At 42.0% G+C, this 144179-nt stretch overlaps 2 protein-coding genes across 10 annotated transcripts; both read right to left on the bottom strand.

Moving 5' to 3' along the window:
• Positions 1 to 23688: 23688 nt before the first annotated feature.
• Positions 23689 to 39101, bottom strand: LOC105030592 (SH3 and cysteine-rich domain-containing protein 3). 2 transcript variants are annotated; one of them, XM_034287503.1, is made up of 10 exons: positions 39003 to 39101; positions 38672 to 38769; positions 36631 to 36712; positions 36080 to 36177; positions 35845 to 35920; positions 25971 to 26020; positions 25581 to 25687; positions 25373 to 25424; positions 25010 to 25147; positions 23689 to 24222 (listed from the first exon to the last, which is right to left on the bottom strand). In XM_034287503.1, exons 1-10 carry the CDS (start codon positions 39010 to 39012, stop codon positions 24124 to 24126), a joined length of 810 nt encoding a protein of 269 aa, XP_034143394.1. In that variant the 5' UTR covers positions 39013 to 39101; the 3' UTR covers positions 23689 to 24123. The 2 variants fall into 2 exon arrangements, with proteins under 2 accessions (XP_034143394.1, XP_034143395.1); XM_034287504.1 differs by having other exon boundaries at positions 25581 to 25681; positions 25971 to 26005.
• A 12914-nt stretch (positions 39102 to 52015) lies between these two features.
• On the bottom strand, positions 52016 to 137427 carry LOC105030591 (R3H domain-containing protein 2). 8 transcript variants are annotated; one of them, XM_013132919.3, is made up of 25 exons: positions 136942 to 137427; positions 97071 to 97321; positions 96733 to 96985; positions 94325 to 94366; positions 91993 to 92200; positions 91737 to 91815; positions 84968 to 85027; positions 77771 to 77911; positions 76815 to 76923; positions 76470 to 76589; positions 76080 to 76111; positions 74348 to 74401; positions 70202 to 70437; positions 67104 to 67294; positions 66837 to 66929; positions 61971 to 62267; positions 60969 to 61125; positions 59343 to 59503; positions 58620 to 58789; positions 57564 to 57661; positions 57147 to 57316; positions 55126 to 55276; positions 54107 to 54201; positions 53782 to 53866; positions 52016 to 52711 (listed from the first exon to the last, which is right to left on the bottom strand). In XM_013132919.3, exons 3-25 carry the CDS (start codon positions 96925 to 96927, stop codon positions 52338 to 52340), a joined length of 3318 nt encoding a protein of 1105 aa, XP_012988373.1. In that variant the 5' UTR covers positions 96928 to 96985; positions 97071 to 97321; positions 136942 to 137427; the 3' UTR covers positions 52016 to 52337. The 8 variants fall into 8 exon arrangements, with proteins under 8 accessions (XP_012988373.1, XP_012988374.1, XP_012988375.1 ...); XM_013132920.3 differs by having other exon boundaries at positions 76080 to 76129; positions 76494 to 76589; XM_013132921.3 differs by having other exon boundaries at positions 76494 to 76589; positions 136942 to 137426.
• Between the last annotated feature and the right edge of the window lie 6752 nt (positions 137428 to 144179).

Below are 144179 nucleotides of genomic sequence, written 5' to 3'. Positions count from 1 at the left end.
TGTCGATGAGCGAAGCGTAACACAGCTCTTTGTGATACAGAGACAATAACACACAAAGACAGGGGGATCAGAGGGAACATATATACTGGGGGGAATGATGAGGATGAGAACCAGGTGCGCTAAACAAGACACAGGTGAAATGCATAATGAGATGGACGGTGGTGTCAGGAGGCCGGTGACGTCGAACGCTGGAGCCCGTCCGCTGCTGGGGGAGTTGAAGCAGCAGAGGGCGCAGTTGTCACACAAGCAAAAAAGACTGAAATGGAGAATTTGGTTGCATAAATAAATGCATCGTCAATTATATGGAAATATTTTGGGTACAGACAGGATGATGATGACCAAAAACAGGTACTTTGTCAAGAGTGCCTTGCAACTGTGGCCACAACACAACCAATGTGTTTGATTATTTAAGCCGGGACCACAAATCTTCATAAGACGAGTGCAAAGCATCTCAATGCCATCCAAAGCAAAAATCTATCTTGGATGCATTTGCCAGTATTAGAACATATGATAAAGGTTCCAAACGGCAGAAATAAATCACAGATTCAATAACATTTCACATTGCCAAAGACACGGTTACCAAAGAGGGTTTTAAAAACATTATCCGGTCGCTTGACATGCGGTATGTAATGCCATCACGCAACTATTTTTCTCAAGTTGCCATCCAAGAGCTGTACAAGAAATGCAAGGCTCAATTTGAAACAGAGCTGTCACAAGTGGAATATTATACAGCAACAACAGACTAGTGGTCCAGCCGGACAACGGAACCCTACATACATTTGACCATACACTTTATTAATGTGGACTTCCACCTAAAAAGTCGCTGTTTGCAAACTGCATTTTTCCCAGAGGATCATACAAGTGAGAACATCGCAACAGGGATGAGAGAAGCTTTAGCTGATTGGGGCCTAGATGAGAGTCGTCTAGTCTGTATTACAACAGACAACGCTGCCAACATGGTGAAGGCTGCACCTGAACAAGTGGACCAGATTACAGTGCTTTGGCCACAGACTGCATCTTGCAGTTGGTAATTGCCACGTTCCAAGGAGGGAGACTGAGGCAGGCGCAGAGGTTGAGGCGTCTTTTAATGAGAACAAAAAAAGGAAAGCCACAAAATGGAGTGCCAAGCACTACAAAACACACTTATGACACACACAATGACTGACAAGGACTGGGAGAACATGGCTGAACTAAATACACAGGCTAACAAGCAGAACAGAAACAGGTGGCGGCTAGACACAGGTGAAAGGTATAGACTGATAAACTGAAACAAGAACAGGAAGGACCATACCAGGACAAGACAAGCCAAGGACAAACTGAAAACATGAAGCAGAACGGTCCCATCAGGCTGGGACCGTTACAGTAATTTATGCCCAATTGCGCATTCTATTTTACTACTGTTGCTATTGCTATACTATTACTGTTACATATTAATAACTAGCAACCTGTTCTGAAATATAAAACATTATAAAGTTTCATAAATTTAAATTGTAGAGGATGGGGCTGGGGAGGAATGAAGGATACAGACTGTCAGGTTGATAGCGAAAGCGCTTTCTGAATACCTCCTGTATTTTTCATATCGCAATATACATCACAGAAAAACAAAATATTGCAATGTCATTTATTTCCAATATCGTGCAACCCTAGCAGGGACTCTACCCAGGAACTAGGAACCTTTCCAGGAACTTGCTGCGTTTCCACCGCAAGAACCAGGGTCTAGAACCAGCAATTAAATTTTACCCCCAAAACAGTACCTGCTCGGGAGTACTACTCTTTCCCAGAGTACCAGAACCTTTGAGGTGGGGCTTGCGGTGCTGAACATTTGATTGGTCGAGTAGTAGTAGAGTTTACTCGCATACGTTTTCAAGCGTAGTAAAGGACTTAATTGTGCTTACAAACAATAACTTTTCATGGAGAAGAAATCAAACAACAGAGAGACTGACGACAAAGTCCAGGCCTTATTGTGTTTATGCTGAGGACCAAATACAGCGGGAATTGGAAACCGCAATCCGTAATAATAAGGTGGTTGTAATTTTTACGTCGTTAACCAACTAGCTGAATATAGCAATATTTCCACAGAAATTTAAGAAATGATAATGACATGCTAGTTAATATTTTTATGTCTCTTATAATCACTAAACATTGACAACTTGTTCAAATGATTACTCAGTATAATGAGATATTTTTCAAAACTGCTGTAGGCTATGCCGACTGTGCTGGTGTATTATTAATTTATTGTGGTGTGGTTGTGATATTTTTCTTAGGAAAGAAGAAAAGAGACACAGATTTCCTTGACGCGCTGAAGGACATGGACAATGCTAATCGGGCCGTTCTGCAGCGAGGACAGGAGCAGCAGGACCAGTATATGCAGCTGCTATACTGAGGAAAGAGTCAGGCTGAGGAGAGCCGCGTAAAGAGTGATAAGGAGGCAAAAGTTGGAATTCCTTGAGTCTCAAGTGGACAAAACCGTGTTAGTTACATTGACCATGTACAGTTATGTTATGTTATTGCTATATTTTTTAAATGCTCACTACGTAGTTGAGGTTTGCTATGCCACCATTCATAAGCTTATTACACTCATGTATCAATAATATTCAACTAATTCTACCAATTACTGCCATATCCAATAATACTACCCAGATTGCTGCTAGTTTACAGTACTCTTTGTATTTTGCACCTACATTTTTGCAGATAAATAAATAGTTGTGAAAACAAATACTTGTGTATAGTGGCTGTTTGTGTAAATCTGAAAACAGAAGAACTTCCACACACTGTCTTGCTCACTGATGAAATATTTATTAAATCACAACAGATAAAGAACAAACATGTAAAACCAGGTGTATTGTAGATGCCAAGGGCCTAGATGCACATACAGGTCTAATGATGTACTTTAGACCTGTACGTGTGTCAAGCCCATTGGCCTCTACAGTGGATGGCAGTTTCCTGTCAGACTGGTTTAATGCAGTGACACCCTATTCTTCTGTACTCATCACCATTCATTTCACAGAGGATATGCAGAACACAACATTCTATCATCATGGATTTAGCCTTTTGTATGTTGCAGTCATTTCATTTTAACAAGCACCTCCAACTGCCCTTCAGTCTGCCAAAAGCGTTCTCAACGTTTGCAGAAATTGGTGCAGAAATGGAGTACAGTGACACATCGTAGTAATGCCGACTCAAAATGAGAAATGCTCTTGTACTTTGAGTTGGTCGCAGGTTTCCACAGTGCAATGGCCATCCTTTTTTGAATGGGTACACAACAGCGGTGTCATGTCTCCCCAGTTTTGGTTGCAATCGACGGCACAGGTACAGAAACGTGTCCTTAGAGATACGGAAATTCTTTATCCACTGGGCCTCAGTGAAATTTTAAACCACAGTTTCCCACCACTCCATTGTTCTATTGTTTACCCAAACAGATGGAGAAACACAATGCATTCAGTAGTACACGCATATCTGAAACTCACACAAGAAGGTGCTAATAATAAGTCAATGTAGTTTACAGTAGCATTTCCCAAATGTGATTTACTTAAACGTATATAGGCATACTAAAAAAAATCTTACCATTCTTGTTTGTTGTGCGCAATGGCGCGAATCCGTCTCAGTAATCTCTATCTTCGCGATCACTTGTAAAATCTGTTCACTTTATTTGTATGGCAACTCATCTAGACTTGAACCCGCCTGGCTACAACTGCTCTTCTCTTTTCCATCGTTGACTCAATGACCACATTTGCAAACCAATAAATCATGATCAACACAACTTGAATCTCATCTCAAGTTGCTGTGATGTTGCAGTGTTGCATAAATAATGAAGATGCCTGTCTGTCGCTTTGTATAGCGTATGGTGCATACGTCAGAGGACTAATTTGCCTAATCTTCACGGGTCCTTAGACTGCAGTGGACATGCACACAACAATGGGCTGAAGGTACCCTTTAGTTCCTTGAATAGCACTTCCTGGGACTCAAAGATACCCCGGCTGTTGAGCTGAGCTCAACCTACGGTCTGGGTCTCACAGCACCAATGGGTCTCACGGCACCAATGTAACCATTTTGATCTGAACCCCCTGCAGTCTTGAACCAGCAAACCTCTGAACACAAAAACTGTGTAACCCATGAAGCATAATTACCATCGCCCCACTAGAACTGCTGCCTTTGCTGAGCAAGGGAAAAAACAACTTGAAGGTCTCAGAGCGTGCGACGTAACTGACTGAAATGCTATCTGGTGCCAACCAAGGGACTAACTGAATACGCATTTCACACCTTTTACACTGGAAGGCTGGAAGACTTACTGCCGGGGGATTTCTGTTCGAGCATAGACCTCAAGGATGCTTACTTCCATGTCCCGATCATTCGCAGGCACAGGAAGTTTTTCAGATTTGCCTTTCAGGGCAAGGTATACCTTCCCGTGGGCTCACCACCCACGGGAGGGACCATAAGGGGCCGGTGCGAAGAGGATCGGGCGGCAGTCGAAGGCAGGGGCCTAGACAACCCGATCTCTGGACAAGGAAACTAGCTCTAGGGACGTGGAATGTCACCTCGCTGGTGGGGAAGGAGCCGGAGATCGTGCGTGAGGTTGAGAGGTTCCGATTAGAGGTAGTCGGGATCACCTCTACGCACGGCTTGGGCTCTGGAACCACACCCCTTGAGAGAGGATGGACTCTTCACCACTCTGGAGTTGCCCATGGTGAGAGGCGGCGGGCTGGTGTGGGTTTGCTTATAGCTCCCCAACTCTGCCGCCATGTGTTGGAGTTTACCCCGGTGAAAGAGAGGGTCGTTTCCCTGCGTCTACGGGTCGGGGATAGGTCTCTCACTGTTGTTTGTGCCTACGGGCCGAACGGCAGTGCAGAGTACCCGACCTTCTTGGAGTCTCTGGGAGGGGTGCTGGAAAACTTCTGTGCTAGTCACAGTTTGTCCATAACGAACACAATGTTCATGCATCAGTGCACGTGGCACCAGGACACCCTAGGCCGCAGGTCGATGATCGACTTTGTTGCCGTCTCATCTGACCTGCGGCCGTATGTTTTGGACACTCGGGTGAAGAGAGGGGCGGAGCTGTCAACTGATCACCACCTGGTGGTGAGTTGGATCCGATGGCGGGGGAGGAAGCTGGAGAGACTCGGCAGGCCCAAGCATACTGTAAGGGTCTGCTGGGAACGTCTGGCCGAGTCTCCTGTCAGAGAGATCTTTAACTCCCACCTCCGGCAGAGCTTCGACTGGATCCCGAGGGAGGCTGGAGATATTGAATCCGAGTGGACCATGTTCTCCAACGCCATTGTCGAAGCGGCCGCTCGGAGCTGTGGCCGTAAGGTCTCCGGTTCCTGTCGAGGCGGCAATCCCCAAACCCGGTGGTGGACACCGGAAGTAAGGGATGCCGTCAAGCTGAAGAAGGAGTCCTATCAGGCCTGGTTGGCTTTTGGGACTCCTGAGGCAGCTGACGGGTACCGACAGGCCAAGCGGGCTGCAGCCCGGGTGGTTGTGGCGGCAAAAACTCAGGCCTGGGAGGATTTCGGTGAGTCCATGGAGAAGGACTATCGGCTGACCTCGAAGAGATTCTGGCAAACCATCCGGCACCTCAGGAGAGGGAAACAGTGCCCTACCAACGCTGTTTACAGTAGAGGTGGGCAGCTGTTGTCCTCAACTGAGGATGTCGTCGAGCGGTGGAAGGAGTACTTCGGGGATCTCCTAAATCCCGCTGTCACGTCTTCCATTGAGGAAGCAGAGGATGAGGGCTCAGAGGTGGACTCATCCATCACCCGGGCTGAAGTCACAGAGGTGGTCAAGAAACTCCTCGGTGGCAAGGCACCGGGGGTGGATGAGATCCGCCCTGAGTACCTCAAGTCTCTGGATGTTGTGGGGCTGTCTTGGTTGACACGCCTGTGCAACATCGCGTGGCGGTCGGGGACAGTGCCTCTGGGATGGCAGACCGGGGTGGTGGTACATCTTTTTAAGAAGGGGGACCGGAGGGTGTGTTCCAACTATAGGGGGATCACACTTCTCAGCCTCCCCAAGAAAGTCTATGCCAGGGTTCTGGAGAGGAGAATACCGCCGATAGTAGAACCTCGGATTCAGGAGGAACAGTGTGGTTTTCGTCCGGGCCGTGGAACACTGGACCAGCTCTATACCCTCTACGGGGTGTTGGAGGGTTCATGGGAGTTTGCCCAACCAATCCACATGTGTTTTGTGGATTTGGAGAAGGCATTCGACTGTGTCCCTCGCGGCATCTTGTGGAGGGTGCTTGGGGAATATGGGGTCCTGGGTCCTTTGCTAAGGGCTGTCAGGTCCCTGTACAACCGAAGCAGGAGCTTGGTCCGCATTGCCGGCAGTCAGACTTGTTCCCAGTGCATGTTGGACTCCGGCAGGGCTGCCCTTTGTCGCCGGTTCTGTTCATAATTTTTATGGACAGAATTTCTAGGCGCAGCCAGGGGCCGGAGGGTGTCAGGTTTGGGGACCACACAATTTCGTCTCTGCTCTTTGCAGATGATGTTGTTGTGTTGGCCCCTTCTAACCAGGACCTTCAGCATGCACTGGGACAGTATGCAGACGAGTGTGAAGCGGTGGGGATGAGAATCAGCACCTCCAAATCCGAGGCCATGGTCCTCAGTCGGAAAAGGGTGGCTTGCCCACTTCAGGTTGGTGGAGAGTGCCTGCCTCAAGTGGAGGAGTTTAAGTATCTAGGGGTCTTGTTCACGAGTGAGGGAAGGATGGAACGGGAGATTGACAGACGGATCAGTGCAGCTTCTGCAGTAATGCAGTCGATGTATCGGTCTGTCGTGGTGAAGAAAGAGCTGAGCCGCAAGGCGAAGCTCTCGATTTACCAGTTAATCTACGTTCCTACTCTCACCTATGGTCATGAGCTTTGGGTCATGACCGAAAGGACAAGATCCCGGATACAGGCGGCCGAAATGAGCTTTCTCCGCAGGGTGGCTGGGCGATCCCTTAGAGATAGGGTGAGAAGCTCGGACACCCGGGAGGAGCTCAGAGTAGAGCCGCTGCTCCTCCACATCGAGAGGAGTCAGCTGAGGTGGCTTGGGCATCTGTTTCCGATGCCTCCGGAACGCCTTCCTGGCGAGGATCCCATTCGGCTACGCTCTAGCCCCATGCACCTTCTCCAAATGTCTGGCCAGGACGCACACTGTCCGATTGGTGTCCCTTCTCATGCGACTGGGTCTCGCGGTGAATTGGAAGAAGAGTGCGCCGAGGCCAGCCCAGCAGGTTTCTTACCTGGGTCTGGTCATGGACACGCGCATGATGAAAGCGCGCATTTCGGACACCAAGCCTCTCGATCTGCTCTCTGCCCTCAACCTGTGCCGCCCGCCCTGCAGGCGCCCGGTTCAGGCCATCATGTTCCTGTTGGGCATGATGGCCGCAGCGCACAAAGTTGTCCCCCTGGGCCTACTGCACATGCGCAGCCTACAGGCCTGGTTCGCTCGCCAGCGGGTTGACCCAGTGCGTCACTGAAACCGGACTTTGTTTCTGCCAGCTCGCCTACAAGGGGATCTGAACTATTAGAGGGACACCTTAGTTCTCTCTCAGGGCGTTCCGCTGGGCAGGGTGTCAAAGTGCGTTCAGGTTTTCATGGACACCTCTCTCCATGGTTGGGACGGCGTGTGCCTGGGTCAAGCGGTCGGGGGCGTGTGGCCTCCCGGCCCTCGCCACATCAACCTGCTGGGACTGGACACGGTCTTATTGGTGCTCATGCATTTCTCAGACATAGTCGAGGGCCCCGATGTCCTGATTCACTCAGACAATTGGGCCACGGTCACGTACATCAATCGCCAAGGGGGAGTCAGGTCTCCTGATCTCCACTGGTCGGCGACGCAGCTTTGGCTGTGGGCTCCCTGACTGCATCTCACATTCCGGCCCATCTGAATGTGGGCGCAGACATGATGTCTCGGGGAGGCCCCCATCACGATGAGTGGCGTCTCCACCCAGATATCGTCTCCCTCATCTGGCAGAGGTTTGGGGAAGCTCAGGTGGACCTGTTCGCGTCCAGACAGAATGCACACTGTCGCCTGTGGTTCTCCCTGTCCCAAACGGATTGCCCCCCTCCTTTGCCGTTTTCTTTCGGATATGCGCCCTCTGCGCCAGGCGGCCAGACTGGGTGCTCCTCAATGGGACCTTGCTAAGGTGCTGGGCGCTCTCTGTGAACCCCCATTCGAGCCCTTACAGCAGTGTTCTCTCAAGTTGCTCTCCCTTAAGACGGCCTTGCTTATCGGTCTGTGCTCTGCTAAGCGAGTGAGTGATCTCCGCGCGCACTCGGTGCGCCCGGGGTTCCTGGCTATCAGAGAGGACTTAGGTTGCGCTACGCTGAGACCTAATCCGTCCTTCGTACCTAAATTTTCACCAGTTCTTTTCGGTCGAGGACTATCAACTTACAGGCCTTGTATTCTGCACGTCCGTGAGGAGGATGAGAGGCTCCACTGTCTGTGCCCCATGCGTGCTCTCGCTCTTTACGTAGAGCGCACTAGGTCTATCAGAGTCCCCAGCTGTTTATTTGCTATTTGGATTCCCGGTTGGGCCGTCCACTTTCCAAGCAGCGTCTATCCCACTGGCTTTGTGACAGCATCACTTTGGCCTTTGGGGCGTCTGGTTCTGTTGTTCCGGAGGGTCTCCGTGCACACTCCACGTGGTGTGTTGCTGCCTCCTCCACCCTTTTCCACGGGGTCAGAGTGGACGACATTTGCGCCAAGGCGTCGTGGTCGTTGCCTTCTGCGTTTGTGCGTTTCTATTTACTAGACGTGTCTCAGTCTTCCCTTGTTCATTTGGTCCTCGGTGCGGCTGCCCAAGATCTCTGAACTTGTGTAGGAATCACGTGCTTTGCGTTGATTCTATCCTCTCTTTTTCAGTGCTTACCATGTGGCTGGTTGGCTCAAGGGTATTGTCACTGTCTACCAATACACTTGGTGTAAGTTCGCCTCCTCCCTGGCGCATTACCTATCATTTCAGATTTTTTGGTATCCTCATGCCCCTCATCTTGTGACGTGTGGTGCATGGGTATTTTCTGTTGTGCTTGTGTGGAACGGATACGTTTCCCTCTCGCTTGAGCTCAACATCCCTTCTCCCTGGGTTGGCCTGTGTTCATGGGCCTACACTAGAGGGATTCCATCATTACGCATTCGATCATCCCTTTCTGACCTTGTCAGCTGTCGGGGATGTTTTTCGTCTTTGGGTTATTGGGGTCGGTTTTTACTGGACCCTGTGATCTTACTGGTGTTCTGGCAGGGAGTACATTTTTGGCTCGCTCGCTCCGCCGTGAACCACTAGGAGCTAAAGTCCCTCTAGGGGGCAGAGCTCCACGACATATAACATCAGTTACCTAATGTAACTCCAGTAATATGAGTGGAGCGGAGCCCCCTAGACCTGTTGCCCTGCCGTCCCATGAGTTATGCTGAATAATCTCGGGAGGGCGTTCTCTGGGCTCACAGGTCATACATAGGGGCAGGCGTGCCCTGATTGGCTGACACATCCTGCATAATTAGTTTTCAGTACGACCGCGGATGCGGCCATGGTAAACCACTAGGAGCTAAAGCCCCTCTACAGGGCTCCGCTCCACTCATATAACCGGAGTTACATTAGGTAACTAACGATTTAACTACTTGCACCAATTTTAGAAATGCTTCTGAAGGCAATATCTGGGTAATCACAGTTGGCAGAGTTTTTACCTTTTTTTAATTTCACGTTAGCGTTTAACAAAGTTATATTACACAAATAATAAATCATTGGAGACAGAAGTAGAAGGCACATACTGTATATCGTGTAAGTGTGTGTGATTGATACTGGCTGCTGGAATTGTTTAAATGTATGCGTGTTCAGCCTAAAGAAAATCCTAAGGATTTACTATTAACAACAAAAACACACTTGAAACAGTATCCTAACAAAGTTGGATGATTGACATGCGTCACATTATGCGCCCCAGAATATATACGTAAATATATAGCTAGGACATTAATTCCGGACCAATGTAGCAACTTTTACGGTTCCACTAAATAATCCATATATTAAATGTCTACTGGTATTTATTATAAAACTGTGGGCTGCATCTCTTCTCCTCCAATTCCATTTGTCGTTGAATTTCTTCTCCATAATATGTTCTTCTGTTTTTGTAAGCGAAATAAACTCATTTTAATAACTCCTTTAACTTTACCCTACTGAGGACATTTAACTTCTTCGAGTACACTACTATTTCACGAATCAGAAATGTTCAGCACTGCAAGCCCCACCCTAAGAGTTCTGATACTCTGGGAAAGTCCTACCTCCCGAGCAGGGTCTGTTTTGGGGGTAAAATGTAGTCCCTGGTTCTAGACCCTGGTTCCTGCGGTGGAAACGCAGCGAGTTCCTGGAAAGATTCCTAGTTCCTGGGTAAAATTCCTGCGATGGAAACGCTGCTTTTGCTAACATTACCGTACCTGCTCAACTGTTGATGTGTAAAGAAGCACAAAACATCCAAACTTGAGGATAAATGAAGAAACACAAAATAGTAAGCTACCAAACTTCAAAAGAAACACAAGGGTTAGGTATTTCATCTCAGGCAAACGCCTGACACTTTCTCACTTTCTTTAACTTGTTTTACTGCCTTTGATTTAGAACTTCCGGTCAACTACCAGTGACTTTGACTAAAGAATTAGAATATTAGAATATTGCAATGCAGTCATTGTTTAATAGAAATCAGTCATTATGAAATCAGTCAAATAACGATAGTTATTTGTAATAATGCAGAACAGAACTCACCTGAATCTATTTATATGACTCGGCGTGCAATCATTTTCAGTCGAATGTCAAATTAATTATTGATCTTCGTCTGTTTCGGGATTTCATCAAAATGTAGTAAAACAATGTCATAATCCACATTTTGTATTGTCCAATTCATACCATATAGCTTATACCTTACACCCTTTGAAAAAGAGTTGTTTGTTTTCCTGGACGAGACTTAAAGAACCAAGTCAATAAAATGATCCAGTTTTCACATCACTAGTTAGAAAAGTGGTATTCCTAGCAGGCTAGCATTCTTGTCGGTGTGAGCAAAGATGGCCCCTCCCTAGTTATATTGTGCCTCCTGTGCAATTCACATTTGCTACAGTGACATCTACGTACACGGCCACAAAGCGAGTAGGGTCGAGGCTAGCCGCAAGGGCGTAGGAGCTAGGGGGGACAACCCCTCCCCCAATATTAGAAAAGGGTTAAAGTTTCCCCCCCAATAATATTGTTTTGCGTTATACTTTTATTTTGAAAAGATTACGCTTTAGAACTCTGTCGCAAACAAATCCAGTATTCTCATTCATTCTTTCATGACGAGCTGTGCGTGTAGGCCATAGATAATAGAACACTAGATGGTCTGATGTCATAGAGCTCTTATAAATCTGAATGGAGCAATATGACAGCCATCTTACCTGGGACCTGTTCTAAACAATCTACAATACAAACACATGGGAGAAGTGGCATTTCAGTTTTTATAGTAGTTACATTTCCTTATATTAAGACACCACTTAATCAGCATCTTTACATGTATGGCAGCCATTGCATTCCAGTGTCTGTTCAATTCCAACACAGGCACACCTAATTTTACTTAATGAGGTACTGATTAGGTGATTACCTGAAATAAATCTAATTTAATGAGGAAAAGTATAAAAAAAACACTACTGTGGTCATCACTATCTTCTTTCAATAGGACCAGCTGGATGGCAAAAACAGTGCAAGTAGTACCTCAAAGGTAATTTTCAACGAACATTCATAGTTTACTGTAGCAAACTAGCTGAGATCATTAATAAAAAAAATATAAAAAAAGGAATTGGGGTACTGTAAAGTTACGTAGTTCAACAGCTACGGTTAGGCTGGATTACCTTTCTTGTTCATTGATTAAAAACATGTTATGGAAAGATAAGTATGTTATTATACATTTCTACACTATTACTGTTTTTCTGGGCCAAATAACTGCTGCACAAAAAACCACCACGACTAGTGTTAACAGGCTTGATTTTTCTGAACTGGTCCCAGGTAAGATGGTGGAGCTATTGAGACGTCCCATCTATGCTGTATATCTATGGTGTAGGGTGGCTAATTGGATTACTGTAGCTGTAAGTTTTGTTTTCACAGTATGTACAACCTGTATAATACATTTTCATAGCTATAGAACGAACAAACGTTATAAAATATAAGCTTTCTTCTGGCAAAACAAATAGTTAAGATGTAGTTAGCTAGCTACCTTTATTTTCAAGTTTAATCAAAAAAACATTACAGTAACCTGCTTGCTAGAACACTAAGTAGTTCCTATGGATGTGGGAAAAACTGATACAGTAGTGAATGATTTGATAGGAGGAACGCCTGCTAAAAAGATTTGCACAATCTCTGTCTTAGTCTTCACTATAGGTTCTGCAAGTAGCTAGCTAAGTAATGGATGAGCCACCAACAGTCAAGAATGGAGTGTAAGTAGCTAAGGTTCTTGCTAATAATCTCCACACAACAGCTGTCAATTTTTTTCTTCAGTTAGGTGTTTTGAATCATCTAGATATAGCTAAAGTGTGTTCAATGTTTTTAGAATTTGGTTTATGCAATGTATGATCATGGCAGGAAAAACATGAACAAACAGGCAAGGAGGGAGAGAAAGAGGCAGCAAACCAACAGGTAAATCTTTGATAAGTCCCACGCCAAGATAGACTGTCTGTCTTCATGTTGATCTGTAAATCAATCAGAGTCAGTGAATAGGATCTCTGATAAATGGACGGCAGTTGAATTTAGGATAGTATTGTATGTGTTTACTTTCTGCAAAAGAGAGGCTGTCATAACAATGACCCTGGTCAGAAAGGAAGGCAGAGCGATCTGAAATTCCTTTCCAACCGAAAAGTCCCACTGTGCAAATTCACAAACTGTATAATTTACCAATGCTAGTTAGGGCTATTGCATCTTCAGAAATTACTACGAACTATAAGTGGATAAACACGTACAACTACATATTAAATTGACATTTTGGAGAATATATTAACATTCACACTGTAGTCAAATATGTCCCCCCTGTAAGAAATCAGCCGTTTTATATAGTGGTTGAAATAATTATCGCATATCCGGTTGTCAAGGGAGAGAGTAATTCAATTATTTATTGCAGCATTAGATAGTCTTGTTCATGAGGTTACGGACCTGGCCTTCCTTACACAACCTCAGTCTAATCTCACTTTATCTCTTCTCACTGTAATGTTGGTTACAAGCTGATATATACATTGAAGGGTGTGCCTACCTAGAAAAGATCAGGTTTCCAAGACCGTAACCCCCATGCCAAATGGTCAATGTAAACATTCTTGTGGTTATCAACCTACAGAGAGAATCTAAACAGAGAGGTTACTGTTGTTCTCATTATCTAGGCACATCCACTTCCAATTGTAATTATTCATGCTCAGATTCCACACCCCCAATATCAGAGTCACTCTTACACCCTTGGCTATGCGAGTAGAGTTGACCTGGTACCATGCAGTGGAAAAGGGCCATTAGTTTGGGGAAAATTATGGTAAGCAGCGGCAAGAGTGCTGTTTCTAGCGTGCGTGCATGTGTGTGGTAGAACAAAACGTGAAAATTTCTTAAGCTTGTGTTTACCACAGAGTTTATTTCAAGCATCTAGACTAACCAATAACCAGCTATTGTGGTTTGTGAATGCGTTTACTGTACATTACAACAAGCAATAGTGCATAAGTCTATTTCATTTCTGAACTACCAATGTTGACCAAAATTCTGTACACTAAGATTTAACAATATTAAAATAAAGTTAATACAAATAAAATCAAGAACAAAAGGGCTAATGCTGGAAGAAAATGACAAGACTACAAACGAGCTAGGCACATCACAGCGCACACGCAAACTTTGGCAGCTAGCTGCCAGTGGAAAGTAGTCGGGCCGCTGGTGGAAAGCCGGCAGAGATGCAAATTAGCTGATGCAAATTGAGATCAGGAGAAAAGCGGCAAGCCTCAAAACAGCCTCAAAACATCGATGGCTCAGTGGGTTATTTCTGTTGTTTGTGCTAGCTGCATCATTTTGTAACAGTAAATGGGTTACCAGGATGCTGTCACCTGATCTCTTTTTGCCGAGGTAGAGTGCCCGGAAGAGACAGAAATCTGTAAAAAATCTGTAAATATCAAACTGGAGGAAACAATCAAAAGGGGAGTGCCAGGGGAACACACTGATCGTCTCCTTCTTTGGTCAGCCTCACAGACCCTTAGATATCAGAGTAATGAGTAGCGGTTGTGCTGTCATGTAAACAGTCGCCATACCCAGTTGGATTGAGCAACAAACTCATAACCTGGTTAGAATCAGTCTATGGAAGATGTGGATGTGCTTCGTTTTTCTATGATATCCCCACATGCTATGCTTTTAACCAAAAGGTAAGCTAGGATTAGCTGGTCAGATGGAGCATAGCCATCAAATCACCTCATCACCTGCACTTACAGATAAATTGCTTAGAAATTGACAGTGAATGCAGACAGGTCTCTGTAGCACAACTCTATAACAACCACAAGCTGATCTTCAATGGTAAATGTATGCAAGGTACACTGTTAGAAAATTAGGGTCATAATTTTTTTTCTTTGTTGCCAATTTTAGATACAAACTAAGCTATGCCTAACATACATCAAAATACGTTTATTATCCAGATATTTTGGAAAACGTGGTACATTTAGCAGAATCCATTTGTTTGCAGAATAACACTAATGACTCTTTCATTGTAACCTCTAATCATTTTTGGGACAGCTACATAGGTCCATATACCTCCATATGAAAATGCATCATAATCTATGGAAACTCCATCTTAATATAAATTTGTGTCAACTGCATTAACTAGAATATAAAGAAAAATAATTCCTTGATCCTTTAAGTGTTAAACATGTTATTTATTTCTGACCAGCAGATGTCAATATTGTGCACTCTTTAAAAGCATTGAGCAACGTGCTGTTTCGATTCAAGCCTCAAAAGTTTCAGATGGCTTTGGTTGCCCTTCACTACCATAAAGGTGTTAAAGGGTGTTTATTTTATTTATTTTTCCCAGATGTCTAAGCCTCCAAAGCTTACTTTACTTCAGTGACTTAGGTCCTCATATAGGTAAAATCACTATCATACCTCCGTTTAAATAAATTGGCCACTGCATGACACAGGAGACCATTTTCAGGGACCCTTTCTGGCTCGACAACACCACTTTTGCAATCAGAGGCCAAAAACCACATAATACATCTTTAAGATTTGAATATGTTTTCACCAATGTCATAAATCAACTTTTCAAAATGCCCTGTTGGCACCAGAACATCCATTTTTAAATGGCTCTAAAAAAACAAGGCAACTTTGCCCCAAAGGTACCTTGTGGGTAATTCAGTCATGGGATTTAGTTCTTTAACTATTCTGTCTGAAATGTATTAATGTTGACAAACATTTCTGCATTAGTGCTTTATAAATTAACACTAGTGCATGCTGCTCTTTTTTGTTATACAAAGAGGTACTGCCCACTTCTTCAGCTGTGAACCCCTAACCAGTAATAATCCTAAATGCACTACTGCACACAGTAATTTGTGTGGACACCGGCATGTGTGCACACCGAAGCGTGCATATATACTACCATAGTCCAAAACCCCTGCCATAATCCAAAATGGGGTTAGAAAGTAGCATTCATGATTCTCTTCATATTTACACCTGTCAAACAGGTTTGTCTACTTCATCAACTCAGTCACATGTTTTGAAATGACTTGTCATCAAGCTAGATACCAAGATATACCAAGATATTTATAGGAAGGAACTAATTGAATTTTCACACCTCTTGAACTAAACATTTTACTTTTATTGAAATCTGGCAACCTTGGAAAAAGCATGCATCTTGTTTTGTTTGCATTTAGCAGAAGCTTGCATTTAGCACAAGCAAGATTAGAAAGTATCTCCTGCTGAGAAGGAAAGTCAGAATCTACAAGATTCATTAACGGCAATGTAATTTAATTCAAATAGTAACAATATAAGTATTGAGCCAAAAGGAGAAAATGCTACACTGTTCTTATGAATACAAATGGAACTATATCTACATGAGGCCTACCAAACAAAAATATACATTCATTTTTGATTTTGTAGCAAAAGGCAAAGCAAGGACACAGAGACAGAGGCCGGCGCAAGTTTCAAGGGCATTCTCGCAAAACAAAAATAGAGAGACTGAACTGAAGGAAAAGTAACTCAGACAATACTCAGAAGCAAAACAAGACAAGATGGCTGGCTGCTTCCCAGTTCTGTGCAGTCTGTACTCCATAGGTAGACGCCCTGATCAATTATTATGAAAGGCATTTGTGGACCTGTCCCAGAAGCTTCCAATCTTCTCCCTGCATGAACTTTCCCAGGTCCTGGACCTCCATAACCGGTGCGCCCTCGCCGGACGGAGACGAGGCGCTAATGAAACCAGTACAACACAGTATGTAGTACATGTTCTATGTGAAATACAGAAACAAAGGCCAAATGATGATCAATCAATCACATTTTATTATCAATCAATCAAATGTATAAAGCCCTTTTTATATCAGCAGTTGTCACAAAGTGCTTTTACAAAACACCCGGCCTTAAACCGCAAAAAGCAAACAACAGTAGTGTTGAATTTCTAGGAAAAACTCCATAAGAAGGCTGAAATGTAGGAAGAAACCTAGAGAGGAACCAGGCTCAGAGGGTGACCAGTCCTCTTCTGGCTGTGCCGGGTGAACATATTAAGAGTACAAATTGTAATAATTAATAAATGCATGTGGGCTGAGTCTAGAGTCTATTTAAACCTAGTCCAGGTCGGAAGCATGACCAGATGGACATGTCCTCCTAAGTTTAAAATGGCAGGAGCCAGGGAAAATGTAGAATTTCCTTATATATATAAGGATTTATACTGGAGAAGGAGAACTGACCCAACTCCCCCAGCACAATAATATAGCAGCGTAAGACCTTTGGGCTGAGACAGGGGGTCCAGTGACACTATGGCCCTATCTGGGGGAGGCCCCGGACAGGGCCCAACAGGCAGGAAATCAATCCACCCACATTGCCAAGCATCGACCAAAAGGACACCCACCAACCGCAACCACCCTGAATGAGGGCCGCCTATTGCCAGCAGAGTACAGCCAAATTGCACAAGTACGCAACAGAAAGACAATAACAAGCCAGTGACTCCGCCCCCAAATGGCATTGGAAGGAGGGCATCCCAGTGGCAATGAGAGCCCACCTGGCAAGACAGCAAGGGTGGACAGTATCAAGCCTTTCTGGTCACCTTCACGCCCCTGGGCCAGACTACACTTAATCATAGACCATGCTAAAGAGATTAGTCTTTAGTAGACACTTGAAAGTTTGCACTAAGTTTGCATTTGTTTAGAAATTCTAGGTACAATTAAGGCCTGCATCTTGCGATTTAAGGTTACGTGTAGGTATGTATGGCTGGATCATTTCAGCGAGAGAAGTAGGAGCAAGTCCATGTATTGATTTATAGGTTAAGAGTAAAACCTTAAAATCAGCCCTAACCCTAACAGGCAGCCAGTGTAAAGAGGCTGGTACTGGAGTAATTCGTTCACATTTTTAGTTCTAGTTAGGATTCTAGCAGCCATGTGCAGCACTAATTGACGTTTATTCATTCATTTTATCAGGGTAACCGGAAAAAAGAGCATTGCAGTAATCTAATCTAAAAGTAAGTAAAGCATGGATTTGTTTTTCTGCATCCGTTTTTTGATAGAAAGATTCTGATTTTTGTAAGTTTATCTGTAAGTTTCTTGTAGCGTGTTTCTTTTGTTTTTAGTGGTGCAACCGTATCTAAAGTATTTCGCAGTGCTGAGTTTAGATCCTCAATTATATCGTTTGCGGATTTATTTACTCTGTCGTTGATGAGCGAACTTGGAAGAATATCAAGAAATCTATTTGTAGTCAGAGAATTTATAGTACGGCTTTTGAAACTCGTTGTTTGTGGAGCAAACTCTTGTTTTAACAGTAAATGTAATAAGAGAGTGATCCGATATTCCAGGATTGTGGGAGGAAATTATTAGATCTACAATTTCTATTTCTCGTGACAGGACTAAATCTAAGGTATGATTGTGGCAGTGTGTTGGACCTGAGACATGTTGGATAAAACCCATTGAGTCAATTATGGCTTCAAAAGGCTTTTTGAAGAGGGTCATTGGACTTTTCCATATGAATATTTAAATCACAAAGAATTTTAATACAATCTGCCATGACTACAATGTTAGACAACAATTCTGGAAACTCATTGAGGAACATAGTGTATGGCCCGGGGGCCCGGTAAATAGTAGCTACAGTGAGGGAAAAAGTATTTGATCCACTGCTGATTTTGGATATTTGCCCACTGACAAAGAAATGATCAGTCTATAATTTTATTTGAACAGTAAGAGACAGAATAACCAAAAAAAAGTATACATTGATTTGCATTTTAGTAAAATAAGTATTCGACCCCTCTGCAAAACGTGACTTAGTAGATCTTCTCCAAGTCAATAAGGTTTCGAGGCTGACGTTTGGCAACTGGAACATTCAGCTCCCTCCACAGATTTTCTATGGAATTTTGGTCTGGAGACTAGCTAGGCCACTCCAGGACCTTAATGTGCTTCTTCTTCGGCCACTCTTTTGTTGCCTTGGCAGTGTGTTTTGGGTCACTGTCATGCTGGAATATCCATCCATTTTCAATGCCCTGGCTGAGGGAAGGAGGTTCTCACCCAAGATTTGACAGTACTTCGCCCTGTCCATCGTCCCTTTGATGCGGTGAAGTTGTCCTGTCCCCTTAGCAGAAAAACACACCCAAAGAATAGTTTCCACCTCCATGTTTGACGGTAGGGATGGTGTTCTTGGGGTCATATGCAGCATTCCTGAGTTGATGCCAAAGAGCTGTTCAAATAAACCTACCATTAAAATTATAGACTGATCATTTCTTTGTCAGTGGGCAAACGTACAAAATATTTTTTTGCTCACTCTATGTTAAACGATTTATCAGCCTGGTTAACTTTCATGAGTAAAACTTCAAAAGAATGAAAACCAGTGTTGTGTTTAAGAGTACATTTATATTTACTGTCATAAATATTAGCAACACCCCCTCCTTTTCGGGGGATATGATCACTAGGAGAGGCCTCATTTAGGGCAGGCTTTAACCATGTTTCACACAAGCCAATAACATCTAGTTTATGATCAGAGATTCATTAATTTACTGGAACTGCCTTTGGAGCAAGGGATCCAACATTTAGGAGTCCCATTTTGAGATGCGAGGTAATACAGTCATTTTTATTTGTGACCGAAGTGGAGGAAGGCTTTATCTTAATAAGGTTACAATTGTTAGCACTATCTTGTTTACATTTTCTCATCCTGGAACGAGTCACAGTCACATTAGGCAAAAAATTACAAGGAGGATTATTCACAAATGGAAGAAACATAAAATAACTGTCAATCTCCCTCGGTCTGGGGCTCCATCCAAGATCTCACCTTGTGGAGTTGCAACGATCATAGGAACAGTGAGGAATCAGCCCAGAACTACACAGGAGGATCTCAAGGCGGCTGGGACCACAGTCACCAAGAAAACAATTGGTAACACTACGCCATGAAGGACTGAAATCCTACAGTGCCCGCAAGGTCCCCCTGCTCAAGAAAGCACATGTAAAGGCCCGTCTGAAGTTTGCCAATGAACATCTGAATGATTTAAAGGAGAACTGGGTGAAAGTGTTGCGGTCAGATGAGACCAAAATCAAGCTCTTTGGCATCAACTAAACTCGCCGTGTTTGGAGGAGGAGGAATGCTGCCTATGACCCCAAGAACACCATCCCCACGTTCAAACATGGAGGTGGAAACATTATGCTTTGGGGGTGTTTTTCTGCTAAGGGAACAGGACACCGCATCAAAGGGACGATGGACGGGGCCATGTACCATCAAATCTTGGGTGAGAACCTCCTTCCCTCAGCCAGGGCATTGAAAATGGATCATGGATGGGTATTCCAGTATGACAATGACCCACAACACATGGCCAAGGCAACAAAGGAGTGGCTCAAGAAGAAGCACATTAAGGTTCTGAAGTGGCCTAGCTAGTCTCCTGACCTTAATCCCATAGAAAATCTGTAGAGGGAGCTGAAGGTTCCAGTTGCCAAACGTCAGCCTCGAAACCTTATTGACTTGGAGAAGATCTGCAAAGAGGAGTGGGCCAAAATCCCTCCTGAGATGTGTGCAAACCTGTTGGCCAACTACAAGAAATGTCTGACCTCTGTGATTGCCAACAAGGGTTTTGCCACCAAGTACTAAGTCATGTTTTGCAGAGGGGTCGAATACTTATTTCACCTATTAAAATGCAAATCAATCTATAACATTTTTGACATGTGTTTTTCTCGATTTTTTTGTTGTTATTCTGTCTCTCACTGTTCAAATAAACCTACCAATAAAAATGTTAGACTGATCATTTCTTTGTCAGTCGTCAAACATACAAAATCAGCAGGGATCAAATACTTTTTCCCTCACTGTAATTTACGGTTTTGTGATTGTCATTCTTCTTCGTTTGTGGTATCATTGGGATGGGGCTTGTAACCGAGCAGTTCACAGTAAGGGTACTAAACCTGTTGTATTCGGCACATGTGACAAATAAAATATGTATTCGCATTTACTTATTCATGCCTGTTGAGACTTCCTTAAAGCAGCTCTGACTCATTGTAATTCCTGAATTCTATTAGTGGCCCCAGAGTTGCCTGTGGGAGGCTGAGCTAAGAGCAAATAAATAATGCTAATGATGATGATCCCTCATCTTGTCATTGTCTGTTTCCCCAGAGGCCCGGGGTGGTGCCAGCACAGGTGTGAGCCGATGGCCGTGGGTCTCCCCTGGTTGTAATTGCTTCCAGCCTTGCCGCCTTCGATCTACTGGCCTTCTCTCTCTCTCTCTCCCCCTGTCTCTCTCCCTGTCTCTCTCTCCCTTTCTCTCCCTGTCTCTCTCTCTCTCATACAGATACACATTTTAATATCCTCTAACTTTGTGGGGACAGAAAAAATTATTCCCCTTCAAAATCCTATGTTTCCTAAACCTAACCATTAACCTTATCCCCACTTGTTACATTTTGCCCAAATATAAGCCATAAGCCAGAAATGCCCTTTTTCCTAGGGTTGACTCTTTCAAAATGTGAGGATTTTCAGTACCCACAAAGTAAAAAGTGACTGACATACACAAATAACTGTCAGTAACAAACAGACAAACACACCCCTTCTTGAATGAAGTATCAGACATCCGTACCATCGAATGTTCGCTTGGCATCTCCAGTCTCTCCAGCCCTTCAGATATGTGGATGTCTGGACTTTTTTCCAATCTGCTCGATACCATATTTAATTCTCCAAAAGAGAACATTTCGCTGCAAGATTGCAAACCCATTTTCAATGGCTGAGTAATGAAGATGAATAATCATAGATATCAAACTAGATAATTGAATTTGGTAAGTGGACCAAATGGCAAGCTATTCCCTATATAGTTTACTAATATTTACTATGTCCCTAGTCAAAATTTGTTGAGTATATAGGGAGTAGGCTGCCATTTGGGATCACATTCAATATATGGTAAAAAATATATATATAGAAAATGAAAGAACAGTTATTCTTCAACAATTACAAAAAAAAAAATGTCAGAAACTTAATCTTATGCTTTAGAGGTTCTGTTATTTCGGTTGTGTGACATGTTTGCACAAAGACACATATAGCCTATGCACAATTTATACAAATTATAAAAATAAGCCACTCCCCCAGCTTTGCAATTTTGTTTCTCTGAAAGGTTGAATGCAACAACATTAGGAAGAGGATACTGTAGCTATTTTAAAAACAACAATAACAAAGAGGAAATGTAATGTAGTTGTACATAATGTTTTTCAAACACATTTACAAAAAGTTAGTTTTTCTCATTAAATCCTAGGGTCAGATTTGAACATGATGGTCTGATGTGGTCTGGTTGTACATCCATAACGAGCTATACACTGATTCTAAATGATTACAATTAAATCTACATGTACAAAGATTTTCATGGTAATATTTTGAAAAAACATTAAATCAAGACAAAATCTAAAACAAATGACCAGCTCAGGATGAGGGTATTTTTCAATGGGTTAGAAAATACCCTCATCCTGAGCTGGTCATTTGTTTTAGATTTTGTCTTGATTTAATGTTTTTTCAAAATATTACCATGAAAATCTTTACAAGACCAGTTGCATTGAGGAGCATTAAACAATGTTCTATCATAGGTAACCAATAAAGTCAATATGAAGGTTACCATTTCAGTTTTTTCTGGGTTTTACTTATGGGATGAAAATCTACCAACAAAATCAGCCTCTTCATATTTTTGGGTTGGGAGGGATGAAAAGCTGTACTTTGGGTTAAACAAGGTACAACAGCCACCTCTGGTGGAGAAACCGAACATCCCAGCTATTACCGTCATTGTGAGTGACACTTCAATAAATAAAAAAATCATAAAGATTTGTTATTTAACAATGTTATAATATACAGAGTTTTGTAAACACATTATTATTTAATGTTTCTGATAACACTGTATCCCATGAGTAATTGCATTTGTTGGCACCCTTTAAATAACAGTATGAATTGCCATTCCAGCTTTTCTTATGATTCCGATAAAATTGTCATCCCATGAGTCATTGTGTTAGGTGGCACCCTTTTAGATAACTGCAAAAAGCCATTTCAATTGAGCTGAATTAAAAAAAAAATGTCACTTGGTTTTTCCACACATATGTATGGATCTCATCTCAGAAACATGTTGTTGCGACAGTCTATTGCTATGCTTCTGATGCCTCTGCTCTCTGTCTCTCTGGCCGCTTCCTGTCTGTCTGGGGTTGAGGGGGTTACAGGTCAGGGATGACACGGCAGAGTGTATGTCATATCTCCCCATCCTGCCGTCTCGACAACCGGCTCCTGAAACTGTTTATAAGGTGAAGTGACCCGTGTCTGAAGGGTTCCTCAGTCGTCCAATCAGATGGCTCCTCATACCAAGTCACCGCAACCTGTAGCAGAGATGCTTCCTACTCTCTATTTCTCTTCCCCTCTCTCTCTCTCCATCTCAACCTGTCAGTCTTTTACTCTCCCCTCTCCCTTGGTTTCTCACATTCTCTTCTCTTTCCCTTTTCTCTGAAAGTCAACAGGACAAAAAAAGGGAGACTTGGCTCAAAAACACTCAAGGCGTTATCATGGCGTTGTTTATGTGTGGTGCGTTAAATGCTGAAACCGGTTTAACTAAGCATGGTTTACATTACACCTAGGACTGGAAGCAGAGAGAAGAAAACAACAGCTAGAATGTTACAGAGAGTTTGAGAGCGAGAACTCAACATGGAGCTAGATCAAGGTGAAATTAATGCCAACCTGTCGCTGTCAATCCATCTGTTGCCATCACCCAGACAGCCTGGTATTGCTCAATGGAAGACAAAGCTGGCCTTCCCAACATGTTCCACCTCTGACCAAACAAATGAAAAAATTCCAGTACCATTTCCACTAACTTAGGGGCAGCCACTCATAAATGGGCACTCTGAAATTTGATGTATCAGGTGCATTTCACTTTATAGGTACGTTTGACAGTGGGATAGCGAGCGCGCACACACACTATGGGAAAATAATGCATTTTCTTTAATCACAGTAAGAGCTTTATTGATAGAAGCCTGAGCCATAATCACAAGTTGAATCCCACATGGAGAACTATGCAGTAATGATTCCACTAACTTTAGAAGCAATGTAAACAATGCTTAGAGCTTGACCTACAATCAAGATTTGCATCTGTTGCTCCCCAGAGCCTACTTTAGGCAGCTGAGGTCAGTCTGGCAAAATGGTTTGTTTTTTGTTGACTTCATGGTAATAAAATAGCAAGCAGAGGCAACATATATGGTTGAAGTACTGCATAATATAGTAACATGCGTTGAGTGGAACATTACATAAATAATAACGCGCAATTCCATTAAAAAGCCAAATCAAAATATAGAAAGTGGCACAATGCAGTATTTGCTAACAAAATTATAACAAATTGTCAACAGTTATAATTTAATCATCATATCACCCTCAGGGTCAATTTCTAATGCCTATATACTTTAGAGTCAGTTCAAAATACAAAGAGCCTACAGGTGGAATAGATTATGTGAAATTGGCCATTGCCTGGCATCAGATCTCCTGGAGTAGATTTGCAGGGAAGAACCCAAGCTTCCGTCCAGTGCTGACTTTCAGATAACCATTCACCTCCTCTCCTTTCTTTACTACAATCTGGAAGACCGACACAAAGATAGAAGTTATATTCGTAATAGGTTTTAAGCTGAACCCCCACACCAATGGTCTTACTTGAAACCTTATAAAAAAGGAATCAGAGGAAGAGAAACTTCAGAAATGTAACTATAATTGTTTTGATTTATTATTCAAGAGTATATACTTAGGACGTGTGTGTATTGTCATTAAAGTCAGTAATTTAAAACTGCCTAGTCAGTATATTGGTTGTCTAGATTGGTCTTTAACTAAGAACAAAACAACACAATCTATTGCCACTCCCACCCATAGGTATGTTCTGTAGCTGTGTGCCCAAAGTGCATTGACCTTTAAAATAGAATGTACAAACGTCTAAATTGGAAAGAAATGTATACAGGACATTTATTTTACTTTACATTAATATCAACTTATGTAGGTGCTTTAGTAGATTTAAACATTAAACATTTCATATTACCTAAAACATAACATTTTTACTTACATTTTTACTTTATTTGGCATTTTTTGGTCTTTCCTAATATATATATATATATATATATATATATATATATATATATAAATATATATATATATATATATATATATATATATATATATATATATATATATATATATATATATATATAGTGTGAAATTATTTTTCCTAAATGCTAATAAAACGTAAATAAATTTGCCATTAAATGCTGTCAGTCTATAGCAATATTAAAAAAGATTCCAAATAAATTATTTCACGTTTCTTTTTTTACCTTTGAAAACATGGCAATTATCCATCTGATAATGAACAATGGTTTACCTGATCTTTTTTTAGTGTGATTTGACCCATCTCTCTGTTGCCAACGAAGGAACGTGTCACTTTGTATACTCTCTCTCCCGAATGCACTCTAATGATGTAGTTAGCTGGCAGGAAGCCAGTTCTCTCCCCTATTTTACCCTGAAACACAGGCAAAGAGCAAGGTGAGGTGATACGGGTTTGACTTCCCACGTGTGTCAACAAATGAGTTTGCACTGAGATCTGACAGCTGCAGGGCCCTAGCCCCTAAAACCTGCATGAAGGTAACAAAGGTAAGAAATACAGCAAAAAATAAAACATGTCCTATCCTACATTAAATGTGGTAGGTGTTTGGATTAGAGGTCAATATGTCATTTGGACACTCACCCTCCACCATTCCTCATTAGAGTCATCTATCACTGTGATCCGGTCCCCGGCACTACATACAAACATACAGATAAAGATAAAACTGTAGATCAAGATGAACATGAAGATCAAAATGGAGAGATATCGGGACCCGGAGAGTGAATCAGTGCATGGAGTTAAGTTTACATTAATTATTATCAACTTTAAGTCTAAGTCTGTGATGACTTACTGCAGGTCCAGATCATCTTTCTCCATAGCTTTGAAGCGATACAGTGCCAGGTGGTAGTGGGACTGAGAGAAAACGCCTATCTTCCCTCCTGGCTGAGGCTTCTTGTTCTAAACACAAAGAATGCAGTCATCCACATTATCGTCATCACCAATAGTCACCAACATCACCATCATACTATTACCATTATTATTGTTGTTATTAACATCATCATAGTGACCATTATCATAATCACAATCGTCATCAACATCATCATATTCCCCTTTAGCACATTTGTCATCATCGCCATCATGATTATCATTATCACCAGCATCCCTAGCACTTTTTTCACCATCATCATTCCCATCACCATTATTGTTATCACCATCATCACCCCCCAAGTTCTTACTCTACCTTGTCATCGAGACCAGCTTTGTCTCCTTTCTTGTCTCCTTCCTGGACTGCTGTGTGAAACATGACATTACATCAGTTACATCATTCTTTACCCGTAGAGTGACACAAACAAAGCTCCCTACCAGAATTAACAAACACTCGTAAGAGCTTAGCAGTGCCACGGTGTCAACTACCAGTTAGCAGTGCCACAGATATGGCATTGCCTGATTATACATTTTCTTTGACTGATCTCTCGAGCAAGTCACCTACTCAAAAACATCTTTTTAAGTAGACACACTGGCCCTCATTTATCAAAAGTGCGTACACCAAATTTCCAGTGTACACCTGGCGTACACCCAAAACCACGGTGACTTTGAGATTTATCTATATGGACGTTGGCGTACGGCACTCTCAAATCCTACGCCAGCTCAGGAGGTGGTGTACGCACGTTTTGAGTTAGTGCGGAAATGCGCAGAAAAAAAAATCATAACGCACTGACAAACTAAAAGATATGATATATTATGACCCACTGTCAAAAAAACTTCAGTGTTTATTTTTGTGCAACATGGACTTCAATGTTTAATTTGTGTGACTTTACCAAAGCATTTGATTTATATGTATTCCTTCAGATGCGAGCCTGTGCGCTTTACATGACGTTTCAGGGTTAGGCACGGCAGATGCGCACGGACTGGGTTCAGTAATAAAAGGCTTTTAATGACCAAAATATAATTCAGACTGACAAAATAATAAAAATGACATTCTTCTTCTTTTAAATAATAATAATAATAATAGAAATAATAATAATAATAATAATAACGACATTATTCTTCTAAATAACAATAAACGTCATTAATAATAAATATCATAAAATAATAAGACGAATATTACAAATTGTCATGCAATTATTAATGTGAATGAATGGTACTCCACAACACATCATCATCTTTTATTCCGCTTTTTAAACTGCCAAATGAAACAATTTTATTTTTTTTATACCTCCCTGGTGATCGTCTCAATCTCCACGTCGGAGAAGTTTCTCTTTTTTGCCGTCTTCCGTGTGTCCATGGCGTAAAATGAGGGCGTGGGTGAAGCGGAGACTTGAATATATAGGGGCGTGTTTTTCTAATGACGGTCGTTTTCAGCCGCGGCATTTATCAAGGGCAGGTATTGCGTACACCTGGATTTTAAAGGTACGCACAGCTTCATAAATCAGGCGGTGAGAGGAGTGTAAGCAAAATCTTACGCCAACATATACGCCCGTTTCTACGCAAGAATGATAAATGAGGGCCACTATGAGGTGGTTTTCCATAGAGAGATTCAGGCATGCCCAGAACTATTTTCCAAAACGATTTTCTATGGAGACCTTAAAGTTCAGGATTATGCTTAATCTGTAAACAGTAAATGATGGGTGTTTTAATAAAACCAATTTGTTTAATGTGTTTAAACACTGTTTGATGGAATAATAACAAACAAATACAAAAATATTGTGGTTTAGCGGTTGCTCCGGAAGACAGTTCAACGGTTGGTGAAATCCACCCAGCACATCTCTGGTGCCCAGGTCCCAGATATCCTGGACCTCCAGCAAATTCCTGGTGCCCAGCTTCCAGATATCCTGGACCTCCAGCACATCACTGGTGCCCAGCTCCCAGATATCCTGGACCTCCAGCACATCACTGGTGCCCAGCTCCCAGATATCCTAGACCTCCAGCACATCACTGGTGCCCAGCTCCCAGATATCCTAGACCTCCAGCACATCACTGGTGCCCAGTTCCCAGATATCCTGGACCTCCAGCACATCCCTGGTGCCCAGCTTCCAGATATCCTAGACCTCCAGCACATCACTGGTGCCCAGTTCCCAGATATCCTGGACCTCCAGCACATCCCTGGTGCCCAGCTTCCAGATATCCTGGACCTCCAGCACATCACTGGTGCCTAGCTTCCAGATATCCTAGACCTCCAGCACATCACAGGTGCCCAGTTCCCAGATATCCTGGACCTCCAGCACATCCCTGGTGCCCAGCTTCCAGATATCCTAGACCTCCAGCACATCACAGGTGCCCAGTTCCCAGATATCCTGGACCTCCAGCACATCCCTGGTGCCCAGCTTCCAGATATCCTGGACCTCCAGCACATCACTGGTGCCCAGCTTCCAGATATCCTAGACCTCCAGCACATCACAGGTGCCCAGTTCCCAGATATCCTGGACCTCCAGCACATCCCTGGTGCCCAGCTTCCAGATATCCTAGACCTCCAGCGCAAGCGGGGTCGGTGCAGGGCGCGTGGCATCATCAGGGACCCTTCACACCCATGCAACAAACTGTTTGCCCTCCTACCATCAGGCAGGTGGTACAGGTCTCTTTGATCCCGCACCAGCAGGCTCAGGAACAGTTTCTTTCCAGCTGCTGTCACCTTGCTGAACTACTGTACTCTGACACTGCCTTGCTTAGTATGATAATGGAAGTTTTCATTTATTACATATACATGTCTACCTCGGGGACCTCATTATAGCTATCTCTGCATCCTGGTTGCACATGCTACCTTACTCCTTCAATTTCTCTCGATTGCACATTTAGAATGCCGTTTGTACCCGCACAAATATTTATCCCACTTGTAACATACACTATACTTAATACTTGTAAATTTTCTGCCCTCCTTTGTTTGTCTTAACTGCACATTTAGTATTGCCATTTGTACTGCATTTGCCTTCATTGCGCATCTATACATTCCACTTGTAATATACATATACTTACTTATATTTTATGCCCTCTTCTATTTGCACTTCTGGTTAGATGCTAACTGCATTTTGTTGTACTGTACTTGTACTGTTCAATGACAATTAAGTTGAATCTAATCTAATCTGAATCTAAAAAAATCTGCTAGATATTTGCTAATCCTTATAATAATTAGGCCCAGGTATGTAGCATCCGGGAACCTCACCTCATTTGCTGTAAAATACCCAGTTATACCTACATATTTTTACTGATCTTCACGTGTACTTACATGTTTGTAAAATCTCTTGTAAAGTCTGCTTTTGGTAGCCTTTATCTAGAAAAACGCATCAATAGTTTTAACCTTCTTTGTCACACCTTAATATCCACTACTCTCCTCAAAATAACTCTCCATCTTGGGTACATTCTCCTCAGACATTGTTGTTTGTAGTTTGTCATTGCAAGGTTGCGTTCCGCAGTCCATTGCTGTGCGGAGACCGGGCTCTGTGCCTTTCTCTGCTGGGTGTGGATGTGTTCTCTGCCTTGTCCTTGCTTATGCTTGTTCAGCCTTGCATTGATTGTTCCCTCTAGTTGTGTTTGGTGTGTTAAGCTTTGAACGTGGTTCTGCTGTTCTCAGCTCTTTCAGTTCACACAGTCTATTTCATTTGTAAGTTATTCTACTGCTGTGTTTCTAGTCTGTCATGGGTTCCTCTGCTGGTTTGTCGCCTCTGTCCCATTTCTCTATGGGGGGGGGCAGATGCATGGCTGGGCTTGTACTAGTCACTGCTGCAGGCCTTCTCTTGTTGGACAGGGGTTTCAGTAGCTGTCTCCAGTGGCTTCCTCAGGTGGATATGGTGAAACTCTGCCTCCAGTACATAGATCGGCACAGCAAGCTCGCCCTAATTATCCCAGACTTGCCAGTGGAAGGAGCTAGTGTTACTGGTGTCGCTTCATTTTCTACACGGTCTTTGCTAGTTTTTGGCTACCAGTTGCAAGCTGCTAGGTGTGCAATGATTTTCGGTTACCTTCCAGCTTTGGCATTTTAGTGATCGGCTCCATGTTTTTTTTTTTTCATTTCCTCCGCTGGCATGTTGCAGTAACTGTGTCTTGGCAGGCATGGAATTTTGTCATTTTAGGGGCAAGGCCATTTGGAGCTTACAAATAAACAACTTGAATTGCTGACATGAAAATAACATGCATAACATAAAAGCATACCTTATTCACTATTTTAATATTATATTGATAACTTATAACAAATATGTTTTTTTTCCACATAAAATGTAAAATTATCACGTTTTAATCCTTTAAATTATATCTAATTTCATATCTAATTATATCCTCCCTCAACATTATTATAGATTCTTGGAATCCATCTCATTTTAGAAGTTTTAGTTGGGGACAACAAACACGCAACAGTATTGACAGTTAAGTAACGTTAAGGCTAGCTAGCCAGTAGAATAACATTACCTCAGTTAGGGTGCGTGCACACTGTCCGCTCGCTAGAGTTACAAAGAGGCACTCTCATTCATTTCCAACCAGAGCCAGCGAATCATGGCGACATTGGGCGGAGCTACTCTAACCCTACGTGCACACTGTCCGCTCGCTCAATTTGCAAATCGCTCAATCTCTGGCGAGCGGTTGCTGAAATTTCCCTAGCGTGTACACTGCCTGCTCGGGCAGGGCGTGTCTTCCTAATCTATGCCAGCGACAGCCAGTCAACCAGTATAGGGGAAACCTGTCTCTGCAAATATTAATAATATATAATAATATTTAGTATTTGCGTGACTCCACTACAAAAAATGTATTACGACAATGCCATTTCAATGATTTGTCACTGTTAAAATAGCAATTTACTACGTTTTATGTTATACATGTATCACGCACAGGTAATCCCAACTATCTCAGAAAACCTCCATGCATAATATTTTTGGAATTCTATCTCTGCATGAAGCCAGAGAAGCATCATAACTAATGGGCAGAAGCATCATAACTAATGGGCAAACCAGGCACAGCAATTATACATTTCTCTCTCAATTTATTTAACCCTTGTCATTTTTGTAAATGTTTCAATTTTTTTATTTGTGAATCATTTTGCCTGTGTTGCCGCTAGGGGCATGATTTTTTGGCAGAAAAAGGTTGGGAAAGTGCAATGTGATGTTAATGATGGTTATGTTACAGACGTACTAAAAAGTGTGACCTAAACAAACAAATTAAGTGACTTATTTGTGCGCCGGGCAAGTCATTTTAGTTTTTTTATATTTCTCCACAAAGCTGCCATGTCAAGTGTTGTCATACCAAACGTTACTCTCAAAAAGCATGCAGGTGTATTCTCCCACTTGGAGGTCTGAACTTTCCCACCTCCCAGTTCCTAATGAATGCACCTTCCAAAACGGAGAGGTTGGATTCAGGTATGCACTAAATAAGTCTGATATCTATCGATAACTAGCTAGCTTGCTTACCTGCATGTAGTCCGTTCTTGTGGTTGTTCTCAGTTGCGAACTACAAACAAACACTAGCAGGGGCACAAAAGCCATGGTGACCGCAGGACGTACAATGATTTTCGGGGTATCACGGCCAGAGCGAATGGCAACATCTCGGTCGTGTTTCCTTGAGCCTGACAAACGGTGCCCGGAGGAGCAGAATGTGAGGGAGTGAGCACTCTGACCATGGTGGTGATGAGTGGGATGTTGGTCCTCCCTTCTATGTCCCTCCCCACATCACATCATCGGCATTGCCTCCGCCCCTCAGCATACCCCGCCACTGCGAGTGGTTGGATTCACGATGAGACCCTCTCCACAGAATACCCCATCTCTCCTTCCTCTGGTCCAGTCTACCTCCTTCAGTCTTGGCCTGTTTTCGTCCTTCAGTCAGTTTTCCTCCTTCAGTCATGGCCTGGAGGCTATTGACAACCCCTGTGATGGTGATGTGCTTGTAGAGACTTCTGTTTGTCCACTTACCGCCGAGATTTGCGGTTCACTTTCTGAGGGTGGTAATTTCTTCGCTATCAGCACTGTGTAGTTGGAATAGCGGCAAGACGGGCAGGATGTTAAACCTTCTGTTCTGGATTTGTTTGTTTTCACTATTTGCATGCGTTCCAGGTCGGACAGCTCACTGCTATACTCAATTCGGGCTACCAGTTTGGTTCACATCCATCGCTTTGGAGGACGCTTGTTTCAGTGTGTCTACCCCACCCCCCCCCCATGCATTTAACAGATTTTGTGCTTACTGATCTACTTCTCTCACTCGTCCCTTTGCAGATTCCATTTCGGGGTGTTAATGCACTTTTGCAACTGCCTTTGTCTCCTGGAATTGATGGCTTTTCTGGTGGCCATCATCTGTCTTGGGCTGTCACAGATGTAGTCAGTACAGCGCTACTGCTGACTGAAGGCCATCCCGCCATCTTCATGGGTCTGCTCTATGTGTCACCTTTGGGCATGATGACGCCTTGGAGTGGTCCCCAACTGTTTTTACAGAGAACTTCCTTGGGCAGAGTATCCTGTTGTAAATTTGTATCCACAGAAACCTGTCCTATGTGTTGGGGGGCAGTGTGTGACATCCGCTCAGTCAGGGTTTTGCACCCCACTATATTCCTACAATCTTTGGCTATTTTCCTTGCACTTCAGTGGCTCCAACCCTCCCTGCTGGGCAAGCATGTCTGGTCAAGGCTGATGACAGAATAGCGGTGGTTTGTGTCGATAGACATGGTGGGAAGCACTCCCCTAATCTGTTGAAGATGGCGTGTTCATTTTGGGTGTGGAGCAATCGCCTTCTACAGTATCTATCCAGTTTTCTCAACCTAGGTGATGATCTTATCTTATGGGGGGTGCCTCTTCCCATTGGAATGGAACCTTCTCCCCCATGCTATTGTGCAGATCTGGTAGAGGTTTGGCAGGGCCTGTGTTGATCTCTTTGCCTCACCAGGGAACATGTACTGCTCTTTCTTTATGGGAGATGTGCACACTCCTTTGGAGTTGGGCAAGTTTGCACACCAGTGGCTGGGGTCTCTCCTTTATGCATTACCACCTATTGCTCTTGTCAACCCAATGCTGGAGAGAGTACATTTGTTGTCTGCCAATCCAGTGGGACTGGCGCCTTTGGTGCTTTCAGCTTTGGGGACAGATTGTCTGGCAGCCTTACTCATCTGGTTTCTGATTTCCTATGGCCCATATCTTTTTTGGGCAGGTTGCCTCAGTCCCTAAAGTCATTAATCTGCTTATCCTGTGTACAGTCACCATTAAGGCACTGAAGTCACCAACTGAAAGGGCACCTTTGGATACGTATATAATATTTGTTCCCTGAGGGAAGAAAAGAGGTGCCACTATTCATGGGCCCTATGCCATTCATGCCACAGTGAAGAGTGTTTCTGAAATCAGTGAACAGGTGTGGCTGGGTATTTTAAATCACAGGAGGTAGGGCTCCTGGCTACTAAACACCTCTAGGGCTTTATCAGGCATGACTGTATTTGTTTTCATGAACATGCTTGATGCATGCCTGTTCTGTTCCCTATAGTGGTACCTCATTCCCTCCCTCAAGAAACAAAGGGTACAGTGAAAATAAATAGTCTACACACCCCTGTTAAAATGCCAGGTTCTTGTGATGTAAAAGAATGAGACCAAGATAAATCATGTCAGAACCTTTTCCACCTTTAATGTGACCTATAATGCGAACAATTCACTTGAAAAACAAACTGAAATCTTTGAGGGGGAAAAATAAAAAACTCACAATAACCTTGTTGCGGAAGTGTGCACACCCATAAACTAATACTTTGTTGAAGCACCTTTTGACTTTATTACAGCACTCAGTCTTTTTGGGTATGAGTCTATTAGCATGGCACATCTTGACATGGCAATATTTGCCCACTCTTCTTTGCAAAAGTGCCCCAAATCCATCATATTGCGAGGACATCTCCTGTGCACAGCCCTCTTCAGATCACCCCACAGAAGTTCAATTGAATTCAGGCCTGGGCTCTGGCTTGGCCATTCCAAAACATCAATCTTCTTCTGGTGAAGCCATGCTTTTGTGGATTTGGATGTGTGCTTTGGGTCGTTGTCGTGCTGAAATGTGAACTTCATCTTCAGCTTTCTAACGGACGCCTGAAGGTTTTGTGCTAAAATTGCCTGGTATTTAGAACTGTTCATAATTCCCTCCACCCTTACTAAGGCCCCAGTTCAGACCCAAAGCATGATGCTGCCACCACCATGTTTCACTGTGGGTATGGTGTTCTTTGGGTGGTCTGCAGTGTTATTTTTGTGCCAAACATACGTTTTGGAATTATGACCAAAAAGTTCAACCTTGGTTTCATCAGACCATAACACATTTCCCCATGTGCTTTTGGGGAACTTGATGTTTGTTTTAGCAAACTTCAGCTGGGCTTGGATGTTTTTCTATGTAAGAAAAGGCTTCCGTCTTGCCAACCTACCCCATAGCCCATTCATATGAAGAATACGGGAGATTGTTGTCACATGTAGCACACAGTCAGTACTTTCTGCAGCTCCTGCGATGTTGTAGGCCTGTTGGAAGCCTCCCTGATCAGTTTTCTTCTCCTCTTTTCATCAATTTTGGAGGGACATCCAGTTCTTGGTAATGTCTCTGTTGTGCCATATTTTCTCCACTTGATGATGACTGTCTGTGTTCCATGGTATATCTAATGCTTTGGAAATTGTTTTGTACCCTTCTCCTGACTGATATCTTTCAACAATGAGATCCCTCTGATGCTTTGGAAGCTCTCTGCAAACCATGGCTTTTGCTCTGAGATGCAACTAAGAAAATGTAAGGAAAATCCTACTAGAACAGCTGATCTTTATTTGTGATTAATCATAGTCACTTTAATTGATGGCAGGTGTGTAATGACTTTCATTTAACATGAGTTTGAATGTGATTGGTTAATTCTGAACACAGCCACATCCCCAGTTATGAGAGGGTGTGCACAATTATGCAACCAGGTTACTGTAAGTTTTTTTTTTTTCATTTTCCCCCTCGAAGATTAAATTTTCTTTTCCAATTGAATTGTTCAAATTATAGGTCACATTAAGAGTGGAAAAGATTCTGACATGATTTATCTTTGTCTCATTCTTTTACATCACAAAAACTTGGCATTTTAACAGGGGTGTGTAGACTTTTTATATAAACTGTATGTACATAAATAAGGTTTACAGACAAGTTAATTACATTGGAACTCATTAGGGCTCTGCAAAACACACTCATCAACAAAGGCATGTGTAAAATCTCTATTTACTCTACTTACCATCTGGGAATATTTTCTTTGCTCTCAACAAGTTGTTCAAAATCATATCTTTTCACCAGGCAGTGCAACTAGCAAAGTCATCAATCTTTTTTTGTTGTTTTCTAATGTCAAAGATTGATGACTTTACTTAGAAGAATGTTTTTTGTCGAGATTTTGTTGATAGCGACAAATTAAAATATGATATGTCAAAATATCAAAGCAAATGGATGTAAAAAAAATGTAAGTTAAAAAAATGTACCATTAAGAAAATAAATTAAACAATAATGCATTCAATTGTGCTTTATAAAATCAGTAACCCAACAAACAGCAGCTGTTATTGCCAGAATACTATTGGTGTAGTAGCCTAACAATGTTGAACAGCACAGTACAGTAAAGATATTCTTAACTTACCTGAATACTGAAAAGTCAATATAGTTTTGCTCTGGCAACTAATTTTACAATTTATGTCCAGCATATCTGACCACATTCACATCTCTGTATTCCTCTTTCTACCTCAGTAAAACCTTAGTAATTTGTAGGTACACAAATCATGGGCTACAATTGTGCTTCAGTTCATGTGCTGTCTGCAAAAATGAAAAGCAGATAAATGAAATGGGGTATTTGACATTAGGCAAGGCCTCATTACAATAACAATTTGGAAAAGACATGTGATAAAAGTATATAATTTATTAGTGTCTTATACAATATATAAGACAATATATATTGGACTTATACAATATAATCATATAGGCTACAATTTTAGTACATATCATGAGTGATGGACCATCTAGCTTAGTTAATGCAAACCATATGACTACACAGCCAATAAAAAATCAAGCAACAGACCTACAAACAACCAACTAGTTGATTGTATGGGGTCAGCCCTAGCTCCAGCATTTGCTTTTGGTATTTGTGAATAAACTTTGTGAACAGATACCAGAAAAGAGTCAGTAAAATGACTCACCACACTCCCCTCCTCCTTCCTCTGGTTTGTCAGGCTGCTGTGAGTCATCTTCATCCATCATCATCATCATCATCATCTTAAAGGAGAAAAAATATTAGATCAGTAATGGCAACTCCCATTTTTAAATGACAAAACACTTCTGCATTTATCCTTTCCTTCCAGTAGGGCCTGCTCTTGACCATAGACACCAGATGAAGGAAATATCTTACCATCAAATGTACACCCTCAAACTCACGTTTTTCTTGTCCTCGGATCCCTTCTTGCGCTCCTTGTTAGCCATGATCACACCAATACGCAGGGTCTCAAAGACTGGGTCAGTGCGGTTGGACTGAGCTGGTCACAAAACAACAGTGGATAACAGCACTGAACCCAAAAATATACTGCTACCCTACAAACTGCTACCCAAGTGTCTTTAGGATGACGGTTTGTCCCTGGAACACCAGGAGTTTGTGTCTCTGTCCTAAGGATGCCCTGTGTTTACTGGGTATTTGTACATTTTAATTAAAATCATACAATACAGTAAGTCACTATGAATGCGGCACATCTTTGCATGAAGGTGGTCACTGAGAAGTTCTATCAACATCTTATAGTGTGCTAACCAAAGTGGAGACACTTTCTCTGCATGTAATATAAGGTCCTAATGAATAACTCTTGACAATAGTTTGGACTGAAAGTATCCAGAGTGTGTGACTGGATACACTGATCTACCCAAAGAGTAAAATCATTTGAAAGATATTCTTTGTCTTCCCATGTCTTTTTAACATCTTGTGCTGATAAGGTACTCACAGAAGGGCAGAAGTTGACTGACTGTGGCATTCTGTTGACTGCTGTACAGAGGAGAGCTGTAGGCCCGTCTGAAACCTGGGGGCTGAGAGGAAGAGGAGGAGGAAAAGGACAAAGATTAGGAAGAGCACAGAGTAGGAGGGCAAAAATACAAGAAGGAAAACAACTTGATTCCAACCATACCTATCAGGAATTACGATCATATGTCACTATTTTGTATCAAAATACAGTTGTGTACATAAGTTTGCATACCCTGACAGAAATTGTGACATTTTGGCATTGATTTTGAAAATATGATTGATCATGCAAAAACATGCATTTTATTCAAGGATATTAATCATGAGCTATTTATTATCATATATTTGTTTGGCTCCATTTTTAATCATAATGACAACAGAAATCGCCAAAATGGCCCTGATGATACCCTTGAATGTGTGGCCTTGTTACAGACACACAATGTGACAGAACACACAGGTGAAAACACACCTGTGGGTTTTTAAATTGCAATTAGTGTCTGTGTATAAATAGTCATTGAGATTGTTAGCTCTAATGAGGATGCACTGAGCAGACTAGATACTGAGCCATGGGGAGCAGAAAAGAACTGTCAAAAGACCTGCGTAACAAGGTAATGGAACTTTACAAAATAAAATGATATCCAAAGCCTTGCAAATGGCAGTCAATACAGTAAAATCACTTATTAAGAATTAGAAAATGTGTGGATCTCTTGATACCAAGTCAAGGTCAGGTAGACCAAGAAAGATTTCAGCCAAAACTGCCAGAAGAATAGTTCGGGATACAAAGAAAAGCCCAAAGGAGAAATACAGGCTGCTCTGGAAAAAGACGGTGTGGTTGTTTCAAGGAGCACAACATGACGATAATTGAACAGAAATTTGCTACACTGCCGAGTTGCTAGAAAGAAGCCTTTACTGCGCCAATGCCACAAAAAAGCCTGGTTACAATATGCCCGACAACACCTTGACATCTCTCACAGCTCACTGTAATTTGGAGTGACAAGACAAAAATAGACCTTTATGGTCACAACCGTAAGCATTATGTTTGGAGAGGGGTCAACAAGGCCTATGGTGAACAGAATACCGTCCCCACTGTGAAGCATGGTGGTGGCTCACTGATGTTTTGGGGGGGGGGGGGGGGGGGGTGAGCTCTAAAGGCACAGGGAATCTTGTGAAAATTGATGGCAAGATGAATACAGCATGTTATCAGAAAAATACTGGCAGACAATTTGCATTCCTCTGCATGAAAGCTGCGCATGGGATGCTCTTGGACTTTCCAGAACGACAATGACCCTAAGCACAAGGCCAAGTTGACCCTCCAGTGGTTACAGCAGAAAAAGGTGAATGTTCTGGAGTGCCCATCACAGTCTTCTGACCTTAATATCATTGAGCCACTCTGGAGAGATCTCAAAAGTGCGGTTCATGCAAGATGACCAAAGACTTTGCATGACCTAGAGGCATTTTGCCAAGATGAGTGGGAAGCTATACTACCTGCAAGAATTCAGGGGCCTCATAAACAACTATTACAAAAGACTGCACGCTGTCATTAATGATAAAGGGGGCAATACACAGTATTAAGAACTAAGGGTATGCAGACTTTTGAACAGGGGTCAGTAAAAAAAATGTCTTTGTTGCCATGTTTTGTTTTATGATTGTGCCATTCTGTTATGACCCACAGTTGAATGTGAATCCCATAAGAAATAAAAGACGTGTTTTGCCTGCTCACTTATGTTTTCTTTACAAATGGTACATATATTACCAATTCTCCATGGGTGTGCAAACTTTTGCGCACAACAGTAAATTGCTGCAATTACGTTTGCTGTTAACATATCCCCAGTTCTATTGATCCTTAAATGAGTCGCTATTACGTTGCTCCTTCACATTTCACTATTACGTTAGTCCTTAACACAATAGCCCTGGGATATGTTGATATTGAATGTTATAGCACAGTTGTTATGTAACGGAATTGCGTTTTCCCAAAATGCTTTTTTTTTTTTATTGATCCTTGATCAAGTACTGGGCAGCAAACTCACAATCTTTCCAAAGCATTTCTGGAACTCCACATAGGACCGGCATTGGTGGTGGATGTTGGTTTTACAGTTCTTACACCTCAGAGCAAACTTATTATTCACTGAAAGACATTCAGAACAGAGAATACAACACACAGGATCCATCACTTTAAAAAAAAAATGTTTTAGGTATGAGTAAATCAAAAAGACGATGTTCATCCCCTTTACTAACTCTGTCTAAATAATAATGTCTGTACTGTTCTATGCTGAAAAGAATCACCTCACTTTGTGAAACTGTGTCAGTGCCACAGATTGCAACCCACTGAGTAAAGTCTCTTACACCTGCAGAACTTACGGACTATCATGCGGGCACAGACGTCACAGAACTTAGGCTTCTTGCAGTAGTGGTCCTTAAACTTGTGAGGTTTATCATTGACAGGTCTGACTGGCTCAGGGGGAGGGGGCTCCTCCTCCTCCTCTTCTACCTCCTCATCATAGATGAAATACACCTGAACAGGCAGAAAGAGGAAGGATTTGCAGGTGAAGAGGTGAGGGAAAGAAGAGAACAGAGTGAAACAGGAAAAAACAGTTGAAGAGAAAGGGAGAGACTTTTGAAACATGTACTGAGTCTCTCAAAAGTATTCTCTCCTCTTGGACATTTTATTGAGTTACAACGCAAAATCAAAATTAATTTAATGAGTATTTTTTGACACTATTCAACACCAAATGGCCCATGCTGTCAAAGTGAAAATAAAATCTATACATTTATTACAAACACAAAACAGAAAATAATTGATTGCTTAAGTATTCACCCCTTTAGTCAATATTTCATTGAGACACCTTTGGCAGCAATTAAAAGCCATGAGTCTATTCAGATATGTATCTACAATCTTTGCTCATTTGGACACCGAAACGTATCCCCATTCTTCTCTGCAAAATTGTTAAAGCTCCGTGAAGTGGATGGGGATCTTTGGTACAACAATTTTCATCTCATTCCAATAATGTCCTGGTCTCTCCAGTACATTGACATTTTTTGTTTTCATGCAACTTGTGTTAATTTTGGGTCATCATCCTGATAGAAGATTACTCTTCTCCAATGTGCCATGTCTCTTGTAGACTTTCTAGGATTTTTCTGTATTTTGATTAATCCATTTTGCCCTCTTTCTTCACAAGCTTTCCTGGCAGCAGAGAAGCATCCCCATAGCATGATGCTGCCACCACCATGCTTCATGGTAGGGATGGTATTCTCAAGATGCAAATATAACGCTTAGGGTTGAGCTCAAAAAGCTTTAGTATGGTCACATCAGATAATATAATATTCTACCACTTGTTCTCAGACTCTCCCATCGGCAATACTGGCTTTCCTTTTGCCATTCACCCATAAATTACTCTTTTGTGAATCACCCAGGCTTTTGTTGCAGTGTCCACAGTGTCTCCCAAGTCAGCCGTGGAAGACTGTAACTCCTGTAGAGTTGCTATATGGCTGTTGGTGGACTCCCTGACTGATGGCCATTTTGCCTGGATACTCAGTCTTTGAGAATGGCCAGTTCTAGACAGATTTGCAGTTGTGCCATATTCTGTGCATTTCTCAATAGTGGACTTTATTGTGCTCCAGGGGACATTTAATGCCTTGGAAATATTTGTATGTCCTTAATCCGGATTTGCTTTGAATGTTCCTTTTTTGTCATGTTTTGGTTCTTGTTAAGAATTGTAATAACTATGACTTCCTTGAGATGTGAATTTAAACTAAAATCATGTGAAAAACCTTGATTGCAGGTGGACTCCAACTAATTAAATGTTTTCTGAAGATGTTTGTAATGCTTGTAATGTTGCAGGCAGGAGGCAGGACACATTTGCAGGGAAAACAGGATTTTTAATAAAATAACAAATATGTTACAAAACAAAATCTGTAACTGAAAACACAAACTGGAAACAAAAACAACATTACAAAGGAATGAAATGCAAGTTATAAATGACAAGAGGACAGAAGGGACAGAAGGAACATAGGTAACGGCAATATCAACAAACAGGTGTCCATGCAACAAATGAGGGAGAGAGGGTGTCGGATTTCACATTATATTTCTAATAAATTTTGAACAATTTGCACTATTTTATTTTATTTTTCACTTTGACATTATTGACTTTCTTTGGGTTGGTCGTGTCAAAAATCCCTAACTACATTTTGATTTGATGTTGTAACACAAAATGTGAGTGAATAATATTGGGAGGCACCGAAATTGGTGCAAGTTGCATACACAAACACACAGCTCTTAAAATAAACTTCAACAGAAGAGAGACCCAGAGGACTGCTACTTATTACTGACACGGACATTGTTACTAAATAAAGTTTATGCTCACACACACATACACACACATACACATACAGGATTAAAATTGTTGAACTGTCTACCTATTGTCCACACATTACATATGTTGGTTAGTCAGTTGGGGAATGTGTGTGTTTGTGTGTGTGTGAGTCTGTTTCCCAAAAGGCACACTAACCTACCTTTGTGCACTACTTCTGACCAGGGCCTATGGAGCTATGGGGAAAAGTAATGTGCTACAGTACACGGGCTGTCATTTGGGGAGCAGTCACTTCTCACCGTGTTCTCCTCCTCTTTCACTAAGTTCTCTGGGTGTGGAGGGTTATCATGGATATCAACAGAGTCTTTATCCTCCAATCTGAAAGGGACAGAAAGTCTTGACAAACAGGTATTTAATACAAATGGTATTTAAAATCACTCTGGATATTAAAAAAAGTTTTATCAAGAATATCTTACGCATCATATGTAGCCATGGTGCATGTGTTACGCCCTGGTTCCTGTCAGACAGCAGAGGGAGCCGTACGATGCAGAAAAGACTGCTAAAGCTGCTGCTTCTTTTGTTGTAACCCTAACACATCAGTTATGTATTTGGTAGTGAAACATGTACAATGACATAAAACAAACACAATAACTGTGTTAACAAACAGAATTACTGTGTATTTAGTATTACCATGTAATGATGTCATTTTTAATAGCATGTACTGTAGTTATCTGGTAACTTGCCACCAAAGTAGATATAGAAATCTACATGAATGTTTAATGTCATAGGTTTCGTAATCATTCAGTTTATGTTGCTTGACCGTGAACAGTCATGTTAGTACAGACGTGGAGAACAGGGTTAGAGTATTAAAGTGCCATCTTCTAAATGTACATTTTGAACAATTTCTTAATAAAAGACATTACAACATGAAGGCCTCCTAAACGTTTAACTTAATTTTGACAATTGAGTGAGATTATTTGAACTCACCGTCCCTCAAAGTTCCACACCAGTGAAAGAGGTTCTCAACCGGCGAGTGTTCCACTCAAGGCATGCCCAGATGAATAAAACCATAGACGGTTGGGTGGGCTCTGTGCATCAGTTCTAGATTATTCCCCTGGTCCCTTCTAAATGGCACCCTAGTCTTTGCATAGTGACCTACTGTGGACCTTAACATTATAGACCCAGTTTGAAATGAGTGCACTAAATAAAGAGTAAGGTGTCATTTAGGGCACAGCAATAGCAACTGTCCAAACAGGGTTTAACAGGTGGGAGTTTGAGTTATGCTGCAGCCCAACCCTGTCTCCTGTGGGAGGTTAGTGTGTTTGTGTGCGTGTGTTTGTGATTCAAGTCTACAGTACATGTGTACGTTGGGATGCGATGTCCTCACAAAGATATTGAAATCGGACAAATCAGCCCCACTAAGGAAAATGTGATTTTCAGCTGCGGGGTTAAGTTTAGGGAAAAGGTTAGAATTGAGGCTAATTTTAGGTATTCGGTATTAGAGGTTAGGTCTAGTGAGTGTCTTGGACCATTACTCACAGTGCACAATGGTTTAGTAGATAAAAGACGACAACTCTCTTAACCTAAAATGATTAGAACATCAAGAAATGTTTATTCAAAAACCATTATTCATCCATTTGTTGTATGTGGGTAGGTGTGCCATGTCGACGAATAACAGGAAAGCTTTGAACCCCTGAAGTCCTATTTACAGTTATTTGATTGAGTGATACTTTGTGGTTTTCTAGAAATATTAAATAAATCACAGTTGCGTAAAGAGGTTGATAAAATTGGACTAGAGCTAATAGACTGTGTATGGATGAGTCAAAGTTAAAATTGTCTTTACATATTGTAATCATTTATAAGAAGATAAAACTATATTTTTGGCCACTGGTGAACACCAGTCTAAAATGTGCATATTGAGTTTGTTAATTCTTATTGATTCTTATTGCTAGAAAGGAGACTTCGCAATGGGTGATGACAATTGCAATTGGTAACAACATACCCCCTCAAATTAAAACAGAAAATTACAATTTCTACAAGAGGATTTTACTTCTAGATAACCTTTCCTAAATCAAGTGCTAAGTGTTAGGATAAATCTGAATACTTAATAGGACGACATTGCGTCAGGATCACGTTGTTCGTACCTGAGTCAACATCTGGACAGTGAGTGAGATTTTTAGCCCATGGAAGAAGAGCAGCTCAGTCTTGTGAAGGTTAAGCTTGAGGTGGTCGGTCTACAGCCTGGAATGCAGAGATGCGTGTTGTCATCTGGGTGTAAGAAGGGGGAAAGGAAATAAAAAGCTGAGTGTCATCTGCCATAGAAAAAACTATGTGAGGATATGACAGAGGCAAGGGACTTTGTGGATAACAAGAAAACATGAGAGGGTTTAGAACCAAGCCTTTGGGAACAACCAGCAGTTAAAGTTTGCACTGCTGGCACACATCCTCTCCATGTCCCCAGGTTGGAGCGGCCTGCCAAGTCAGATGGAATACAAGAGATTGAACCTGAGACACCCAGATTTGAGAGGGTGGAAAGTAGAATGTTATGGGTCACAGTTTCTTAGGCAACAGATAGATCTAAGAGGATGACAACAAAGGAGAGAAAGTTAGCTGGGGTACGAAGAGGAGAGCGTAACAGATAAGTAACAAGACAGTTGGTTGGAGACAGCACACTCAAGTGTCTTGGAAAAGAAAGGGACAGAAGGGATACTGGCCTGTAGGTTTCAAGAAACCACAGATCAAATGTTGGATTCTTTATTAGGCCATCTTTGAGAAGACAGTCAGTGCTCAGTGAGAAATTGATAAGGGAGTTAAGGAATGGGAGCAGGTTTCTAGAGATGGTAAGAGAGGAAGGGGATAGGGTCAATCAGTGCACACAATCTGCAAGATATCATCTGGTAAGAATGGCAGAAACGCAGTTGGGTGTGTGAACATCTAGTGGGCCCTCAAAGCTGAGTGAATGAGGATGGCAGGTGGAGGGTTAATGAATGAGGTGGTGAAAAAGAGTTTCCTGGTTTTAGATGAAGAAGCTTGTTTTCAAGTGATAGAAAGTAGATTCAACAGCAGCAAAAAAGCAAAGCTAGCAAGAAGTGATTGGAAGGATGCTGGCTCTCATTTGCTTCCATTTCTGCTCATCTGCCCGAAGACCACCTCTGTCATTTAGCATCAGAGGAAGAGAGAACAGAGCAGGCCTGGAAGAATGGGGGCAATGAGGACTTATGGCTTGGAAAGCGAGGAGGGTATGGTAGAAGAGACAGACTCAGAAGGCGGCCTTAGACAGGTGGAGGCTGACACAGTTGGGACTCTCTAACTTCCAGAAAGGACAGACATTGGTTGATGATTGTTTATGTGAGGCTTTATGCAGAAACTTTCAGACTGTCTATTAGATGGATCTAGAGTAGGTCCATTATGTGTTCCCCTACTCATAGCAGAAGATTCATTATTGTTATCTTGGCTAGGGGAGGGGGTACACAATGTTTTAAATGCAATGTTATCAATAATTGAATGTGAATAACAATTTGAGTTCTGATTGTCGTTTGAGTGTATCCAGTAGTTACTGACGGTCTTGGCTTAATCCAAAATAAATAGTTTGAATTATTCTTTATGGGCACAGTTAAAATTACCTTATGTTTTTCCTCCTTTTGTTTCCGTTATACACATGCTACTATCTTCTGACATTAATACAATTGCCTTTGTCCTTTCCAGCAATACAGTACACAAAAAATATTAAGAGCAGGGATAGCTAATGAGTGTGATGTCCATGTTTTTTTAATACATAAAAAAGTTGAAAAAAGTTGAAAAAACTTAGACTTGGGGCCTGGGCCCAAGGGACTCTGACCATTAGGGGCCTCAGGCTACAAGGCACCCTAAGGCCCCTAAGTGTCTGTGAAATCAATATGTAGATTAAGAGATCACTGCAAAATGATCAGTTTCTCTGGTTTTATTCATAGGTGTGTTTGAGTAAAATTAACAGTTTTGTTTTATTCTATAAACTACTGACAACATTACTTTATGCCATTCCTGGCACAAAAATTCAAGTAGCTCAGCTTTGTTTGATGGCTTGTGACCAATGCATCTTCTTCTTGATTAAAGTCCAGAGGTTATCAATGGGTTTCAGGTCTGGAGATTGGGCTGGCTATGACAGGGTCTTGATCTGGTGGTCCTCCATCCACACCTTGATTGACCTGGCTGCGTGGCATGGAGCATTGTCCTTCTGGAAAAAACATTTCTCAGGGTTGGGGAACATTGTCAGAGCAGACCTTTTACTTGGCTTGATTCATGCGTCCTTCACAAAGACAAATCTGGCTGATTCCAGCCTTGTGAAGCATCCCCAGATCATCACCGATCCTCAAATTTCACAGTGGGTTTGAGACACTGTGGCTTGTAGGCCTCTCCAGGTCTCCGTCTAACCATTAGACGACCAGGTGTTGGGCAAAGCTGAAACCTTACCCCATTCCTCAATGGTCCAATCCTTATGGTCTTTTACAAACTTCAGCCTGGCTCTTCTTTGCTTCTCATTGATGGGCTTTTTTCTAGCTTCAGCCCTGCCCCTAGGAGCCTGTTTCGAACCTTCCTCGCCGTGCACTTCACCCCAGCTGCTGTTTGCCATTATTTTTGTAGGTCACTTGATGTCATCCTACTGTTGTTGAGTGACATTCAAATTAGTTGATGGTCATCTCGGTCAGTGGACAGTTGTTTTTGCCCTCTGCCAGTCTGTAGCTTTGTTGTCCCCAATGTCTGTTGCTTGACCTTGTTCTTATGAACCGCCATCTTTGAAATTTTCAGGATGGAAGCAACCAGACATTCAGGGTATCCCTCTGCCAGTAATGCCAGAATTGAACCCTTCTTTTCCTCAGTCAACTCTTTTGTCATGCTGAATAGTTATTTTTTTATTCAAATTACCTTTGAGGTACTACTTAAACTGTTTTTGCGATCCAGCTGGTCCTATTGCCAGAGGATAGGGATGACCACAGCAGTGATTTTTCATACTTTTCCTCGTTAAATTAGATTTGGTTTAGGTAATCACCTAATCAGTACCTCATTAAGTAAAATGAGGTGTGCCTGTGTTGGAATTTAACAGACACTGGAATGGAATGGCTGCCATACATGTAGAGATGCTGATTTAAGAAAAAATAGGAGTGGTCTCTTCATTTTTTCCGGAGTTGTATATTGAATTTTAGAATTATTTTGTAGGGGTTTTAGTTGTAAAAGTTCCTATGTTTGTTCTCAGCCTCACTAAGTAACTTTGGATAAAACAAAGCATTTGCTAAATGACTTAATGTAAATGTAATTTTTTATATTTTAGTTGATATTAACACAATAATAATATTGATACAAAAGCACATTATATCACTTTCACAATATTCATTCATTCATTCATTCATTCATCTTCTTCTGCTTCATCCGGGGCCGGGTCGCGGGGTGGCTTGGGCATCCGAAACAGATGCCCAAGCCACCTCAGCTGACCCCTCTCGATGTGGAGGAGCAGCAGTTCTACTCCGAGCTCCTCCCGGGTGACCGAGCTTCTCACCCTATCTCTAAGGGATCATCTCATTTCGGCCGCCTGTATCCGGGATCTTGTCCTTTCGGTCATGACCCAAAGCTCATGACCATAGGTGAGAGTAGGAACGTAGATTGACCGGTATATCCAGAGCTTCGCCTTGCGGCTCAGCTCTTTCTTCACCACGACAGACCGATACATCGACCGCATTACTGCAGAAGCTGCACCGATCCATCTGTCAATCTCCCGTTCCATCCTTCCCTCACTCGTGAACCCCTAGATGCTTAAACTCCTCCACTTGAGACAAGAACTCTCCACCAACCTGAAGTGGGCAAGCCACCCTTTTCCGACTGAGGACCATGGCCTCGGATTTGGAGGTACTGATTCTCATCCCCACCGCTTCACACTCGGCTGCAAACCGTCCCAGCACATGCTGAAGGTCCTGGTTTGAAGGGGCCAACACGACAAAATCATCCGCAAAGAGCAAAGACGAAATCGTGTGGTCCCCAAACCTGACACCCTCCGGCCCCTGGCTGCGCCTAGAAATTCTGTCCATAAAAATTACTGTACATTGTGTAATTTGTGGAGAACAAAACCTAACATCTGTCAATGGAAACCAAAATCACCAACCGATTGAGGACTGGTATGAGGGAAGTGAGTGCGTAAAAGGAGGGGGAAAAGTGAACTCCTCTAAACTGAGAATAATGTCTCCTTTTAATAAAATTTATGAACAGAACCGGCGACAAAGGGCAGCCCTGCCGGAGTCCAACATGCACTGGGAACAAGTCTGACTTACTGCCGGCAATGCAGACCAAGCTCCTGCTTCGGTCGTATAGGGACCTGACAGCCCTTAGCAAAGGACCCAGGACCCCATATTCCCGAAGCACCCTCCACAGGACGCCGCGAGGGACGAATGCCGAATGGGTCGAATGCCTTCTCCAAATCCACAAAACACATGTGGACTGGTTGGGAAAACTCCCATGAACCCTCCAACACCCCGTAGAGGGTATAGAGCTGGTCCAGGGTTGCACGGCCCGGACAAAAACCACACTGTTCCTCCTGAATCCGAGTTTCTACTATCGACCGTATTCTCTTCCCCAGAACCCTGGCATAGACTTTCCCGGGGAGGCTGAGAAGTGTGATCACCCTATAGTTGGAACACTTCTTAAAAAGAGGGACCACCACCCCGGTCTGCCATCCCAGAGGCTCTGTCCCCGACCGCCACGCGATGTTGCACAGGCGTGTCAACCAAGACAACCCCACAACATCCAGAGACTTGAAGTACTCAGGGTGGATCTCATCCACCCCCGGTGCCTTGCCACCGAGGAGTTTCTTGACCACCTCAGTGACTTCAGCCCGGGTGATGGACGAGTCCACCTCTGAGCCCTCATCCTCTGCTTCCTCAATGGAAGACGTGACGGCGGGATTGAGGAGATCCTCGAAGTACTCCTTCCACCGCCCGACGACATCCCCAGTTGAGGTCAACAGCTGCCCACCTCTACTGTAAACAGCATTGGTAGGGCACTGTTTCCCTCTCCTGAGGCGCCGGACGGTTTGCCAAAATCTCTTCGAGGCCAGCCAATAGTCCTTCTCCATGGCCTCACCGAACTCCTCCCAGGCCCGAGTTTTTGCCTCCACAACCACCGGGGCTGCAGTCCGCTTGGCCTGTCGGTACCTGTCAGCCGCCTCAGGAGTCCCACAAGCCAACCAGGCCTGATAGGACTCCTTCTTCAGCTTGACAGCATCCCAGCTTGACGGGTTCGGGGATTGCCGCCTTGACAGGCACCGGAGACCTTATGGCCACAGCTCCGAGCGGCCGCTTCGACAATGGTGGTGGAGAACATGGTCCACTCAGACTCAATATCTCCAGCCTCCCTCGGGATCCAGTCGAAGCTCTGCCGGAGGTGGGAGTTAAAGATCTCTCTGACAGAAGACTCGGCCAGACGTTCCCAGCAGACCCTAACAGTACGCTTGGGCCTGCAGAGTCTGTCCAGCTTCCTCCCCCGCCATCGGATCCAACTCACCACCAGGTGGTGATCAGTTGACAGCTCCGCCCCTCTCTTCACCCGAGTGTCCAAGACATACGGCCGCAGGTCAGATGAAACAACAACAAAGTTGATCATCGACCTGCGGCCTAGGGTGTCCTGGTGCCATGTGCACTGATGGACACCCTTATGCTTGAACATGGTGTTCGTTATGGACAAACTGTGACTAGCACAGAAGTCCAATAACTGAACACCGCTCTGGTTCAGATCAGGGGGGCCGTTCCTCCCAATCACGCTCCTCCAGGTGTCACCGTCGTTGCCCACGTGGGCGTTGAAGTCCCCCAGTAGAACGATAGAGTCCCTAGTCGGAGCACTTTCCAGCACCCCTCCCAGAGACTCCAAGAAGGTCGGGTACTCTGCACTGCCGTTCGGCCCGTAGGCACAAACAACAGTGAGAGACCTATCCCCGACCCGTAGGCACAGGGAAACGATCCTCTCGTTCACCGGGGTAAACTCCAACACATGGCGGCAGAGCTGGGGAGCTATAAGCAAACCCACACCAGCCCGCCGCCTCTCACCATGGGCAACTCCCTCCTTGAACTGCCAACTTAACGTGGTGGAGGGGTTTGAGTACCCGAATGACCCTAGGAGCTATGTTGTCTGGGGCTATATGCCCCTAGTAGGATCTCCCAAGGCAAACAGGTCCTAGGCGACGGGTCAGACTAAGAGCGGTTCAAAACACCCCTTAATGATGAATATTTTCTTGAGTTCCGTGACGTCGCCCCGTATGGCGCAGCCGGGGCCCCACCCTGGAGCCAGGCCTGGGGTTGGGGCTCGTACGCGAGCGCCTGGTGGCCGGCCGGGCTCAGCCCGAATGAGCGACGTGGGGCCGGTGCAGAGAGGATCGGGGTCGGGATCGGGGTCGGTGCAGAGAGGATCGGCGGCAGTCGAAGGCGGGGGCCTAGACAACCCGATCTCTGGACACGGAAACTAGCTCTAGGGACGTGGAACGTCACCTCGCTGGCGGGGAAGGAGCCTGAGATCGTGCGTGAGGTTGAAAGGTTCCGACTAGAGGTAGTCGGGATCACCTCTACGCATGGCTTGGGCTCTGGAACCACACTCCTTGAGAGAGGATGGACTTTCACAATATTTAGGCTAAAATAAAGCTACAAACTATTATGATTTGAAATCATTTGTACACAAGATCAATAATGCAGAAATTACGCTAGAAGAATATGATTGACCACTGTTATATTTCAAGAGAAGTATAAAGGAAGCAAGAGAGGTGATATTACAGAAAATCTCAAAATGTTTCCGGAATCAACTTGAAAATCTAAGAGGACAAGGAGATGTTCTATATGAAGGGGACTTTATGTGCGCAAACATTATGCGAATTCAGGGGTGGGGGGCCTCATTGAATGTAGATCCGTCCTTGGGAACACTCCTTTGATTGTTTATCTATTTTAATTTATTACATCTATTTTTGCCAGGCTTTTTTGCTGAAAGAGCGGTAGTCAGCAGTTTAAACCAATGGAACACACTGCATTTGATTTTGACTGAATTAAATATATACAGTACCATTAAAAACATAGAACATACCTACTCATTCAATATTTCTTTGACTATTTTCCACATTGTAGAATAATGGTGAAGGCACCAAATGAAACAATACACATGTGGCAACCAAAAAATTAAAATACATCTCATATTGTAGGTTCTTCAAAGGTGCCACCCTTTGCCTTTTCATTCTCTCAACTAGTATCATGAGGTAGTCACACATTTCAATTAACAGATGGGCCTTGTTAAAAGGCAATGTGTAGAATGTATTTCATGCTGAATGTGTTTGAGCCATTCAGTTGTATTGTGACAAGGTAGGGTAATATACAGAAGACCATCAATGTCTCCAGTGTAGTAGGCCAAATTATGGCATGAACAGCCCAGAAACGCTAAGAGGAATGACAGTCCATCATTACTTTAAGACATTAAGGTACAGACAGTCCATCATTACTTTAAGACATTAAGGTACAGACAGTCCATCCAGAATATTTCAAGAACTTTCAAGTGTTCAATATTTTTTTAAGTGCAGTTGCAAAAACCATCAAGTGCTATGATGAAACTGGTTCTCATGAGGAAACAAAGACCCAGAGTTAACTCTGCTGTAGAGAATACCTTTATTAGAGTTACAAGCCTTAGAAATTAGCAATTAACTGCACCTCAGATTGCAGCCTAATAAATGCCTCACAGAGTTCAAGTAACAGACACCTCAACATCAACTGTTCAGAGACAGCCTGAATCAGGCCATTGTGGTCGAAATTCACCCATTTGGGAATGATGCAGAACCTTCCATTTAGAAAGGAAAGAAAAAGGTGCAGTGGCCTTTACATTTTTTCCAGAGCTGTATAGTGTATGATGGGATGCAGTTTAATTATAACTGTTTTATCAAGAATGTCATAAATAGCTTTTAACTAAATAGCTTTTATTTTTGGGGTTTCATTTTTTATTTATACTGAATTTTATCATCCCAATGCCCAGGATTCACAATGTGTTTTTATAATGATTCGATATATTGTCACATTTTTTAAATCCTACAGCAAAGACTATATGATTATACAGATCTGTTCAAACAAGGAAGACAAAAGACACAGTAACATTTTATAGATTTTTTTACTCAGCTTTTATATTTTTTAAAACAAAACAAAATATAACAGATTAAATAAAAATGTACAGTAGACATAATGCAATCGTTGTGAACTTTAAACTACTTCTTCTGATACGTTCTGCACAGCTGTCAACGAAAAACGCAAGCACAATGAGGAGGGAGAGTGGGGTAGAGGGTAGCCAGGTAAATGAGGTAAGTTGGGGGATATCGGCTAAAGAGGGATATCGGTACAGGGGAACGAGGTAGTTTGGGGTAGTGGGGAGGGGGGGAACAGGGAAAAAGGTTAAACAGGGAGGGTAGTGGGTCAGGGAAGCACAGGGTCAATTTGGAAAGTAGGGGTTTGGAAGAAATTGGGACGGCAAGGTGCAGAGGGAGGAACAGGTCAAGAGGGTCACGGGGGTGGGGGGGGGGGTTCCTAAACTTATCCACTGGAAAAGAAAATCACTGAATATATAGATTTCTTTTATTCCTTACATCACTTATAAATATATCCAACCGAAAAAAGAACAATACTCTTCTGAGGAAAACAGCGCGATACGGAAACCCACAACAGCAGTATAAGGCAAACAGAAAGCAAGAGGAGAGAGGAGTGAGAGGGCGAGTGTGCAGAGTGAAAGAGAGCGAGAGAGCATGAGACGAGTGGAAAGAGAGGGTACAAGAGAAAGAAATAAAGAGACTGCGTATGAAATATTGTGAGCCTAAGAGAAAGGGATAGTGGGAGGGAGGGAGGGAGGGAGGGAGGGGGAAAAGAGGAAGTTGACAGAATAAGGAGAAAGACTGGAGGAGTACAGGGGAACAATGTACTGAGGTTGAACTGTCCGGTAAAATCAGGTGTGTGCTACGTGATCCTGTTGCCTGTCTGTGCGTGTGTATGTATTTGCATCTGTATGTGTGTGTGTGTGTGTGTGTGTGTATATGCATGTGTGTGTGTGTGTGTGTGTATATGCATGTGTGTGTGTGTGTGGTGTGTATGTAATGGTATTCATGGCAACAGTGATCCACATGCTCACGTGTCTTATGTGCTCTTCAGTTAACAATATTATAAAACTAAACAATCCCAAAAAAAAAATCAATTTTGTCTCTCACAAAAAACATTCGCTCCGATTGTGTTCGCCCCTTCACTTTAACATGTCCTGTCCCGCCTTCCTGTCCAAAACCTGTCAAGCTTCCTCAGTCCAACTCCTACCACTCCTCCATTCTGAAAGTCTCTGTCCCCCTCTCCTTCTCCCCCTCTTGTACGGTTCACTGGGAGCTTGCCCTTTCCAGGACTCGCAGGTCATAGTTCTTTTTGGCGGCCCTCAGCTTGAAGAGGCTGGCCCCGCTGTTGTTGAGTTTGAAGGAAGCGCTCTGTGCGGCCATGGTGGATGGAAAAACGGCTACCACTGTGTAGAGGTGAGCCGGGTCGTTGCAGTCACCCTTCCCCCCGCCAGCCCCCATCCCTGCCCCGGAACCGTGATGGACCCCTGGGCCACTATAGCCTCCGCGTCCCCCGGACACTGGGTCCTTAAGCCACTGGATCTTGGCACCGCACATGGATAGCTGGTTGAACAGCTTCTCTGCTTCGGGACGACTAATGCCCTCTGGGAGATCGGTCACCTCCAGCACTCGGCTGACCACTGGAGAGGGTAAAGAAAGGTCAGGCATTGCTATTATGCAACACGCATTAGGTTACTGTTGAAATACATTTTGAAACATTCCAGTCGATGGCCCTCATTCACAAAACGTGCGTACAATCAAATTTGATCTTAAAAAGGAACGTAGGATCATTTCACCGACAGAGCTGGTATTCATCAATACTATCTTTGTTGTATCCTTACGATTAAACTCACGTCTGGTTGATTTATGCTTGATTTGCGATAAGACCATTATTATCACAAAAAACTACAATTCTAACAGCCTTAGTAACAACAACCACAATTATAATAATAGGTCATATAAAATAAGATGACGAGGAACATAACACATACAAACGTACCACAATATTAAATGGTATTATTTATTTCACTTTATTTCTGCATTTTCATGCGTTTGTCATGTTTGAAATGCCTTTTTGTATGCATTGCGCTAGACAAACTTGCTTTGCCTTGTTAATTTCCAACGTGGTGGAAAACTACAAATATCTACAATTTGTGTGTGTGTGCCTGTGTGTGTGTTAGGGTTGGGGATTTCCTAGAACCTCATATGATATTATCACAAACAAGATGTGGATACGATGAGTACTTTCACGACTTTCATGGTTCTTTATATACTGCGATTCGATCCTGTGGTTTAAATGTAATGTGATTTTCTAATGATTGCTCACATTATATCTGCTGCTAAGGGACTAGACAGAACCATAAGCTTTTTATTGTTGATCAGTGCTGAAAACAAGGTAGCTACCTATAAGATAGACAAGACATGACGTGAAATCATTTGAGTTTGTGTTGATGCTTAAAACCAGCGCTGAAGAAACTACCGATAAGCTATAATCCCCGCATGCTAGAGCTGTACCTGAGTTTGCACTGCCATGTTGATTACTGGTCAAGAAGTGCAACTTTTCCAATAGTATGTCCCACAGAATGAAATGCGAAGTGGCTAATTTCCAACGTGGTGGTACCTGACGGAGTCCCGCAGGGGGAGCTCATTGGGATGGTTAGACACACGGAAACACACTCAGTAAATGTAGCGCCCGTCTCTGTCATCTTACCCACGTCAGTGGTGCCCAGGTCTGTAGACTGAGACTTCAGTGTCTGCCTCTTCCCTCTCGCCACATGCTTCATTCCAACTTGGCTCTGCCCCGGGGCCAACCAAAAAAACCAACATATGTTTCTAACACTCTGCGGTGATGCCATGCACTACCAACTGAGCTACAAACAACTATGAGCTTGTGTGTGTTACACTACAAGGGGTCAGGGTCATGGAGAAAAGGGTGGTTAGCAGCAGTGAGCGTCAAGTTTGTTAACAAAGGAGGGCCAGTAAGAGAGAGTGATGAGAAATGATTAAGAATGAAGAGAAAGAAATGGTTGGAGTACCTGATGTGAGCTGTAGTTTGTCTGGCTGTGCATTAGAGGAGGGGGACAGAGGCTATACTGAAGAGGCTGCCCCAACAGGGAGTAGCGCCCGTCACCTGCAGACACACACACACACACACACACACACACACACAAATAAAGGTGTCTGACAGCATACAGCATCAATGGTGAATGTGTTTGAAGCATGAGCTGGGAATGGTGAAAACAGCCGTGTAGATGACTTTGTGTGAGAGAACGTTTATTAATATACTTGTGAGAATCAGAAGTATAGCAACCCATGATAGATAATGCTACTTTAAATACATTTTGCTGGTCCTCACTTGTATATAAAATAAGGAAATGTTTGGCTTGGTGTTAACGTTAAGGCTAGACTGAAGCCTGGGGTTAAGGTTAGTAGAGGGTTTTGGTGTTAGGGAAAATACAATTTCTAATGGGAATACATTTTGGACACATACAATTCCATAAGTACAGAAAAACAAGCATGTGCAATGTAACTCTTGCATGTGAAGCAGCGTGTGAGGACATCTGTGTGGGTGGGAGCTTGTGTTCTTGTGCGAGGTGTCTAAATGGGCCATTGGCAGTCATGTCAGGCAAGTTGGGGTTGGTTTCTGCTGGTGGTCGGCCAAAGACAACATGAGCAGGTTGTCGATAGGTAAGTGTGTGAAAAGTCACTCCGGAAAAGGGTGAAAGTGCAGTCAGCTGGACTGATCCAGTCTCAACATACTGTTGTTGAGAGTGTGTGTGTGTGCGTATATATAAATATATCTATATCAAATATCTATATCTCTATAGATATGAAATCACAAAATCAAAAAGAACACACAATAAATAAAACCGACTAAATCAAAAAGAATAATGAACTGGAACCAATACAATAGCGTCTCACCAGTGAACTGCTTACTCCCTAAATATAGACAGCATTCACAAGGAGTATATGCATAGCATATTTTTATTCTAATGCTGTAAATGAATACAGGGACAACCAGTGCTTATATGTGTGTGACCATGTGTGGCGTTACCTTGCGCGGGGCCCGGTACGGCCCGGGGGAACTGTGACAGCAGGGAGAGAGGGCCGAGGCCGGGACAGACGCTGCTCACGCTGCCAGAGGGGGAGGGGGTGGGGGACTGGGTCGGGGAGGCCAAGGGACTGCCCTGCATCTGGGTACTGGCCTGGAGGGAAGGGAATACTGTCACAATGGGAACTCTTAAAATAGTCTTGACGTGAACTGCACCGCATGTTTGTGTGCTTCATTACATGTGTGGGAAATAATGATGGAAGCATTTTGTTAGGCCTGATCCGTCTGTGCCATAGTTGTATTCACTGGGCCAAAACTAAAAAAGCGTTTTAAACTAAATGAGGAGCAGCTGAACTACGTGTCCATTCGGTGGTTGTAAATGTTAGAGAGTTTGGACAGATTATAAACACACCGGGGGTCTCATCAATACTGCCTAGATCAATCCCACATTTGCACATAGTGGGTTAAGAATGTGCACATGGAGAATGGGATTTATAGTGGATTAATAATGTACACATGGAAATAGGGATTTATAGTGGATTAAGAGTGTCACATGAAGAAAGGGATTTATAGTGAATTAATGTACACATGGAAAAAGGGATTCATAGTGAATTAAGAATGTACACATGGAGAAAGGGATTTACCCAACGAGAGTATCGTTTTACACTCACTCGCTTTACACCCACCATGTTTATTAAGAATGTGTGTACACATGAAGGGATTTATCCAACGAGAGTATCGCTTTACACCCACCATGTTGCATATTGAAACTCCTCGAATTAACCATATATGGTCGAAATCATTCCTTCAAGCCTGTGGGAATCAATGCCGAAGCATGACATACAACAATGGAACCCATAAATCCAAGAATAAAAATGTATAAGATTGACAGATAAGTAATAATGCATAACATGTTGAATGCATGCCATAATTATTTTGGGCTCGCTCCGTATGGCTCACTTGAAATGTTGCTAACCAGAGGACAGTTGGGACAATTCAAGTGTCTAAACCATTGGGAAATATGCTCTTCTTTAAATGAGGACTCAACCAATAGGCCATTTTCGACGTGACGTCTATACAAATGCCATCATAATGCCATCATAGTGAACCAGGCATATGTCCCACCTGCCGCCTTCACATTCATCAGCATCTTTTGCCATTTTTCATGCAAATATAGTGGAAGAATGTTCTGTTCTCATAATATTCTTGGGTGTTTTTTTTCTTTTGACCTGGGTGGCCATGCTTGTTCAATGACACTAAAGTTGAATCTAATCTAATCTATTCCTCCGGGTGCTTCCGAAACCTATGAATGGCAAATAAACTAATAAACTACTTGACTCCAACCTGTTGGGCAACAGTGTATGGACAGTATGAAACTGTGTTTTCTGGGCATTTATCTGTGGCTTATCCTGTTTGACATGCCAGAATTACTAGTTCCTGTCTGTTGCACATAACCTGATGGGGGGTGGTAGCGGGATATGAACTGGAATTGCATTTATCTTATTGTGCCTCTCTCCATGTCATGAGCCTGGCATGCTCTGTTAAATGCATGAACATAGAGTAATGCAATTTGTGGGAGACAACTTGTCAGTACATACACCAAAAGGGGCGAAATGTTTAAACTTTAAAGTTTTTTCTAGAGGTATCCCAACACTGCACTCCTATTGTGGTTGACTATCATGGCATACTGAGATACAATAAGAGGTGTTGGCATGATGGTGAATTATTCTGTCATTTTTCTTCGGTACAAATTATACTATATAACAAACTTTCTTTGGTACTTGGAATTGATTCTTGTTATATCAATAGTGAGTACACATAGTGACGGCTGTGTGTAAATTGAAAAACATTTCCAAGCATACATTCATATTGATAATATATAAGATCACTTTGATTAAAAACTATCACAGGCATGGTTTACGCACGCATGTGTGTGTGCGGAAGCTTGAAAAATGAGCTTCACAATGGGACTGGGTTGCAGGCTAGAATGCTGTAGTTGTACAGTAGTATTCCGGTCATATTACCTGTTGTGTGTTGTCGGGTTTGTACAGTTCTCCAGGCTTGCTGGGTCTCTGCTCTATGCTGTAGTACTTGCAGGGGTTCCACTGAACCAGAGGAGGATTCTGGGTAGGCTGAGGTCCGTTAGGGACGCTAAGCTGCATGACCATCACCCCAGGGCCTGGAGGAGGCACTCCTATAGCACGACACATTGTGAAGCATCCCAAATATTTACGTACAATCCAAAGTGCTCGAGTGCTGAGCCAGAACAAACAAAAACGTGTCACTGTTCAAAACCTTTTGGACCTCGCTCTATTGTGTAGAACGGCGTCTGTATTGCTAACTGGTTGGCCCCAGTGCTAAACTAGGTGACTGATGTAATTGCCAAAGTCCGAAAACATCCGTTCTGTTAAGGTTCAGAACGGACCAGAGTGACCTCTCACCTGAATACTGCTGCTGCATCTGCTGAGGGTTGCAGGGAGAAGTAGACTGGCTCATCTGGTACTGCTCAGAACTGGGCTGTAGGTACCCCACCGACGGACTGTGAGACACAGACACACATAAAGAAACACTAAACTGGCAACCATCCACATCCACTGACGGCAGGCATGTCACCTCTTGCTGCAGTCTGTTGGGCTTCCATTACAATGCAAATATTTTGTTTAGCTAGCGTATACTAGGAATGTGTATGTTTCGCTCAGTGTGTGTATGTTTCTTGCAAGAAACAAAGATCTAGAGAGGTTTCTTATTGATTCAAGGAGTGAGAGTTTATATCCTATTTGATCGTTTGTAATTAATCTTCAGCACAGCATTCCGAAGTGTAAGACAATTACTGTGTATTCAAGCGGATGATGGGTCTTCCCGGAGAACTTGGTACAGACAGATGTGGCGCTAGAACAATTAAACAACTTTATTTACACCTGGATGTATTCAGACCAGTGTCCTGCTTCTGTAGATTAGATATATACATTTGGTGGCACATTGAACTGACTGTAGGCCTTGCGATCACTGCGTAGGATCTATAACTCACCTTTTGCTTATCACCCAGAGCTAGCCATTAGCCTTTAGCAATTGAGCTAATCAGAAAGAAGGTGAAAACGCTAGTACAAATCAACAACAGAGTCATGAATACTTAGTCATGAATACTTAGGCTTCAACATAGCTTTTGCTTCTGAGAATAGCCTGTGTGAATGCAATGATCACGATTCGGGACTCATCTGAGAGAGGTGCTAATTGCAACCCGAAAACCAAGCACCTATATGTCCATCACCCTCATCACAGTCTTTTCACGACCCTCATCATGGTTTACTGTTCCATTTGGGAAATTCTATAATTGCAAAGTGTCCCTGATAATGACTTATTTAATTTGTTCTGTTGCCTCAGATAAATTGTTTTGAGGTTCAGCAACAGAACAAATTACCTGAGGTTCCAGCCAAAGTTATTTATGCGATGCATCTGTTAAAAATTGTGGTTATTTGAATTGTATTATCTTTACGTACCTTGTGCTATTCTGTTGTGTGGGGGTGATAACGCTATAGTATACTGGCATGCCTTGGCCTGGCATGGGTCCCTGGACAGTCTGCAGGGATTGGCTGACTGGTACCATGACCTGCTGCTGGTACTGTTGTTGGTGCTGGACCACTTGTTGTGACTCGTTGGCCACCGGCACCTGGTTTGGGAAAGCACAAGGCCATATTAGTCTAAGCCAGATGGAAACAGTACATTTTTTTATCTCCAAAAGGAAAACATGTCCATCTGCGAAACTGAAACTTTTCAGGAAATTGAGAAAATCATATTTTTCTTTTGGAACCATCAAAAGCAATCTGAATATATTTTATTTTTCCTAGGGGCAGGGCATGTTCCAACTAAATTGCGGGTGTAAACTGCTTTCAATGAATGACAAAAAAAAAAGTAGTTACAAGGTTTTTATCACACAGCATGACTAGATTTGTCCTAGCCCATGACATGATGGAAAACTTGACTAGGGAAAAGGTTTTATGCATGGTCTGGGGTTTGTCTTTATTCCTGGTGCGAGACGTGCAAGTCAAAGAAAGTTTTATTGCATAGGGATGGGGTCAATTCTATTTCAATTCAGAAAGCAAACCACTCTCTTGTACACACTTCCCCTTTTCAAAAGCATTAAAGAGATTTGGAAAATGCATTTTGTACTTCCTGAAAGAACCGCAAGACAGGTATCGAATTAACTCAAGAACTTGGCGTACCTGATACGAGGGCATTTGTGGGTATTGGACCATCATCCCAGTCATCTGGCCTTGCATGCCCTGCCTCTGGGTGGGGATGAGGGCTTGGTTCTGGGGCTGTTGAGGTACTCCCATCATCCCCTGGTACTGAGGCTGCTGGCTGGGCATCATGGGCTGGAGGCCTGCTGGAGACAACATGCACTGTTTTAATAAAGGTACATGTACATACTGCACAGTACAAACACAATTTACATTAGAGATTTGGTTATTTTCTGCATACAACTTTTTTGGTGTGCTCCACTTTGAATCTGACCATAATACTGGGTATCAATCCACGTTCCAATATTGTTTAGCATACTCCAGGCATTACTTGTCGGCTTCTCCCAAAACCTTTCTGGCAACCTTTCCAAAAGGTACTTGGGTCCAATTGGGATTCATGAACGTCAAAAAACATTTGTCTTGTTTTACTGTGTGTGTAATTTCCAAACCCCATGGTGATGAAATAGATTTTAACTGTATTTTACAAGTGTGTTAACTTGTTTTTTTTTACACTGGTGAAACAGGAAAAATATGGAAGTCCAGAATATATCCAACTAGAACACTCTCACAAAAGTAGATTATCACTGCAGATTTTATTTAGTTTGATTTCTTTTGTGATAATGTATTGATGTTAAAAATAATTTCCTCATTTCAGTTGTACAAAAAAAAAAAAAAGAATAAAAAAGAATAGATCTCATATCTTTTTTTAGGCTATCTAGAAGCAACGGGATATACAACTACAGCAAATGTAAACCAAGGCCTGGTTCTGGGGGTGAAGCTAAAAAGGCAGCCAAGGATTGTCCGGCAGGGGGTAGGCTTGGATCCACAATCCTGGTACACAATCCAGCAAGTGTCATTGCATCAGCAAAGTTCTTCCCCAGACTACACAATGGGGAGACTAAAATAGACGTTATTCCTGGTACCTATTTAGCTGACCTCGATCCTTGGGTTATTTGACATGGGTGTCGATAGTGTTGTTTCTGTTGATACGGTTAGAGTCTGACCATGTTTACGGGGTCCGTGAACACACTCCTGGCAGGGCTTCGGTCACGTAATGCTGCAATGATGAGATGTGTGTCTGACAGAATTACATGCCGTGGAACAAAATGTTTGTTCAGTAAATATACACAATGATGGCATGACACAGCATTACTAGACACCTGGCTTCCCCCGTTTGCGCTTACCTTTCACCTACAAGTGAAATTCTTACTCAACTGCATAGCCTTTATCTGAAGTGAAGACATTTTGTCTGACATTTAGGCAACTCGTGTTTGAATTCGACATTGCAGTGATCACGTTTATAATCAGGTACATTTGTTGAAAATCGGAACTTGTGTCAGCAAGGATGTGGTCAATTGTCATTAAAGATGCATTGGCGACTGGTTGTAAAAGCAGTGCTTATTTGTACCATGTCATCAAAATCACACACTTTCAAACTTGGAATATAGTGATTCTACTTATAGATTATGCGCAAAAACCACTAAATTACACCTCCAGCTGAAAATGCAAGTTTTAAAATGTTGTTAATCGCTAGTCCCAGACTAAACACATAAAACTACACAGCAAAAACAGTGACCAAAATATGAATTGAAAAATAAATGGCATTACACTGGCCAGACTGTTGTGTGGGCTGGGGCATGGGCTGGGAGTGGCCGGTATGGGCTGGATGTTGGGCAGGGTAGGACACCTGGTGGGTCATGGGTCCTGGCCGGTACTGCTGGCCTGTATTGGGGTACTGTCCTGGAGGGTAATACGACACCTGGATCTGTGGGTTGGCAGAGGGAGGGAAGTGATACAGTTAGCTGAAAGGCAAACATTTCAAAAGTAGTTGTTTGGAATGCCAGGGCTGTCATGAAAACATTGTAAGAAGCTCTGGATAAAAGCAGTGGCTGTCCTGAAGGGCACACTGCACGAAAACAAGTGCTAAAGAGAAGCCATATATGCTATTCTTCCTGCAGAGAATGCACTGCCACCTTCTCCTTTACAAAGTGCTGAAAGAGCTGCCACTTCGTCACAGTGTCAAGACCTGAATACACTTTAAGAATTTAATATCTGGTGGGAATGCTGAATGCAAAAGATATTTAAAGGTTTAGAATGGCAAAACCAGCCTGCAGATCAGGTCCAGTCAACATGGCCTACAGCCGTACAGCGTTCTCAGCCACAGATCAGGGGAACATATCTAACCCATGCTGGGGCAGTGTTCCAGCTCACTGCTGATTCAGCTCCCTTTTCATTGCAGGTAAACACCAAGTACCTTCCCTTATGTCAGTCCTAATAGTTTGCCACTGTAAGTGGCAAAATGAGGCTGTTCATCCAAACCCTTTTAAAGTCAGTATACCAGGATCAAGTTATGCGAAATATGATATCACCATCTGTAAGACATGAATTTACGGTGAGCCCTGACAGAGCTGACAAACAGATTAACTGACTATGATAATTCAAAGCCAGCAGGAGATTACAGTGAAGCAACTTGCTACTTAAACTTTTGTAGGTAGTCCAGGTCAATGACGTTGTGGTTTCCTACTCTGGTTTTTTCTCTGTTGGTCCACAACAGGTAAATGAGGGCATTACAGATGTGTGGTTGACTGATGGCAAAACCCAGTACATTACCTGTTGCGGAGGAGGCGGTTGCATGTATCCTTGTGGCGGTGGTGGGGGCTGCATGACGGCCTGGGTGGGAGGCGGTGGAGGAGGAGGGGGGTGGGGGTGTCCCGTGTTGGGCTGGTAGCCGGACGGTGGGGCCAGGGGCTGGCCTGCAGTGGCCATGATGTAGCCCGTCTGAGGTGGGGGGTGCTGGGTGAGGACACTAGGCCCCTGGGTCTGGTACATGTTGGGGGGCTCCGGGGCCTCACTGGAACCCTGTCGGCTGAGAGTCATCTGGCTGAACTGGGGAGCCAGCTCCTCTGCCTGTGAGAAACAGAGACATGCACACAAAGACAAAGTGAGAAAGAGAAGATTTGTTAATGTAAAAAAAAAAAAAAAAAAAAAGAAATATATATTTTTTTTATTTTTCTACTTGGGCAACGTAAACAAATGTCACTCATGCCAATAATGCTGTTAAAATTGAAATTGACAGAGAGAGAAAATTAGTAACACAATAGTTCAACAAAGTAACGATTACGTCGCAAACACAGATAAAACGTTTACAATTCCGTGGAGGTTTCTAATGTTGCTGCAGTGGGCTGCATTGAACTTTGCATTTTGGAACCTGAGCAACAATATACAGCACAGGAACATAAAGTTGTTAAACAGGGTATCAGCAGGTTTCAGCAAGTTATATTTAATACTTTTTAAGTTATTTTTAATCCCACTTCGAATTCAATTTAAGACCAATTTCTCAACAAAACCACAAGGACACCAATTCGACAGAAGTAAGGCATGTACAGACTTTAGTTGTTTAGCTGTTTAAGGTGCTTACACATCTGCATGCAACAAACGTTAAAAAGACGAAATAAGACAATTTATGACTTTAAGGCATTTAATTTTGATAAATTAATTGAAGACTTTTTAAGACTTCTTAAGGACCCGCGGATACCCTGTTAAACCACAAGATGATTAAAATAAGTGGCTTTGCAGCGCAAGATGACAGAATAGAGAAAATACACAAAATCACCTTCTTACATCTAATGAGTGAATTATTAACATCACCCATAGAGATTAGTATATTGTTCTAACGTTAAGACATCTCAATCAGAAAAGAAGCATCTGAAATGCATGTGGTATTACCACAATTGTCTATGGCGAGTTCCATGTAGTTTGGTGACGGAGTTGCAGCAAGTGTATTAGGAGAGACGTTTTGCCTGAATTTCTGTCTTGAATCGGGTCATTATTGACATATGTTGCCATGAGCCGGGGGCCAGAGCATCGCGGGGATGGAGAGGATCAGCCAACCTAATGGCTTGTAATTCTTTAATATTCTGTCTTCTGTAATTTTGACAAATCCCCTAAAATATTAATTAGCCACCCCTAAATAAATCAATATATCAGTCGATATATTTTCTCCGTAATTTCTTTTTTTCATCAACCTTTCCATCACATATAAACTTCTTACAAACTGTATAGAATCGTGTTCATTTGGCAGCATGTTTAGTTGGGTTTGATGCTTTTAACGAAACTTGCTCATCTGAAGCGAGCTGTCTTATGTAAATGTTAGCTAACGTTTCTAGTGGTCAGAGAAGTAAATCCTAAAGTTAAAATTCAAAATGTAAATGCACTGGAAAGCAACGGTACGTTTTGCTGATCACTATAACCTTTCAGTTAGCCCACTGCCATTTTTTATAGAAGTGTATGGAGGTTAAATTTATATTTGGGAGTTCGTAAAAATGTCATGTATAGAAATTGCTTACACAAGGTGCAGTTCGTGAAACTGTTTTGGATACATAGTACAGCCGTTTTTGTGACTTTTGTCCGCAGAGTGGACTTTAATTTCTTTATTTTGATAGAATTCATATTAGAACAGTGTATAACACTATGAGACAGGTATACTTTTAGCCAATCTTGACCAAAAATAACCTTATTTTGATCAATTTCACACCAGTTGTTACTCTATAAATACATGCTAAAAATATGTTTAAGGGAATATGCCCAGAACCCCCCAAAACGAGGCTTAGAATTGTTTTTTTTACTAAAACTAACCCAAAATGTTCAAGATTTGAATCAATGGTTTTTAGTGACTAATGGTATTGGAAAGTGTATGAAAACTTCAGGGCAAATAACTGTCTCATAAAAAGACGTGCATTGCTTTTAACTGCAATTTTGTCTGTCCTACACAGCTTGCGAGCGTGATCATAGCGGAAAAAAGAAGTCAAACATTTTTAAAAGCAAATAACCCAAACTGTTTAGAAGCTACAGTCAAATATATAGGAGAAAAATATGCTTCATGTGCCACACTCTAAACAGCGGACATTGATGAATACTTGCTCAACTGGAACCAGTTATATGAACAAAGTATGAATGCAATCATTAGGACTTTTTCATGAGCCATATTCGGCTGGACTGTGTTTTAGAAACACTGTTCTACTTGCTAACACAATATTCTTGGCCAATGTCATGCAATTTATTTCATTGTTTCATTTTGGTCCTTTAGCAACAAACTAGTATTTTCAAGCAAGTATTTACAGTTATAAAATGAAAAATAAATTTGCAGCAGTGGTTAGTGGGGCTGTTTTAATTGGTAATTGTGAAGTTGTTTCCATGTCATTCATCAAAGTTATTATTTATTTTGCTTACAGGCAAAGTATAGCAGTCTCACTAGCAGGGGATTGTACTATAGTCCTTACACATCACTGTCTGATGAAAAACGTGTAACTCTGTAACTAAACTCTAATAATTGAATTCAATTTTGTCCACCTTTACTAAAAGCAGCAAATAGCACCAATTTATTTGGACCAAGTCTCTAGCAAGAAAACATTCAAAATAGTTTCATTGTTAAGTCAAAAAGATGTATTCCTGAAAAGTAACTGTTTAGGAAAGTAAGAGATTTTCATCTGACAGCAGAAATATGTACCAGAGCTGGGGATGAACCAAAACTATTTGTACACCATTGTAACCACATTGGCCTCTGGCTGATATCATTTAAAATAGCAAGAAGCTTATACTGGAGAAGAGTGTAGTTTGAAATAAAATAACTGAAAAATCCTAAATGGGATTTAGAAACTTTGTTTCTGCATTTTCTTTATAATACTTTGTATATTAAATTGTTTTAACAACGATCTTCGAGAAATTTCATTCACTCATAATAAATCTACTAGATCAAATGCATTTTATAAAGCCCTTTTTACACCAGCAGTTATCACAAACTATAGATCCCAAACCTAAAATCTCAAAAAGCAAGCAACAACAAGATATTGATGCACAATGGATAGGAAAAACTCCCTAGTAGGGTCGGAAACTAGGATTTATAACCCAAACTTTGTTTATGATAGGTATTAAACCAAATAGAAATCTGAAGAATTTAGTTCTATGGTTGTAGTTATTGGAATGAATTAAAATAGCATTAGGAAGTACATGAAATAGTTTGGGAAGATCAGCAATTAATCATTGTGTGTATGAATGGCATGCATTGCTTTTGGTTGCGATTGTGTCCCAGTTAATGTGTCCGATGGAGCTTGCGAGCACCACAGCAGCAAAACAGACACGCATGTTCCTGACAGTTCTACCTTTAATTAAATGGTCATAATAGCTAATAGCTCAAACTATTGAAATGCCAGAGTCAAATACTTAAAAGTGAAATGGAAAGCACTGTATGTGCCAACTGCTAAATAGATATTGGAGTGTTTATGCACGCAACTCTGGTACTATAAAGGAAGTGTCAATCCAATCAATGGGACTTCATGACAGATATGCTACATATAGTTATACTGTGATGCAATTTGCTTGTATCAATTATATAAGAACAAGAATAACAAATATGTTTTGGGGAATACTGTTCAAATTATGTCCTCTGTAAGTAAGGAGGTATTCAGCTTTGCTGCTGTATCCCATCACATTACACTGAAAAGTATAATGCAGACTGTTCGTCTCAAAGCATTTGCACACCCAGTGGTTAGACGTTGTTACAATATGTACAATTACAATATGTACGTTTCATTGGAATTGAATGAGCCTAGACAATGAGAACAACAGAAACATCTCAGTTTAGATTCTCTCTCTGTAGGTTGTCCTCTGATGACCATAGGAGTGTTCACATTGACCATTTGGCATGGTTGGCTTCCTGATCTTTGCTATGTAGAAACGCCCTTAATGTATAGGCTAGCTGGCAACTAACATTACAGTGAGAAGATAATGGAACGTTCACCGAATGACATCTGTGCTGCAATTTTCCAATAAATTTAAGCGAACTTCTCCTTAGATTTGATACCGTTTCTACATTATTTGACCACTATACGTAACCGCCAATTCCTAACACCGCGAACTTGGCATGCTAAGTTAGCCGTGAAACCATAAACATATGCAATATGTGGGAGACAACTTGTCTGTACAGGGATTGGAATGTTAACTAACCACATTAAATATTTTTTGAAAGAGGCTCACTGACTTGTGTTAACTTTGGCATGTCTACTAGTTTTCCAATTGGGCATTTTCCTCATAGGCAAAATATCTCCACAACACCCACATTCTCTTTCCAGACTAGGTTGTTGAGATGTTTGTTGAGGTTCTGCACTTGTGCATTCTGTCCTTCTTGTAGATTTGTGACGCGAGCATGTATGATCATCTACAGTTGAAACTACTGAAAGTGTGAAAAATTGAGATTAGAACGAGTTTTTTCGCCGTACTGAATTGGAACCTAAACATTGGTTCTCGTGACATCCTTAAATCAAATGAATACAAGTAGCTAAAAGGGTCAATACAAGAGAAAAAAAAGTAACCAAAATCAATGCTATAAACAAACGTTTTAATCATAATTATCGCTATACATTTTTGTTCCCAGGTATAATACAAAGCACTATTTAAAGTTAAACAGGTAGGTATTAGTACCAGATACTGCTGAGGAGGTGAAACAGGCAGGATGACCTGGGGACAGGAAGAGGCGTACGACACAGGCTGAGAGGGCTGCAGAGACCCCACCGTCTGGAGTTGGTAGGGAGGAATGGGGAGGGGGGAGGGAGATGCAGACAGTGATTAGGCTGAGTCACAGGGGACAGTTAAAAGGCAAAAGAGGAGGGAAAGTACAGGGGGAGTACACAGTACAAATGTCTTGTTTCATTTTTTCTAAACACAATATAATTTAAACATGAAAGTCACCTGAGCAATCAAGTGGTTGTGATTGTGGTTGCCCATGGGGTGTTGCTGTGGTGTGGGCAGCAGGGCAGTCTGAGGGGGCTGGACCTGGGGCTGTTGTGAGGGGCAGGGCAGCAAGCTACGACCGCCTTGACATGGACCTGGCTGGGGGGCTGGGGGCTGAGGGCCAGCGTCTGGACTCAGCAGTGGCAGACCTGAAGGAGAAATTTTAGTCCGAAACAGGAAGAGTGACACATTTCTATAGGTCTTCTCCCAGTTTTCGTTTTAAAAAAGAGGAGGGACTGCCTTCTGTTACTATTAGGTCATCCTGTTTAACAAGGACAGTGGACATCTGAAGCCACTAGGGGGCAACCAGACTTTCAGATTGAACAAATCATTGTTTCATTACTCTATTTAACAATTCAAATGGCCAGTATAATAAAGAGGTAAAATTGCAATTTTCATCTATAACGATTTTCCATAAGATTACACACACCTCAAAAAAATTAAGGGAACACAATCATCACAGTATAACAACAAGTCAATTAAACTTCAGGGATAGCCTGTCTAGTTAGGAAGCATAAGCGATTGTGAATCAATGTCACCAGTTTTGGTGCAAATGAAAGTGACAACAGGTGCACTGGAGAGACAACAGCAAGACAACCCCAAAAAAGGGAATGGTTTTACAGGTGGTGGCCACAGACAGTTGCTTTCTCCTTACCCTTCCTGATTGATTCATCTCTAGTTTCGCATTTTGCTATTGTCCTTGTCACTACTGGTAGCAAGAGGCTGTACCTGCAGCCCATTCAGGTTGCACAGGTAGTCCAGCTCCTCCAGGATGACACATCCATACATGCCATTGCAAGGTTTGCTGTGTCCCCAGTAGTCTCAAGAGCATGGAGGAGATACCAGGAGACAGGCTGTTAGAAGTGGAAAGCTGGAAAGGGCATCAAACCCAGCAGCAGGAACAGTATGCATGTTTCTGATCAAACTGTCAGAAACAGACTCCATGAAGGTGGCATGAGGGCCCGACGTCCACTAGTGGGACCTTCGCTCAAAGCCCAACACGGTGCAGCTCCATTGGCTTTCGCCAGAGAACACCAGAATTGGCAGGTTCGCCATTGGTGCCCCGTTCTCTTCACAAATGAGAGCAGGTTCACACTGAGCACGTGTGAAAGACATGAGAGTCTGGTGACACCATGGTGAACCGGTTTGGCGGTGGGTCAATGATGGTCTGGGGAGCCATATCCTTGGAGGGTCGCACAGACCTCCACAAGCTAACCAATGGTACCCTGACTGCTGTTAGGTACCGGGATGAAATCCTCAGACCCGTCGTCAGACCTTACACTGATGCAGTGGACCGTGGGTTCCTTCTGGTGCAGGACAATGCCCAGCCACATGTGGCCAGAGTGTGTAGGTAGTTCCTGTTTGATGTAGGCGCTGATGCCATTGTCTGGCACTCACCTTCCCCACACCTGAATCCAATTGAGAACCTCTGGGAAGTTATTTGATTGCTGCCAAAGTAGTGCTACAGACTGTGCAGGAGCTCACTGATGCCCTGATCCAGGTCTGGGAGGAGATCCCCCAGGACACCATCCTCCATCTCATCAGGAGCATGCCCAGATGTTGTCGGGAGTGCATACAGACACGTGGGGGCATACACAGTACTGAGTCACATTATGAGTTGCCGTGACGAAATTCACACAAGTTGGAACAGCCTGTGATTTCAATAGTTTACTAAGATTTTCGGTGTGAGTTTGAATCCAGCTGTGACGGTTACTCCGCGTGGCACTCCGGCGCACCACCTGGCGGTGTACTAACGGCAGGGGAAGACGGCAGCAGCGCACCCCACACACACCCGGTCTCTCATTATTCATTATGTTGTCGATTTAAGCTCCTGGTTTTCACTTGCACCTCACAGGTTAATTTGTCTGTCAGTTTGACCATGTGGTGCTGCTTTTTTGACGATTGCATTAAAAGGAGACATTATTCTCAGTTTAGAGGAGTTCACTTTTCCCCCTCCTTTTACGCACTCACTTCCCTCACACCAGTCCTCAATCGGTTGGTGATTTTGGTTTCCATTGACAGATGTTAGGTTTTGTTCTCCACAAATTACACAATGTACAGTCATTTTTATGGACAGAATTTCTAGGTGCAGCCAGGGGCCGGAGGGTGTCAGGTTTGGGGACCACACAATTTCATCTCTGCTCTTTGCAGATGATGTTGTCGTGTTGGCCCCTTCTAACCAGGACCTTCAGCATGCACTGGGACGGTTTGCAGCAGAGTGTGAAGCGGTGGGGATGAGAATCAGTACCTCCAAATTCGAGGCCATGGTCCTCAGTCGGAAAAGGGTGGCTTGCCCACTTCAGGTTGGTGGAGAGTGCTTGCCTCAAGTGGAGGAGTTTAGGTATCTAGGGGTCTTGTTCACGAGTGAGGGAAGAATGGAACGGGAGATTGACAGACGGATCGGTGCTGCTTCTACAGAAATGCAGTCGATGTATCGGTCTGTCGTGGTGAAAAAAGAGCTGAGCCGCAAGGCGAAGCTCTCGATTTACCAGTCAATCTACGTTCCTACTCTCACCTATGGTCATGAGCTTTGGGTCATGACCGAAAGGACAAGATCCCAGATACAGGCGGCCGAAATGAGCTTTCTCCGCAGGGTGGAAAGGGCGATCCCTTAGAGATAGGGTGAGAAGCTCGGTCACCCGGGAGGAGCTCAGAGTAGAGCCGCTGCTCCTCCACATCGAGAGGGGTCAGCTGAGGTGGCTTGGGCATCTGTTTCGGATGCCTCCGGAACGCCTTCCTGGGAAGGTGTTCCGGTCCCGTCCCACCGGGTGGAGACCCCGGGGAAGACCTAGGACACGCTGGAGGGACTATGTCTCCCGACTGGCCTGGGAACGCCTCGGTGTCCCCCCGGAAGAGCTAGAGGAAGTGTCTGGGGAGAGGGAAGTCTGGGCATCCCTGCTTAGACTGCTGCCCCCGCGACCCTGCCCCGGATAAGCGGAAGAAGATGGATGGATGGATGGACAGTAAAGCAATTGATCTACAATATATTTCCTTCATCAAGACCCAATATGAGTTTTAAGTGTTCTCTTAATTTTTTTGAGCAATATATGTCCTACCAGTGCGGGAACCCCTACAGGAGCTTTGGGAGCTCTTGTTGCTGCCCAGGCTATCCCCTCTGGTCAGGATGGAGATGCCAGAAAAGCTGGATGCCTTGGTGACCGGGGGCCTCAGGGTCCGGTTGGAGCTGTCTGAGTCAGTGCTGCTCCAGGGCCTCGGATCCAGGCACTTCATATCGCTGTCCGTACTGCTTTGGCGACTGCTGGACGCTCTGCTGGTGCTATCACCATTACCCCTGGAGTGGTGGTGAGGAAGGCCGGGTGACAGTGCAGAGACAGAGAGGGGTGGAAGGGGTGTGGAAGAAGACCGTGATGAGCAACAGGTCAAGGTGGCGGTTCACTTTAGACACGTGGTTGTGACAATGTGGGCCATTTGAGAAAATCTATTGAGAAAAATGGAAACGCAAAAGACGTCGACTGTACAGCAAAAACAAAAGGTCAAGCAACATAGCAACCACAGTTTAACACCACACGCTTATGTGCCCGTTTCCCCGACCACCATCTACCAAACCAATCACAACACAGAGGACAAAATGTGCATGCTGCAGAATTCTGATGATGCATACAATCAACACTGAGGTGAAAGAGGAAGAGACTGATGAGGGTGGGTGAATGACTGACTAAGACAAGGTATGTACAGAGAGTCCCACCAGAGAAAACAGCCCGACTACAGTTCTACTAGTGTATATGGACCTGTTAGAAAATAGACAACACACGTTTTGGGGCACACACACAAGAGAATTGAAATAAATCAGTGGGTAAACAAGGCTGTTATGGGAGACCGGTAACCTAGCAGTTTGAGCCCCTGACCGGTAATGGAAAGGTTGCTAAATTGAATCCAAGTTGAAAAAAGCTGCAGTTAGCCATAACTGCTCTAGGGTGGCCATAAAAAAAAATTTGTCAGTGGGGGTTTCCTGCAGTACAGTGGGCTATACAAGAAACATTCCCAACTGACATTATAATAACACCTTGTATGTGTGGAAAAGCACAAATAAGCGCTCACCAAATGATTATAAGGTAATAAATATGTTTCTTGTAGAAATCATGAAAAGGATGGTGAGTTGCCATGTACCTCTTCCACCCTTAGCACGGGTTTCTGGTGCCTGAGAACTTAAATAGTCTTACATATTAGCGCTGTTAGTACGGCTTCTCCACTCGTCATTTCTCAATAAACTACCCCTATCGGTCACTGTCACAAAGATGACATCCTACAGCTTACTTTCATTCAGAGCGTCGTCCAATATGGATGTTATTGCACAAAACAGGAACAAAGAAGAAAAAACATGACAAACGCAGATTTGGGGCGTGATGACAGAGTGTTTGAGCATTCAGACTTGTCACTTAAAAATGCTGACAGCAAAAGCTTGGATTTGTTAACTCACAAAGGAAAAATACAACTTGTCTGAAAATACAGTGGGGAGTGCTGACTGCACATAATGTGGTCCCCTCTTTGATAGGCATAACTGTGGCCCAATAACGAGCTACACCTCCACTAGACAACAAAGGCAGATGAAATGGCCAATCTAGTCTAAACCAGCCTGCGCTAGATATTTGGAAAAACCGCAGAGGTGGCCTAATGAGGTAGTTCAGAGATGTTTATGTTTAAGTCATTAGGCTCACATAGACAGTGAGATAGAAGCTGCGAGGGTATACATTATCGCATTTGTCAGCTGTGGGATTCGAACCCACAACCACTGAAACACAAAAATAACCCCTCTAGCTGTTATCTCAGGATATTTTATTTTTAAATGACTAAGGTATACCCTTAAAGGGGTTCAGGCTCTGCTATTGAAAATATTTAAAACAGAACAAAATGCAGGGAGGGGAGTCCCTTTGATAACCTCAGCTGAAGTATAACAAGAAAAAAGGCAGAAAAAAATGAGGCAGAAAGTGAAGGAGGTGGATGAATATTTCAGAGGAACGTTAATGAACGGAGGAGCTATTTTAAGCGGTCCTCCTGCCCTCCCCAACCCTCCGTTCTCTGCTGGCGCCTCCTTGCTCCGTCTTCACCCTGTCTTTCCCACCCCTCTATTGCTCTGCCCAGTGTTTTCTTGCTTTTCTGTCTACCTTTTCACTCCTTTTGTCCTTAACCTCTCCCCATCTTTTTTTTGGAAGATCTGAATTGCTTCCTCACATCCTCATCTCCCCCCCGAAATCCATTGAATGAGAAAGCCAGGGATCCCCTCCTGTTTGATCTTCTCCTCCAATGAGTTTTGAGAAGGAGACATCTCAACTTCCTGCCCCCTCTTCACCAATCTGCCTCCCACATTCCACCGACTATATGAAGGAAAGACAGGCAGAGAGATAGCTAGCTCAGAGCTGCACAGACAAAGATGACGAAAGTGAGTGACAGGGAGATAAACAGTTTTTTTAAATCACATTCATACTTCTCAGTAAAAAAAAAAAAACAAGAAGAAAAAATTCTCAGGCCATCATAGCAAGAGACCCCCCCCCCCCATCCACCAAATAAAGCACAATAAACAGTTATGTAAACAACAATGTTCATATCAACAGTAGCCTACATATCAAATGGTAATCACTGGCAGAGAGGTATAGGAGAATATAGAAATATATATTAATTATCATCATCTAATAGGTTGCACGCTTTGTAGTTAACCAGCATAAAAAAGGATAATTGTGAGGAAAAAGAACTGTTCTCTTAAGCAGGAGAGACTTACTTTGTAATTCACTTTCTGTGAATTGTTACTGACAGAGAAAGTCTATCAAACTACGCCGATTGAACTACCATCCCAACCAAATATCTATTTTTAAACAATACTAAAATCCTTGGGCTCATAACATTTCAGTGTGAATATTTCACGGCTGTCTACACCTCAGTCACAGTCAGCGAAGACAAAAACTCATGAAAAATGATTAACTGATCTGAAAACAAAAACAATTCTATATTTATAAAATGTTTATGGTTTTTTCCCCATACTCATTAGGGTACAAATACAAGTTTATTGTAGCCATCAATGGTCCCACATTAAGACCACAGACAGTAGGAGACTATTCTTAAGCTACCAGACAGAAGTTGTAGACAACCAATACTGTACAAGTAGTAGACAAAACAAGCAGATCACCAAATCTACAAAAACAGAGGGAAGAGATGCAATGCAGTAGTACAGGTCTATAAGGATGTAAAAACAATGACAACTGGTGAATAAAGCATACCCACTCCCAGAAATAAAAACACAAAGTAGCCATGCAGTAGGTCTTGGACCTCTTGGTGCCACTAAGCCAACCCCACACCAAGCAAGAACACCCACAGTTGGAGGCTGTGGCTAAAATTGCACCCTGTCCTCAATGCAGCGCAGCACACTTAACCCGAGGTCAAAAGCAGTGCAGCACGCTTAACCCGAGGTCAAAAGCAGTGCACCACGCTTAACCCGAGGTCAAAAGCAGTGCACCACGCTTAACCCGAGGTCAAAAGCAGTGCACCACGCTTAACCCGAGGTCAAAAGCAGTGCACCACGCTTAACCCGAGGTCAAAAGCAGTGCACCACGCTTAACCCGAGGTCAAAAGCAGTGCACCACGCTTAACCCGAGGTCAAAAGCAGTGCACCACGCTTAAACCGAGGTCAAAAGCAGTGCACCACGCTTAACCCGAGGTCAAAAGCAGTGCACCACGCTTAACCCGAGGTCAAAAGCAGTGCACCACGCTTAACCCGAGGTCAAAAGCAGTGCACCACGCTTAACCCGAGGTCAAAAGCAGTGCACCACGCTTAACCCGAGGTCAAAAGCAGTGCACCACGCTTAACCCGAGGTCAAAAGCAGTGCACCACGCTTAAACCGAGGTCAAAAGCAGTGCACCACGCTTAACCCGAGGTCAAAAGCAGTGCACCACGCTTAACCCGAGGTCAAAAGCAGTGCACCACACAAGAAAAAAGGTTTCTGGAGGATCCTTCAGGGGTTCTTCAAATATGAATCAGTTGCGGACGATTTCTTCATGACCGTCTAGGGCCTCCCTACCAAGGCTTGAATTTGAAGAACACCTCAGGGATCTTCCAGGAACATTTTCGTTGCGATAAGGAGCCATTTTTGACATAGCCAGTCATACAAAAACCCGGCTAGGTAAAGGGCAGATGGGTATGGCAACACAGTTACAGATTACTGGAGTCACACGTCACCCGGCTGTGTCAGTACCTAAAGATCTGCCTCCTCTTTTGAGAGCTAGAGGAGTAGCCTTCAGTGGAAAGTCTGTTGGGTGACAGTGGAAGGAGAGAAATGCAAGACGCATGGTTACCGGGTGGCTAGAGAGAGGGCCAGAAACAGTGCTATGAAGAAGTATTTGCCCACTCTGATTTTCAGCATTGTTTGCATATTTGGGACCCTGACATCATATCAACAAAAACCTCATTAAATATAAGGGAGCCTGAAGGAACAAAGATGTGACAAAATTACAATGCCATTGGATGTATTAAATAGTTACACAACACACAAAACCCCTGTATGATAAACTACCACCACAAAAGTCTCAATAGCTAAATATTGTATATTTAGCAACTATACAGTTAATGAAACCAAGCAGTGTGGAGGGATTTCTGGACCACATGTCCATGGCAAACTGATCCTGGTTCTGCCACAATATCTTATTGGGGTTTTTTCTGGATTTTGAATAAGACATTCCAAGTTATGTTTCTCGTACTGGAGCCATCCTGAGTTAGGCTTGGTTGGTTCTTTTGACTATCTGTCCATACATTGTTCCAGGATTCTTGTGGATCATCACTGTGCTTTTTGGCAAACCTGAGAGCATTCATGTTCTTCATAGTTAATCAGTTTCCTACATGCTGCACTGTCACAAATCTCATTAAGGCCAACTATCTTTCCGAGAGTGATAAACACTGATCTTAGCAAAGGCGAGAGACCTGCAACTGCCTAGATCTTCTTGTCTTATTTCTTGGTGACTTCCTGGATTATTTTATATATGTTTGAGACATTCTGGCAGAGAGATTCAGTACAATCCCAAACATTTGAAGAGACTTAGAAACAGCTTGGTGTTACATAAAATGATTTTTTTCCAAAGGTCTACAAGAATGTATTTAGGTTTTGGCATGAGGTACCTCCAGAACCTGTGTGATGATAACTTGATCTGTATGGCAAGGGCTAATGGTACTAGATTCATATTGGCCCAAAACAGGCCTGGTAGTTAACCAAAACACTGGAACAGCTATGACTTTCACACTGGAAACAGCAACTTGAAAAAAAAATATTGCACACCAAACAAATGAAAATGGCATATAACAAAAACAAAAAAATCCCTTTTCTGACACTTTCTACATACTACTACAATGCACAAAAAGTGTTACCTATGCAAAAATGTCAAAAATCAGCCAGGGCACAATTACTTCTCAGAGTACTGTAGGTAGGTAACACTGTCGTCCATGGGCCTAAGCCATGGTCCCACAGTAATAACAAAGCAGAAATGTTGACCGTTCATAACAATAATCACAGTTTTTTTTTTTTTATCTTTGCACATCTCGTTTTAAGAATATGCCTGAAATGGGGGGGTGGGGAGGGTCCAAAACATCCGGTCAACTATTCTTGGCTACACACAAATACCTTATCACCCCAAATTCAAATCCTGCAACACTAACCCTGGTCCTTGACACATAAACGTATTCATATTGCCGAAATAATTACAATACTAGCGTCAGAGCTTGTGAACTTTTTAATGTATTCAAATGAACCTAAATGTAACTGGGTGGCCTAGTTTGACACCACCAGGGTGATTGGAACATGATTTTTGGAGGGCAACAATGCAGCCCCCTGACAGCTGCTCCTAGGGTAGTAAACTGGGGAAACTCCATATACTCAAGGAACCCTTTTTACAAATGCACACAATCTCTCCACTGAGATTTTGTTACTGTTAGCTTACCTGTTGTCGTTGATGTATCCATTTTGAGAGGACTGAAAAGGAAAAGACACCTGTAAATTACGAATAGCTTGAGCTGGTCTATTCCCAAACCTAGATTGACTCATTGGCTTTTTATTTCACCAGGTAGCAAGGTTAATGAAGAAGATAATCCCACATAGGAAAAAAGCTGGGGCCATGGACAGTGACTCCTGACAACATTGTAACCAAGGTTCACTCAAGACCTCAATATGGCCTTTACTAATTACTTCTAAATCCAGTCCACATTATCGGTAACCTGTTCTCCCTCAACCCAGAAGTTACTTGAATGAACTATTAGTTGATGCAGTGGGAGGAATGGTTGGCGGTACAGACGGAGTGGTTGAATGAGTTAGTCCCACTGCCCGTGCTCACCGTTGGGTCTCCTCTGCCACTTACTTCTCGGGCAAAGATCCGGTCTCGTACCCTCTGATACTCCTCTTCCCTCTCCTCGATAGATTTGCTGCGCCGCCCGTCCTGCAGTGGAACGCGGATCTGCGATGTGGACAAGAGGGAGATGAGGGGGCGGGATCAGCAGCCTTCGTGGACAGGAGCATTCTATGCAGATTGCCACTTGGACCATCTTGTCACATCCAAATAGATGTATAAGTGAAAACTGAGGTGTGAGAACTCTCTTTTATCTCTAATTATTTAACTACATTTAATCACTATATAACAAGGACAAAACTTCGGAAGTAGTTTAAATGTGTTGATCGTCACCTGATTATCGTCCTTGTCCATGCTGGCGTCGTCTCGTTTGAGGATAAACTTCTTCTGGAAGTCCATGCTCCTTTCATCCTTGATGTGCTCAGAGAACCTCTGCTCCGGGCTGAAGATGAATACAAACTCATCAGTTCATTGTAGGACAATGGAGATTTCCTTACAAACGTTCAATTATGTGCCGACTGGAAAGCCTGGCCCACCCAGATGGAGCATACGATTGACATTATTACTTAAAAAAGTAGATCTTTGTCTAATAAAACAAAAACACAAAAGCTGACCAGGGCAGGCTTCCCAAAATGTTTTGCGTGGCAGCTATCTAACCTGGTCCAATTTCACTCTGGTACCACTCAGCCATGAACTCTGGGGAACTCCCTACCCAGCAATTTTCCTCCCCTTCATCACCTTTTTTTTTTATTTAGGCATAGAGTAACACAGGCTGTTGAATAGTTGAGTGATTTTTGCCGGCATACTGCTCTCCCTGGGTCTCTACTAACAGGTAAAAAAAATAATATTATAAAAAAATAATAATACATGTGTGGGTTAATAAGCATTTACAGTCAAACATGATGAGTAGCCTGACGGTAAAAATCTAGTAGTCACTAGCTTGGAATTCTCCCCAGACAACGTATACCCTGAGCTTATTAGTATGCCTAAGGAAGTGATCGAAAATCATGACTTGCCAAATCATAACTGCTTTTCAAGTTTGACTTCTAGATAAAAGTTAAAATATGCGCTCTTCATGTTCACCCTGCCCACCCAAACTGTACACCCTGATGACTGTGATGCTTTGGAAAAATATGCTCAATGGCATGTATTATTGTGTAACTAACTTCTTTCAATGGCATGTATTATTGTGTAACTAACTTCTTTCAATGGCATGTATTATTGTGTTACTCATTTCTTTTAAATGCCCTCCGAGTCCTACTCATGGTCTTTGAAGTTCTCCCACTTACATCCGTGTGTTGCCAGTCTTGTTGATAATGACAGCCTTGCCGGTCTGGTCAACATTGTGGTCCATTCCAAAGTAGGCAGCTACACGGTGCAGCAGCATGCGGTGATACGACGTCATCTGGGGGAACTTCTTGTACTGGTTACTGGAGGGGGAGAGGACAGGATCCAATATTAGAACTCACTTGAAACAATTACGGCCAGGAAAACCAAACCTGTTTATCTAGTAATGTAGTCCCTCCGCTGTAACGATGGGGAGAGGACACTTTTTAGGAGGGTGTTTTAGCATGGATGCCACTGAGTGCACCTGCCATTTTAAAGTAGGCATCTGGGCGGGACGTCCTGTGGGTTAAGGAAGGATCGCATGACTTGGCCTGGATCAAATAAATGGGATCAAGAAAGGAATTACACTTGTGAAGAAAATTAACTAGTTGGAGATTGCTTCAATGGTACACATGCTCCTGTAGCTGACATAAGTCAGATAGTTACAAAAATGATACAGTCCTGAGGTCTCTGCCCAAGATATTTTAAAGGGTCGGCAAAAAAAAAAAAAGTAGTCAAACTGCTAGATCAGAACGTGGCTCATTAATGAAACAGGATTCCACATTAACAATGGACCTGCTGGCCTGGGGCCAGTAAGACCTAACGGCAGGCCAGTAGACAAGGACAGTCACTGGCCCGGTTGGGCCAAAGCTCACTTTCCCCATTTAAATTCATTGTATCGTATTAAAACGTTTGCATATCATCTTTGTCACTCTTCTTGCTTTGATTTCCACTTGTTCTCGCATTAAAATGCCTCTGTGTTGCATCTTCTCACACCTCGGTGTGGTACAGTACTGGTGTCGTCTTTTTGACCAATAATATTCGATGGCTTATCTGTTTTGACCAATCGTAGTTCATAGTGCATTCTAGAGCAGGACCCAAATATGGTATCGTGCGAGGCAAAGCAAATGCGATATTTTTTTTTTCGCGGAAACAACAGATTCCATTGGTCGAAGGCAATAATGGCAAAAGACACATGTACTGGCGGTCATGTTCTGCGTTCCCGACGAAAGATAAGGCGTGGTTGTTTATTAAGGGAACAAACAACTACCGAAAACCTGCTCTTAAGTCCCTGCAGCATGTCGCGAGTATTCCAGGCAAACGGGCTGGTAACCCCGACCCTGCAGCTGCACCAATGAATGTCTGCCTGCTCAATTATTTGATTTTCACGCTTTTGTCACATCAAATAAGCAAATATCTTCATGAAAAGATGACAATGATATTTATAGTAAGTAATATTTTGATAACCATTTATTAAAAAGTAATGATGTGGGTTGCATATTTACGTAAACAGCAATTGCTTGTATCAGCTTTTATATCACATGCAAATCTGTGGTATACATCAGTATTCTGATTTATTGAAATTTTCAAACTATAAAGGCATATCTGTAAAATACAACTATGTTTTATTTTTTTTATTCAGTTCAGGCCAATAAAAATACAGTCCGGGCCAGAAGATTTCAGACCAACTGGCCCAAAGGGCCAGTGAGAAAATAAGTTGGCGTTGGTCCCTGTGATACCATCCCAATTACAGGGGAACAGAGTTCTAGGCAGATACCAAAGTACAATCTAACATACACTCACCTAAAGGATTATTAGGAACACCATACTAATACTGTGTTTGACCCCCTTTCGCCTTCAGAACTGCCTTAATTCTACATGCCATTGATTCAACAAGGTGCTGAAAGCATTCTTTAGAAATGTTGGCCCATATTGATAGGATAGCATCTTGCAGTTGATGGAGATTTGTGGGATGCACATCCAGGGCACGAAGCTCCTGTTCCACCACATCCCAAAGATGCTCTATTGGGTTGAGATCTGGTGACTGTGGGGGCCATTTCAGTACAGTGAACTCATTGTCATGTTCAAAAAACCAATTTGAAATGATTCGAGCTTTGTGACATGGTGCATTATCCTGCTGGAAGTAGCCATCAGAGGATGGGTACATGGTGGTCAAAAAGGGATGGACATGGTCAGAAACAATGCTCAGGTAGGCTGTGGCATTTAAACAATGCCCAATTGGTACTAAGGGGCCTAAAGTGTGCCAAGAAAACATCCGCCACACCATTACACCACCACCACCAGCCTGCACAGTGGTAACAAGGCATGATGGATCCATCATCTTCTGTTTAAGCCAAATTCTGACTCTACCATCTGAATGTCTCAACAGAAATCGAGACTCATCAGACCAGGCAACATTCTTCCAGTCTTCAACTGTCCAATTTTGGTGAGCTTGTGCAAATTGTAGCCTATTATTCCTATTTGTAGTGGAGATGAGTGGTACCCGGTGGGGTCTTCTGCTGTTGTAGCCCATCCGCCTCAAGCTTGTGCGTGTTGTGGCTTCACAAATGCTTTGCTGAATACCTCGGTTGTAATGAGGACTGCCGCATACTGGATGTTTTTCCCTTTTCACACCATTCTTTGTAAACCCTAGAAATGGTTGTGCGTGAAAACCCCAGTAACTGAGCAGATTGTGAAATACTCAGACCAGCCCGTCTGGCACCAACAACCATGCCACGCTCAAAATTGCTTAAATCACCTTTCTTTCCCATTCTGACATTCAGTTTGGAGTTCAGGAGATTGTCTTGACCAGGACCACACCCCTAAATGCATTGAAGCAACTGCCATGTGATTGGTTGATTAGATAATTGCATTAATGAGAATTTGAACAGGTGTCCCTAATAATCCTTTAGGTGAGTGTAGATTCATATTTAGTACTTGGTTGCAAATCCTTTAACTCTGATGCCTGCAAACCACATACATAACCAGATGCTGTAGATCTTCCCTGGTAATGTTCTGCTAAGCCGATATTTCAGCATTCTACAGTTCCTCTTTGTTTTGGGGGATTTTTACCTTCAGTTTTGTCTTAAGCAAGTGAAATTCATGCTCAATTGGATTCAGGTTAGGTCATTTTAAACAGCAGCGGTAGGAAGAATTCACAGATTCGTCGTTTGCGCAGGTCAATTCAGATGCCTCAATATTCATTACATGGCATTTCCTTCCAGCAATGACCCCGAACATACTACTAAGTCAATCAGCGCCAAAAAGTGAAATGTCCTTGAATGGCCTCTGAATTGACCTGAGCAAGCAAGATGATTCTGAGAACTCATCCTACCGCTGCTGTTTAAAGTTACATCATCAATGAAGACAACTGAGCCAGTTCCAGTGCCAGCCATACTGTACATGCACAACATCACCTCAACCATACTTGTATGCAATTTCCTTCTTTTTCTTGAAACTGTCTTCTTTCCATCACTTTGGTAAATCAATATCTGTCCATCATCTGTTCATAATATATTTCTCCCAAATTATGCAGGTCCTTTTTGGTAGTTTTAGGCCATCCTATTTTTGAAGCTAACTAATGTATTATCACATTGGAATCCAACCTCTGTTGCTTGCCTGGGGAAGTCTTCTGTGAATGGTAGTGCCTACCTCGTGGAGAGTGCTCCTGATCAGTTGGACAGTTTGTTAGTTGTTTTCCAATGAACTAAGCAATACTTTCTTCTTAACACTTGTGTTGGCACTGATTCCAAATACAAAAGCAAAGCCTAAAACCAATACTACACATTGACAGCTCTCTTATGCATGCACTAATGATGCAAACAAACACACCTGCCTAATAAGACAGCTGTGAAGCCAAATGTCTTCAAAGAAGAAGGAATAAAGACCTTAAGGAATAACCGTCCACCTTGTTCTTACCGGATACCCTGTAGAAGATCAGATACAGTTGTGAACCAGGTTTAGTAACACAGAGGGTGAGGGCATAGCCAACCGCACAAAATGGGTGAGGGCATAGCCAACCGCACAAAATGGGTGAGGGCATAGCCAACCGCTCAAATGGGTGAGGGCTTAGCCAACCGCTCAAACGGGTGAGGGCTTAGCCAACCGCTCAAACGGGTGAGGGCTTAGCCAACCGCTCAAACGGGTGAGGGCTTAGCCAACCGTTTTTACACTTTTGGTACCCTTACATGGGGGGAGACTTGATACAAGACCTGCTATTAATTCTGAATGTTTTATCCAATAATGATGAAAATATCCTCAAATGAAAGCAGACAGTCTGTACTTTACCCCATTTTCACTGTTTAATTGTAGATCCAAATGTGCTACAGAGCCCAAACAATAAAATGTGAGTCACTGGCCCAATATGAGCTACACTGGATATATTATATATAGTTCTGTTTGAGGTTATAAAAAAAAAAAAAAGACAATCACAAGGAAGTATTTTATAGTTACATAGGTTTTGTTTAGAAATATTTATAAGATATAAAAATATAAATATTTTGCTTGCATAAGTATTCAGTCTCTGTGCTGTATAAAAAAACCCTTTTTATAAAAATATATAGAAACAGCCAAACCAAGAACACATTTACCATACCATTGGACCATTTGCAGTCACAATTTTTGGATAAAAACTCCACTGATGAAAAGGCAGAGCAAGAAACAAAAAGGCAGAGCAAGAAAATTCCACAAAAGTTATAGATGAAGACATACAAATGTACAGATTAAAAGGGCAAACACTTATATCATATCACCCAGACAATGCCAAGAAACAGCCATCCCTCAAAACACAACAGTCAAACAGCAAGACCAACAATCCCTTCGACAGAGCTGTATAGAGTTAAATGGCTGGGAGTAAGGAAGCTCTGATCAATCATGCAATGCATATACTGAAAAATTGGAAAAACTGAAATGTTTTTGAAAATCTATCTTGCAAACAGACAGAAAATTCTGAAAAAAGGCTACAGTGTAATTCAGACAAAATGACAAATCTGAGCCTACTGAAGTTCCCCGTTTAGAACACACCATTAATTTAACAGCTTTGTGTATATACAAACCCAAGGATTAAGGGCACCCATACATACACAGCATTTGCTCGGAGAAATATGACTCGTACATATATTGTACATTAATATTAAACATCTATCATAAAGCGCAACCAATTTTTTTTTTTTAAGAATAAAAAGGTTTTAAAATCCAGAAATGCCAATTGTATCACATTTACTACGAGTTCCTGACACCTTTACATTGTCAAGCAATCATCCATGAAAAAGTTCACCGGTGGAAACTGTTTCAAAACTGTAAACTTGTGTATTAGCCGCACCTACGTATTAACAGCTGTGGTTGAAAATGTTTGCAAAATCCATCTATCTGCTTACAGAGTAGGCTTGGGTATCAAGTATTGATTGGAACCGGGACTAGCTTTGCGATTTTCCCCGGAATCGCTCAAAAGTCAAAATTTCGATTCCTAGATTTGATTCACAGTCCACCGACCGGAAGAAGAAACCGCTGAAGACCAACAAAGAAGCGTCCACCGGAAGTGTTGGCATAACCGAGCGAGTCGAACATGGATAGCGTGCGTCGGCGGTCCAAAGTGTGGCGTCACTTTTCTAAACAGAACGAAATCTCGACAAAATGCAACATTTGCAACAAGATTGTTTCGTGCATAGGAGGGTGCACATCCGAGTTCATGGAGTAGAAACAAATGTGTGCCCCGTCTTTGACGCGCTGCGCCGACTGTCCTCGTTTTCTCCTATTTATGCGTTCAAGCTTCTTCTACACCCAGCGAACGTGTTTTCTCCACAGCAGGAGATACATCCTGCTTGAGAAGGCAGATATGATCATTTTCCTAAACAAGAACCGTTTCTGATTTTATACTGTACCTGCTGCTAATCTGGACTGGGTTTTACAAGTTGTTTCTTGTTGTTTATTTGCTATTCTGCACCAGGTTAGCCCATCAGTGGGAGCACGGTAACATGTTTACCTGCAGCATCATACACTCATGTGTAAATGTGTTTTCATGAGGTTTTCAAAAATAAAGCTCTCTTGAGGAAAGTGTACCCCTGTGAAAATATATTCATAATTTATAATATTTATATTCAAGTTCATAGATTTGATATTTATAATGTAGTTATAAACGGCCCTGTGAGAAATTCATAGTAAAGCTATTAAAAAGTAAAAGGTTAATATAATTAAAATTGATAGAGAAGGTCAGACTATTTCCTTCAGAAAGACCGTTGATTAGCTAGCTCATTTAAAATATCCTCAACTTTTTTGACCCTGCCTCTTAAAAGAATCGGAATCGAGAATCGTTAGGAACCGGAATCGAAACAAGGAATTGGAATAGGAATCGTTCAAATTCAAATGATACCCAACCCTAGTACAGAGGCCCATTATAAGCAACCTGTGTTCCAATGGCATGTTGTGTTAGCTTATCCAAGTATGTAATTTTATAAGGATCATAAGAAAACCCTTTTGCAATTATGTTAGCACAGCTGTAAACTGTGGTGCTAATTATGGAAACAATAAAACTTCACCATCAGCAATTGTGGGTTTGATTACAGGCTCAAAATGTCAAGAAACAAATAACTTTCTTCTGAAACTCGTCAGTCTATTCTAGTTCTGAGAAATTAAGGCTATTCCAAGCGAGAAAAAAACATCAAGAAACTGAAGATCTCGTACAACGTTGAGTACTACTCCCTTGACAGAACAATGCAAACCGGCTCTAACCAGAATACAAAGAGGAGTGTGAGGTCCTGGTGCACAACTGAACAAGAGCACAAATGCATTACTGAGAAACAGACTCTCAGACTGGCCAATAAAAATAATATTAACATGGGCATAACAACACAGACACTGGACAGAGGAAGATGGAAAAAACAAGTTTGAGGTGTTCAGATCACAAAGAAAAAGAAATCTGGGATGCAGACCAAATGAAAAGATGCAAGGGAAGTACATAACGCTTAATCTATCAAGCATGGCGGAAGCAATGTGATGGTCTGGGGTCGCTTTGGTGGTGGTACAGGTAGATTTGTACAGGGTAAAGGGATCTTGGAGGAGGAAGGCAATCACTCCATTTTGCAATGCCATGCCATGCCATAACCTGTGGACGGCACTTGACTGAAGCCACTTTCCACCTACAACAGGACAATGACCCAAAGCACAGCTGGGAGCTATGCAAGAATATTTAGGGAAGAAGCAGTCAGCTTGTATTCTTTCTATAATGGTGTGGCCAGCACAGCCACCGGATCTCAACACTATCAGCTTGACCGTATGGTACGGAATCAATCCAATCCAATGTGCATGCGTGCCAAATACCCTGTGTAGCTCAATGGGCGCAATTCAAAAGTAGTGCACAGCTGTAGGGAATGTGTTTCACTCACTTGTCGTCATTAATGAACTCCAGGATATCTTGTTCAAGTTTCAGCAGCATCATTCGATCCCTGTAGAAAAAAATATATATACTTATATATTATGTACATACACTCAAATAAAATATTCAGTACACACATACATACAGTATACACATCAGTGTTTACTAGACCATTACTGTATACTGGAACAGCGGTACGCCACTGCTAAATCTGCACAACTGAGCAACAATCTTATGTTTTGGCTAACGTGTGAGTGTTTTATTGGCATTCATTTTGTATTGCGAGACAACCCATGTTCGATGGGAGATGCTCACCGTCTGTTCCACCAGCGTACACCAGCGCCGCGGAAGGGCCGCCTTCGGTATAACGGCGGCAGAACGGAACGAAGGCGAAAGGAAGGCGGGTACCGCTTTTAAAAAACGGCTGACGCTGGCGGTGGTCCGCCGACTCATTGCTATCTGGGGTAGCGCAGCGTAGGGACAAACACGACTGTGGTTTGGCTCTGCCCTAATGTTACTAATGTTATTGAAGTGAAGTAAGACGGGTCAAAATTAATCAGTACTGTAATGACAGCAGAACGCAATCCGGCTAGCTAGTGCCAGCTAATAGTCACTGATATACATTTATTTTACAGATGAGCTTACTAGTGTTATTCCAAGAAATGAGAGTACAACCAAGTTCAAGAGCTTAACTATCGCTATTTAAAAGGCTCACAGTGGCAGCAACAAAAAGCGCATTGTAGCCTACCGAAATAACACATTTACATTGCTTAGTGATTTTGGTTTTAATTCAATCTGGAGATTGTCAGGTTACTACTGTGTAGACAGATTCAAGCTAGCGAGTGGCACAATAAGGAGGGTCGTAAAATACCAAAAACAAATGTTGTTGGCGCCATTACCATGACAACCCTCTGCTCATAAAAGGGCAAGATATGGGTGAAATGTTGATGAAATACAGCGTTACTTGGAATATACATTATTTAGAAATATTACACTGGATTCTCATTTTCTGTGTGTTTTATGGTGTAATTGGGGGAAACATTTTGGCTGTTAAAAAAAGTATTACGGACTCCTAGTAGATTTCAATCAATCAAAAATGTATTCACAAATACCAAAAGCAATATAATAATACAGTCGTTGCAACAAAATCACATCGGTATGAATGGGTCCCCCAAAGAAACTAGAGAAGCTTATGGGTGGGGGCCCGTAATTGTACAAAAGAAAGGTGGTACAATAAAGATACATGGTCACCATCAGTTACCAGGCGATGATAACAAAGCTCACAAGAAAAAACGCACAAAAACATACAGTACATACACATATATTCATGCTCATTACATCCCAGTAGTCCATGAGAAAGCGGTTATATATTAAATATAAGTTGATAAATAATATTTTTTTAGTTGTTTTTTAAAATTGGAGATAGAGGGCAGCACCTTAAGGTCATCATCAATCCCGTTCCAAATCTGAGGCCCCCTACATACAACTCATACTAGTGCGCAAATATCGGCGATATTTACCAAATATTAGTGATTTAGTTCTCGTTTGGTATGTGTGCTGGGGGCTATAGATAGGAATGAGACTATTTAATCTAGAGTTCAGATTATTTACAATTTGGAAGATAAGGCAAACATTATGATATTTATTTAGCTCAACTACTCTTAATAACTCAAATCGAAAAAATATAGGGTATGAAGAGGAATTTATCTCTGACCAGGAAAGAGCCCGTATGGCTTTGTTTTGTAATGATATAAGTTTTTTAACTCATACGTTTTTTAACTTATATCAGTATTTCCAATAAGGTGAACCAAGCTGGTAGAGAGAACGCCAAGAATGTGCAAACCAGTCATCAAGGATGGTTGCTAAAAGCAAAAATATCCATGTACTTTTGATTTGTTCAACACTTTTTCGATTACCACGTGATTCTGCGTACTGATGTCTTCACTATTATTCTACATTGTGGAAAATAGTAAATGAAATACCTTTGAATGAGTAGGTATCCAAACTTGTAACAGGTATTGTACACACACACACACACACACACACACGCATACACAACACACACACACACACACATCATAAAATTTGAATATCATCAAAAAGTTGATTTATTTCAGTAATTCCATTCAAAAAGTGAAAATATTATATTCATTCATCACACACAGACTGATATATTTCAAATGTATATTTTTTAATTGTGATGATTATAATTGACAACTAATGAAAATCCCAAATTCAGTATCTCAGAAAATTTGAATATTACTTAACACCAATACAAAAAAAAGGATTTTTAGAAATGTTGGCCAACTGAAAAGTATGAACATGAAAAGTATGAGCATGTACAGCACTCAATACTTAGTTGGGGCTCCTTTTGCCTGAATTACTGCAGCAATGTGGCGTGGCATTGAGTCGATCAGTCTATGGCACTGTTCAGGTGTTATGAGAGCCCAGGTTGCTCTGATAGTGGCCTTCAGCTCTTAGCTCTGCATTGTTGGGTCTGGCGTAACGCATCTTCCTCTTCACAATACCCCATAGATTTTCTATAGGGTTAAGGTCAGGCAAGTTTGCTGGCCAATTAAGAACAGGGATACCATGGTCCTTAAACCAGGTACTAGTAGCTTTGGCACTGTGTGCAGGTGCCAAGTCCTGTTGGAAAAAGAAATCTGCATCTCCATAAAGTTGGTCAGCAGCAGGAAGCATGAAGTGCTCTAAAACTTACTGGTAGACGGTTGCGTTGACCTTGGACCTCAGAAAACACATTTTCTGAGATACTGAATGTGGGGTTTTCATTAGTTGTCAGTTATAATCATCAAAATTAAAAGAAAAAAACACTTGAAATATATCAGTCTGTGTGGAATGAATGTATACATCATACAAGTTTCACTTTTTGAATGGAATTACTGAAATAAATCAACTTTTTGATAATATTCTAATTGTATGACCAGCACCTGTATACACATATATACACATACAGTGGGGCAACAAAGTATTTAGTCAGCCACCAATTGTGCAAGTTCTCCCACTTAAAAAGATGAGAGAGGCCTGTAATTTTCATCATAGGTACACTTCAACTATGAGAGACAAAATGAGGAAGAAAATCACATTGTAGGATTTTTTATGAATTTATTGGTAAATTCCTCTGTAAAATAAGAATTTGGTCATCTACAAACAAGCAAGATTTCTGGCTCTCACAGACCTGTAACAACTTCTTTAAGAGGCTCCTCTGTCCTCCACTTGTTATCTGTATTAATGGCACCTGTTTGAACTTGTTATCAGTATAAATGACACCTGTCCACAACCTCAAACAGTCACACTCCAAACTCCACTATGGCTAAGACCAAAGAGCTGTCAAAGGATACCAGAAACAAATTTTAAGACCTGCACCAGGCTGGGAAGACTGAATCTGCAATAGGTAAGCAGCTTGGTGTGAAGAAATCAACTGTGGGAGCAATTATAAGAAAATGGAAGACATTCAAGACCACTGATAATCTCCCTCGATCTGGGGCCACTCAAGATCTCACCCCGTGGGGTCAAAATGATCACAAGAACGGTGAGCAAAAATCCCAGATCCACACGGGGGGACCTAGTGAATGACCTGCAGAAAGCTGGGCCCAAAGTAACAAAGGCTACCATCAGTAACACACTATGCCGCCTGGGACTCAAATCCTGCAGTGACAGACGTGTCCCCCTGCTTAAGCCAGTACATGTCCAGACCTGTCTGAGGTTTGCTAGAGAGCATTTGGATGGTCCAGAAGAGGATTGGGAGAATGTCATATGGTCAGATGAAACCAAAATAGAACTTTAAGGTAAACTTGTCGTGTTTGGAGGAGAAAGAATGCTGAGTTGCATCCAAAGAACACTATACCTACTGTGAAGCATGGGGGTGGAAACATCATGCTTTGGGGCTGTTTTTCTGCAAAGGGACCAGGACGACTGATCCGTGTAAAGGAAAGAATGAATGGGGTAATGTAACGTGAGATTTTGAGTGAAAACCTCCTTCCATCAGCAAGGGCATTGAAGATGAAACGTGGCTGGGTCTTTCAACATGACAATGATCCCAAACACACTGCCCGGTCAACGAAGGAGTGGCTTCGTAAGAAGCATTTCAAGGTCCTGGAGTGGCCTAGCCAGTCACCAGATGTCAACCCCATAGAAAATCTTTGGAGGGAATTGAAAGTCTGTGTTGCCCAGCGACAGCCCCAAAACATCTCTGCTCTAGAGGAGATCTGCATGGAGGAATGGGCCAAAATACCAGCAAGTGTGAGAAAACCTTGTTAAGACTTACAGAAAACGTTTGACCTCTGTCATTGCCAACAAAGGGCATATAACAAAGTATTGAAATTAACTTTTGATATTGACCAAATACTTATTTTCCCCCATCTCCCCAGGCCCGCAACCTTGGTGTTATCTTTGATTCTACCCTCTCCCTTGAGCCTCACATCCGTCAAGTCATTAAAACCTCCTTCTTTAACCTCCGCAACATCGCCAAAATCAGACCCTCTCTCACACCCCCCGCTGCTGAAAGACTCATTCATGCCTTCATCTCCTCCCGACTGGACTACTGCAACTCACTTCTCCTCGGCATCAGCTCTACCAACATCAACCGACTCCAACTGGTCCAAAACGCAGCAGCCCGACTCATTACCCACTCCAAATCCTGGCACCACATCACTCCAGTCCTAAGACAACTTCACTGGCTTCCTATCTCCCACCGGATCACCTACAAAATCCTGGTCCTCACCTACAAAGCCCTCCACAATCTGGCCCCCTCATACCTCACTGACCTCCTCTCCCCGTACCAACCCTCACGGTCCCTCAGATCCTCCTCAGCTGGTCTCCTCTCCATCCATAAATCCCACCTCCGCAGTTTTGGGGACAGAGCCTTCTCCAGGGCGGCTCCCAGGCTCTGGAACTCCCTCCCCCAAGAAATCTGCACCACTGAGTCCCTCACCATCTTCCAGTCCCACCTCAAGACGCATCTCTTCACCTCTGCCTATCCGTAGACCCCCTCCCTTCTCACCTGTGTCTAATCTTGTTTTGTTTTGTTTGTTTTGTTTTGTTCTGTTTTGATCTATCTGCATTGTAAAGTGACTTTGAGTCCAAGAAAAGCGCTATAAAAATAAAATGTATTATTATTATTATAATTTACCAATAAATTCATTAAAAATCCTACAATTTTTATTTTGTCTCTCATAGTTGAAGTGTACCTATGATGAAAATTACAAGCCTCTCTCATATTTTTAAGTGGGAGAACTTGCACAATTGGTGGCTGACTAAATACTTTTTTAGTCAGCCCCCCCCCCCACACACACACACACACACACACACCTATACAAACACACATAGTGTTTTTTTAAATTTATTTTGACATTATGGACTGTAGAGAGCCACTATATCTACAGTCCATAATGTCAAAAAAAAAACCCAGGGAAAGATAATACAGGTTAGTGTAGTATAGCCAGTACGTGGATAAAACTGACTGCGGTGAGCCAGGGAGGGGCTAAAGGAGCAGATATTTAAGGGCCAAGGCCATCTTTGTAGTGAGAAGGGGCAGAGACTGGGTTTAAGCAGGGTTAATCCTGCTTTTTAAAACACAAAGGTAATTGCCTTCCCATAACCTTGCACTGCCTCTGTGTGTTGGCATGGTAAAACTTGATCCTGCACTCATACATAAAATACCAGTGAAATACAGTGAATGTGGTAGGAGAAACGTTTCCTCCCAAATTAGGATATTTTTAAAGGGCTTGAGCATGTCAATTTTTGTGGAATCCGTGGGAGATTTGCGGTTTACAGCCAATAATATCTGGCAACCGTGCATACAGGACACCAGTCCAGACATCATGGAGATGAGTAATGTCTGAAAAAATATTGGATCCTAGTTTTACACCCAAGCATGTTAGAATGTTTCAATAAAATTAAGTCTAAACTACATCCAATCCACACAATATTTTAAAGTTTCAGATTACTTCTAATAGCCAAGAATTACAGTTTTTTTTAAAGAGAGTTAAAAACGAAATGAATGGTGAAACACTCCAATCCTGGGCGGACTGGAACCTGAATCCAGCAAGGCAGGGCTGGAATGTAAATCTATTTCATAGCTAGAATGATTGGAAGATCATAACATAGTGGAAAACTATCAAGGTGATTTTCCTGGTTAAATAAAGTTTAAATTAAAAAAACTAAGAAAACAGCAATTAACTTCAATTAACATGAGCAAGTCATAACCATCTTGAGCAAATTTGTTTTTTAATGGCGTTTGAGAGTTTTTTGTAAAACATGCTCACACACCTTCATAACTTAATTTTCCACTAGAAAAAGTGGGGGCTAGAATTTTTTTGTGGTGGCTAGAGGTTTTTAATGGCTGATTGAAGAAAACTGAAGAACATTTTCTCTTGGCCCATAGACTATTTTCAAGGTAAGGAACCACATGAAAATACGTCAGTTTCTTTTTCTTTAGATATCCTTTAAAACAACTGTTTTTTGATAGCTGTGTTGCGCCATTTTCACTACTGGAAACTTGACAATTCGCCCTGCAGAGAGAATCAGATAACCAAACACTACAGTTAATCTAAACGCTATTGAGGATTATGGCTGTGCCAGGGGATCGATAAGGATTCCCTGTAATTTTTAGGGTTGTATTTCTGTGTGTGGTTGGTTGTGTGTTTATGTGTGTGGCCTGGTTTTTCAAAGTTGCAGGTAGATTTTCTTTAGCAGTTGTTGCAGGAGAAGCAAAAAACATGTTTCTATGCATGTTTGTGAGTGTGCATCTGTTGTTTTACCTGGGGTTATTTTTTAGAGTGTTGACCAGGAACTCGTGGACGTCGATGCCAGTGGAGTCTGTGTACTCCTGACTGGAGTCTGTAATGAAATAAATACTTAACATAGCTCTGACAATGACACAAGACAACACAGCGCTTGTATTTCTATCCTTGGAGACCACCAACAACAATAATCAGTATCATCAAGAATCCGACATTTAAGGCTCTGTGGCACTTCCTGACTGATCGCATTTTCTCCCTCCAAAAGGCACTATACCTCGTGACAGCATCTTGCGTGGAGTCTTGTCTTTGCTCTTTTCCTTCTCCTCATTCTCGTACTCATCCTTGGAGGACTTCTCTTCCTCCTTGTCGGAGGGGCAGCTGATGTGGAGCTGAATGATGTCGGGAGGACCATCGGTGCAGAACGGACCTGACGACTCCTCGCACACCGCAAGACTCCTCACCAGCTTCAGCTTGGCGTTAGACTGGAAGGCACACACAGAGAATGGAGACATTATAACAGCTTGGTAATTTAATACAAAAAGACCAAACACAGAACACCAATATTTAACAAGATACTATATGTTACAAATGGAAAGGAGCTCAAAGTTAACTATGAGAGACAAAATATTGCATGCAAGCATATGTTTTGAGATATATGAAGACTTCCCAATGCTTTAGGTTTAGATTCTATTTGGTGTAAAGGGGCTAACTAGATAGTATACCACATGAAAAGCGGATAGTACAAACCCGATTCCAAAAAAGTTGGGACACTGTACAAATTGTGAGTAAAAAAGGAATGGAATAATTTACAAATCTCAGAAACTTATATTTAATTCACAATAGAATATAGATAACATATCGAATGTTGAAAGTGAGACATTTTGTAATGTCATGCCAAATATTGCCTCATTTTGGATTTCATGAGAGCTACACATTCCAAAAAAGTTGGCACAGGTAGGAATAAGAGGCCGGAAAAGTTAAATGTACAGATAAGGAACAGCTGGAGGACCAATTTGCAACTTATTATGTCATTTGGCAACATGATTGGATATAAAAAGAGCCTCTCAGAGTGGCAGTGTCTCTCAGAAGTCAAGATGGGCAGAGGATCACCAATTCCCCCAATGCTGCAGCGAAAAATAGTGGAGCAATATCAGAAAGGAGTTTCTCAGACAAAAAGAGTTTGAAGTTATCATCATCATCTACAGTGCATAATATCATCCAAAGATTCAGAGAATCTGGAGCAATCTCTGTGCGTAAGGGTCAAGGCCGGAAAACCATACTGGATGCCCGTGATCTTCGGGCCCTCAGACGGCACTGCATCACATACAGGAATTAAACTGTAATGGAAATCACAACATTGTCGGTGAACACAATCCACCGTGCCATTCGCCGCTGCCGGCTAAAACTCTATAGGTCAAAAAAGAAGTTTTCTCTGGGCCAAGCATAATTTAAAATGGACTGTGGCAAAGTGGAAAAGTGTTCTGTGGTCAGACAAATCAAAATTTGAAGTTCATTTTGGAAAACTGGGACGCCATGTCATCTGGACTAAAGAGGACAAGGACAACCCAAGTTGTTATCAGCGCTCAGTTCAGAAGCCTGCATCTCTGATGGTATGGGGTTGCATGAGTGCGTGTGGCATGGGCAGCCTACACATCTGGAAAGGCACCATCAATGCTGACAGTTATATCCATGTTCTAGAACAACATATGCTCCCATCCAGATGTCGTATCTTTCAGGGAAGACATTGCATTTTCCAACATGACAATGCCAGACCACATACTGCATCAATTACAATGTCATGGCTGCATAGAAGAAGGATCCGGGTACTGAAATGGCCAGCCTGCAGTCCAGATCTTTCACCCATAGAAAACATTTGGCGCATCATAAAGAGGTAGGTGCGACAAAGAAGACCTAAGACAGTTGAGCAACTAGAAGCCTGTATTATACAAGATTGGGACAACATTCCTATTCATAAACTTGAGCAACTTGTCTCCTCAGTCCCCAGACGTTTGCAGTCTGTTATAAAAAGAAGAGGGGATGCCACACAGTGGTAAACATGGCCCTGTCCCAACTCTTTTGAGATGTGTTGATGCCATGAAATTGAAAATCAACTTATTTTTCCCTTAAAGTGATGCATTTTCTCAGTTTAAACATTTGATATGTCATCTATGTTGTATTCTGAATAAAATATAGAAATTTGAAACTTCCACATCATTGCATTCTGTTTTTATTCAAAATTGTACAGTGTCCCAACTTTTTTGGAATCAGGTTTGTATACCGCATGAAAAACGGATAGTATACCGCATGAAAAACGGATAGTATACCATAGTATACCGCATGCGAGTGTGTATGTACGGGAGCATGTGCATACGTGGGTTTGTGAGAAAATGAGGGGGCGAGAACATTCATTACCCTATTACAGGTTAAGGTGAGTGCATGCGGGCACACACAGTGACCTCCATAAATACACCAGGTAAGAAGCTGTGTAGGAGCAGATGGCTCAGAAGGCCTTACCTCTGTGTAAATCTCTGGATTAGGATCAAGTTATGGGAACATATACAGAAACAACCTCACCACCACAACAGAAAGGTTAACAGAGTCCTCACCCTGGCCCTTTTCCTCCCATGGCCGTGGTTCTGAGACCGTCTCTGCAAATAAAGACAATTAATGGAACACTGGGAGTAACAGCTAGCTGAATTAAAAGAAATCTATTTTTTATTTAAAATTGGAAATGTTTGTTTGAAAAGCATATATTAGAGGGGAAAAAACATTACACATTGAAATGAAATGCATTTTTCTGTAATTAAACATAGTTTAACAAAAACCAAGATAATAAAGCATAACTTATTAATGAATAAAGTTTTGTTGTAACAACTTATATAACACTACACTGTCAAAGAGTGTGTTTATTCCAACGTATAAGGATTCTGTAATAAACTCTGTTTAACACTAGAACCACCAGGCCTTTCAGACGCCCAGTATCTGTCAGAGCCGAACACCGTCATTAGCATACAAATCCTCCCTATTAACATACACATTCTCCTCCGCAGCATCACCATCCAGCCAGAGCATCAGTTCATATACTGGGTCATTATGAACTATATAAAAGACTAAAAAATAATGAATTACAGAAGTTGTTTGTTTTAAATAGTTAAAGAATTAGAAAAAATACAATAATGTGTTCTATTTTAAGGTCTTACCATATGAAAAAAACTATTAAGAATACATATAACAGGGTATAGTATTCTCATTCGTTTATTAGGGTCTACAAATGTACAAAATGAATATTCCACAACACTAAAATTATTGAAAGATAAATCCATTAGAATGGAGTTTGTATATGGTAAAACGATAGACAGTATCGACCAGTTGGCGAAGATCAAAGGACCTACACATGAATAGCCATTCATAGGCCTAAAGCACAGTTGCTAGAAAAACATGGTAAATGTCAAAGGATGAATAACTCAAACTACAGCTTATTCATAGAAATAATATTGATTGGTGAGTTTCATCCTTCCCCAGGTATGGATAGCCATTGTACATGTACTTTGCGGACATACAAGAGTGCGATGAACACTGAGTTCGGTTTGTCATTATGAACTAAATGCTGGAAAATTTGTCGGAGTTGTGTCTGACTTGCTCACAGAGTTCAGATTATATACAATTTCTACCCTCATCATCATTCTTCATTATCACCCTTCAATCACATGCATTGGTGTATCTGGGTTTATTGCACCCATTCACCAAAGTTTATTGATCTTTTATGCAGGGTTATCGCCTATTCATCCACTGATGTCATTGATATTCATGTAAACAATTAAAAAAATGTATTTAAAGTAGCCTGCATGAAAATATAGAAAAGTAATTTGTCAATTGTATTAATCTCCTATGTTCAATCGTAATCCTAGCCCACAGTCAGCACACAGTTTCACAGGTTTGCTGAATTTTGCCTACATAAGGAGTGGAATATTCAGTAAAATAAGCAGAGAAAATTCATAGACAGATAATAGGATGTTTGATATTTTGCTTCTCTCCTAATGAAAAACAGTAATGTGTAAAACGTTTGTTGAACTGTTGAGGATTTAATTTGTATTATATTTCCATAACAATTCATTTGTTGAACAGTAAAGAATATTGTTTGTATTTAATTCCCGCTAATAATTGCTTAGCGTACTACATTTGATGAATTACATACAAAGCTGAATCTAAGTATGTTCAATCAAATTCAACCAATTAGTGCCAGGGTAACATTAGGGGCTGCCTGGGTACCAACCCCAAGTGGCATGTGCTTTTGGCAGATGAAGTCACAAAACTGGGGAGAAAAATGGGGATAAATATATAACCTAGTTCCAAACAAATGCCTAAAGACTTATAAAAACTCCAGACACTGAGGTTTGTCTTGATGATAGTAGAGAAGAGACTCCGAAGTATAGTGTCCAAAGAAAGTTACAGTCCCAATAATTATTCTTCATCTACAGTGAATTGAGCTAGCTACATAAACAATTTTGCATTAAAAAAAATATTCAAGAAAGGCATAAAGTGAACAGGAAATGTCTGTAATGTTTCAATGAGTCATTTAATCTAAGGACAAATTGTTCTGAAGAGAAAATAAATGTAATCCAACCCACCACAACTACACAAATTATGCAGGGTAGAAGCGTGTGCTTATAGCGGCTGTAAGCAGCATATAGGAGATGTCCCAAGCTGAATAAGACGTCTCGTTGATTATTTTAGGTACTTTGAGCTGAACCTATACTTTCTTCATCACAATACCATTATTAAATTCTGAAATATATGTCCAGAAAATGCAACTCCACTCCAGTACTAGAAACAATATATTATGTGAAGAAGGTATTCATTTAGTACTCCACAAAAATGTAAAACCACTGGATTGGATTTCCCATATATACTTTACACCAGTGTGTATATTTGGAAAAGTGACCGAAAGCATAAGGAAGAACAAAAGATTACTGCCACGGGATGTAAGAAGATAGGTTCCATGGAGGCGGGTTACCTGTGAGTCCTGAGCGGTGCTCTCTTCGGCCTCTGTGGCCTCCCCGGTACACCCAGAACCATTGCCCTCTTTTCCCTGGCAAGACTCAGGGGATGGGGAGAGCTGCCCGCGGTTGCTGGAGTCCTCATTGAGCGCTCCACTACTCCCACTCTGACCCTCTGTTAGGATGTCCTCCCCAGACAGTCTCACAGACATCTTCACAGGGGAGGGTGGAGGGGGTGGGGAACAGGTGGAGAAGAGGAGCCAGAGACTACTACAAATTGGGAGGGGGGGGGTGTAGATAAGTGAAATGGTTCTCAGGTTCAAGGTGGTAGTCGGGACTTGACTTTGAATTGTACCTGAGATCAGCTGTGCAGTGCGGTTTCTTTAAAGAGCGGGTTCCTAGAACAGGGCTCTAAAGAGGAGGACTGTGCCGCTCTGCTGGGTGAGGGCATTCCATAGCAAGTTCCGTACAAGGGGTGGGGGGTGAAGCAGCCGACACAGAGAGAGTGGGGGATGAGGGAGACACAAGCACCAGCCAGGATCAGTCTTTCCGTCCACCCGTCTCAGTGCAGCAGCATGTCAATGAGAACTCCTCCGGCTAGGACCCCTGGGGATGACAGGATGACAGAATGGCGTCAGGAAACAGTTACAACACACAGGCTCTTTGACTGGGTCGGAGGCTGACTCACTGCTCAAAGCGTGGGAGGAGCAGGCTACAGAGCTGGCTGGGAAATTAGGAATTCAGCCGGTGCATTGATGAACACTTTGCATGCCTGGGCTGAAATTGGTTTGCATTTCAGAACTGTTCCATTGTGAACTTAATGCTAATCGAATGACAGAGGAGAAACGGCGTGCACTTAGATGCAGCAACTAAGACATGGTGAGGGTGGGTTTGCGAAACACTCCATCTGTCCCAAAAACACCTATTTCGGATTAATGCGGTTTCCTGTGATGTCATTGGCAGCCTTTGTGTGCGCGCGTATGTGTGCGCGCGCGTATGTGTGCGCACAGTGCTGCAACACAGGAGAGAAGGGCAGGCAGGGATTCCCACAGCAGGGGAAGACCCAGGCACAGGCACAGCGAGTGCGTCATCAGTGAGGCAGCAGCACCGCACTGCATCAATGACCAGGGCCGACGCGCACTCGCACGCGCACTCGCACGCGCACTCGCACGCGCACTCGCACGCGCACTCGCACGCGCACTCGCACGCGCACTCGCACGCGCACTCGCACGCGCACTCGCACGCGCACTCGCACGCGCACTCGCACGCGCACTCGCACGCGCACTCACACGGATGACTGCCAACCAAATGCACTCGGAGGAGTCCCGGGTTATACAACCCTGCACCACAGCACGCAGCACAGAAAAGCCTTATTCAAGCAGATACACTGGGAGACGCAGACACGCTGTGAAAATGTGAAATGGACACACACACTTCAACATTATGGAAATACCAGATGAGGTCTGAGCAGAACAAATATGTCATTTTTGTAGTGTGGAGAATAACAGCTGAAGGACTGGCAGAGGGGCAAAAAGGACATGCTGTAATAAAACACACATCCATCCCTCCCGGCCAGAAAAATGAATGAGTGTGAAATTGGGGCGCTTATGAATGAACCAAGCGATGCCAGCCAGCCTATTCTCAGTCACCCGTTCCCTGCCTCTCCCCTTCTCTCACCCTCCCTCGGCCTTTTCCACCCTTTCTCACTGGCATGCAGGGTTGCCAGGGAGACAGCGACGTCATTCTCAGATGCTGCCATTTCCGTTGATAGAGATACAGAGAGAGAGCAAAAAAGAGCGAAAGAAACAGAAGAAATATATTTAAAAGTATATACACATACGCTTATGTCAGAGAGACTGCGCGCACACACCAGCAGTGACTCACAGAAACACACATTTCCAGTAGTTGGCCCGGTTCTGGGGAAACCTGGGAAGATTTTACCGGATCCACAGTGCCATGGATATGGTGATACTGGGGCGGGACCGTTTTATAGTATTAACATTTAAATGGACATGAGACCCATGAACTGTATTAAAAGTATTTTAATTAAAGTATCATAGGAGGTTATTTTTACAAAACGACCACAAACAGGTCAAAGTCATAATTTAATGAAAAAAACTAACGTTAGTAGACACAAATTGAAGTATTTAGGCAACTGTACTGAAACTGTCTGCAATGCAGGAGAAGCACACAGCGTCTAATGGTAACCTCTTTTCTCACCGGCCCTATTGGGACAGTTGATCTGACATCTTTTCATATCATTTCAACGGAACAAGTAGGCCTGTTTAAACGTTAGGGAAAATTGTAGTCAACCAGTAGTCAACAGAAACATAAGTCGTCAATGGCCTACACTATACATCTGCCACAGTTACGACCAGGCCCCAGCATTTTTAACTTATTTTTCCATGGAGGTTGCCAAGGGGAAAGACTCCTTGTCCCTTATTGTATTACTGATCCACTTCACACCTGTGCAGGGTCTCTTTAAGGGGCCTTGTGTGGATTAGGCCACTGACTCACATGACCACAGCATCCACGTCAAGGAGACTGCAGCCCTGGACCAGTACGGGATTCAACATTTCCAATAGTTTTCAATGCACACATTTTGTATTATATTAATATAAAATAGTTTCCACCTAAAGCTACCTGTGACCTGGTGCTTGATGCCAAGTTAAAGCAAACTGACTGCCAGACTTCAAAGCTATTAGAATGTGAGAGCCTGTGGTAGACCCACCCAGACACAGGTAAGACCCTCCGTCTATTCAAGCAGTGTGCGGGTGGAGGCAGGTTTACATTACATTTTAAATGAGCCCTGTTAGCCAACGTTATAAAAAACATGGCATGTATGTATTATCGTGCTCTACAAAACCAGCTGTATTTTCAGACAAATAAGTTGTTTTTGGTGATAATTCTTTTTTATATCTCACCTTCATACAATCATCCTCACAGGTAAGCTCTTTTTTCCACCAACACAGGCCTGTAATTCCAAATAAGGTATCCCCACCACTTGACTATAAGGCTAAAGTAAAATTCAGAAGCCCGCACCTCACCCTAATGCCGCAGTTCAGAAACCAGTGTTTAGATCAAGAACTTTACAATGTTTGAATGACAAAAAGAATGCAGGCGAGCAGATGAAACGTAGCTCATTTTGACAGACATACTATGGCCTATTTCTCATTAATTATCGTTACTGTAGGACTTGCAATATCATTCAACACGTCCGCAACCCAACTACCTTTTATGGAAATAATAAGGAACAACACATACTGCAATCAGAGTTGTTGAAATGTTCTTCCAGATGTGCATTGGACACCATCATGAAAATATGTCCAATGCACATCCCTATGTCAGATTTAGTTCAAGCCCTGAAGGAAACTAATCAGACCTAATCAAGGGAGTGAACTGTGCTAGCTCTGCAAGAGCGTCTAGCACCTCTGGTTGGGAACCAACTGTCTACATTTAGAAACTGAGGTAATGTAGGGGTCTGAATTTAGCCTTGATCTGAGGGAAGGGAAACAATGTAGCCTATCGTCACCTGCTACTAATCATTCAGAAACTGCAGCTGCGATCACATGGCTGGCATTAGTGTGTTGGGAGTTTCATAACTGGTGTGTGCGCGCATATTTGAAAATAGAAACTGGCGTCTGTCTCTGTGTGTACGACAGATCTGCAGGAGAAGCTGAATGAAAGATGAAGGTGAATGGAAATGTTGCACCGGTCTGACCTACTTTCAGTCGTGGGCTTATTTCTTTTAAAATATTTTTTCCAGGGATTTGCAATGCTTTATTTGGACAACAAAGTGGAGAAAGATAAAGCATTCTTGATGAGCGCACTGACAGCCGGATTCGAAACCTGTGTGGCAGCGGCCTACGGAGCAGATACACTACAAGCGTTGCATTGCCTTGCTATTAGCATTATATCAACGTTCTAACTGTTACAATGTTATTTTTCTATTCACAAATTGGCAGAAAGACCGCGTCCATCAGGCACCCAGAAATTGGCGCTTCGTGAAGCTCAGTCATTGACGGATGGTGACGCAACACTAGTATAGCAGTTGTCATTTATTTCAGAGGACGCAGTCCTTAACAACTAACGCCGGACGAACGCCAACTCTACAGTGGCTTAAGAGTTAAACCACCATAGGCCACCACAACGCTTCTTCTATATCAGCATCAATGCAACCACATCTTTCCCTGGTCACTGCACCATCACATGCAGAGGGACTTGGGTGGAGCTATGACGACGCTCATGGGAGGTTCTGCTACACAACACAGGCCGCGCACATACCACTTTCACTGAGCTTGCCAACACACAGCAAACATGCCACATGTCCTGTCGAACAGATGGAGGGAAGGAAGAGAAAAAGGGGGAGGTGAGAGAAAAAAGGGGGGAGGTGAGAGAGAGAGAGTACAAATGAAGGAGCGAGAAAAGTGGGACAGAGGTGAAGAGAATGGGAGAGAAATAAGTGTTTGTGGAACACAAGGGAACAGGAAGGAGAGAGTGACAAAGTGGTTGAGGAAGTTGTGCGGAGAGTGAGAAAGGAGGTAGAGGAGGAAAGACAGCATTTCAGAGGAGAAAGAGAGCAGGGAAAAGAGAGACAGACTGAGGTGGTGAAAGCAAGCAGAGAGGGAGAGACAGAGGGAGGTAAAAAGGGAGGAGGGAATGAGTCAGAGTTAAGCGCGTCCCACAGGAGTGAGTGGGCTTTGCAGAGAGGAGGAGGATGGCGTCAGCATGACTACTTAAGAGGACCCACTCAGAGAGGAAAAGAATGAAGGGAAAGAATGGGAAAAAAACAGCAGAGAGAATGAGGGGCAGAGCAGGGGTATCCTCTATGACAGAGAAGAGAGAGAGAGAGAATGAGGGGCAGAGCAGGGGTATCCTCTATGACAGAGAAGAGAGAGAGAATGAGGGGCAGAGCAGGGGTATCCTCTATGACAGAGAAGAGAGAGAGAATGAGGGGCAGAGCAGGGGTATCCTCTATGACAGAGAAGAGAGAGAGAGAATGAGGGGCAGAGCAGGGGTATCCTCTATGACAGAGAAGAGAGAGAGAGAGAATGAGGGGCAGAGCAGGGGTATCCTCTATGACAGAGAAGAGAGAGAGAGAGAATGAGGGGCAGAGCAGGGGTATCCTCTATGACAGAGAAGAGAGAGAGAGAGAATGAGGGGCAGAGCAGGGGTATCCTCTATGACAGAGAAGAGAGAGAGAGAATGAGGGGCAGAGCAGGGGTATCCTCTATGACAGAGAAGAGAGAGAGAGAATGAGGGGCAGAGCAGGGGTATCATCTATGACAGAGAAGAGAGAGAATGAGGGGCAGAGCAGGGGTATCCTCTAAAAGACAAAGAGATATAGTATGTATGTTACACATCAGGACACAAGCAGGAGACACAGAAGCGAAGAGACAGCAGAAGTAGAAAGGATGAAAGGAAAAGACAACAAAATAAATAAATAAGACAACAAAGAGAAAATAACAAAGAATTAGACACCCTGCTTGGCCTAAACAATCCTTCACAGCAATAAAACCAGTGATCATGAGACAAGAGAATGGCACTCGGACACCTTGAGAGCACGTCTTTCTGAACTTTCTAACAGACAACCACCCTACTGCCTCCCTCAAACAGCTACAGCCATCAATAAAAGAACTAAGAGTTGGTTAATTACACTGAAGATAAGTGTCTTGCTGGGATGAGATGAAGCCTAAAGAGCAACTGACCACAAAACTTGTGAGCCCTTTTTCCATTGCTCATTAAGTGATTTCTTTTCTTGGAGGTATATGGTTTGATGTGGAAGTTACTGATGTTTGTATTGTTAGAGACCATATGAAGGAAGTCAGTATCACAGTATCTCATATAAAGATAACCCTAACCCTAAATTAATCTAGGGTAACTGAAATAAAGTTTTTTGCTGTTTTTGCCGAGGTTTTAGACAAAGTTACAAATGAGAGATTTGGTGCAGGATTTCTTAAGTTAAAATATGCATGATTTGTTTTATGTAAATAAAGTCAGAGTTGCTAGGCATGTCTCTCGCTTTCTGTGCCACTGGATACATGGCAACCTTTGCATTTACTCAACACTTGTTGCAAAATTAACATTCAAGGAAACAAAATCCAACCTTGATACACATTGTGACGCAGACAAAACTAGGTTTTCAATGAGAATGATGAATGATTACACATTGTAGTACATTTTGACACTAGAATCATTTTGTATGATTGATTTTCCTTCAGAGCAGTCACACTTTAATTGCTCAGAGAAAATTATTTATTTTGTAAGGTATTAAATTACATCAAACCCAAATAATGTTGTTGAATTATATAACAGACTTATGATGGCAAAGTATAAAGTGGAGAATAAGCACCACAACAACACCTCTCAAATGTTTAAAGGGGCCATGTAAAAATGTACTGTACTGTACTACTAGCAGAAATACAAGAATAAATCAGAAGACACGTGCAAATAAAGTTTTGAAGTATTTTCTTTCTATACATTTATTGCCTTAGATATTCCCCATTAAAATATATATATATATTGCCAGTCCATCTATCACTTTGCACGTACATGGACTAGATAATACTATTCTGGTCCTGTACGGTAAGGATAGGCAGATAGTTGTGTCATTGTATACATTTCTGTCTGTTCGAGGCAGGATTCCACACAGATGATGTCATAAGGCTGAGGAGAATTAACTGGCCAGTCAGTGGTCTAGCAAAGAATAAACCTGGCCAATCAGATGTCCTGAGAGCTTTCAGCTTTCGACTCACAAACTATTTTGTTGTTACCGTCAAATCATTCGGTTTTTAGGGTACACCCACACAAATCCAACAGAGAAAAGCTGCTTTTTAACACAATTAAGTATTTATTTAAAGGTTCTATTTATTAGAACTCCAGAAACATCGGGCAGTAACTTTGTGACCAAAGCAACTACAGGTGCTGGTCATAACATTTGAACATCATCAAAAAGTTCAATTATTTCAGTAATTCCATTCAAAAAGTGAAACTTGTATAATGTATACATTCATTCCACACAGACTGATATATTTCAAGTGTTAATTCTTTTAATTTTGATGATTATAACTGACAACTAATGAAAACCCCAAATTCAGTATCTCAGAAAATTAGAATATTGTGAAAAGGTTCAATATTGAAGACACCTGGTGGCTAGTTAACTCAAAACACCTGCAAAGGCCTTTAAATGGTTTCTCAGTCTAGATCTGTAGGCAACACAATCATGGGGAAGACTGCTGACTTGACAGCTGTCCAAAAGATGACCAATGACACCTTGCACAAGGAGGGCAAGACACAAAAGGTCATAGCTAAAGAGGCTGGCTGTTCACAGAGCTGTGTCCAAGCACATTAATAGAGAGGCGAAGGGAAGGAAAAGATGTGGTAGAAAAAAAGTGTACAAGCAATAGGGATAACCGCACCCTGGAGCGGATTGTGAAACAAAACCCATTCAAAAATGTGGGGGAGATTCACAAAGACTGCAGCTGGAGTCAGTGCTTCAAGAACCACCATGCACAGACGTATGCAAGACATGGGTTTCAGCTGTCGCATTCCTTGTGTCAAGCCACTCTTGAACAAGACACAGCGTCAGAAGCGTCTCGCCTGGGCTAAAGACAAAAAGGACTGGACTGCTGCTGAGTTATGTTCTCTGATGAAAGTACATTTTGCATTTCCTTTGGAAATCAAGGTCCCAGAGTCTGGAGGAAGAGAGGAGAGGCACAGAATCCACATTGCTTGAAGTCCAGTGTAAATTTTCCACAGTCAGTGATGGTTTGGGGTGCCATGTCATCTGCTGGTGTTGGTCCACTGTGTTTTATGAGGTCCAAGGTCAACGCAGCCGTCTACCAGGAAGTTTTAGAGCACTTCATGCTTCCTGCTGCTGATCAACTTTATGGAGATGCAGATTTCATTTTCCAACAGGACTTGGCACCTGCACACAGTGCCAAAGCTACCAGTACCTGGTTTAAGGACCATGGTATCCCTGTTCTTAATTGGCCAGCAAACTCGCCTGACCTTAACCCTACAGAAAATCTATAGGGTATTGTGAAGAGGAAGATGCGATACGCCAGACCCAACAATGCAAAAGAGCTGAAAGCCCCTATCAGAGCAACCTGGGCTCTCATAACACCTGAGCAGTGCCACAGACTTATCGACTCCATGCCACGCCGCATTGCTGCAGTAATTCAGGCAAAAGGAGACCCAACTAAGTATTGAGTGCTGTACATGCTCATACTTTTCATGTTCATACTTTTTAGTTTGTTGAAAAGTATCCTTTCTTTGTATTGGTCGTAAGTAATATTCAAGATACTGGATTTGGGATTTTCATTAGTTGTCAGTTATAATCATCACAATTAAAAGAAATAAACATTTGAAATATATCAGTCTGTGTGGAATTAATGTATACATTATTCAAATTTCACTTTTTGAATGTAATTACTGAAATAAATCAACTTTTTGATGATCAGCACCTGTATATCAGTCACCACCTCTCAGCACACCATCCCCAGAGAGGGAAGTCCAACATCCTTTCATGTTCAAATATTAACATTAACATGCACTAAACCAGGCAGATGATTCAAGGCACGGACATTTTATTGGGAATAACAAGGCAAAAAGGGGTTACAGGCACTGCAATTGAGGTAACAACTGCTTAGCCACGTGATGTAATGTTGGAAACCTGTCTTTCAATTAATGTGTATCTTGATAGGCCTAATTGAAAAAGTAATCCGGAATCGGATTGGTAGCTACGTATTCACTAGCACCAAAGAAGTAACTGTGTCAAGACAAACATCGGAAACTGCTCCTGCTTCTGATACAGACCTTATGTAATTACTGCACTTCTTTCAGTTTGGGAAAGGGAGATCGGGAGAAAGTGACTGAGAATGTGTGTGAAAGAGACATGGCAGGGAGCTGAAAAGAAAAATTCTCAATGATGAAACCAACAGTGGTGCCGTGCGATTGGCCCAGACGTCTGCCAATGGGAGACACAGCTCCATGGCAACAGGCTTTGTCACCAAGAGAAAACCAGAGCGCTCCCTCTACACCCCCCATCTCTCTTTCTCTCCATTCCTGCCTTCCAAACACACACCTAACCCTCTCTCACGGCCTATATTTAACCCTGCTTCCTTCCCCAATTACCTGGCTCTGTGGATCCAAGTTCAGCAACACAAACACACAACTGACAGCGAGAGAGAGAGAGAAAGGGATCCAATTCACAAACACTCACTCAGTGGTTTATGTACAGATGGCAGCTCTATTCTGTGTTGTGTTTGTGAACGAGGGCATGCTGCGCCAGATCCGTTCCAAGTGAACCCCAAACTAAGCAGATTGAGACGCAGACAGCCACTGAGACAGAGTGAGGCAGGACTGAGGCCTGAGGGGCTCAGTAGTAAACCTCAACAGACAGGGTGAAACCTTCCTTCCTGGGGTCCCGTATCACATATGTACAGCTAGTGGCTGACTCAATCTGTCCTGAGCCTCATGCAGCCTTATTCCCTACTCGCACCAGCATAGACAAAAGCATTCTCAAAGTTACTGAAATTATTTAACAGTTCCCCAAATATTTCTAGTTAGAATGCACACTCCTTGTCTGTGCCATGGATCATACCAATATGTTTTTTTAGTTAGTTCAGTTTTTTTGCAGTTCTTCATACTAATGTCGTGGTTCAGTTGGGCTTCTCCAACCATTACAGAAATCATCATGAAGCAATCTGAATGACATAACTCTCTGAATAATTGGCCATAGTGGAATTCAGACTATGCTAAGCAAAGGAAATGTTCTTTCATTGTAAGCCAATTTACTTTTTTGTAGCTGCTAGCCAAAAAGTTTTGCACTTCTGTAGTCAACTAATGAAAACAGCTACTTTGACAAATGTTTTTTGCTTTTCTCTCATTTTGAGTAATGTAGTTCTATGCCCATTATCACTACTTGGAAAAAACATGTTGTTCAGTTAGGTTTATGAAGGCTTAAACTAGATTACAGAAATCTGGCACCTAGTACAATCTGCATGTGCATTGCGGCAACCAATTGAGCCCTGAATTCAATTTAAGGAACGCCCATCCCTTCCTCGGTCTCCCTTCCTTCATCCATCCAGGGGTTTTCCAGGAAGGCCTCAGCCCATTGGTTGCCCTCTGAGGAAAATAATATGTGACACCAGAGAGGAGACCCAACATTCATCTGGATCAAGGAAGATGGACCGAAAAATCATTGCCACCAACATCCCTGACCAAACAGGCATGTTACTGTTACCATTCATTGCGATTAGAAGGCCATTACATAGAAATCCATGATTTAAATTAAATAATTTTGCTAATGTGGGAAATTGTGAAGGAGACAAAAGATGGCTACAACAAAAAAAACTAACTAGTTTAAAAGGTAATAAGTACATTAAAACTGTGGCACAAATTTGAAACGTACCATTGTATTCACTGTTAGCACACAAATACAGAATTGATCATGACATTAATTTGTGTACATATTGCCCAGCTTTACATTTATCTATCCATCCAGCCTGGGAACATCCTCCCATCCCCCAATTCCCCTCCCTCCCTCATCGCCATCCATTCAGCCAAAAATACTCGCTCCCTCAGACATCCAACACCAGCCTGGGCTACATATTTGGCCAAAACTTTTGTCTGGTGGCACCCATCCAAGGCCTGTCAGAAAGTAAGAACATAAAAAAATTATAATTGAGTGTATAAGTGTATAAAAAAAATTATAATAATGAATATGGTGGGAAAAAAATACTGACTCAGCATGTGATCAAAGTGTCCTCTGGATGCCGTGTGTTGCACACTATTCTCCCAGTCTGCAGAGAACATCAAGGTAGAAATGCAGTACTCAATGAAACCTTCTTTCAATAACCTGCATGTGAAAAGATGGGAGGGGCCCACTAGCCATCTGTACAACATCTGGTGAAATTCCTTGCAAGTTATTGAGTTTTATATTTTCCCAGGAACTGCTGATTTCTGGTCAGCAAACCGGGTTTATTTGGTCATGAAAAGCAGAGAAGGCCATTGCTGGAGGAGAGGGAGACACCACAGTAGCAGATAGAAAATGAATGAAAACAAGCCAATTCAAAAATTACTGTGCAGCCGAACAAATAAAAGTTAGCATCATGTGTCAACCCTGGTTGTGGCTGTTGTGTGCTGCCATATCCTGCTGCCTTTCACTAATGCACAGAGAAAATAAGCACAAGCATATGACGGTTCAAATTTCAAATGAAATCGCTTAGAGCTGTGAATATTTATATTCCTCTTAAAGCAGTGAAGTGAGGTGTTAATCTAAACTAAAAACCTATTGTGTATGTTAACCATAAAACTCTGGCATGGCCAATACCACTCTGCCCCTTCAAAGAGTCAGATAACAAGCCAGACCTCAACCAAAAAAGTTAAAAAACAAAGCAGCCGTACGACTAGCAGCATCTGTCCTGACTACCAAGTAAAGACTTTTCAAATTTAAGCAGCCAACAAGCTGGCAGAGACACAGCAGGGCCTACAGCTCTCAGGTCAGAATCTAGAAACAGAAACACACACACACACACACACACACACACACCTGCCATGAAAGACATTGTGATACCACAAAAAGAAAAAAAATCCCGAACCCCTAACTAACCCTAACACCAAAATCCTTATTGTTTAAAGTTAATCCTTACCCAAAGAGTAAGTATTTTTTTGAAGGCTTCCAAAAGGGTACTCACTTCACCAAAATGATCTCAGTGTAAAACCTAAATGTACATACCCCCTTTGGGGTACTACCCCTTTATTTCATTACAATACCAAAATGGGACTGAAATAGATGTGTAATTGATTACAGAGAAAAACTGGAGTCATATAAGGGGGAATTTGTCATAGACTTTGGTATTTTATTATTCTTTCAAATCTGTCAAATCTAGACAGGATTGTGGCAAAACAGCAATTCAAGTCTTGTTATAGGTTTTCGAGTTGATTTAAGTAGGCTATGGAACATTCACTTTCCTTTTTGGTAAGGAGCCAATGTAAATTTGGCACAGTGTTGTTGGTTATTTTTTCCTGCTGATAGGTGAATATCTTTCAGCATATAGTGTGAAGCAGGTTTTGGTCCAGGATTTCTTGCCTGTGCACTGCCCATTCAATTTTGTTCTGAAAAAAAATAACATACTTCTGAATAAGCAGATAATTACCCAGTGATGTGTTGTTTTGCATATGTCTCAAACATATAACTTCGCATTCAGGCTGGAGAGATACATTCTTCAGCAGTTTCCTTCTTGTCCTTCTGACTACTTCAGAAAGACAATTAGATACAGTGGGGCAAAAAAGTATTTAGTCAACCACCAATTGTGCAAGTTCTCCCACTCAAAAAGATGAGAGGCCTGTAATTTTCATCATAGGTACACTTCAACTATGAGAGACAAAAAAATGTTTCCAGAAAATCACAATGTAGTATTTTTAACGAATTTATTGGTAAATAATGGTGGAAAATAAGAATTTGGGTCAATGACAAAAGTTAATCTCAATACTTTGTTATATACCCTTTGTTGGCAATGACAGAGGTCAAACGTTTTCTGTAAGTCTTCACAAGGTTTTCACACACTGCTGCTGATATTTTGGCCCATTCCTCCATGCAGATCTCCTCTAGAGCAGTGATGTTTTGGGGCTGTCGCTGGGCAACACATACTTTCAACTCCCTCCAAAGATTTTCTATGGGGTTGACATCTGGTGACTGGCTAGGCCACTCCAGGACCTCGAAATGCTTCTTACGAAGCCACTCCTTCATTGACCGGGCGGTGTGTTTGGGATCATTGTCATGTTGAAAAGACCCAGCCACGTTTCATCTTCAATGCCCTTGCTGAAGGTTTTCACTCAAAATCTCACATTACATGGCCCCATTCATTCCTTCCTTTACACGTCCTGGTCCCTTTGCAGAAAAACAACCCCAAAACATGATGTTTCCTCCTCCATGCTTCACAGTAGGTATGGTGTTCTTTGGGTGCAACTCAGCATTCTTTCTCCTCCAAACACGACGAGTTGAGTTTTTACCTTAAAGTTCTATTTTGGTTTCATCTGACCATATGACATTCTCCCAATCCTCTTCTGGACCATCCAAACGCTCTCTAGCAAACCTCAGACAGGTCTGGACATGTACTGGCTTAAGCAGGGGGACACGTCTGTCACTGCAGGATTTGAGTCCTGGGCGGCATAGTGTGTTACTGATGGTAGCCTTTGTTACTTTGGGCCCAGCTTTCTGCAGGTCATTCACTAGGTCCCCCCGTGTGGATCTGGGATTTTTGCTCACCGTTCTTGTGATCATTTTGACCCCACGGGGTGAGATCTTGAGTGGCCCCAGATCGAGGGAGATTATCAGTGGTCTTGAATGTCTTCCATTTTCTTATAATTGCCCCCACAGTTGATTTCTTCACACCAAGCTGCTTACCTATTGCAGATTCAGTCTTCCCAGCCTGGTGCAGGTCTAAACATTTCTTTCTGGTATCCTTTGACAGCTCTTTGGTCTTAGCCATAGTGGAGTTTGGAGTGTGACTGTTTGAGGTTGTGGACAGGTGTCATTTATACTGATAACAAGTTCAAACAGGTGCCATTAATACAGATAACGAGTGGAGGACAGAGGAGCCTCTTAAAGAAGTTGTTACAGGTCTGTGAGAGCCAGAAATCTTGCTTGTTTGTAGATGACCAAATTCTTATTTTACAGAGGAATTTACCAATAAATTCATAAAAAATCCTACAATGTGATTTTCTTCCTCATTTTGTCTCTCATAGTTGAAGTGTACCTATGATGAAAATTACAGGCCTCTCTCATCTTTTTAAGCGGGAGAACCTGCACAACTGGCGGCTGACTAAATACTTTTTTGCCCCACTGTATCTTTGAAGTGTCCAGGATGTTTAATACATAATCCAAAGCATAATTTTTACCCTTAAGTTGTATAGACTTACTCAATAATGGCATTTGTTCTTTAAACATGTACCAATCTTTCGGACAAATCATGCAGTAAGCACGATTGGTCCGCATACAGTAAAGGCAATGAGTTACCTTATGACAAATCTAAGCATTTTCTTGTTATTTCGGACCATTTGATCACACACGCGCACGCTCGCTCGCTCACACACACGCTCGCTCCTTTTCACCTAATCTAACCCTAAACCTAACCCTAACCTTAACCTCAATAAAGTAACATTTATGCCTAAACTTTACTTAGATGTAATGCCTACCCTTAACCCTAAACTTAACCAACAACACCTGGACCTTAAAGAAACCCCAATTCTAACTATAAAATCAATTTTAAGTTTGACCCTAAACCCTGAGCCGGAAATTGACTTTTGCCTCACGGGGACCGGCAAAAGGTCCCAATGAGGTCAATTTTTTCTGGTTTTACTATACTCATTGGGACATTTGGTCCCCATTCGTTCAGGAAGACCTATCCCGCTCACACACACTAAAACTAAACAAAGAATATGAATGCAAATGCAATTAATTAGATTTCCCACATAGAAGGTAACTTGCTGTATTATAATTTTCCCTAGAATGACCCAATAACACAAAAAGTATGGGGTGATATTTATTTATTTATTTGGCAGGCCATAACTATGGGCCATATGTAATTTGTTCGGAAAGGATATCACTGACTGGTTAGTAGGAGTTACTTTAATAAGCATGTCATTTTTAACATGGTATCACACTGTCCTATTTGATGAACAGGCCTGAAAGCATGTGCTCTGTAGTCACGATAAACAATCACCTCAAGAGGAAGAGATCAGCCATTGAGGATATTCTGCACTCAGAATTTTTTTTGGGAAAAAAACCACAGTCTGAACTGCAAGGGCGAATGACTTGGAATGTTGTATGTGGCTCAACGATATACATGTTACAGTAATTATCAAAGCTAAGCAATGCGTTCAAAAAATAATCTGAATCAATGTTGAATCAATGCAAAAAATATATAGGGTCAAATTACAAATGCTAGTTACTGTGTACTGAAAAAGAATTAAGGTCTTTAAACCAAATAGCGATTTACTAACAACACTAAGATGAGTGAGTATGTCAAATGTTTTTGATATTTTGAAATATGGGAAACTGTAGGCAAATTATTCCTTACCAGGGAGTGTTAGCTTGAGAAAATTTCACAGTAACGCATTTACTTGTGAAACATTCATCCTATTGACCCAGGGTGTCATACATAAAGTATTTTTGGGAATGCATTGAAGGACTTGACAAAATATTGCTATTGTTGAACTTAGTTTCATTTAAAAAAAAAAATCTGTGACCTTGACGTGGGTGTAGGCATGGTTGAACTATTCTATAGTTGGGTGCAAACTGTGTAGTGATGTTCTATCAATATGTACTGCTCAAAGGATTCAGGGAATGGTTACAATGGGTCAGCATTTGCAGTGCCAGATAGAGGTCAAGGTTGGAAAGCGATTGTCAGACCACCAGGCTGTGTTTACAACAGAACTGACAGCTATCTTGCTACACATTTTTATTTGGAGAGTGGGCAATTCCACCCTCTTGTAGTATTTTCTCAATTTAGATAAAAGAAAAGCAGACACGTACAAAACCTGACACTTGATGGGACATCAATTGAGTACTATGAAAATTGTCAAATTACTGGCCCAGAGCTGATTGTAAATGTGGACAGAAGCAAAAATAGATGTCCGTGGGAAAGAAGGATGAGTAGGTTTTTGTTGATGATTGGCTATTTGTGGATAGGACCCTACATGTAGAAACATTTTAATCGCTATACACACACACACACACACACACACACACACACACACACACACACACACACACACACACACACACACACACACACACACACACAGAGTGGATATAAGAGGTATACACACCCCTGTGAAAATGCCACGTTTTGTGATGTAAAAGAATGAGACAAAGATAAATCATGTCAGACCTTTTTCCACTTTTAATGTGACCTATAATGTGAACAATACAATTTAAAAACAAACAAATCTTCGAGGGGGAAAAATGAAAAATAAAAACCTTATAATAACTTGTTGCATGTGTGCACACCCTCTTAGAACTGGGGATTTGGCTTTGTTCAGAATTAACCAATCACATTCAAACTCATGTTAAATAGAAGTCAATACACCCCTGCCACCATTTAAATTGACTGATTAATCACAAATAAAGTTCAGCTGTGCTGACATTTTCTTAGTTGCATCTCAGAGCAAATCCATGGTCCCCAGAGAGCTTCCAAAGCATCCGAGGGATCTCATTGTTGAAGAATATCAGTCAGGAGAAGGGTACAAAATAATTTCAAAAGCATTAGATATACCACTGAACACAGTGAAGACAGTCATCATCAAGTGGAGAAAATATGGCACAACAGAGACATTACCAAGAACTGGACGTCCTTCCAAAATTCATGAAAAGACGAGAAGAAAACTGGTCAGAGAGGCTTGCAAGAGGCCTACAGCAACATTAAAGGAAGTGCAAGAATTTCTTGCAAGTACTGGCTGTGTGCTACATGTGATAATCTCCCATGTTCTTCATATGAATGGGCTATGGGGTAGGGTAGCAAGAAGGAAGCTTTTTCTTACAAAGAAAAACATCCAAGCCCGGCTTACAAAAACAAACATCAAGTCCCCCAAAAGCACGTGGGAAAATGTGTTATGGTCTGATGAAACCAAGCCTGAACTTTTTGGCCATGATTCCAAAAGGTATGTTTGGCGCAAAAACAACACTGCACATCACCCAAAGAACATCATACACACAGTGAAGCATGGTGGTGGCAGCCCCATGTTTTGGGGCTGTTTTTCTTCAGCTGGAACCAGGGCCTCAGTCAGGGTGGAGGGTTCTAAAAAGTTCTAAAAACCAATTTTGGAACAAAACTTTAGGCATCCGTTACAAAGCTGTAGATGAAGAGGAAGTTCACCTTTCAGTACGACCCAATGCACACATCCAAATCCACAAAAGCATGGCTTCACCAGAAGAAAATTTACATTTTGGAATGGCCCAGCCAGAGCCCAGACCTGAATCCAGTTGAACATTTGAAGAGGGCTGTGCACAGGAGATGTCCTCGCAATCTGACTGATTTGGAGCGCTTTTGTAAAGAAGAGTGGGCAAATATTGCCACATCAAGATGTGCCATGCTAATAGACTCCTACCCAAAAAGACTGAGTACTACAATAAAGTTTTTTATTTTTCCCCCTCAAAGATTTCAGTTTGTTTTTCAATTGAATTGTTCGCATTATAGGTCACATTAAAGGTGGAAAAGTTTCTGACATGATTTATCTTGGTCTCATTCTTTTACATCACAAGAACCTGGCATTTTAACAGGGGTTTGTAGACTTTTTATATCCACTGTATATATATTTTGTCATTATTCCTTTGTTATTAAGGAGTATTTTGTGTAAATCAATGAAAAGTAGAGTGATGAAGACCCGTTCGTACTTGGATATGCACCCGACGTTTGCATCCTAAAAAATGTAAAGGTGCCTTACGCAGCATTTTCCATATTAAAGGGGTTGGGATGTTCATAGGCATGAACTTCCATGAAGTTGTGTGAGGCAAGGGCCAATGAAAGGCTTTGGATGCAGTTACACAAAGCACTCCAAACATGCCTCAATCATTTCTGAACAGGACCTAGGCCCCGCCAGCAGAGATAGCACAGAGTAAGACAAGGATAACTCTGATTCTGGCATTTATTAAATAGTGACAGCTGAAGTTAGAAATGTTGTGCAGTGATGCAGTTGGATACCATTCAACAGGACTCAAGACACCTTAAATTTAGCTAGTTAGTCAAGAAAATGTACGTAAAATTAGAGCTAGATTACTATTTCACTAGATATCAAGCTATCATTTTATTGGTCATATACCAATGATGACGGTGAAAGAATTCTGCTAATTTTGACCAGCTTGCTAAAATACTTTTTTTTAGTCAGTGTTTTTGTTTCTTATATTTCTAGGACCACAAATACATTTTAGTTAGGTTACTCCAAAGACATTGGTCAAGAAGATAAGCTAACATCAGCTAGCTAAGTTGTGTCTGAGCAGACACTCCTTAATTCCATGTGCTGCACAGTGTTACAACCTAGCTAATATTTGTGCTGCAATTCCGCAAAAGAAAAAAATTGCATTGCGGGAAGTTTGAACAAACCTAATGCCTAAGCGACCATTGCAAAGAAAAAACGATTGCAATCAATTGCACTGCCTTTTAGCCTTGGTCAAAATGTGCATATTACTATATCTGTGTCAATGGTATAACTAACGCAAGCTGGTTAGCACAATTATGCTTTCAATTAAGCTAGTTATCACCAACGAGTCTCTGAAATATGCCAATACATCTAAAGCAACAGATAGCCCAGAAGAGGTGTGGAAGGTTTCAACTCACTCTCGATAGGTGGCGCAAACTGACAAAGCGCACCCTTTACACTAGGACCACCAAATGCCTATGGGAATTGGCATTTGATTTTGTTATGAAAACTACATTTTTAACGCCTACACCCTCCTCCTTCCATGACTTTTCCTAAATAGGCGTATATTACATTAGAATCCTGGCAATGGAACAAACTCACAAACGGAATATTATTGGCAGACTATTTACCTGTTTTTACCTACTTAATCAGCCAACAGCCCAAGGCGCTTAGCATTGGTACCCAGGTTCTAATATCCCCTCATTGAATGCATGACATCAGTGAATGAATGTGCGATACTCCCAGATGAATGATAGAGTCTTGGTTGAACTTGAATGAACTGACAAATGAAATACAAGAATTCCATGATGATTCAACAATTTAATTAGGCTATTATTGAAACATAATACAAACAATATACACATACTAGACAAACGTATCACACAATTTTTCAATACGAGATTCAGCTTCTTGTGTAGGCTAATTCATCAAAAATAAATCTAAAATGTAAATCTAAATATCTTTTAAGAAACGAAATACCAGACATTCCTTACCAATGGCCAAATACCAATTCAACAAAGGTATTACACATTACTGCTTATCATAGAAGAGAAATAAACAAAATCGCATACACATCCTATCATCTCTCAAATTTCTCTGCTTATTTTACTGAAGATTAAGATTCGGCAACTGAATTAAGCTAAATAACTATTCACTAAATGAAAAACCAATGACCACCAATAATCAACTCGACAAACGTGTTACAAGTTATGGTTTTATTTGGAGAGTTGAGAGAAAGAGAAAAAATAAACATCCTAAGATTAAGATTCTACAAATGTATTATTATTCACGAAACTAAAAACCAAGTATCACCATTTATAAATTCAGCAAATATATTGCACATTACTGTTCTTCATCAATACAATTGACAAATTACTTTTCTATATGTTGATGTAGGCTACTGAGGGTAGAAATAATCGAATCTTTCCATGTATCATTTTTTTCATGATAAGACCTTCAATACAAACACATGCTTGTATTTTCCATTAACCATTTAAAACAAACATTCTGTAATTCATTGCTTTTTCAACTATTCTATATAGTCTGATAACTATACCCAGCAATTTTGAATCCACAAAAATTTAGGAGGAAAATGTAATTGCTGAGATAGAGCTTTAATAATTTCTAGCGCAGGCAATTAACCACAACAACTACGGACAATAATAGAGCTCAAAACGTATTACAGAAGTCTCGAAATGTTTCAGATGTGAGTGACTTACAAAATATAACATGTCAATGGCTACCCTTTTATCCCCCATGCTAAATTGCTAATATTTCTCTCCCCCGAAACTTCTCCCTACGTCATTATTGTACTAGAGAATGTTTTCTGTCAATATACATTGGGAAAACAACTATTTGATAGACTTCCGATTTTGCAGGTTTTCCTACTTACAAAGCATGTAGAGGTCTGTAATTTATATCATAGGTACACTTCAACTGTGAGAGACTGAATCTAAAACAGAAATCCCATTGAATGATTTTTTAAAAATGTATTTGCATTTTATTGCATGACATAAGTCACCTACCAACCAGTAAGAATTCCGGCTCTCACAGACCTGTTAGTTTTTCTTTAAGAAGCCCTAATGTTCTCCACTCATTACCTGTATTAACTGCACCTGTTTGAACTTGTTACCTGTATAAAAGACGCCTGTCCACACACTCAATCAAACAGACACCAACCTCTCCACAATGACCAAGACCAGATAGCTGTGTAAGGACATTGTAAACCTGCACAAGGCTGGGATGGGCTACAGGACAATAGGCAAGCAGCTTGGTGAGAAGGCAACAACTGTCGGCGCAATTATTAGAAAATGGAAGAAGTTCAAGATGACGGTCAATCTCCCTCGGTCTGGGCAAGATCTCACCTCATGGGGCATCAATGATCATGAGGAAGGTGAGGGATCAGCCCAGAATTACACGGCAGGACCTGGTCAATGACCTGAAGAGAGCTGGGACCATAGTCTCAAAGAAAACCATTAGTAACACACTACGCCATCATGGATTAAAATCCTGCAACGCACGCAAGGTCCCCCTGCTCAAGCCAGCGCATTTCCAGGCCGGTCTGAAGTTTACCAATGACCATCTGGATGATCCAGAGGAGGAATGGGAGAAGGTCATGTGGTCTGATGAGACAAAAAAATAGCTTTTTGGTCTAAACTCCACTCGCCGTGTTTGGAGGAGGAGGAGGAAGGATGAGTACAACCCCAAGAACACCATTCCAACCGTGAAGCATGGAGGTGGAAACATCATTCTTTGGGGATGCTTTTCTGCAAAGGGGACAGGACGACTGCACCGTATTGGGGGGGGGGGGTGTGGATGGGGCCCATGTATCGCGAGATCTTTGCCAACAACATCCTTCCCTCAGTAAGAGCATTGAAGATGGGTCGTGGCTGGGTCTTCCAGCATGACAATGACCCAAAACACACAGCCAGGGCAACTGAGGAGTGGCTCCTTAAGAAGTAGCTCAAGGTCCTGGAGTGGCCTAGCCAGTCTCCAGACCTGAACCCAATAGAAAATCTTTGAAGGGAGCTGAAAGTCCGTATTGCCCAGCGACAGCCACGAAACCTGAAGGATCTGGAGATGGTCTGTATGAAGGAGTGGGCCAAAATCCCTGCTGCAGTGTGTGCAAACCTGGTCAAGGACTACAGGAAACGTATGATATCTGTAATTGCAAACAAAGGTTTCTGTATCAAATATTAAGTTCTGCTTTTCTGATGTATCAAATACTTGTGTCATGCCATAAAATGCAAATTAATTATTTAAAAATCCTACAATGTGATTTTGGGGATTTTTGTTTAGATTCCATCACTCACAGTTGAAGAGTACCTATGAAAAAATTTACAGACTTCTACATGCTTTGTAAGTGGGAAAACCTGTAAAATCGGCAGTGTATGAAATACTTGTTCTCCACACTGTACACTACTGTTCAAAAGTTTGGGGTCAAGAATTTTTTTTGTCCATTAAAGTAACATCAACAATACTGGTATGAAGGCCTTCTAGATAGAGTTGCAAAGAAAAAGACATAGATCAGACTGGCCAAGAAAAAGAAAAGATTAAGATGGGCAAAAGAACACAGACTCTGGACAGAGGAAGAACCAGCATCCCAGAGTCGCCTCTTCACGGTTGATGGGGAGAATGGTGTTTTGCAGGTAATATTTAATGAAGCTGCCAGTTGAGGACCTGTAAGGCATCTGTTGCTCAACCTAGACACTAATATACACTCACCTAAAGGATTATTAGGAACAACTGTTCAATATCATATTAATGCAATTATCTAATCAACCAATCACATGGCAGTTGCTTCAATGCATTTAGGGGTGTGGTCCTGGTCAAGACAATCTCCTGAACTTCAAACTGAATGTCAGAATGGGAAAGAAAGGTGATTCAAGCAATTTTGAGCGTGGCATGATTGTTGGTGCCAGACAGGCCGGTCTAAGTATTTCACCAACTGCTCAGTTACTGGGATTTTCACGCACAACAATTTCTAGGGTTTACAAAGAATAGTGTGAAAAGGGAAAACCATCCAGTATGTGGCAGTCCTGTGGGCGAAAATGCCTTGTTGATGCTAAAAGGTCAGAGGAGAATGGGTCCCACAGTCACCAGATCACAACCCAATAGAGCATCTTTGGGATGTGGTGGAACGGGAGCTTAATGCCCTGGATGTGCATCCCACAAATCTCCATCAACTGCAAGATGCTATCCTATCAATATGGGCCAACATTTCTGAAGAATGCTTTCAGCACCTTGTTGAATCAATGCCATGTAGAATTAAGGCAGTTCTGAAAGCGAAAGGGGGTCAAACACAGTATTAGTATGGTGTTCCTAATAATACTTTAGGTGAGTGTATTTGGCCTCTTGCTTAGTTGTGCACTGGGGCCTCCCACTCTTCTTTCTATTCTGGTTAGAGCTGGTTTGTGCTGTTCTGTGAAGGGAGTACTACACATCACTGTACAAGAATTTCAGTTTCTTGGCAATTTCTCACACAGAATAGCCTTCATTTCACAGAACAAGAATAGACTGACTGGTTTCAAAAGTTCTGTTTCTCAACATTTTGAGCCTGTTATCAAACCCACAAACGTCACACGCTGTAGACATTTAAATAGACTAAAGAAGGCCAGTTTTATTGCTTCTATAAATCAGTACAACAGTTTTCAGCAGAGCTAGCATAATTGCAAAAGGGTTGCTAATGATCAATTTCTAATGATAATTTTTCCTGGAATGTGATTCGGAAGTGAGTTGTTTGTTTTAATATTTTGAATACTAAGAGAGAAAAATAACATTTTAAGGCATCATTTGCATCTGAATCCCCCGGTTCAACCAAACCCAGCCAGCAAACAGCTGTATCGGTTTGAACGACTTCAGCCTATGGAGGAGAGGTGTCTGTAAGGCCACTTGTCACTCACAATATTAGTTTATGAGCTGAGGATCAAACGCATGCCCCACAGACAAGGGCAAGCAATTTCTGGTGGACGAGGAGGAAAATCATGTTATTGTTTAGAGGCAGGATTCTACACAGTGCCTCTTTAACTAGTCTGTGTTGGAAAAGCAGTTCCCTTATTCCACCACTTGATAGTGTGTACCCATGGTTATTCATGGTTACACACTATCAAGGTTATTTGTATATACACAAGCTTAATAAATTAGCCCCTAGGCCTTTTTCAGTGGAACCTCTGAGCAATGAACATTTTTGGTCCACAGCAGTTTCTCACTCCTCTGCGTGGATTCAAAAGAATAGAATTGGTATAAAAATGTCCCACTGTCAAATCCACACACATGAAAGGGCAGAGAACTGGAATGCAAGTTACCCTAATCTAACAGCACTAGGCAAGCAGTTACATTCAGAACAGAATAGTGGGCTGGGTAGTGTTAATTAAGGACCACCAGATAACGGTCAACTCTCTGACCTGGTGCCACTGATAGGCCCGCCACTCACTATGAGCCATTTGCTCCCCTACAGTGGAGAGAACAAGTATTTGATACACTGCCGATTTTGCAGGTTTTCACACTTACAAAGCATGGAGAAGTCTGTAATTTTTTATCATAGGTACTCTTCAACTGGGAGTGACGGAATCTAAAAAACAAATCCAGAAAATCACATTGAATGATTTTTAAGTAATTAATTTGCATTTTATGGCATGACATAAGTATTTGATACATCAGAAAAGCAGAACTTAATATTTGGTACAGAAATATTTGGTACAGCTGTCGCTGGGCAATACGGACTTTCAGCTCCCTTCAAAGATTTTCTATTGGGTACAGGTCTGGAGACTGGCTAGGCCACTCCAGGACCTTGATATGTTTCTTAAGGAGTCACTCCTTAGTTGCCCTGGCTGTGTGTTTTGGGTCATTGTCATGCTGGAATACCCAGCCACGACCCATCTTCAATGCTCTTACTGAGGGAAGGAGGTTGTTGGCCAAGATCCCACGATACATGGCCCCATCCATCCTCCCCTCAATACGGTGCAGTCGTCCGGTCCCCTTTGCAGAAAAGCATCCCCAAAGAATGATGTTTCCACCTCCATGCTTCACAGTTGGGATGGTGTTCCTGGGGTTGTACTCATCCTTCTTCTTCCTCCAAACACGGTGAGTGGAGTTTAGACCAAAAAGCTCTGTTTTTGTCCCATCAGATCACATGACCTTCTCCCATTCCTCCTCTGGATCATCCAGATGGTCATTGGCAAACTTCAGACGTGCCTGGACATGCGCTGGCTTGAGCAGGGGGACCTTGCGTGCGCTGCAGGATTTTAATCCATGACGGCGTAGTGTGTTACTAATGGTTTTCTTTGAGACTGTGGTCCCAGCACTCTTCAGGTTATTGACCAGATCCTGCCGTGTAGTTCTGGGCTGATACCTCACCTTCCTGATGATCATTGATGCCCCACGAGGTGAGATCTTGCATGGAGTCCCAGACCGAGGGAGATTGACCATCATCTTGAACTTCTTCCATTTTCTAATAATTGCACCAACAGTTGTTGCCTTCTCATCAAGCTGCTTGCCTATTGTCCTGTAGCCCATCCCAGCCTTGTGCAGGTCTACAGTTTTATCCCTGATGTCCTTACACAGCTCTCTGATCTTGGCCATTGTGGAGAGGTTGGAGTCTGTTTGACTGAGTGTGTGGGCAGGTGTCTTTTATAAAGGTAATGAGTTCAAACGTGTTCAAAGGTGCAGTTAATACAGGTAATGAGTGGAGAACAGGAAGGCTTCTTAAAGAAAAACAGGTCTGTGAGAGCCGGAATTCTTGCTGGTAAGTGATCAAATACTCATGTCATGCAATAAAATGCAAATTAATTATAAAAAAAAAAATGTGGTTCCGTCTCTCACAGTTGAAGTGTACCTATGATAAAAATTACAGATCTCTACATACTTTGTAAACAGGAAAACCTGCAAAATCGGAAGTGTATCAAATACTCCCCACTGTACCTGGCAGCTGCAACACTTCTCACTGCTCCCCTTGTCTCCTAACCTTCACCCTCTCACTTCTCCTAAACCAGACTGTACCTCCTAATGCTCTACCTCCTCTTTCCCTCACCCATTTTTCTTCTCACTGGCTCATAGCTTCCTTTTCTCTTGCTCTCCTCGACAAAGCTTGTGGTTCCTAAGTTTTGCGCTTTTTACACCCTCCCGAATCAACGTGTATTAGGGCTGGGCCTTTTTAATGGGATTCTTGTTTGGACCATCTGAAATCAATTCTTAAAATCCAGAAATTGATTTCATTGACCTATGCTTTGTCTCTTTGGAGGTGTTAAATGAGCAGGAGGTTAGAAAGAAGGAACCAGGCATCGTGACGGAGAATGCTGCTAAAATTACGTGTTGGGGCATTGAAGGAGCTGCTTCATGTTGGCTTTTTGCACACATTAAACTTAAGCCCAGCTGCTCTCAAACTTCCAGCAATTGTGTGCTTGCATGGTCAGGTGGAGCATATTGCAAAATGTTTACCATAGCACTAGCCATGTGCTTGAATAGACTCAGAAGTTGCAAGACCTGCCTTTACATGAGGTGCTGACTGACAAGGTTACCCGACGGGATAGTGTGCTGCAGAATCCGAAGGTTTCCTGGAGCGGCACCTAGCAATTCCGGCAGGTCTGGTAGATCGCTGGTTGGTACAATATCGTTGGTTTTATATGCAGTCCTGCTAAATGCCCCGAAGAACAGCCGTTTACGTTGGCAGCATAAAATAGATCAAGCCAGGCAGAATTAAAAACACGTAACTAATAACAGGACGCAGGTTGCAATAATGAATGCAGATAACAGATTGCGATGATAAACTCTGTTTTCATGTAAATGTGTGTAATTGATTCAATTACATTTTATTGTTCATTTGAATGACTATTTCATTCATACGAACGGCTGGTAGAAAAGTTCTGCAAAATCTTGCTTTTATACGCAACATTTTTTATTTTGGGCTATTGTTAATGAATATGAAGGTAGAATATCAACAGGTTTTGTAGGCTAAAAAAGATGTGCAAATTGGTAGTTGTAAAAAAGATTTGCACACATGTAAAACGTTTTGCAAACATGTAACACATTTTCTAGTCCTAAATGAGGACTGATTGGCACAGCAATAGCTTTTCATGACCAATGCATGCTTTTTCACATGAATAGATTCTGAAATACACAGCTCCAACGATTTCAACTCAGTGATACAGAGGAAGAAAAAAATATCAACATGGTTAGCTAGTCCTACCTTGTAGTTTTTGATAGAATAATACGCTTTTTACCCAGTGACAATACATTAGAAAAGTACGAAAAACTGATTTGAATAAAAACAAAAAGTTTATCGGAAAAATTATAATTTACTGAAATTTAAATAATTAGTAATTAGCTAGAAATTGGTATGACTACTTAACATTTTGCATATGATTTTTCATACTTTTGCCTTTTCCCAAACAGTGGTGACAGCACTAGCAGATTAAATAAATGCAAACACAACAAATGATAATAAATACATGTTATGATGTGAACCATATTAAACTGAGGTAGGTGAAGCCGACCGTACAGAGCCATGTTTTTCCTCTGCATCACTACTAGTTGAAAAACAAAGTAAAGAAAAAAAAGTTTAAAACAATATAGAAACAAAAAAGTTTAAAAACTGCCACTGCATGTTCCAGCATCTATTCAGGTTGGTAAGTGAAAACATGACACGTTCACCATGCATTCAGTTCATTGGTCAGAAAAAGCACTCACATGCCAATTAAAGTCTTCATGGGACTCTGCTTGCAATCACCGTGATTTAAAAGTACATATCGTTTTGTCACGGGTGTAGCAAGATTTTTGTGACAAAACTCATGCATGTGTATTTTACATTGGCAAGCGTAATTAATTAGTTGCGTGATTCCAAATATCAAGTTAAATACAAGTATGCAAAACCCTTTTACAACTACAAAATTAATTACAAAAATTGAATCGTGACCATGTGAATCAAAATAGAATTGGAATCCCTCCTCTCTGATGACCAGTGGCCTACTATGCCTCCAGTTCAGCCTTTCGTTCCCTTACCACCAGCCCAGACCCTTGGCCAGCGGAGAATCAAACCAATGTGGTGATGGTGGAAGGAGAGAAAAGCATTAAGTCTGTAACTGTGAGCAGGGTGGGGACGGGCTACTGTAAATTGGCTTCGATCTAATTTGGGACTCAACATGGCTGCTGTGAAAGGGAAAAAAGAAGTGTACTTTCTGTGCCTTCTTTAATAGCTGGCTTAGAATAAAGTGTGCATATGGATATTTAGATTTTCAATTTAGGCATTTTATTTGCACACCGAACATACATTGCATTCCGTGCGCATCTAAAGAGAGGTCAGTGCAGAGCCCTGCATAATTAAAATAAAATACACATAAATGCACTCTGTGTTACACAGGGACAGCAGTACAACACGACAGCCACCAGCAGCACCTGCTGATAATGAAGCCTGGGGAAGATGGCTATGTTGAGAATAAGAGATGGAGAGTGTGAGAGCGATCGGTGTGAGGGAGGAGAGGAGCTGCATGAACGCTATGGCTATAAATAGCAACCCATTTTTATTCAAGAGAGCTTTGCTACCGCACCGTCTTTTCCCTCGTTCTCTGCTCTCTTGCAAGCGCTCCTCTCCCAGGCTCTATTCCTCTCTCACCCTCTTCCTCCATCCCTCACCCTCTTCCTCTATTCCTCACCCTCTTCCTCCATCCCTCACCCTCTTCCTCCATCCCTCACCCTCTTCCTCCATCCCTCACCCTATTTTTTCATTGCCTGTTTTAAAAAGTTATCTTCTGGGATTTTGCCTATAAGATAGGATTAAAGACATTAATATATTATGAATAGAGGAGTGATTGCTATTAGATTCAACTTATCCGTGCTATTCATTTCATTTGTGAATTAAACCCTATCCAATAGGAGAAATCCAGGTAGATAGTTAATGGATTAAACTAAATAAAACAGAGCTCAGCACCCTCTTCCCTACATTGCTCTCAGATTCAGCCTGCATATATGACTCTTTGTTCTAGTTGCAATAGTTAGCTAAATGTTTCCGAGATAAGAACTAGATATTTGCTGCCATCTCCATGGATACCGTTGTGACGAACATGCATCGGTCCGTGTCCCCTCTCCGCTCTGCATGGATACAGTACTCCAACTGACTGAGCCACCCACGGGGGTGCCCTCTCTCTCTCTCTCTCTCCCCCTCCCTCCCTCCCTCCCTCCCTCCCACCCACCCACCGGACGAAGCAGTAGCAGGGAATTCCTCATTACCTCAGCACTGGCTTTGACGACAAAAAACAGCCAACCCACCCCACACACGACCCACTGACACCACAAAAACATCCAGATGCGACACAGTTTACAGCAGCACAAAGACACCGGTCTATAGGGGCAGCTAAGCTGCTCCAATAACTAGTGATTTCATTAGTCTCATATCATGACCAAAAAAAAACATTAAAAAAAAAAAATCAGCTTTCGAAACCATCATCAACAACAACAAAAATGTTGGCGATCCGATTCCCTCACATCCCACAGAAAGATAAATTAGATAAAATGGCACTTTCTATAAGCTCTTCTAATCCCGGATAGCCCGGCAGTAAGAGCCGGAGAATTAAAAGCATACCTCAGCTGCAAGACGAAATGCAGAGCGCCAACACAGCCAGATGACAAGCAATTATGAATTGAAGCGGTCTGCTGAAGAGTTGTCTTTGCTTTAACACGTAACCTTGGGTTGGAAATAATAGAAACAGCTGCGCGCCCAGACAAACACACCTTACGGACTGTGTATAAAGTTGTGCAGCTCCGAAGCAGAGAAGATCTTGCAGGATGCAGGAATAAGGCTTTAGAGAGAGACGAGGAGAGCGAGGGGGGGGGGTTACAGCTCTTCTTTTGCTAACTGTAGCTGTGGACCAGCTAACAGCAGGAAATTATTCCACTGATCCCCCCACACAGTCGTCCGACCTACCTAGCTATTCTTTTCCATGTAGCTGCGAGAATATTATTTTCTACCACGCCGTGAGGGTTTCGCAAACGAGGGAGGAAGGATACCTCTCTTTCGACTGCCCCCTTTTTCTGAATGAAATACACAAGCAAAGGGGAGAGGGACTGAGAACGAGAGAAACCACTCCTCACACTCCAAGCGGACACTGGGTCTGCCTTACTCTCTTTGACTTTACCAATCCACCCTTTCAAACATGCCCCTTTCTCTCTCCCTCCCGCTCTCTTTCTGTCTCCCTAAGGAACACTATGGTCGTGCTGAGAGGCAGCCCAGGCTGGGGAGAAAACCCAGCTGTTTTCAAAAGACTAAGCAACAGAGGGAGAGCGACTCAACGACAACATGACAGCCTTGAATGAAGAAGCAGACAACGGAAACATTCCTTCCCCCTTCATCACACGCAGCCCAGATGGGCAGGAGCAGGTCACAAGACCATCTCAACACATCACATCCTCCCTAAACACTCATTTGGTGGCTCTTGCGTTTGGAGGAAAACATTAAATCTGCAGGGGTGGGCGAAAGGCAGGGGTGTGGATGGACAGACAAGAAGGCAGATGTAAAGAGAGCAAGACACCTCATTAGTGGGGGGTAAAGACAATTCCCCAGGCGGTGGGACAAATCTACAGCTCCCTTAGTTCTCCCTGTCTGCAACAACCTCTCGCTGCAGCATTGGATGTTTAAATGTGGTCAAAAGTTCAGACTGACAAATAAGCAGAGTGTGTGCACAAGGCCGAGAAGCAGAGTGAGTGAGGCAGAGAGCGGCTGAGTGAGGCAGAGAGCGGCTGGGTGAGGCAGAGAGCGGCTGGGTGAGGCAGAGAGCGGCTGGGTGAGGCAGAGAGCGGCTGGGTGAGGCAGAGAGCGGCTGGGTGAGGCAGAGAGCGGCTGGGTGAGGCAGAGAGCGGCTGAGTGAGGCAGAGAGCGGCTGAGTGAGGCAGAGAGCGGCTGAGTGAGGCAGAGAGCGGCTGAGTGAGGCAGAGAGCGGCTGAGTGAGGCAGAGAGCGGCTGAGTGAGGCAGAGAGCGGCTGAGTGAGGCAGAGAGCGGCTGAGTGAGGCAGAGAGAGGTAGGTAGTTCCAACTTTTTAAGTCAGTAAGAGGACATGACTGTCATACATCCACAGCTTCCTTCCACATTTTACAGTGAGTCAGCTGCGGGACAAAAACAGAGGCAATGTCGTACCTTAAGATTTAACACTTTCTTCAGTTGCATAAATTGGCCCTCTATGTTGTTTGTTTACTTTCTGCATCTAATTCATTTAGCTGAGTCTATCTTAAGCCACAATAAAATTAAATAGGAACTGATTTGAAATGACACTGACCATAACGCTTCAGAACAGTACAGGGTCATTTAAGGTTGACCTGTCATGTGACCAGGATAAGGATCTGATACTAATGCTACCTAACGCTTCCTTGCCAACCAGAAGATTGGCTTGTTGGGTAAAGCCTGCTCTTCCTCCAATAAGGCCCAAAAAAAAGCCCTATTTATAAAACAGGGTGCCTTTCAGACCTACATGAGGATGAGGTCTAGAGGACAATCAACAGCATCTAAAGATATCAGCCAAGCAGGCTGGTTATTGGATAACAGGCATCGATCCAATCGAAGCATTAATGGCCTTGTTACATTAGTAAGTCGTACTAGAGCGATTCCAGCGCTGAGTGTTGCCAGCAAAAATCTCCATGTTAACATCTCAGCAAACAGACAACCAACAGTGAAACCGAAATGTTTGAGGTGTGGATCTATAGGACCCTTTTGGTACAAGATGAAAAGAAATCGCATGATAAGGAAAGCAAATAGGAAGTGTTATCAATGTTACATGAAATGGACAAGCTTTAGGGAGACATTGAACATAAGTCTATGAATTTGTAAGTCAAAGCATTTAGCCATTTAAAAAGAAGAAAAAAGACACCTTCCATTCTTACTTTGGAAAGCAAAAAGCACCATTAAAGAGGTTTTAAGCGCCATTAAAGAGGTTTTGCCCTGCTTTATAGGAGATAGAGTCTGAACAAGGTTTCCAAATGTTGTGTCAAAATCATAAAGTCATTCCCAATATGACTGGAACCCGGGATGAAGATTATCAAAAAATTTACAGAAATAGAAAACTTTTTGTTGTTTAACATAGCCCTGTAAATCCGGGCACCAAAATGTTTAAGACAGTATAAGACAATGTCCAAATTAGTAGGGCTGACCCCATTCAGTCGACCAGTGAGTCAACTACATTACCTGGTCAGCAGGCTTTTGGTTGGCCATGATTGTTTTAGTGGAGCTGTTGCACGGCCTTGTTAAATCTGTACCAGTCCATTACAGAGGGCATGAAGTAATTCATCTCACAAAAATATGAATGTTCTACTGAAAATGTATACGTTTCTATCATCATAAAAAAATGTGAAACAGTAATAACAGGTAAATTATATAAAAAAATATGTATTCTCTAAATTGGTATTGTATGTTGGGAGTAGACTAACATCAAACATCCCCTTTCATTTCTCTATGTTCTTTTTAAATGCACACATCACCAGCAAGCGTAATTGTATCCAAACATTTGGGTCTAGTGTCATAGTTCCCCCACTCGTCTAAACCAAGCGTGCCGCACAAGCCCTGAAAAGTGAAGCCAAAACGTCTCGATCGCCCCCCTGGTGAGTGGTCTCAGTATAGGTCATAAACCCCGCCCTCCCCATGTTCTTCAATGGGACGCGAGACCAACTAAACAATTAAATTACCCTTCAATTATCTTTTTTCCGAAGCTGGTTTCTGTCATTTACTGTAGTTTGTATCACGCTAATGTAAATTCAAGAGTTTGTTTTTAAAAATAAGTTGGTTTTTAGTTAGTTTATTTAATGCTCTAAAAACGGTGGTGTTACGTCGTGATTCACAGCTTTGATTGACAGCTATCTGAGCCAAGCAGCCACTGAAGCGCCATCCTCTCTTCGGAGGACTGAGGAGATTGGAGCTTTACATTTAATCTCTAAATTTCTATAATTGATATAATGTCACATGGACATAATGGGTTGTTCTGCAGTACATTGTGCTAACCGATCTGGCATTTCCAATCGATCTTGAATTTTTTTCGGGTAAGTTATAATTTATAAGCTATTTAATTAGTAAATAATGTAATGGGCTTGCTAACGTTAGCTAAAAGACAACAAGCCTCAGTAATAGCTAGCAGGTGATCGTTAGCTAGAAGTTACCAATTATTTTTGTATTAAGGCCTATTCTAAATTAAGGTTAAACATGATGTAAGTTAGGCTATAACATATCGTCTAGGTTTAACAAGCAAAGGTTTACTGTACTTGGACTTGCGATTGATTACGGTATGCGTCATTCTGCGAGGGAGAGTGAGGGCGGGGCACAGGGGAGGGGCCGTTGATTTTCGCGGCTTTACGGCTTTACTTCCTGCTCGCTACTTGCGCATAACTACTGCGCAGAACTGGTCCCAAGATCGCTATCTGCGCAGACGCAAGTCCAAGATGTCAGCGCCGTATCGGGACACTGGCGGCTTCATTTTTCACCAATGGAAAAGAGCGAAAGGGCGTCGTCCATTTTATATACAGTCTATGGTCTAAACGTTGTGGGACCGAGGCAGTGTGCAACAGTAAGAGAATTTTCCAGCAGCGGATGACGGTCACTGTCTTCTGAAAATAATAATCCCCAGTGTGCAACATTTTATTGATGCGATCTGCTGTTGTGCAAGTTAAACAACACTTTATTTTGTACTTGAATTAAGCTTCTCAAATAATTACAACATGGCAATTGTTGCAATTGTTGTAATTGCAGAATGCCTATCGGTATTCTGCAATATAAGGACAAACATTGGAAGTAGCATCAAAATCTGGAAAGCACAGCAGATGCAGTCAGGTCAGGAACATGTTTTTATACCTCTGGTTAATCTTGTTAACGCCCCTCTTTAGTTACTTAATTCTTCGTTATTTAATCCAACAGTGTCTCAAAGCATCAAACAACTTGGTTTTATTAGAGGGAAATAACATTAGTCTAAATTCATATATCGCTTGAAGTAATTGTTGGACTGCCTCTGCACACATCTCTCTGGGAGGATATGGTCGAGTTGAGAGAGTACAGTGTCCACTGGTTATTACTCTGCCCCCACAAATGCGATTAGATAAAACTTGGTAATAGAAGGATTGTCCACATGAAAATACACATGTTCACTCACAACGATGCAGTTGGGGAACCAAATTGTGGTATACACCACCCTGTTTCCAAGAAATTGAGGACACTGCATTCAGTATGAAAATAAAAACAGAATGCAATGATGTGCAAATCATTTATCCCTATCTTTAATTGAAAATAGTACCAAGACAACATATCAAATGTTGAAAACTGAGAAATTGTATTGTCCTTAGGAAAAATGCATGTCCATTTGAATTTGATGCCAGTAAGGGGCAATGCAAGAACTAAATAGTTCATGCATAGTTTGGAGCTGTGCTTTGGGCCCTTGTCCTGTTCGAGGAGAAAACCTGCTCCAATCGAGCATGGTCCACAAGGTATGGCATGGCGTTGTAAAATGGAGGGATAGCCTTCCTTCTTCCCTTTCACCCTGTATAAATCTCCCACTTTACCACCACCAAAGCCCCCCCCCCCAGACCATCACATTGCCACCTACCACGCTTGACAGAACGACTTCAAGCACTTACTACAGCATCTTTTCATTTGGTCTGTCTCACCAACATTATTTTTGATCCAAACAACTCAAACTTACATTACTTAGTTAATTACACTTTTTCCAATGTTCCTCTGTCAAATGTCTGTGTTCTTTTGCCCATCTAGAAGGTCAGCATCCCAGAGTCGCATTGAGACAGGTGTTTGCAGGTACTATTTAATGAAGCTGCCAGTTGAGGGCCTGTGAGACATCTATTTCTCAAATTAGACACTTGTTCATTTGTCCTCTTGCTCAGATGTGAACCAGGGCTTCCCCCACTCCTCTTTCATTTCTGGTTAGAGACAGTTTGCGCTGCTCTGTGAAGGAGTAGTACACTGCATTGTACGAGAGCTTCAGTTTCTTGATTATTTCTCACATGCAATAGCCTACATTTCTTAGAGCAAGAACAGACTGATGAGTTTCAGAAGAAATGTCCTTGTTACTGGCCATTATGAGCCTGTAATCGAACCCACAATTGCTGATGCTCCAGATATTCTAGTTAAAAGGTCAGTTTTACTGCTTCTTTAATCAGCGCAAGGTTTCAGCTGTGGCTAACATGAATGCAAAATTATTTTAGAATGATCAATTAGGCAAATCAAAAAGAACTGTTTGGTTCCGACCGTCCCTGTCAATGTATGTGCGACCCAAATTTATTTTATGAGCTTGGGGAAGAAATAATACTAATCTACACGTTCGTTCACAAAAACATTGTCGTCACTTACAAAGGCACTGGTAACTTTGGTTTTGTTCTGAATATTCGGCAGTAGGTGGCGAGAACGCAATATGCACAGTAAATATGTAATGTGTAGAAGGAGAGTAAGTAAGAGTTATTCTGCAATTCAATCCAAGACTCATTTTTGCTGACGGTAAGTGAACTATAATATTTGAATGGTAACACAGCTTGAACGGAACGTTGTTCTTCTTTTCACAAGTTTAGACAGCTAGCTAAACGCTACGCTGACGTTTGTTAACGTTAGCGCAACAGCGTTAGCCTAAATATTACGACTGCCTTCGGAGTTTCCCATGTCTGCTTCCACGTTGTCAACATAAGAACTGTGGCGTTAGTGCTCCTTTTGTACCATCATTTTATGGTACAAAAGTGCGTGTGTTGGGACACACAATGTGGTACTGTGCATGTACTACAGGTAGGCTATGAAAAAATTTAGTATCCATCGCTACTGTAAAGAAAATAAATAATCCTACCTATTCCTTGCTGCTACTTGAAGAGAAAAAAAAAATCCCTACCGACCCATGACCTCAGCTGACCTCATGCCATAGCCTTTTAAAATGAATAAACTTGGATTAGCAAACAATGTGCCATTGGAACACAGAATTGACGGTTGCTGAAAAATGGTTACGCCTATTAGTTATTACAGTAAAAAAATGGTGATGCTTTGCCAGGTCTGTACTGAAAAACATCTACAGTTGCTTGCTTTAAAGGTATTTTTGCCTTAGAACTTTAGCTAAAGCAAATGAAAGGTATTCAGCTACTGTTGTCAGCAGTTACATTCCACTGAAGTGGCAGCCCATACAGACTATGGTCACACATGGCCATGCCAAAACACTTGATTCATTGTATTCTTTCCCTAGAATTCTACAGGCTTTTTTAAGTAGTTAGTTTTTGCAAAATAATCTTGGCCATTCTGTGAATAATGCCAACTAGTGGTTTGCAATTTACAGTATACCCTTAGTGTGAAGTCTTTTGAGGATGGTAGTGAGTGACACATCCATGCCTATGTCCTGGAGAGTGTTCCTGATCTGTCCGACAATTCTTCATTACGGTCCTTTGGTCAACCACAGTCTTCCTTGGATGTTTTTTTTTTCTTGACATCCAACGCTGTTGTTATAGATAAGCTTAAGGTTTTGTCTATTTTTCAATGATTTGTTCTGATATTTCAGCCAGTTGCTAATAGCGCTTTTGTCTCTGCCCTGAAAGCTAAGCCTGGCTGAGTAGTCTGGGGCAGACCAACATGGGAGAGGCAGAATCCATACCAAGCGTGCCGCACAAGCCCTGAAAAGTGAAGCCAAAACGTTTCGATCGCCCCCTGGTGAGTGGTCCCAGTATAGGTCATAAACCCCGCCCTCCCCATGTTATTCAATGGGACGCGAGACCAACTAAACAATTAAATTACCCTTCAAATATATTTTTTCCGAAGCTGGTTTCTGTCATTTACTGTAGTTTGTATCACGCTAATGTAAATTCAAAGAGTTTGGTTTTTAAATAAGTTGTTTTTAGTTAGTTATTTAATGCTCTAAAACGGTGGTTTGACGTCGTGATTCACAGCTGTGATTGACAGCTATCTGAGCCGAGGAGGCCACTGAATCTTCTGAGGACTGAGGAAATTGGGAACTTTACATTTAATCTCTAAATTCTATAATTGATATAATTTCCACACGGACATCATGGGTTGTTCTGGCAGTACATTGTGCTAACCGATCTGGCATTTCCAATCGATCTTTGAATTTTTTTCCAATCGATCTTTGAATTTCCAATCGATCTTTGAATGAAGTTACCAATTATTTTGTATTAGGCCTATTCTAAATTAAGGTTAAACATGATGTAAGTTAGGCTATAACATATCGTCTAGGTTTAACAAGCAAAGGTTGTACTGTACTTGGACTTGCGATTGTTTACGGTATGCGCATTCTGCGAGGGAGAGTGAGGGCGGGGCACAGGGGTGGGCCGTTGATTTCGCGGCTTTACGGCATTACTTCCTTCTCGCTACTGCGGCCATAACTACTGCGCAGAACTGGTCCCAAGATCGCTATCTGCGCAGACGCAAGTCCAAGATGTCAGCGCCGTATCAGGACACTGGTGGCTTCATTTTTCACCAATGGAAAAGAGCAAAAGGGCGTCGTCCATTATTTTTACAGTCTATGATCCATACACTGAGGGAGCTTCAACAGCCAAAGAGAGTGTACCAGAACTCTTAAAAGTGACATCAATTTTTACGCCAAGTCACAGTCAGTTTGGATGGTCCCTTTACCTTTGTACTGTATTTACATGTTGTGACTCCTATTTTGTTGTGTTTTTATGGATTTGGCGCTCTCTCAAGCAGAGACTGTTACTACTTTTAAGAACTGCCATATTGTTGCGTTTTGACAAAACAATAAACACAAACAACAACAACAACTCAATATCGTTGTCACAGACTGATTTACTCTTCTACCTGTGTGGTTTTATTAATTTGGGAAGGTTGATCCCCCAAGTCTTCACACCTCTGTAAAGCCACATGCCCCGATACTTGAGATGCCTTGAAAAAGGGGGACCGTGTCTAAGAAGTACTGTCATTTTTAAGTGTTAAAACAAAAACAAAACTGAATGTAATTGTTTGATTTAAAATCAAAACGACAAGTAAAAAGTCAAAACAAGAACAATGTTGCACTGTACCAAAAATTTCAGAGCACTTTACATATTAACTTCCAAAAATATGGAATGTTGTAGCTGACTTCAAACTGAAAGAGATTCTAGACTATACCACCACAACGCATCTTTCCAGATACTTGAGATCCTTCACTCCACACAAATCACATTTTGTCAATAGGATTCAGAGTTCAGAGACTGAAATGTCGGTTTTGAGGTCAATAAAAAAATAAACAATATGCAATTGGGATCATATTTAACCTGAGACCAGGCAATAAGGTCCTTCTTCATGAAAAAAAATTATTACATTCCATCTCCAGGCTTTGTAAGGGCTATATGAGAAAGTGATGACGCTGCAACAGATGACCTGGCCTACACAATCATCTGACCTCAACCCAATTGAGATGGTTTGGGATGAGTTGGACCGCAGAGTGAAGGAAAAGCGGTCATCAATGCAAAGGGAGGATACTTGGTAAGGTGTCCATTCAGTGCTAGCGATAACCCTTTAGCAATTGGCCATGCGCAATTGCTAGAAGCTAATCGCGATCTCTGAGCCAGTCAGACAACAGGAGAAGAAACTGCTAATAAAATTCAACAAGGAAGTCAATGAGGGAGGAGGATATGCATTTCTTGTGCAAAACTCATTCTACATAGTGTTTCGCTGCAGGGGGGCCCGGTGTGAATGCAATCATCACTCATTCGGATGGGCTCTATTTGCCTTAGCGTGTGAGCGCAAACCAAGTGCATATATGTGCACAAGACTTTAACACATTCTGCACTTCATCCCCAACCGCATCTAGATTTAACTCTTTATCTCCTTATGTAGCCAAATTATTTTTGTCCATTTGAGGTACAGTCCACAAACCAAAAGACCCCACAGATTTAATGGAATTTTGAGATGTTAAGGGCAAGGCTATCTGGCTTTAAAGGGGTGCCTTATTTGCCAGAGCACAGGGGCCATCAAACAAAACAGCCAATTACACTGCTTCAAAACTCACAAAACTATTCTGTAAAAGAACACACAAGCAAAGAACAATTTGAAATACACTCCTGTCCCTCTCCGCCTAAACAGTGTATGTGTCCTCAAACTAACCTTTTCACCCATGAGCCACTATTCCAGGCAGAAAAAAATAATAATACCAGTCACTTAAATGTTATTTACACTTTAAAATGTTTGGCCAAATATTGCAATTGTGATCTTTAGTGGTGATTTTTTAATTTAAGGGCAGAAGATAAACTGACCTACAAAGAAATTGAAATCAAATGAAATATTAATAAACACCTGTATTTGTTAGGCAAGACACATTGCAATATTTCTGACCTGTTGCCCTGAGAAATGGTAAACACTGGAACACAAACTAAACTGTAAACTTGTATACAGTCAACATCAATATTCATGTCTCCATTTTCGCTTGTCACTTAGTCCCAGTACATAGCTAATAATACAACATTTCAAAATGTAATTGGTTAAGGTTTACTTAATCAAAAAATAATTTATTTTCAAATGTTTCCCAAATCCCTTAAAATTGAGAGGAGGTGGAGAGACAGAAGCGAGAGGGAAAATAGAAGGGGAGAGAGGGATAGAAGCAGCAACACCACTTGCTCTGTGCTCAGGCAAAGATCTATAAATAGCTCTTCACATCTCTCTAGAAAAAAAAAAAAAAAAAACGAATCTCCACTACTGCAACAAACACAGATACAGAAGCAGATCCCAGGTAGACAAACTGATTAAGGACTACGGATTCAATGATGTTGATGCTACCCACCTGGATGAAATGTTCCAATTGAGAGCTAGAGCCCTAACTGTCCTTTTTCTTTGTTAAAACAAATCGTGAGCTAAATCATCGGTACAATGACTATTCGTTTTAGATGGAAAGGCTGAGGTAGAGCTCCTAAATTGTAAAACACACACAGTGAATATTCAGGCCCTGGCATTATACAACCCCCAAATCTAGGGAAATCTCTGTTATTGGCAATATCCTGTGATTTACCCATCAAATGACTGTCGTCACTATTACAACTTTTACCAATCGTCTCAAGAAAACAACATGCCACTTTCATTTATAGGCCTCAATTGTTTGGTGGGAGAAGGGTTGAGGAGACATTAAAAACATCACCTATAGCCTTTGAGATAACAGCGGTGTTGTACTTGCTTTACCACTACTATAATATACTTACCGAAATTGGTTATTTTTCTTTACCCAAATCCCAATATAAATTAAATCTACTGCCATGTCATTGTAGAATGTTCTACCAAAAGATGTGTCAGACCAAAAGAAAAAAACATGGTATCACCGCACCTCATTAAATATCTTACAGTTTAAAAACCCATCAGGAATATTTATCTGGGTTCTAATGATGTCCTTTAGGCTTTATAATTCACCAATTCAAAACCAGATAAAATGACAGGAGGAATCACATCTTAATATTGTGTATTAAGGTTAGCCATGACTAGTCAGGGAACATCCACCAGTGCAAAAGCAACAGCAGGCAGCAGTGCTGTCCTATTGACAGCAGACTGTTGATTCAGCGGGTCATCAGTCAAAGACATGTCTGTTCCTAATACCAGTTAAACCAAATAAGCTATTCTCTAAAAACGATATGCCCAATCCGTAACGACCTGATCATTTATATGCTACACCACAGAGCAGTTACACAAAATAAAAAGCATCAAATCATGCTCTTCATATCTAAGCTCCTTGAGTGCTCATTATGCTAGATGGGTTTGAGGGAGGTGGAAGAGAAGATGGCTGCATCAACAAATCTAATAAGGCAATGTTATTATATCAGAGTCAAACCAATCTGGAGAACTGGTAGTACAGGATAAACCATATGGTACATCATTTGGTATTCATCCCCTCAGAATTAAGAACATGTCAAGTTCTTTCCCAATGTACACGGTTAGCATAGGCTACCTTCAAAAAATTACTTCTAAACGACACAATACATAATACACTGGATCAAGAAGCAATTCAACAAGATACCTAGAAAACAACATTTCTATTCCTAAATAACCTAAGACAGGAATGACTAACACATACACAGACCTAAATATGAGCTGTAGCCCCAATCTTCTCAAAACATTGTGCTTGGCACTGTCCATATGTATGCAGTTATTTATTATGATTACAAAATCAAACGAATGAGTTAGCCTAAATAAATTTAGTGACACGGTGTTTTTTTAAATTTTTTTATATATGTTGGGCTTTGATTCAACTGGTTATTACATGTTTCAGAGCAAAGCTTTGCTTCAATAATGTGATAGGTAACTATGTAGACAGTTAGCTACTACAGCAGTTACGCATACCAGTGTTTGGTAGAAGATTTGGAACCTCTCGCTTACCGTTCAGCTACTGTAGTTGAGTCTTCCCTCGCTTAAGGTCTTTTCGAGTCGAAGGGGGTTGACGACGTTTAATAACGTTACTGGTGTTGGTAAACAGACAAGCTAACGTTAACGTTGGTGCAGTGCTGAGTTTGTGAATGTTTAGTTAAATAGACATCTTACACCAACAACACGCAGCAAGCAAGCTAGCCTTTTCTTCAGCGCTAAGTTAGCTGTCAGTGTCAACCAAGCCCGTGCAAGGTGTCAGCTCGCAACTGCTCTTCAGCTTACTACAGTAAAAAAACATTCGCTGCAAAAAAACAGATGAGATAATCATAAGTTATCGACGAAAAGCTTATATACCGCTTGTTCGCTCACAATAAAGTTACCTATTGTTAACCACCATCCGAATGAATGGCTTTATTGGCTTACCCGATGGTAGCTAATAATGGTAGCTAGCTAGCCGTAAATAGCTAACAACCTAGCTAGCTCAATGGCTAACCAAACGCTACTTGCCTAGGCTGAGTTGGCTCACGGTGACAGCGACTGTCAAACGCTGTCAACTCTAAACAGCACGCGCGTGAGTGGTACACCGTCCATAGAAGGCCAAATCAGATCAGGGAGAAAGCAATCAATGACTAAAATTACTTCTAAAACTAAACAAAAACGAGAACCGTACGCTTTAAATTAAAGATAAAACAAACAAAAAACCGCGATTCACTTCAGCTCCGGCTTCGTGTCGGCGTGACTGTTTTCGCCTATGCTTTACGTCACCTTACAGTTATTCCTATTCGTCGCAAATAATAAAATATATAATGTATGCGGACATTCACTATAAATAAACGAATGCTACTACAAAACAGTCAATATTTTAACATGGACAATTTAAATATATTATTGTAACTCTACATGAAAATACTTTTGAGTGTAACTGTAACGTCACATCTTTTTTTCTCGAACATTATGCTTAAGTATTTTTGATCATTAAATGGCAAGCAATAGCAGTAGCACATGATACAAATGTATCTATATCTCTATTCTGTCGCTCTGACTGATACAATCATTAACATCAGGTCCTCTCATTATCTTCATATTTTATTTCAGTGTATCTAGCCTCGTTTATATTGTTCATTCTCTAAACGCAAATATTATCGTGATAGGGACGTGTCACAGTAAAATCCAAACCTGTTGTAGTTTAAGTGCATATGAATACCCTGCCATTTGGTTTGAAGATTTATTTGTTTGACTAATAAATATCACATTATTTGCTGTGCCCCCTTTTATAAATTTTCCCGTTTTCTGTATTTTCCCTAAGTCATGAAAATGATGGGGAGTGGCTAGGAAATATGGGTGAAAACTGCTTTGATTAATAATTAACTATTGTTATGATATAGCTCCTGGCCGTACGACGTTTCACTATGGCCACGCCCCCCTCTACAGATGTAAGAACAAATATATTATTCTGTCATTGACGCACATTCAGGTCAGCTCTACAATATTGCTTTGTTAGATCATGTTCATTCTCTTGACTGAGGAGTCTAAATGAAATGGCATAGTTTCATGATATCAGTCTTTTTCATAAGTTCATGTCATTTTTCATTCACAAAGGATACAGTGGTTTTGGAAATAGATTACATTTTAAGGCTGTTGCATTACAGCCATATTCTAAAAAGAATTACAGTCATTTTTTACTCATCAATCTACACACAATACCCCATACTGCCCAAGCAAAAACAGGTTTTTATTATATTTTTTTGCAAATGTATTAGAAAATTACTGAAACAGCTTTAGTTTAACTATTTTCCACAGTGTATAATAATAGTGAAAACATCACAACTATGAAATAACACACACAACCATGTAGTAACCAAAAAACTGTAAAAAAAAAAAACGTTAATATTTTAGATTCTTCAAAGTAGCCTTGATAACAGCTTTGCACACTGGTTGGCATTTCCTCAACCAGTTTCATGAGGTAGTCACTTAAAATTATTTTCCAGCAGTCTTGTAGGAGTTCCCACATAATGCTGAGCACTTTTTGACAGCTTTTCCTTCACTCACAATTAGAATAAGCTTGGGTGATTGTGGAGGCCAGGTCATGTGATGCCCTCACTCCATCATTCTCCTTCTTTGTTAAAACATCCTTACACAGCCTGGGGTGTGTTTGGTGTTTGGGTCGTTTTCCTGTTGAAAAACAAGTGATAGTCCCACTACTTCTATCCAGACAGGATGGTGTATCGCTGCACAACGCTTTGATAGCCATGCTAGTTGAGTGTGCCTTAAATTCTAATTAAATCATAGACAATGTCACCAGCAAAGCACCCCCTCACCATCACACCTCCTCTTCTATGCTCCATGGTGGGAACCACACATGTACCCACTCTGCGTCTCACAAAGACATGGCAGTTGGAACCAAAAGTCTTGAATTTGGACTCATAAGACTAAAGGGCAGATTTCCACTGGTCTTATATCCATTTCTTGTGTTTCTTGGCCCAAGCAAGAAGTGGTTTCTTGGCAGCACTTCCATTGAAGGCCTCATTCATGCAGTCTCCTCTTAAAAATGTATGTGAAGCATTTATTTGGGCTGAAATCTGAGGTGCACTTAATTGCCAATTTCTGAGGCTGGTAACCCTAATGAACATACCCTCTGCAGCAGAAACTTTTAAAGTTCTTGAAATTTTCCGGACTGACTTTCATAACCTTCAAGTAATAATGACTTTCGTTTTTTTTCTTTACTTTTTGAGATGTTCTTTTTGTAATATGAACTACTACAGGACATGCAAAATGATGGTCTTCTGTATGCCATCGCTACAATGTCACAACCCAACTGATTGGCTCAAACGCATTTAGAAGGAAAGAAATTCCACAAATTAACTTTTAACAAGGCCCACCTATTTATTGAAATGTAACCCAGGTGATTACCTCATGAAGCTGGTTGAGAGAATGCAAAGAGTGCCTACAATATGAAATGTATTTTAATCTGTTTAACACTTTTTTGGTTGCTACAAGACTTCATATGTGTTATTTCATCATTTTGATGTTTTCACTATTATTCTACAAGGTGGAAAATAGTAATACTAAAGAAATACCCTTGAAGGAGTAGGTGTGTACAGACCCCCGGATGTGACATGAAGGGAAAATTTTTATAACTTGCACGCGCAGTTTACTAAGTTGCACACGCGCTTTTCATGTGCTTTAAAACCCTTGGTAGCCTATGGGGCTTTCGGCCAGATTTCACTACTGGGACATTTTGGGTCCTAGATTCATTTCTGTAACAGATACAACCTATTATGATGCATCCTGGTAATAGCATCCCCTCTGGCTACAATAAAAACACATAAAAACAGACTTCTGGGTCACTATTTATAAAACTCATCTGTTTGAAAGGCAAAAAAATTGTTTTCGGAAAACATTTCTGCCATTCAGCATCAAGATTTTTTTTTGAAAGCATTATGAGATTTTGTGTCAATGGCATTTCCTCATACTTTCATGCCTTTACTATCAAATTACACTGTAATTGGGTTGTAAATAATGAAATAATTATATAATAGAAGGTAAAAAATATAGGCACCCCCAAAAAATTTGGTTCTTCAACCTAGAAATGAAACACTATAACATGAAAGATTATAAAGCAATAAACGGTTCCTTTACGTGTAATGACTCAAAATGGCCAGCAGATGGCAGCACTAGATCGCTAGTTACGTTTGGACTTATATATTTTATAAACTCAGAAAAATTACCAACTTCTTCCCAAAAACTCAAGAACATCCCCATACTATTTTGACTAAATATAATTTTTTATATCTTATATATAATACAAACGATGTATTATGGTTCAAAACATCATATATAGTGATGTACACGCTAGTAATATTCATAGTAGTGTACAAATGAGCCTTTCTAAGATGCATTGGCAATGTCGTTGCCTGGTGAAAGGTTCTCATAGCAACCCAAACTATACAACTATACAACCCATATTATACACGGACAACCCCAATTATACACGGAACGCTTCAGGAAAGTGGCTACAAATAATATACCATTGGAATCGGACGATTATGGCGAATCTATTTTTCGAAATATTTATGCAAATGAGCACTGTCCGCGATATCGCGGACGTCGACCATGTTAAGGTCCCACATTTGACAGATCATGTCAGAGCAAAAACCAAGCCATGAGGCTGAAGTAATTACATATAGAGCTTTGAGACAGGATTGTGTGAAGGGGGAATCTGGGGAAAAGTCCCAAAACATTTCTGCAGCATTGAAGGTTCCCAAGACCACAGTGGCCTCCAATATTCTTAAATAGAAAAAGTTTGAAAATTTGTGTCACTTGCTAGTCAACTTTAGATTCATCACATGGAAAAACTCTATAATGGCAGTGACTAGCTGCATTTTAATTTATTTCAGCATTTCCATTGCCATTTATTTGTATGTATCCATCATAATAATAATGATTTTGCCTGAACTTGCCTAAACTAAGTTGCAATTCTCAAGTGTTCAAGCAAACCACAAATGCTGTTGGAATGCTCACATGCTAGGTCAGTTTCAAACTGAGCAATCGTCAGAGAAGATCAGGGAGGTTAGCCAAAACCTAATGGCCACCAAAGCTCCAGAGTTTCTGTGGGGAGATCGGAGAACCTTCCAGAAGTACAACCAGCTCCGTAGCACTACAACAATCAGGCCTTTACGATAGAATCACCAGAATGAAGCCACTGCTCAGTAAAAGGCACATGACAGCCCACTTGGAGTTTGCCGGAGGGCACATTAAGGAATCTCAGATCATCAGAAACAAGATGCTCTGGTGTGATGGAATTAAGATTGAGCTCTTTGGCCTGAATGCCAAGCGTCACATCTGAGGAAACCAGGCACTGCTCATCACCTGGCCAATACCATCCCTAGCATGGGTGGTGGCAACATAACGTTGTGGGGATGGTGGAGGATCTGGGTGGAGGATCTCTTTCAGGACAACGATTCTAAACATGCAGACTATGCAGGAATGTCTTACAGAAAAGTCTTTAAATGTCTTTGAGTGGCCAAGCTAGAGCCTAGACTTGAACCTTATCGAATATCTCTGTAGAGGTTTGAAAATAGCTGTGCTGTGTCATTTCCCATCCATCCTGATAGAGCTTGAGAGGATCTGCAGAGAAGAATGTAAGAAACTCCCCAAATACAGGACGGATACATACACACACGTAGGCTGAAGTTTGTGATCGCTGCCAAAGGTGCTTCAAAAATGTATTGAGTGAAGGGATCTGAATACTCATGTAAATGGGATTTATTTGTTTGCAAAAATTTTAAAAATAAAACATTCTAATATTATGGGATATTGTTTTAAGATTGATGAGGATTTTTTTAAACCTGTGACGTAGCAAAATGTGGATAAAGTGAAGGGGTCTGAATACTTTCTGGATGCACTTCAAGGTTTAGCTGGTCAAGCCTCATGCTGTGCTGGTAGTTTCATGTTTCCTGTGCCTTTATGTTTCCCAGCCTTCACGAACACATCCAGTACTCGCCCCCTGCTGCCCAGGAGCTGCAGCCGAAGCACCCCCTGCTGCCCAGGAGCCCAAGCGCACCCTGCTGCCCAGGAGCCCAAGCGCACCCTGCTGCCCAGGAGCAGGGGGTATAGTGATCATTACCCAGTTGTTTGTAAATTAAGGTTTGGGGTGTGTAGACAAGGTAGAGTGGTGGACGCAAAGATGGTTGTTTTAGGAAGGCAGATTGGAAAGAGTATAAGCATGTGTGTGGAGGATTGGGGGAAGTTGTGGTAGGGGAGGAGTCTGTGGATGTGTGTGCAGAGAGGGTGACGGCTAGGATTGGCAGCTGCATTGCTGGTGATACCAGTGTCCAAAAGTGGGTGGTGCTGTGGTGGACGGATGAATGCACAAAAGGAGTGGTGGAGAGGGTGTTGTATTGAGAGTCCTGAAGAATGGTCTGACAGAAGTGAAGTTGAGGGATTATCAAAGGAAACGAACGGTGGCAAGGAGGACAATTAAAACAGCTAAAAGGGAGGCGTGGCGTGAGTACTGTTCGACTATTGGGAGTGGGACAGATCTTAGTAGGGTGTGGAGGATGTTTAAGAAGATGTTGGGGAAGGACACGTGGATTCCAGTGTTGGTGGAAGGTGGTGTTCCTGCGGTCACAAATCTGGATAAAGCTAATGTTATAGCTGGGGCGTTTGAGGGTGTGATCATATCACGGAGGAGGGTATGAGAAGGCAAGTGGATGTACTCCGGGAACCTGGGGATGTAATGGTGAGGAAAGAGGAGACCAGTGAGGGGATGAATATAGAATTGTATGAATTGGAGAAAGCCTTGGAGGGGGGTAGGAAGACGGCCCTGGGAAAAGACCGGATATGCTATGTGATGGTTGAAAAAGCGTTGGATTGTGTGAGACGAGCAGTGTTGGAGCTGTATAACAAGGTGTGGAGGTCTGGGACTGTTCCAGCTGGGTGGAAAAGAGCAGTGGTGTTACCGTTTTTGAAACCAGGTAAGGCGGTGAGTTATAGGCCTATAGCATTGACGTCCAACCTGGGTAAACCGATGGAGAAGATGGTGGTGGCTAGGCTGGAGTTTTTTCTGGAGAAGAGTTTTTTTTTTGAATGATGCACAGAGTGGGTTCAGGAGGGGTAGATCTACTCCAGATGCATTGGTCACGGTTAGCACTGAGATAGCAAAAGCACTGACGTTGAAGGAAGTGATGTGTGTGGTGTATTTTGATGTGGAGAAGGCATATGACACCATGTGGAGAGAGGGGCTGTTGATTAAGTTATGTAGGTTGGGTGTAGTAGGTAGGCTGTATTACTGGATTTTGAGTTTTTTGTTTGGAAGGGTGTTCCGGGTGAAGGTGGAGGAGGTCCTGTCCAGGGAGTTTGAGGTTACTAATGGTACGCCGCAGGGGAGTGTGGTCAGCCCAGTGTTGTTTGTGGTGATGATTGATGACATGTTTGGGGCAGTGGGTCCTGGGATGGGGGTGGCTTTGTATGTAGATGATGGGGCAATGTGGAAAAGAGGAAAGGCTGTGTCTTGGTTGTCGAGTGGAAACAGGGCTGTGTCTTGGTTGTCGAGTGGAGGAAACAGTTGAACATGTGTTGATGTATTGTGAGCATTATGATGTTGAGAGGGAATGGTTGAATGAGAAGGTTAGAGGGGAGGGGAGGAAGTGGGATGTAGAGGGGTTGCTGGGGGGCGGGGAAGGGGAGTGGGATGGTGGCTAAGGCTGTATGTCGATTTCTCAGGGCTACAGGTCTGAGCGGGAGGATAT

Source organism: Esox lucius, chromosome 17 (assembly GCF_011004845.1).
Source record: "Esox lucius isolate fEsoLuc1 chromosome 17, fEsoLuc1.pri, whole genome shotgun sequence".
Lineage (NCBI taxonomy): Eukaryota > Metazoa > Chordata > Actinopteri > Esociformes > Esocidae > Esox > Esox lucius.
Note: the sequence above shows the minus strand (reverse complement) of the source record. Positions and strands in the feature narration are given on the sequence as shown.

Coding starts and splice junctions, on each gene's coding strand:
- LOC105030592 (XM_034287503.1), bottom strand. Junction 26,021..35,844: donor GGAAGGAGGAGGGGAGTGTG/GTGAGTCATTTT, acceptor TGTTTCACACAG/CAGTCCAGGAAGGAGACAAG. Junction 25,425..25,580: donor AAAGATGATCTGGACCTGCA/GTAAGTCATCAC, acceptor GTTTGTATGTAG/TGCCGGGGACCGGATCACAG.
- LOC105030591 (XM_013132919.3), bottom strand. CDS start 96,927: ATGTCTGTGAGACTGTCTGGGGAGGACATCCTAACAGAGGGTCAGAGT. Junction 66,930..67,103: donor ACAACCACTTGATTGCTCAG/GTGACTTTCATG, acceptor TACCAACTCCAG/ACGGTGGGGTCTCTGCAGCC. Junction 53,867..54,106: donor CAAACTACAGCTCACATCAG/GTACTCCAACCA, acceptor GCCCCGGGGCAG/AGCCAAGTTGGAATGAAGCA.